Genomic DNA, 132,831 nt, shown 5'->3' with positions numbered 1-132,831 from the left:
AGAAATGTAGCAAGGAAAAGCCTGGGAACTATAGACCAGTGAACCTCATGTCAGTGGAGGGTAAGTTGCTGGTGGGGATTCTGCAAGACAGGATCTACATGCATTTGGAAAAGTAAGGACTGATTATGTACAGTCAGCATGGCTTTATGCATGGGAAATTGTGTCTTACAAATTTGATTGAGCTTTTTGAAGACATGACCAAGAAGATTAATGAAGGCAGAGCAGTAGGCATTGTCTATATGAACTTGAGTAACGCTTTTGACATGGTAGACTTGTTAGTAAGGTTAGATCACGAGATCCAGGAAGAACAAGCCAATTAGATTCAAAATTGGCTTGACGGTAGGAAACAGAGAGTGTTGGTTGAGAGTTGGTGTTCACAATGGAGGCCTGTGACCAGGGGTGTGCCGCAGGGAGGGGTGCTGGGTCCACTGTTGTTCACCATTTACATAAACAATTTGGATGAAAATACTGGAGGCGTGGTAAGTTTGTGGATGATGCCAAAATTGTTGGTTCAATGGACAGTGAAGAAGGGTATCTAAGAGTATAGTGGAATCTTGATCAACTGGACCAGTAGGCCAAGGAATGGCAGATGGAATGTAATTTAGAAGAATTGCATTTTGGTAAGACAAACCAAGGCAGGACTTGCACAGTCAATGGTAACACCCTGAAGAATGTTATCAAACAGAGAGATCTAAGGGCGCAGGTACATAGTTCCTTGAAAGTGGCATCACAGGTAGACAGGGTGGTGAAGAAGGCATTTGGCATGCTCACCTTCATCGGTCAGAGCACTGAGTACAGGAGTTGGGACATCATGTTACAGCTGTACAAGACATTGGTAAGGCCACATTTGGAGTACTGTGTACAATTCTGGTTGTCCTGCTCCAGGAAGGATGTTATTAAACTGGAAAGGGTGCAAAGAAGATTTACAAGGATGTTATTGAGAAGGTTTGCGTTATAAAGAGAGGCTGGATAGGCTGGGACATATTTCCCTGGAGTGCAGGAAGCTAACGGGTGACCTTATCAAGGTTTATAAAAGATAGGATGAATAGCCAAGGTCTTTTTCCCAGGCTGGGGGGGTCCAAACTTAGAAGGCATAGGCCTAAGTGAGAGGAAAGATTTAAAAGGGACTTGAGGGGTTACTTTAAGACACAGAGGGTAGTGCGTGTGTGTAACGAGCTGCCAGAGGAAGTGGTGGAGGCTGGTACTGTTACAACATTTAAAAGGCATCTGGACTAGTACATGGATAGGAAAGGTTTAGAGGGATATGGACCAAACAGGATTATTCCTGGATGACATGGACAATTTGGGCTGAAAGTTTTCATGCTGTATAACTCTATCATGGTCAGAGAATGACTTCAGTGTCGCCAGGCTATTGGACCTGGAGTCATTCCTGATCAATCAAGTTCTTTACCCAAAATCCATAAGCACACCCACCTTCCAGCAAGGACACTGACCGATTTTACTGCTCCAACCCTAAACAATACTAAAGGCACTCAAGATAAAGAAATAGACTTTACCTCGTTCCTTTTATGAGCTCAAGGCATCCCGAAGCGTGCTCAACCAACGAAGTATCCTTGAATTGTTCTCACTTGTAGGGAAGCCAATTGTATTACAAGCTCTCACAAACAGAAATTAAGTTAAAAAAAGACCAGTTCAGCAGTTGAGGGAGTGCTGCGTGAGGAGCCTTCAACAAAGGCCACTCTTTTGCTACTTCCCTACACTACCTCATTAGATCCGGACTTCAACATGCCTGGAAGGAAGTCAAGACTGCCTGAAGGCTACAGCTGACTGACACTGGCATTGGTGTGTGAAAGCTTCAGCACTAGCAAGAAACCAAGTAAGGGAAAACTCATTGTTGATCATCCCACCCCAGCTTTTCTCTTTGTGTTACCCCAGTGTACAGCACCTGTAGACAACTATTTCGTACAAAGATGTGAAAATGAAACCTTCCATTTCCATGCCACCTGAAACACGAGTCCACCTTCATTTCCACCAGCCACAGATCTGCTGAAAATGTGCTTTATTAGTAAAACAGGCAGAAATGTGAGGTCACAGCCTCCTTTCTTCTTTGCTATGCTGTCTGAATTTTAAAAGAGAAAGAGGGGCTCAGAGAGTAGCAATGCTGCCTCACAGCAGGGACCTGAGTTCGATTCCAGCCTTGGGTGACTGCGAGGAGTTTGCACATTCTTGAGTCTATGTGGGTTTCTTCCCACGGTCCAAAACTGTGCAGGTTAGATGGATTGCCCATAGTGTCTAGGGTTGCGCACCTTGGGTGGGTCAGCCATGGGCAGTGCGGGGATACAAGGATAGTGGATGTCAGTGGGTGGATGTTCTTTGGAGGGTTGAAGTGTACTCAGTGGGCCAAATGGCCTGCTTCCACACTGCAAGGATTCAATGACTTATGCTTATTGCTGTCTGTTCCAACTTCAGGACATCCCCAGTGTGTAACAGCCTTCATGATCCTTTTTTAAGTATGGTCACTTGATATGGAGAAGCATAAGAAACCTGGCCACTGCACACAGTGAGATATAGTTTGTGCATCACACATACAGTGATAAAAAACATAGAAAATAAGAGCAGGGGTAGGCCATTTTGGCCCCTTCAGCCTGCTATGCCACTCATTATCATCATGGCTGATCATCCAGCAAAATATCCTGTTCCTGCTTTTCCCCATATCCTTCAAACCCTTTGGCCCCAAGTGCTATATCTAACTCCTTCTTGAAATCATACAATGTATTGGCCTTGACTGCTATCAGTTTTTAGTTAATTCCACAGGCTCACTACTCTCTGGGTGAAGAAATTCCTCTTCATCTCAGTCCCAAATGGTTTACCCCCTATTCTTAGACTTTGACCCTGGTTCTAGGCTCCTCCATCATTGGGAACATTTCCTCCTGCATCCAACCTGTCTAGTCCTGTTACAATTTTACAGGTTCCTACAAAATAACCCATCATTTTTCTGAACTCCAGTGAATATAATTCTGCCAGAGACATAATAAGATATGCCCAGATAATCAGTTTTCAGTGATGTTGGTTGAGGAATTTCGAACACTGGGGAAATCCTTGCTCTTCAAAATAGCACTGCAGGATCTTTTACGTTCAGCTGAGAGGGCAGAAAGGATCTCAGTTAAAAGCTGTACACAAAAGACAGCACCCGAAAGTGCAATACTCCTCTGTACTGCACTGAAATGTCAGGCTAATGTGTTGAAGTTTCTCATGCGAACCTTGAACCCGCAACTATCCGACTCAGACCAGAGTGCAAACCACACAGCAAAGACAGACTTCGAAACAGCAAGAGATCAACCCGCAACCTCTCAAAAGAATAGTCCCCTTGTGCAAAGCTGCTATGCTTTTAGCTTGGCTGCTTTGTCTTGGGCCTTTCAAATTGCCCGGTCTTGTTCTGGTCACTTATGTTTAACAGAATCAGCTTACAAAAGTCTGGGGAACAGCTGCGTGAACACACTAACAAAGGCCAGATGGCCCCTTCTGTCAAAGCAAACAATTCTCACTATCTGCAGAGCTACAAATCAAGCAGAAACTCCCCAGGATTCTTACAGCATCTACCATCCCTGATGTTTATTTTATGAAACAGCCTGAGCCTGGAGCTTGCAATCACAGATTGTAACTTTTCAGATGAGATATCAAAAAAAAAGTGTATTTGTCTTCTCTTCCTATCACTTCCTCGTCTTTCTCAAAGCCGCTTTCTCTTGGTGGGCTGTTCATTTCACATATAACCCTAGCATCATACAGGAGGCCATTCAACCTATTATGCTTGGACTAGCTCTCAAAGATCTATCCAATCAGCCCTTTGCAGTCTTCATAACCCTGCAAATTTTCCCTTTTAGGTATTTATCAAAACCCCTTAACTGTAGGGGATTTCAGATACTGCATTATGGAGCATAGCTGCTTGTGGCATAATAAAAAATCCTTTCTGGTTCTTTGGTGAATATTTTAAAAACTGTTTTCTCTGGTTAACATCCTCCTTCTACTGTTGGCAGTTTATTTCCTGATTTACTGCTGCCAGAGTTCTTCAGAAAGATGTGTTTTCCAGCAAGCTTAGACGTACATATGTTCAAAGGCAGAATCCGGAGTCTATGACAAGCCAGTTGGAGTGATCCAGCTGTTAACGCAGTCAAAACAAGCACACACCGGGAATAAAATCCTGGGAAGAAGGTTACAGAACTGTTACAGCACAGGACAAAGCCATTCAGCCTATCATGTCTGTGTGACTCTCCAAACGAGCAATGCACTTAGTGCTATCACTTCAACTCTTGCCATTCATTCTTTTCAGATAATAATCCACTTCCCTCTCAACTGTCTTGATTGACCCTGTCGCAGGCACAGCTTTACAGATTTTAACCACGTGCTGAATAAATGTATTTACTGCCAAGTCTTCATTGGTTCTTCCCCTCAGATTCAAACTGTTCTACCAGCAGTAATGGGTTTTCCCAATCCAATCTGTCCAGACCACTATTAATTTTGAATACCTCTACCACCTCTGCCTCTAGTGGGGTGTCACGGTGGCTCAGTGGTTAGCACTACTGCCTCCCAGTGCCAGGGACCCAGATTCAATTCCACCCTCTGTGACTATCTTTGTGAAGTTTGTGCATTCTCCCCCGTCTCTGTGTGGGGTTTCCTCTGAGTGCTCCAGTTTGCAAAGATATGCAAGTTAGGTTAACCATGGGAAATATAGGGAACTGGGATCTGGGTGAGATGCTCTCTGGAGGGTTGCTGTGGACTCATATGGCCTGCATCCACACTGTAGGGATTCTGTGATTCAAATGTCTTCTCAATTATTTACTCCTCAGAGAGTAGTCCCAACTTCTCCATATTCAGGGGAATTGAACTAATAATCCAATGGCAATTAGTGGAATTCAAATTTTGTGGCAATCGTTAGGCTAGCTTTTTAAATACAAGATTTCTTAAACTGCTATTGTTTGTTATAAAGAAAATTGTTCTGGGTCATTTAACATCCTTTAGGAAGTAAATATTGTGTTCCAACCTGGTCTGGTTCACGTGACTCCAGCTCAAACAGCAATCAGTGAACGCCATCCAAAAAGGCAGAGAAAGACACTAATTTGTATCAAACCACCACAGTCTAAAAATAGTAATGGAAACCAAACAGAGCACCAGCAACGATAGCATTGGACATGATGACAGTAAACCTAGCCCCCTGCAAAATTTGTTCACTAACATCTGGAGGCAATGCCAATATTTGTAGAGCTGTCCCACAGACCAGTCAAGCAAAACATAGTCTGAAACAGAGGGAGGAGGGTCTAGGCCTAAAATGTCAGCCTTCCTGCTCCTCTGATGCTGCTTGGCCTGCTGTATTCACCCAGCTCTACACCTTGTTATTTCATAGTCTGTAACGTATGATTCCATGAGAATTACGATGACCCACACACCGACACCATCAACCATAGATACATCTTGTCCCACCAGCAGGGTAACACACCAGAGGTGGTAATGGCGCCATGGCATGAAGTCAGAATGGAGATTCCTTGGGAGTGCTCTCAACATTGATACCGAATCGCAAGAAGTCTCACAGCATCTGGTCAAACATGGGAAAGAAACCTTCCTGCTGATTATACTACACACCATCCTCCATCATCTGATGAATCAGTGCTCTTCTATGCTGAACACCAATCGGTAGAAGCACTGTAGGTGGCAAGGGCATAGATGTACTCTAGGTAGAGCACTTCAATATCCATCTCTAACAATGGTTGACCAGTCTGGGCAAGTCCTAAAGGCTACAACTGCTTGACTTGGTCTGCAACAGGCTTTGACCTGGTTCTCTCCAATTCACCTGTTTCAGTTATATCAGTCCACGAGGCTATTAGTAGGAATGATCACAGCACAGTGGAGACAAAGTTCCTTCTTTGCACTGAGGATAACGTCTATCATGTTGTGTGTTGAGTGGGATAGGTTTTGAACAGATCTACTTACTCAAGACTGGGATCCAATGAGATCCGGTCATCAGCAGAATCAATCACAATCTGTCACTTAATAAGAACCAAAAGAACTGCAGATGCTGTAAATCAGGAACAAAAACAAAATTGCTGGAAAAGCTCAGCAGGTCTGGCAGCATCAGTGGAGAAGAAAACAGAATTTACGTTTCTTCACTTCATGGCTCTGCATATCACCCACACTACAGTTAACATCATGCCAAAAAACCAAAAATTGAGGGGCTAACCAGTGAAGCTGCAACACACAGTTACTTGTGTGTCAAACGCAGAGAGTGTCGTTCGGCAGAGCAGAGTGATCCCACAACAAATGGGTCAGATCTAAGCTCTGTAGTCATGCCACATCCAGCTGTGAATGGCAGTGGACAATTAAACAGCTCATTGGGAGAAGGCTCCACAAATATGCTCCACCATCAAGGCACAATAGGTACCATTGACTGGATCCACTGCAGAAACTCACCAACAGCATCTTCCAAACCCACAATCACTACCATCCAGAAGAGCAAAGGCAGCAGTTGCACAGGAACACCATCTCCTGCACAGAGATAGCAAGAACTGCAGATGCTGGAGTCAGAGATAACAAATAGTGAAGCTGCAGGAACACAGTAGGCCAGGCAGCATCAGAGGAGTGGGAAGGTTGACGATGCTGCCTGACATGCTGTGTCCCTCTAGCTCCACACTTTGTTATCACCATCTCCTGCATGTTCCCTTCTAAGCCATACTCCACCTTGACTTGGAAATATATCATCACCCCCTCACTGAGACTGTGTCAACCTCCCTAACACCGTGTACCTACCTGCATGGACTGCAGCGTTCAAGGCAGCAGCTCATCAATACCTTCTCAAAAATAATTAAGGATGAGCAATAAATGCTGGCTAAGCTAGCGATGCCTACCATCTCATGAACAAAAATAAAATCTATGTGACTGAAGTTTCTCATCTTTGGATCCATTCTTGTGAATCCTCTTGCATTTTCTCCAATCCCTACACGAGATTTCAAGTGCATCATCCAGAACTAGATACAATACTATAATTGAGGCCAAACTAAGTGTTTATACAAGTTTAACATAAGCTTCTTGTAATTGTACTTGATATACATCAATACAGCTTGAGGTCCTGTCTGCTTTATTAACCACATTCTCAACTTGCCCTGCCAAGTCAACGATTTATATACAAATACATGTAGATGGCTCTGCTACTGCACCCCCTTTAGAACTGTACTCCTCAATGGAGATAAGTATGATTCTCTTCTGAAAAAGAATGCTATCTCTGTTTGATCTCCCCAAGCACTGTATTTGTGCAGTATCAATAGTTTAACAAACACTTTTAGTCTATTTTTGTTTTGCTTTTGGGACTACACTCGTTATTAGAATGCAGTGTTCCCGCAAAACAGCAGAGATGAATGTTTGATTAATTTGTTTTTAGTCAGAATCTAGTCTTGACCAGGACACCAAGAGAAATGCCTGCTCTTGAAGTATACCACAGGATTTTTATAAGGTTTTGATTTTAAATCCTTAAAAATGCAGTACCTGCAACAATTGAGCGCTTATTCGGTACAACATCAGAATATCTCCTCATGTAGTTCGATTTACTCTGGTAAATTATTTCTGTAACCCTCTGTGCAAAAGTAGTTATCCTGATCTTTCATAAATTCCTTGAAGGTAGTGTTGTATCTATGTTGTCTTGTTCTAGACCTCATCCAGCACTGGAAACATTCTGCTTCTGTCTACTCTGTCCCATTACTTCAGTTTTAAACAGACCCTCACGCTATCCCTTAATCTCCTCTGTACTACTCGAAACAACACAATTTTTTGGTTAATTATATTCCTGTGAATTCACGCTTTTGTCTCTCTCTCTCTCTCTCCCCCCACTGCCTCAATACTCCCTTTACAGCATGAAGCTGAAGACAGCAAACTGTAATCTCAGTAAAGCATTGTATGGAATCATTATCTCAAATTCTGTATGCAAAAGTCCTGATGAAGCCTTCAAAAGCACAGCACCAGAGGTGATTGCTACCAACTTAGTCATGTGAACTAACTTATTTATCTAGCAGGATTATTTGATATGTCAGCTGTAGTTCAGTGAATCACATTGCCACCTCTGAGTCAGCAGGTTGCAGATTCAACTCCACATCAGATACTTGAACCTACAAGTCTCGGCTAAAGCTCCAGTGCGGTACTGAGGGAATCCTGTACTATAGGATGTACTGTCATTGAGAAACTGAACTCAATGTGAAAAAATTTGCACAAAACTCATGGCGCAGAAGCTAGACATTCAGTGCACTGGGTCTATACTAGAGTCTAGGCTTTACATCATCGTCCTTTCACCCCTCATTGACACAGAGTTACACAGCTGGTCCAACTGATCCATGCCGACCAGCTATCCTAAATTAATTTAGTCCTATTTGCCCCATATCCATATAAACCCTTTCAACTCATCTATCCAGATGCCTTTTAAATATTGCAATTATACCAGCTCCCACCACCTCACCTGGCAGCTCATTCCATACATGCACCACCCTCTATGAGGAAAAGTTGCCCCTTAGATCCCTTTTAAATCTTTCCCCTATCACCTTCGATCTAGGCCACTCTAGCTTTGGACTCCACTAGCCTGGGGAAAAGACCTTGGTTATTCACCCTATTATATCCCTCATGATTTTATAAACTTGTATAAGGTCACCCCTCAGCCTCCAATGCTCCAGGGAAAATAGCCCCAGCCTATTCAGCCTCTCCCTATCGCTCAAACCCTTCAACCCTGGCAACATCCTTCTAAATCTTTTCTGCATCCTTTCAAGTTTCTTAGCATCCTTCTTACAGCAGGGAGACCAGAATTGAAAGCAGTATCTAAAAGTGGCCGAACTAACGTTCTGTACAGCTCAACATGACCTCCCAACTCTTACACTCAGTGCCCCGACCAATAAAGGCAAGCATTTCAAATGCCTTCTTCACTATCCTTCATTTCACCCTATTAAAATATCATACAGTCCTTTCTCATTCATAGCAAGTCATACAAAGAAAGAATTGATTGCAGTATGCAATGCTTTTCATGAGCTCAGAGCCTCCCACAGAACTCTACAGCCAGAAAAGTACTTTTGAAATGATGTCATTGTTACAATGAGAGGAACATGATAGATGGTTTGTGATCAGCAAGCTCCCACAAGCAGCAATATGTTGTAACCACATGATCTGTTTCTTGAGATGCTGATTGAGGGCTGAATGTTGGAGATGCCACCCGAGATAACCCATTGTGCCATGGGGTCATGTCACCTCCACATAAGAACAGGAAGGAGTTCGGTTTCTCAATGACAGTACCTCCTATAGTACAGGATTCCCTCAGTACCGCACTGGAGCTTTAGCCGAGACTTGTAGGTTCAAGTATCTGATGTGGAGTTGAATCTGCAACCTGCTGACTCAGAGGTGGCAATGCGACTCACTGAACTACAGCTGACATATCAAATAATCCTGCTAGATAAAAAAAAGTTTGTGAGTAAGATTGTGACATTGACCACAGCCTGCATTTTATTTGAAAACCTCTCAAACACATTAGGAGCATCTCACTGCTTCATTTTTGCTCACTTCCCTTTCCTCCTCCCTCTTCAGCCCTACCAAAAAGATTTTACCCAATCTCACTGCAGGAAAATTAAATTCTACTTGCTGCAGCAGCAATGAGGGTTTCTCATCTACCCAATCACATACCATTAATCAATCCACCTTATTGTACAATGAACCTACACAAATTTCACAAACCTATACGCTACCTTGCAATGGCTTGAACATAGAATCACTCCCTACACTGTGGAAACAGTGTGTTCAGCCCATTGAGTCCACACCAACCCTCCTAACAGCATTCCAGCCAGATGGTTAATCCACCTAGCTTGGACACTATCAGCAACTTAGCATGGCCAATAGCCTAACCTGCACATCTTTGGATTGCAGCGTAAAACCAGAGCACACAGAGAAAACTCACGCAGACACAGTGAGAATGTGCAAACTCCACACGTACAGTCACCTGAGGCTGGAACTGAACCTGGGGCCTGGCACTGTCAGACAGCAGTGCTAACCATTCTGCCACCCCAACATTGCTCCTCTCCCCTCCTTCTCAAACTTTGTTGAAGCAGGGTAGGAGGAAATCGACACTGCATTTAACCTCATCTTTGAGTGCTCCTTGGGATAGTCCGCAGGAGACTTTGCCTCTAACCTACCCTGTATCTCATTTCAGCAGTGTTTGCTCAGGGTTTTGTTAATAGCAGAGGCAGCTACCTTAACAAATCTATGATTGAAGCCGAACGTGTTTTAAGTTTGTGCTGGGATATACCTCACTCAGACAAGTACATTTTTGTTTTGTTTAAGGTAGTGATAATGTTAACTGTTTCATGATCAGAAGCTTGGCAAGGTTCCCCAATTTGTTAGGGTTCTAGACAGGATACAACAAATCGTTAAGCTCCCAGCTGCAGAGAGATGAACTGGCTCCCCTTTATTTGTTCACCTACCCCCTCTGTTGGTCACAATAAGTCAACTTAAAAGATCTTTTTCACGTGGGTATTTTCTCCTGCACCCAAATGAACTTTCATGTTTTAAAAGGAGCCAACTTAACCAGGCTTTGTTGAATTAACAAGAGTAAGTTCATTAATTACCAAATGTGGCAAGAAATAGTAGTATAACACCACACACACAAAGTAGAAATATGTGGTGAGCCCAGAAAGATACAAGTTAAAGGGATCAGTGTTTGAATTCTTTGTGAATAGCAGATAGGACCATGTTTATTGTAATGGCACTGGTAGCATTAATGTTGACAGTTGAGCAATCAATTTCAACATTCTTGATTTTGAGAGTTGGTGCAAATTCCTTTGTTCTGATTCTTTTCAACAGTGACTGAATTCCAGGATTCTGTGACAAGAGTCTTTCCCTTTGTTTAACCTGCAGTGCAAAGATGTTTACACTATTGGATATCTGGCCATACACACACACAAACTTGTGTCACAATTAGTTGTAAAGCCCTCCTTTTGTATACACCTGGATGGCAAAACAGACAAGAGGTGGCTGTCTGCTGAGAGAGGAATAGTCAGCGCCTCATTATTAAGTTTCCTCCTATTTGAAGTTTCCTTGTCACTTTACAAGTGTGGCAGTCCACTGGCTTTACACAGGGTTTTTCAGGCAGTCACTGAACTTGTAATTCCAAAGGCTTTTTTTAAAAAAAAGAGTAAAAATGTCTATAAATACATGAGAGTTCTGATCTGTCATCATAACGTTAGTGTTAGCTAATTTCAGCAAATGAGCTTTGGGATTCATTCAAAACAAGCCAGGATGTCAACTGGAGCCTATTCTCCGGATAATTTCAGCCAATTCTGCATTTACAGTAATAATTTATTTTGGATTTCATAGTTCTGGAAACAACCTTATCTCTGAACAGAAGAAGGGTGCACAGGACAATGGAGGGAGAAATAGTTATAAGAATTAACATGAAAGATGAAGCTTAGCCCAGCTGTAACTAAAAGGCAGTGCAGAGGAGATGGAGTTAGGATCCTTGATGAGTGAAACAAAACAGTGTCAGAATGCAAACGTATATGAAATGTGTTCTTCTCATCCTTCAACCTCCACACCCGCTACCAAAACAAGAGTGAATTATGAGGAAGGATTGCTTAAAATGTGGGGCATCCCATCTTGGACAGGTGAGTTTATTTAAATCAGTGAACATTCTAGAAAAAGTAAAAGCTTAATACTATTTCAAAGTATGCCATGAAAGTAGAGCAAGGGAGTGCAAGTTAAATTGGCAAGAAAACAAATTGTGCAAAAATAGTATTAAACTCCCAACACAAAAACAGATCAAATATGGAATGGGCTTCTGGATAGGAGGCACAATATGCTTGGTATTCATGGAAATATGCCCTGACACTCTAGTTTTGCAGGTCCCAAGCCAGCTTCTGAATTTCACTGCCCCACCCCACCTCTTTTTTTCATCCCCAACCCCTTTCTCCAATTGTGGCCAGAGTGGAGGTGACAAATTCTTTGACAGTTTACACAATCCTTTGAGTGCAAAGTCTTAGATAACAAAGTGTAGAGCTGGATGAACACAGCAGGTCAAGCAGCATCTCAGGAGCACAAAAGCTGACGTTTCGGGCCTAGACCCTTCATCAGAAAAGGGGGAGGGGGGAGAGGGTTCTGAAATAAATAGGGAGAGAGGGGGAGGCAGATTGAAGATGGATAGAGGAGAAGCTAGGTGGCGAAGAGACAGACAAGTTAAAGAGGTGGGGATGACAAGAGAGTTGCAGTGAGAGAGAGATCCTCTGAGGTTTGTCCGGAGGGAGGAGGGTAACTTCTTCAGGTTAGGCATCCCTAGAAGAGGCTTCGCAATAAGGTTAAAATTATATCAGAGATAATGGGAACTGCAGATGCTGGAGAATGTGAGATAACAAAGTGTAGAGCTGGATGAACACAGCAGGCCAAGCAGCATCTTAGAAGCACAAAAGCTGACATTTCAGGCCTCACTGCCTTGGGGATGAGGTACGTTTGGGTGTATGCATTTTTAATTGAAACCAAAATAGAAGAATGACTCCCTTGCCATTGTATTCAATATTAGCACATTAAGGAACTATCAAGGAACTACACTGATCAGCTGTGGATCATCAGCAATTTGAGTATATTCAAAACAGGTTTTTTTGGGCATGACGGGGATCACGGGGTACAATGTAAGAATATGGAGGTGAGGTATAAGATCATTCATTAACTTATTGAGATATAGGTTCCAGTGACTGTATGGGTTATTCCTATTTTGTTTTATATCTTTCTAATTTACATTTTTGATAAAATGAGAATGGGAGGAGGGTTCTCTCTCAACACCTATCTTCTCTATCCATCTTCAATCTGCCTCCCCCTCTCCCATTTTCTGATGAAGGGTCTAGGCCCAAAACGTCAGCCTTTGTGCTGCCGAGATGCTGCTTGGCCTGCTGTGTTCATCCATCTCCACACTTTGTTATCTTATTTGGGAGGAGGGTTTTTGGGTTGTCGTACTTTCTAGCTTCACTCTTTTATTGGTCAGTGCATTGAGTATAGGAGTTTGGAGGTCATGTTGTGGCTGTACAGGATATTGGCTAGGCCACTTTTGATATAGGAAGGATGCTGTGAAACTTGAAAGGGTTCAGAAAAGATTTACAAGGATGTTGCCGGGGTTGGAGCGTTTGAGCAATAGTGAGAATTTGAATAGGCTGGGGCTATTTTCCCTACAGCATCAGAGGGTGAGGGGTGACCTTATACAAGTTTATAAAGTCATGAGGGATGCAGATAGGATGAAAGCCAAGGTCTTTTTGCTGGGGTAATGTAGTCCAAAGCTAGAGAGCAGAGGTTGAAGGTGATAGGGGAAAAGATTTAAAAGGGTTCTAAGGGGCAATTTTTCACTACAGAGGGTGGTACGTGTGTGGAATGAGCTGCCAGAAGAAGTGGTGGAGGCTAGTACAATAACATTTAAAAGGCATCTGCCCGGGTACACGAAGAGGGTTGATAGGGATATGGGCCAAATGCTCGCAAATATGACTAGATTAATTTAGGATATCTGGTCAGCATGGACAAGTTGGACCGAAAAGTCTCTTACCATGCTGTACCATCATATAATTCTAAAGTTGGGCAATTAGCCACTTCGCTGTATTTACTAAAGAGGTGTGCTTATAAATGCTTACTTGATCAAAGTATATTGTTTGACCACACCTGGAATAATGTGAACAGTTTTGTTCCCTTTTCTAAGGAAGGATATACTGGCATTGGAGACAGTCTAGAAAAGGTTCATGTGTCTGATCCCAGGCATAAAGTGATTTTCCTATGAAGAAAGGTTGATTAGTCTGGATACATACTCATTGGGATTTAGAAGAATGAGAGGTTTTTTGAAAGAAACAAGGTTCATAGGGGACTTTACAGGGTAGATGCAGAGGTGTTAATTCCGCTTGTGGGTGAGTCTAGGACTGAAGGACATAATCCCATATTAAGGGGCTGCCCATTTAAAAACAGGCAAAAAGGATTTTTTCTTTCACAGGGTAGTGAATCTGTGGAATTCTTTTCCACAGAGGATTACGCAGGTTGAGTTGTTAAGTATATTTTAGGTTGTGAAAGGCAGATTTTTAATCAGTAGACGTATCAAGGATTATGCGAAAAAGGCAGGAAGACGGAGTTTAGGATATCTCATTGAATAGTGGAGCAGACTCAAATAGGCTGACTGGCCTACTTCTGCTCCTGTGTTTTATTGTCTTTATATTTATTTTACAATTAATCTGCAGAAACAGTTTACATCTTTGCTGCTAATCTCAGGGTGCAAGGGTCTGTTTTTGTGGAGTGACCGATGGCGAGAAAGTTCGCGGTAGCTGACAGAATGGTGTCAGATGCAGCAGCTGCATGCAGCCTCAATCCTTATTTTAGTAATTAGATCATAGATCCTCACCTGCAGGTTAGTAGCAGACAAGCTGTTGGGACAGCAGGCAGTGCCAAGTGGAGATGATTTGTTCTGATCTGACATGCATCTCACAACCAACTGTGAGGATAGTAGGGTATCCTGAAGGGAGGGGGAGAAACAAATGCAAGGGGACTACGCTCTCAGTCAAAACTGTCAGGCATGGAATGAGTAAAATAGACACATGTCCTCTTGGTTAGTTCATTCTATAATGCATTCTGTTATGAAATTTAAAGATAACACTGGTTCCCCTGGTAGATTTTTATTTAGTGAGCTATCAACTGCAGTATTAACTGTCAAACACTTGAAGGTCCCAAGTTTATCTGCTGCTTTGTGTTAAAGGTTATGCTAATTTGAAAAACACTTGTACAGGTCTAGACACCTATTTTCATGTACTTTGCAAAGAAGGAAAGACAGATGGACAAATTACAGAATTGTTACAATCCAGAAGATTATTCATCCCGTTATGCCCATTCTGGTTCTTTGCAACAGCAATTTGTTTACTCACATTCGTCTGTCCTTCCCCCTGCAAATGTTACCACCTCAGATATTGACTCAATTCTCTCATGAAGGTTTCAAAAGAAGAAAAGGATAGAAGGAAGGAACAAAGGATGGGTGGATGCAAGGAAGCAAAGAACAGGCAAACAGAAATATGAAAGAGTGAGCGATGTCTGTTTATATATACCAGTTAAAGCACTTCTGAAATGTTACCAGTGTTTGTAGATTGTAGAAAATAAATGAACCAACATGCACTCTCCTGGAATGGGCACGAGGGAATGTTGACTAATATCAGCCGGGGCTAAGCAGCATTTTGTTTCTAATGTCAGATTTTCAAAACCTGTCGTATTTTGCTTTTATGGAGTGGAGCTGAGGCAGCCTGGGCTGGATCATTTTTGCAACCGTTTATGTTTCCTCAGGTTTGGAGCTAATGGAGAGGGCTTGCATTCTAATCCTGCTGCAGCCATCTGACAAGTGCTGACAAGCAGCTCATGGACTGTCTTGGACTTTTGTATCTTTTGGCAGAATTAGGGATTCCCTCTGAAGGCTCTAATTCTATTTTAGACCATATGCATTTTCCAAAATAAAGATATTTAGGTCATACATCTTTGATAAGATTTTCATGTCCCTCATCTCAAACCTGTCCTGACTTCTGCCTAATGTACTCTCATTACCCCACCCCTTAAAAAGGAAAGGAATTTGTGTGACAAGTATTTATGTAAATGGAGAAAACTGAAAAGTTGTGCTGAAAGGGCACAACCTCTTTTTCTCTCCATAGATGCTACCAGACCTAATTGGTATTTTTAGCATTTTCTATTTTTAAAAGAACTTGATTGGTCTCATTACCACCCTCAGACTTTTCTGGTCATTTTGTGGGATCAACTTTACTCCTTATTTTTAGTTAAATGCTCCTCACCATCTTTAAGGAAGTGGTGATCATTGACACAATCGGCATTGTTTTCCATCTCTAATTGCTCCTATGATCCCTAATTGCCCTTGAATAGATTGTCTTGCTCAGCCATTTGAGGGCAGTTAAGACTTAGTCACACTGTTGTGGATTTAGTGTCACATGTAGGCCAGACTGGGTAAAGATGATCAATTTTATTCCCTTTAGCGAACCAGATGGCATCCAACAATAATTTCATGGTCACCATTTCTGGGACTGACTTTCAATTCTAGATTTTATTAATTGAACCTAAATTCCAACATTTGTCCAGTGACTTTACTACCACTGTGCCAGGATCCCCACTCCTATCGACACCTTCACTCTGCCAATGCATGTGCTTAAAATTTATTACATCTCTATCTTTTGCCAGTTCTGACACAGGCTCTTGAACCTGAAACATTAGCGGTTTCTTCCTCCATAGATGCTGCCTGACCTGTTCAATATTTCTTGCATTTTATGTTTTTGTTTGAAGGATCCAGCATCTGCAGCATTTTGTTTCTACTTGTACAGGATATTCTGGGTTGAAAAATAGATGAGCAACTTGGAATTTCTCAACTGTCACCTTCAGGGATTCAAAATGATGTAACACTTCACAGGGGCTAATATGTTGCACACTGTCAGAGTTGCATTGAAAGTCGCCCACAGAACAATTTTAATTACATGATTCAGTCCTGCAAACAACACTGAAGTACACAATGATGCCCATAAACTATTAATTTCAGACAATCCTCACAATTACATTTACTATTCTATTTAGCAAAGGTAGTTTACACCAAAAATGAGTACTCTGAACAAAAATATAAAGCTGGTAAGTTCTAACCTTTAAAGATTACTAACAGTGATGTTGCTTTAAGTAGTTATTAAAGACCATTATGTTATTCTGGTTCTGCTGATTCTAGTATGCAAGACTCAGCTCTCCAACAGCATTCATGACACAAATGGGCCAATCTATCTTGTCCTGACAGCTGAAGTGACCTACATTACACCAAGCACCAGGATAAACTCAGAGATAAGTGACCTGCAGATGACTGGTGACTGATCTCTGCTTTAAAAAACATAAAATTGAAGTGAAGAGGTAGTTAGAGCTGTACACTCCCAATACTTGGACTACATGGAGCCACAATACAATAAACAAGTCTTATGAAGGATGGAGAGACAGAGTGATTTGTCACTAACTTTAATTGAAGGGAAAGGGAGTACTGCATCTCTGCTCAACAAAATTCCTTACAGCATCTGGTGAACGAATTGAAATCTTAAGAACTTTGGTGGAGCAGAATATGTTGTCAGCATAAAATTTTTTTAGACAGAAGAAATGCATGGAGGTTGATTGCCAGACCCGAAAGACAGGAAAGGCTCAGAATTTATTGGGGGAAAACAACAAAATCAACCAAGTAGGTCATCAATAAAAAGCAACTTACACCCCTTACTCTCTAAGTAAGTTACTCTCCAAACCTTTACATTCAACAAATGTCCCTTCTTTCTCCCTTTCCAAGCTGTATGGCATTAAAGGTCATATTAGCAAAGTTCCAGCAAACATCAATTGTTGCAACATCTTAATATCTGGTTGAGAAATTATTAAAATCCAGTTTGGAGATCTCTCTCTCGTTTGTGAAAAGGGCTTTGTCAATCCGAGACATCGGGCTCCCCACAGATTTCAGCCAGTTCATCCTGCAAAAATAAAAAGAAAATCATGATTGGTTTCTGGCATAAAGACGGAAAAGGCAAATTGATAGAGACCAGCAGATAACCAGTGTTGGCATGTGGCATCACTGTCCTTGCGCCTACAACACTATAGATGTGCTCAGTGGCAAAAATTATTTGTGCCCCAGATAAAACATTTAGTGCTTTTACTGAAGAAAATGTTGCTTTTTAAGATGCTGAGGTTTATAATGGGACACATTATACTAATTTTCAGGCAAGTTAACACTTGGTGAGATCAGACAATTTAACACTTGAAGTCATGTATTGATCTTTTTAGATCTCTTTGAGCCACAAAACATTCCCAGACAAAAAGGTAAACACATGACCACATGCTTCCAAGATGTATGTTACTGAATAACCAGTTCCCAGGTTTGTCAGTGCATTAGAGTGAATTTTCTGACAATTCAACCCAACCCATGAGTGAAAGTGCTCTGGACTTTGGCTACATATTGGTCACTACCGTTATAGTGTGAGGTTACATAAAGCTAAGTTAGTTGGAGCACCAAAGTGATGTGTCCAACTAATCATCCAACTTCTTCCAAAACTCTGGCAATGCAGAACTGACAGACAACAGGATTTTTTTTTTGGCAAATGGGCCAGTTCTTTCAGTGGCAAGATTCACCCTGGGCACTTTCTGTTCAGATTCAGATGAGCAGTCAAACACACTGCAATTTAACTGTAAGAGACAAAAATAAGATAACATAAAAAGGTAAATTAGTTTAGCACCAAAAGCCCACTTGTAGCTCATATACAGTCCAGTTATTAATAGGCAATGTTCTTCGTCAAAGATTTAGTGGGAAAATGCATCACTCAAGGAACAGAGGACTGGAAGAGTCTAGGCTTGATCCCTGCTGAATTACCTGAGCTCATCTACATCAGCAGCTGAAGTACCAAATCCGCTTCAGTTTGAAGTTGTCAACAGAAGGTCAGCTGGTGTTCTGCTTTCTGATTTCTAACCAGTGATGCCTGAGAGACAATGCATGTGTGCTGACTTTAAATGAGGACACGAGTGGGCTTAGTTGTGTTGCCATCTATGACTGAGACAGTGCAGCGAAGGTTCACCAGACTGATTTCAGGGAGGGCATGTTTGTCATACAAGGAGTGATTGGGTCGATTGACGCAGGAGTTCACAGGAGTTTAGAAGAATGAAAGGGGATCCGAGTGGAGTATATAAAATTCTGACAGACTGAACAGACTGGATGTAAAGACACATTTTTCACCTGGCCTTTAAGCTGATCTTGCACCATATATGATCAGAAGTGGATCTTTACTGTCTAATGCCCAGCTTTATGACAGAGTGACTGAATTAAGGCCCCCCAATCTGTGGGCAATTGGAACTATGGTCAGGTAGGCCAGCACTTCAAATTCATCAGGCCTTTGCCCCCCCGGTGACCCACATCATCTTGAGAAGTAAAAGGGAAAGACCTACCTTTTTGCTCTTTGATCTCCCTAGGTGTATGCCTCGACCAACAGTCTTCAAGGCCCAAAGGTTGTGGGTCTTTGACAGGTTGCCAGCTTCTGGTGAACCAGGGTGCCACTGCTGAGGTATGCAATAGGTTGACAAGACTGCCAAGGCTAGCCAGTCAGCTCTTAGGTTGCGTTAAAAAAAACCCAAGGAATAGTGCATTCTGGAAATCCGAAACCGAAACAGTATTCTGGAGAAGGGTCACTGGACCCGAAACGTTGGCTTCTCTTTCTCTCAACAGATGCTGCCAGGCCTGATGAATTTCTAAGTAATTTCTGATTCCATTTCAGCTCTTGAGTTAATAGGTATATGACTGGTTGGGCTTTCCTGGTGGGGCTGGGGTTACTTGCCATCTAATATATCCCCTCCGCCAAACTTCACCTGGGAAAGTGTGTACTGGAGATTGTAATCTCATACATGGTTTTCCATCTCAGAGAGTTAGGCTGCTGAACACTCATTGGAGACAAGGCCCAATTATGAACCAACAGGCTAATTCGTTTTATAGATAATGTGAACAAATTCAGTAACTAATGCCAAATTTTATAACACCTAATTAAAACAAAACAAAGTGCACCATACTATCCTTATTAGTGGGCTATGTATGTCATTAATTTATTGTCCAACTTCACTATCTGACTCCCTTCATTTAAGGAACTCACACCCCAGGATATGGCAAGCTGAACTTGTGACAAAACCAGCCACCCTGCTCCCGGGAGTGGTCTCCAATGATGGTTAACCTCAGAAACCTTTATAATGCTTAAATGTTTAGTGCAATGACTTAAGAAACTGCCAATGACTCTAGCTGATGTGGTATACAGATAACATTCTCTCAGGATTAAAATGGATCCAGTTCCTTCTGTGCTGAATTTTGATCCGCATTCTCAAATACTTCGAAATGTGAATTTCAAATCTTGGGAGCAGAATTTAACTAAACAACATTGGCCTAAAATGAACTGATTGAAAATTCTTCTGAGGCCAAATAACGAACCATCTTAATACCTGTGACATAATGCAGCCACTAGGTACTGTAATTCATTATAAACAACTTATAGGCTACCTTATAGATTTAAAACCATAAAATCCAACAACCAGAGGTCAGCAAAGCAATGAACACTGAAATGGAGTACAGGTCACAAATCTAAGCAAAACCGTCCAACATTAGCCTTCAAAACTGACAAACTAAAGCAACATGAAACAGAAAGAAACAACATTGTGAACATGAATTAGATGCCTAAAAACCTGCTCCCTGGTACTTCTTCATGAGTCAGTGAACATTTCAGGGCAGTGTACAATTTTAATGGCAGTCGTAAATAGCTTATGGCAAACCAAAGTGCCAGAAGCATAACGAGGTCACAACCACCATACCAATTCCAAATAATCACAGCCACTCATTACCTCCTAATATAATCCAATTTCAAAATCAAGACACTAATCATGAGATGGTGAGGAGATGAAGTAAAATCCAACAGACAGAAATCTTTTCCCTTGCAAGTGAAAGGGGAAAATTCAACAGAGAGATTGCATGAAAGTTAATCAGCTCAATTATTCATACACAATGTGGCTTAGATCCACAGGAGGTGGCATGATGTGGGGATCTCTCGCTGGGTCAACATTTATTCATAATTGTTAAAAATCAACCACATTGCTGTGGATCTGGAGTCACAAGTCGGCAAGAAAGCTAAGAACAGCAGTTTACTGCCCTAAAGGACACTGGTGAGCCAAACAGGTTTTTCCTGACAATTAACAACAGTTCCATGGTCATTATTAAACTCTAGATTTCAGATTTTTATTTCACCATTTGCCACAGTGGGATCGAATCCAGGACCCCAGATGTAGTTATTCATAATGTAACTTTCCTCACAGTGCAGCAAATGAAACGGCAGGATAGGAAGCGCCTCTTTGCAGAAGTTGCTTCTATTGTTCAGGGCTTGTTTCTGAGTTATGCAGACATTTTTGTTTCTCATCCCCATTCACTTTGCAACATGATCTGGATCGTTGAATGTGTAACTCCTGGCCAAGAAATCAGCCCACATGGCAGCTTTAGTAGAACTCATCCTTCAATTTTGCTAACAGTGTACATTTATAACCTGACCTCATTCACACATCTTTCCCCAATGAATGTGCAAGTTAATGCGAAATATATCTATAAAAATAGCATACCTGCCCTAGTTTATTGTAACAAAGGACAAATCTTCAAGTGTCCAAAAGAAGAGCACAGAATATAGCAATGTCTAAAGTATAGGTTTGCTAATTTTGTATTTTAATCTAATTGAAGTAATTAAACCTTGATTAAGTGCATTAATTTATTTTAGAGGCTTTAGCTGATTGGATACTTTTAAGGGGAACAGTTTAAATAGCTCTTTGTAATATTAGATGATGAGCTAATCACTGATGCTTCAATACTTATCTAAATAACTGATGCATTAATACCCGGCTGTCTAGGCCATTTATTTTAATACCCGATTAACTATGGCATTGTTTCCTTAATATAACAAATTGGATATTACAGATGCTTTAATACCCTATTAACGCCATTATGATGCTTTAATACCCAATTAACTCCATTACTGGCGCTTTAATACCCAATTATTCATATCACTGTTAGACAATCAAATAATGAACTATGTCACTGATGAGTTGATGTAAATACCATCCTTGCCATACTTTTGTCCTAAACAAACATCCTGCACCAAGACCTTTGGTAATGCTACTCTGGACACTGCAGAGCCTGTTCTTTCTCTTGGATTGGGTGAAAATAATAACCCAGGCAGGCTACGTAAGGAAGATCAGATGGGTACAACAAGATGGAAGCCCAGTTTTCTTTAATTCATTAATTAAAACAAATGAATAAGCAGGCATGCTCCATTACAGACTTCCATTTTGCTACATATATCCTCCTCACAGAGTTATGGGGTGACAATGGCATAACGGTAATGTCACTAGACTAATAATCAACAGCCCCAGGCTAATGTTCCAGGCACATGGTTTGAATCTCACCTTGGAAGATGGTGAAGCCTGAAGTCAATTAAAAAAAACAAACTGGAAAGGAAAGCTGGTCTAATGGTCACCATTTAACTATTGCTGATTGCCGTAAAAGCCCATCTTTAGAAAAACTGCCATCATGTGATTCCAGATTTGTTACAAGATGGTTGATTCTTAGTTGCCCCATGAGCAATTAGGGATCGGCAAAAATTGCTGGCCCAGCCACTTGTACCACCATCCCATGAATGAGTTTTTTAAAAAACTCAAAGAAAATCTGCTCCACTCTTTAGCAGACAAATGATAGAAACAGATTTCACAATAGGTGGTAAAATGACAGCATTGATCCTGCAGAAAGCTAACTCAACTCAGGTCTACAAGTCTGTGCTGTGGATTTCCTCGTTATCAATGCTAGTTTGAATCTGTTACCTATTCTAGTAATTCCCAAATGTTCAGGAATGATAATGGTATCAATTAGACTAAACTGTCAATCACATTGGTTTTCTATCCATCAGAATTAGTCAAAGGAATAAAATGCAAATCCTTCATTTACAAATTTTAATGGACACAGAAATAAAGATTAAGATATATTCAAGCAAATTTAAAAAAAACTATTAGAATTGATATACTACCAATATAAAATAGCTGTTTTTTCCAGGTCAGAGAGGGTGTTTAGTCGTGACTTCGTGCATTGCTAAAAAACCTAATTATACACCATTTATTAAGGTGTAACATTTTTGGGTTTATGTACAGTATTATTATCGAACAAAAGCATATGTTCCTGTCAGTTCAAGTGCTGTCTGAAGATTAGTCTGTGGGTACTTCAACAGGGCAGCATGAGGAGGAGCATGGAATCCCCGATGGCCACTTCTGGATTTTCACATTTAATTGTATGTTTGAATCTAAGAAGTTGCTGTCAGTTTGGAAATGGTAATGACAGTAAACCTTGACAGTTTTGCCGTCACTACAACTTCAAAATCCGAGACAGAAATCAGTCATTTAAAATGCACACAACAACTCTCCATGGTTTAGGTGTTCCAAGACCAATGGCCCACGCCATAACTTAATAAATCAAATATACCCATAGATTTGCTTAAACAACTTCAAAATGTCTAACATAGCCTGAGATTAATATGTTTTTGCAAGTTGCAGAGCACTCACACCAAGCAACCATTCTTATTGACCAGAGGCTGTACACACGTAACAACATTTTGGTTTTGTAACCATAGGAGGATTCAGATTCACCTTAAGAGTAAAAGTTGTGCATCACACATTACATTTCGTGATCTTCTAAAAATGTATACAGCATTGGCCATAACACCGCAAAATCCAGCAGATTTTAAACAATACACTTTGCGTGCAATAATATCCAAATGCAGACAGCCAAAATCAATTTTTTTCCTTCTTTATTCATTCACAGGATGACAGCGTCACTGGCTAGGCAGTCATCATTACATTCTTAATTCCAGATATTTGTTGAATTCAAATTTCACCATTTGCCATGGCAGGATTTGAATCCAGGTCCCCAGAACATTATCTGGGTCTCTGGATTAACAGGCTGACAATAATACTACTAGACCACCACCTCCCCAACATCAAACCAAATCAGGTACTAAATCATACTCTATAAGGCAGTAAGAGTTCTGTATAGACCTTATGAGAAAAATATTTAATTTTGCCATCTAATGCCACTACCTGTTGCCATAACCAACCAAAAGTTTATAAGAATGACTCAAGATATGATAAACTTCAGTCACGAAAACAGATTGGCAAGGCAAGGACTGTTCTCCTTGGAGAGAACAGGCTAAGAGAAAATATGCTGGAAGTTTTCAAAACCATGAGATGGTTGGGTTGAGTAGGTAAGGAGAAATTGTTCCTGCTGGTAAAGGGATCAAGAATGACAGGGCACAGATCTAAGCTGAACTGCATAAGGGATGAAAAAAAGACTTGTTCACACAATCAGAGGTGTGTGTCAGGAATGCACTGCCTGCAAGCGTGGCAGCAGCAGGCTCAAATGAGACATTCAAGACAGTATTGTTTCCACTTTAATAATCATTTAATGTATCGGGAAAGGGCAAGAGAATAGCACGATGTCATGATGCTTAGCTGAACAGCCAGTGTTGACATACTGGGCCTCCTTCTGCACTATTACAGACCGGTGATTCTGTGAAGTAAATATATAATGGAAATAAGGAATAAAAATGACATAATTCTACAAGTAAGGTGTGGAACAAATAGCCTGTGACACAGCCAATATCAGAGAAAACACATAAATATTTATGTAAATTACTGAAAATTTAATTAACACGACCTGATGACACATGATCTTTGGACTTTAATACAAAATGCAGAATCTAGTCAGCATTTCATTTTTATTCTGTATATTAAAATCTAAATTTTACAATAAACTACAATTATTTGCACAGCCAGATGTTTATTGAATAATTACTTTATTATTTTGTACTTCATTTTCATGTTATATATAAACTGTGATGAATTAGAATTAATTATCTTATTAATGCATTATCATAATTCTTAACACCGTAAGAAACAAATTATCTATCCACCCATAAGCCCCCAAAAACTCCTTTACGAATTCACTTCTCCCAGAAATTCCTCAACCTAATGTTTAAAAGCCAAAAGGAAAAGCTTTCAGACCAAGTCTACTATTGAGAGAAGTTTAGTGGAGAGAAGCTCACGGCCAATGTTGTTCAGAGTTCACGGGATTATTGTTACTTCAATCGTTTGGCTGGTGGACAGAATATCTGTCGAAAATATGAAGATGGAGCAGGAAGCACTTTTATTGCTGCTGATACACCGGTCTCTAGAACCCAGGCAGAGGACTAGGGGCAAGAAAGGTAGCTGGTGTTTGGTTAAGTTACTAGGGTTTGAAACACTGGCAGGGAGCCTAACTTGCTCAAGTAAGTACAGAATGGAGACCACCACACCCCTACAAGATGAAAGCCCAGACACACTAGGTTTACTAGTCAGGTAAACTGGTTCTTTTTCATACTACTTGAAGCTGTATTAATTACAGCCAAGTTGGGATGGGACCCTGAAATGGTCTTTGATATAACTGGCAGGTGAGAAAGGTTGACCATAGATTTTCCCATCCAAAACATTGGAGCTATTGTTAGTGTCCCAATCTCTGAGCCAGGAGGCCTGGGTTCAAGTCCCTCCTGCTCCAGAGGTACATAATCAACTTTGAGAAAGATGATTAGAAAATACTCCACTCAGAACTTAATTTCTGAGATGGCAGAAAGGGGATGGGAATGTCCCTGACTCTAACTCACCCAATTATCTGCTTCCCAACTTCCCCTCTGCTTTTTGGGAGGGGAATATTCCGCTCAGGTCTTAGTGAAGCATAACATTACTATCATTGCATGGACCATATTTTTCACTCACTACTTACCAACAGTCAGATTGTTCTTCCATCTGCATATACAGTGATCCATTGTCAGTAACAATGTACAAAATTCAAATCTTAAAAGATGCATACTGAACACACTGACATTTCCACCTTGTACTACTCACATAAAGTTGACATTTTCAACTGATCCTTGCACCTGTCCAGTCACTGTACCTCCCGCTGTGTTCTTTACCCAGCCAACCAGGCCTAGCTTTCTGGCTTGTTCCTCAGTATACTGAAAAAAAAATCAAAACAATAAAATATTACGGATATATAGTATGTAATAACATGAAAAAGAAAATGAGTGCAGATGGATCTGGGTGTACGGATGTACAAATCATCATGGTGCCATGACAGTTATTAAAGCACTCAGCAATTTGTGCTTTGTTAATAAGGATACAGATTACAAAAGTACAGATATTATGTTGACTATGTATGAAGCATCAGTTAGGCCTCAACTGAATATGGTATCCATTCTTGCCACTGCATTTTAGTAATGATGTGAAGGCATACGGGAGACAGTAGAAAATATCCTTGAGACTAATTCCGAAGATTAGCGTTAGGAACTTCGGCTACAATTTGGAGAGGTTAGGACTGTACTCCTCAGCGAAGGTCACCAGGAAATTTGATAAATGTGCCCAAAATCATGAGGAGTCTGGACAGTGTAGATAGGAAGACACCATCCACATTTTGGCAAGATTGAGAACCAGAGGGAACATGGGATTTGAACAAAAATATTATTTTAAGCTGCACATGACTAGGATCTGAAATAGATTGTGTAAGAAACAAGTTCAGTCAAGGAATTGGATTATTGTCTGAATTGGAAGAACGTGCAGGGAGAGAAGCAGAAGTGTGACAGTGGTACTAGCTGAACTGCTTCAAGCACTGGCGTGATAGGCTGAATGGCCTCTTTCTGAGCCTCAACCACACGCTGACATAAAAAGTACTGCAGACTTTCACAGGCCTGAATAGTGTGAGGGATTCCTGCTAAGTATTCTTTCAAGGCACTTCTGAAAATGTCAAAAATGGACCAGGAAACAAGTTTTCATGTTGTTCATATTAACCTGTTTAAAGCTGTTCTCACTGTTGGTTACCGAGAATGTGCTGAAATTCAATCTGCTGTCCATCATAGTTTTGCTGACATAGGTTTGGAACACTTTCAGGCATCGTCTGTTGGTTAGTTGATATAAAAAGGGGAGCCTGCAGTTCTCAGTGCATGAAAGGTCAATGTTCAGGATGTCAACTAGGCTAGTCTGGTCTTAGTTCCTTGTCAAATAACTGCTGGCTGAGCGCTCTGCAAACATCGGAGGACAGTTGCCTGATTATCATCCTCCATCATACCCAAGTTAAACCTCATTACAGAATCTGAAGCCATTCTTCCTCCAGAAGAGACAGTATGGCCCTGGGGAAAGCGATAATAGTATGTGGTAATAGCCCATTTATCAGATCTAGATTACAGATTTTCAAAGTACATTTGATAATTTCTGCCCCTGAGACCAGCTGCTATATTGCTATATTAATCCAATATGATTTAGGAACAATGTTTTTATACATTTGTATTCATCACCAGTGTACCTAGACAGCCATATCTCTTATCAATTTACTACAGTTTCTATATCAAGCTAACAATATATGTCAACAGCACGCTGTGTAATCTAAGAAAGACATTTGATAAAGCTCCAGCATTTAAGTCTAAAATTGTCTTTATTTCAAACTGCTGGGAATCATAAGGTAAAACATTAGCAATGTTGTAAACATTTACGCAGACCATACGAACAAGGAACAAAAGTAGCCACTCAGCCCCTCAAACCTACTCTGTTGTTCTAGAAGATCATGGCTAACCTCAACTCTACATTTCTGCAGATCCCCAATCATTTTTCACCCCTTGGTAATCAAGAATTTGTCTACCTCTGCCTTAAAAATATTTAAAGATTCTCCATCCACGGCCTTTTGAGGGAGAGAAGTCAAAAATTCACAACTCAGAGAAAAGTTCTGATAGAAAAATCTTTCTAGATCTCTAATTTAAACTGGTGACCTCTTATTTTTAAACTGTAAATCCCAAATTCTCCCACAAGTTACCTCTGATTCTTCTAAACGCCAGTGGATACAGGCCTAGCCTGTCTAGCCTTCCCTGCTCATCCCAGGTATTAGTCTAGTAAATCTTCTCTGAACCGCTTCCAGTGCATTGACACCCTTCTGTAAGTATAGTAACCAGTACCTATACGCAGCTCTTAAGATGCAGCCTCACCAATGCCCTGTATAACTGTAGCATACTCTCCCTATACTTACACTCAATTCCCCTTGCAACAAAACATTCTACAGGGGTTTCCCAATTTATGAATATCTGAATTATGAAAGTTTATACTTGCAAAGAGAATCATTCTTTATAATTTTAAGGATCTGAAATGCAAATGCTCACTCATGCTTATAAACAGATACTTTTACTGTACTGTGTTCCAAATTCCGAACAGCTAACAGATATACTCAGGGTCAATACTTGCTCGTAATCCAGGGTGTGACTGTATTAGTTTACCTAATTACATGCTGTGCAACTCTGCACAGAAAACAAACACAAAATTGACATTGTAGGGTCTAAAACAATGCTTTTCTTTTGATTGAGAAACCTAGCTGAAGATCTAAGATTGCCAAACTAACACTGATGCGCAAGATGAGGTAAATCAATAATTTTTCTTAGCCAGTCCCTTGGGACCGAAGACGACTTTCAATCCACTTGAGTACACTCCCTCCAACAACTCAACCTTGCCTCTGGAAGTTTCCATTAAAGTCTCTTGATGTGTTCCATGCCTCAGGCATGAGGAATTAGTGACAAGTTGGCAGCAAATGGCAAGAGACCAAGACAAAAGTAAAAAGGTCTACATATTCTGAGACAGAATAAGTTACAAAACAGATGGTACAATCAGTATGGATTTGAATAGTCTGAAGGCTGCAGGTAAAAGAACAGCATCTATGAACATGCATTTGATAGAATCTTCTTCTTGCTATTAAGTCTTGTATCACATAGATCAGTGACTATAACATGACAGTACTCCACAGCAGCCACTGCCATTCAGAATGGCAGTACCTTCAGACTTTTCCTCCACCCCTCCAACGTCTGCAAAGCAAGCAACAAAGCACAACCAGATTATTGCTACCAAAGTAGTAGCCTGCAGGAGAACCACTCCAAGCCACTACACACTGCCAGTTGGCCTCTTCAATCTCAGCAGCCTGTCACAGACAAACAGCAGATAACAAGGTGTTGAGCTGGATGAACACAGCAGGCCAAGCAGCATCTTAGGAGCAGGAAAGCGATTTTCTGATGAAGGGTCGAGGCCCGAAACGTCAGCTTTCCTGCTCGACCTGCTGTGTTCATCCAGCTCAACACCTTGTTATCTTGGATTCTCCAGCATCTGCAGTTCCTATTATCACAGACAGACAAACAGCAGTCAGTTACTTGTTAGAAACATTAAATTGTACAGTAAATGGGTCATGCATTGTTGATTGGGGAAAAGGTAGCAAAGGGTAGCAGAAGATACCAACCTCATTCAGTGAAATAAAAATTAACAACATGTTAGCCAAGCTGCTTCCAAACAGTGGTCCAGTGATTCTGGGCAGACTGTTAGCATAAGACAGGAAACATATTTTTGCCAGTTCAAGAGGTCATGAAAGTGTTGAAGGAAAATTGAAGATCAAGAAAGGGAATTCAGAAGAACTTTTACTCAATAAAACCTGAAGGGCCTGTTTCCACACTGTCAGTAATCTAATCTAATCAGGGGCTTGCTCAATGGGCAAAAGTAATTCAGCAGTCATATCATAAATTCCCATATGTTGCACCCTAAGTCGTGTTCACTGTCCATATTGACTCCTTTGTTGTATTTCAAGCTGTGTAGCACACAATTTTGCTGGGACTGTTTTCCAGCATGCTGCCTAATGTATCTTGTTATCTGAACCAATGCTGTGAGAGTGAGCTTTTTGCATAGGGTAGCCTGACTACCTTTGATCATGCCAGATTTTAGACTGTCCCAGTGACAAAGACTGTGAATCAGACCTTTGGCTCTGAATTCCGGGTGGCATCCAGCCAAGTGCTTGTATCCAGTGGATGCAGTCTGAATAGTATTGATTCTGGGAGCACATTAAACATTGTATATGCCTAACTACTCGAATGATTGGCACTGAGATGGTTAAAGGCTGTATAAAGAACTGTCAAACAGTTAATTAGCCTGCAAGTTAATAAATATACATATACAACTCAAGAACGTAGTAAAAACACTTCACATTTACTTCACAACACTGTCCAATGGAGAAGCGTGAAGTTATAAAAACAATCCTGCAACTCTAGATCATCTTCTTTGGTGAATCATGCCCTCAGAATACACTGTTTCTAGAATAATTCCAGTTAAATCTATTTACAAAGTCAGGGTAATGTTGGAAGGCAAAATTCTGTGTGTGTGATTTGTTATAGTGATAGTTTCAGAAAAAGGGTTTTGAATGTTATTAAAGGGAGAAGAATGCATAGGAAATGAGATGAGTTTCTATTCACTGTTAGGGTCAATTAAAATAGGGTAAAATACTATAAATTTTTTTAGAGCTAATCTATGATTTGATGATGCTGTGTTCAGTTATCACAGGAAATTAGTGTTTAGGTTTGCTTGCAAATCACACACTTCATACTTGGACAGCCAAGTCCAAATATGTAGGTGACATACGTGGAGAATCAGAAGCTTCATATCCTCACTCCTGCACCTACAGCATCAGCAAGAGAATATATATTTTAACACTGGCTTCGTTTGGGTAAAACCATGGAAAAGCCACACATTTATTACAAAATCATTGACATTTTTGGTGTTTTTAGCAAGGACTTCAGCAACTGCACTGTTACACATTGACCCAAAAAGGCATCATTTTCCTGGTGAATCTTCATCATAAGTTATGTAACTGCAGTAAATTAGTCTAAAATTCTGGGCCGAAAATTCAAGATTATTATTAATGTATTCACTATCATATTATAACAACAATAATTCAGGAGCAACCTCTGTTTGAAGGGGTGAGAACATGGAATTCACTAGAATTAGGAGTGTTTGAGATAAACAGCATAGATGCTCTTAAGCAAAGCTGGATAAACACAAGGGATTAAAAACAGACAGGCATGGTGATTGGATGAGATTAACAAAGTTGAAAGATGACTCATTAGAGCATAAGCAACAGCAACATCAGACAGAATGAACTATGACATGCTGTAAAATCCTGCATAATTCTAATTTTGGAGGTGACTTAATTGGAAACAGTGTGCTAATAATTGAGCCCCACTATTCCCCAATTCATCACAGATGTGTAATATCTAATTTAAGCCACAGGTTGATCAATTCACTTACCCTTTGCTATTTGAATAAATGTAATTCATACAGATTTCATCATTAACAGAAAAATAACCCTATTGTTAAACACTGTTGTTCTTTAACAAATGGCAGAAAAAAGGAGAGAATGAAGAGACCTTGGAGTGTAGATCCATAGTTCCTTGAAAGTGGAGTCACAAGTAGACTAGGTGGTGAAGAAGGCGTTTGGCACACTTGCCTTTATTAGTCAGTGCATTGAGAATAGGAGTTGGGAGATCATGTTGCGGCTGTACAGGACATTGGTGAGACCATTTTTAGATTACTGCGTTCAATTCTGGCCTCTTTGTTATAGAAAAAACGTTGTTAAACTTGTAAGGGTTGAGAACATAAGAACTAGGAGCAGGGGTAGGCCATCTGGCCCTTTGAGGCCACCCCGCCATTCAATAAGATCATGGCTGATCTTTGAGACTTAGCTCCACTTACCCGCTCACTCACCATAAACCTTAATTCCTTTACTATTCAAAAATTTATCTAGCCTTGCCTTAAAAACATTCAGGGAGGTAGCTTCAACTGCTTCACTGGGCAGGGAATTCCACAGATTCACAACCCTTTGGATGAAAAAGTTCCTCCTGACCTCAGTCCTACTTCTGCTTCCCTTTATTTTGAGGCAATGCCCTCTAGTTCTAGTTTCACTGCTAGTGGAAACAACCTCCCTGCCTCCACCTTATCTATTCCCTTCATAATCTTATATGTTTCTATAAGATCTCCCCTCATTCTTCTGAATTTCAATGAGTATAATCCCAGTCTACTCAGTCTCTCCTCAAAATCCAACCCTCTCAACTCTGGAATCAATCGAGTGAATCTCCTGTGTACGCCCTCCAGTGTTAGTGTATCTTTTCTCAAGTAAGGAGACCAAAACTGCACACAGTACTCCAGGTGTGGCCTCACCAGGACTCTATACAGCTATAGTATAGCCTCCCTGTTTTTAAACTCCACCCCTCTAGCAATGGCAGACAAAATTCCATTTGTCTTTTTAATTACCTGCTGCACCTGCAATCTTTTTGATTTTAGTGATTCATACATTTGGACACCCAAGTCCCTCTGCACAGCAGCGGCTGCAATTTTTTTAACCATTTAAAACACAGTCCATTTTCCTGCTATTCCTACCAAATGGATGACCTCACACTTATCAACATTGTAATCCATCTGCCAGACCTTTGCCCACTCACTTAGACTATCTATATCCCTCTGCAGACTTTCAGGGTCTTCTGCACACTTTGCTCTACCACTCACCCTAGTGTCATCTGCAAATTTTGACACACCACACTTAGTCGCCAACTCCAAATTATCTATGTGGACTGTAAACAATTGTGGTCCCAACACTGATGTCTGAGGCACACCACTAGCCACTGATCGCCAATCAGAAAAACACCCATTTACCCATACTCTTTGCTTTCTACTGCTCAACCAATCCTCTGTCCATGCCAGTACATTCCCTGTAATACCAGGGAATTTCAACATTTGTAGCAGCCTTTGGTGTGGCACCTTGTCAAATGCCTTCTGGAAATCTAGATACACCACATCCACAGGTTCCCCACTGTCCACCGTGCAAGTTGTGTCCACAAAGAATTACATCAAATTATTTAAACATGATCTACCTTTCATGAATCCATGCTGGACGTTCCGAATGGAACAACTTATATCCAGATGTCTTGCTATTTCTTCCTTAATGATAGATTCAAGCATTTTCCCCACGACCGAAGTTAAGGTAACTAGCCTAAAGTTACCTGCTTTTTGTTTACTTCCTTAAACAGAGGCATCACATTGGGGTGGTTCCTGTAGATTGGGAAACAGCCAGAGTCCAGTGAATTTTGGTAAATAATTATTAGTGCATTTGCTATTTCTTTCATCAACTCTTTTAGTATCCTGGGATGCATTTAATCAGGGCCAGCAGACTTGTCTATCTTTAGCCCCATTAGCTTGCCCAGTACTGCCTCCTTAGTGATAATGATAGTTTCTAGGTCCTCACCTGCTATAACCTTCTTCCCGTCAGTTTTCGACATGTTATTTATCTTCCACTGTGAAGACCAATACAAAATAACTGTTTAGTGCCTCAGCTATTTCTTCATTCTCAGTTAATAAATTGGCATTTTCATCCTCTAAAGGACCAATGTTTACCTTTGCCACTCTTCTACGATTAACACATTTGTAGAAACTTTTGCTGCTTGTTTTTATATTCTGAACGAATTTACTCTCATAATCTATCTTACTTTTCTTTATAACTTTTTTTGTGGCTTTCTGTTGGCCTTTAAAGATTTCCCAGTCTACTAGTTTCCCAATATTCTTTGCTTTTTTGTATGTGTTTTCTTTCAAATATGACACTTTCCTTTATTTCCTTAGCCAGTCATGACTGGCTATCTCTTTTCCTACAGTTCTTCCTGTCTCATTACACAAGACTAGATCTAGAATAGCTTGTTCCCTTGTAGGTTCCATTACATATTGTTCAAGGAAATTATCGCGGATGCATTCTGTGAGCCCCTCCTCGAGGCTGCCACGACTGACCTGGTTTGAACAATCGATATGTAGATTAAAATCCCCCACGATAATTGCTGTACTATTTTTACATGCATTAGCTATTTCTATGTTTATTGCCCACTCCAACACGATGTCATTATTTGGTGGCCTATAGACCACACCTATCAGTGACTTCTTCTCCCTGCTATTCCTAATTTCCACCCAAATGGATTCAACATTTTGTTCAGTAGAACCTATATCATCTCTCACTACCGCTCTGATATCATCCTTAAAAATCAGAGCGACACCACCTCCCTTACCTCCTGTCTGTCCTTCCAAACAGTTTGATACCCCTGGGTATTTAAGACCCAGTCATGACCACCCTGCAACCATGTGTCTGTTACGGCCAATAAATCAAATCCATTTGCCATGATTTGTGCCGTCAACTCATCCACCTTGTTTCAAATGCTCCGAGGGTTCAGATAAAGTGCCCTTATGCCAGTTTTTGCACCTTTGTTTTGAGTCTTATCACCTCCATTACTAACAGCTCTTGAATTCTCTTTCCCTTTAACTTTTTTCCTAATTTTCAAAGGAGTTGAAGCTTCCTCGGCATCTGCTACTTTGCCTTCCATTAATTGTTATAGTCCCCGTACACTCACTCCTCCCTTCCCTGCTACTTACTAGTTTGAAGTCCTAGTGACCACCCTATTTACTCTTATCGCCGAACACTGGACCTGGCCCTGTTCGGATGGAGTCCATCCCAGTGGTCTCGATCCCTCCTATCCCAGAACTGATGCCAGTACCCATGAAAAGAAAACCCTCTTCCCTACACCACTCTTTTAGCCCCTCCTTTGAGAAAAGATTTACAAGGATGTTGCCAGGCTTGGAGGGTTTGAGCTACAGAAGAGGCTGAATAGGCTGGGGCTATTTTCCCTGGAGAATCAGAGGAAGAGGGATGACCTTATAGAAGTTTATAAAATTACAGGGGTGGGGGGGCACACGGATGGGGTAAATAGCCAGGATCTTTGCCCCAGGGTAGGGGAGTCCAAAACTAGAGAGTATAGGTTTACGGTGATAGGGGAGAGATTTAAAAGGGACCCGAGGGGCACATTTTCATGCAGAGGCGGGTGCATGTATGGAATGAACTGCCAGAGGAAGTGGTGGAGGCTGGTACAATTATAACATTAGAAACATATCTGGATGGGCATATGAATAGGAAGGTTTTTCAGGGATATGGACCTGGCAATGAAACTAGATTAATTTATGATTTCTGGGTTGGACAAGTTGGACCAAAAGGTCTGTTTCCATCCTGTACATCTCTATGACTCTAACTATTACAACGCAACTTAAAGTATACCTTTTCCAACCATAAACACACACTCACACTCTTGAGTTTGGCACAGATGTTATGGATGTAAAGAACATAATCAAAGTTATGAAGAGCAAATGTCCAGACTACAAGGTGGAGAGTTATTTTGCACCACTCTTTTGATTTTAGCAATAATAATGCATTGCTGTTTGCAGACTGATGGTCATGGGGAAAATGCTTGAATCTATCATTAAGGAAGAAATAGCAAAGACAACTGGATATAAATCGTCTCAATGGAAACACCCAGCTTGGGTTCATGAGGGGTAAGTCATGTTTAACTAATTTGGGGAAATTCTTTGAGGACACAACTTGCACGGTGGACAATGGGGAACCTGTGGATGTGGTGTATCTAGATTTCCAGAAGGTATTCGACAAGGTGCCACACCAAAGGCTGCTACATATGATAAAGTTCCACGGTATTACAGGGAATGTACTGGCATGGACAGAGGACTGGTTGAGCAGTGGAAAGCAAAGAGTATGGGTGAATGGGTGCTTTTCTGATTGGCGGTCAGTGGCTAGTGGTGTGCCTCAGAGATCAGTGTTGGAACCGCAATTGTTTACAATTTACATAGATGATTTGGAGTTGGTGACTAAGTGTGGTATGTCAAAATTTGCAGATGACACTAGGGTGAGTGGTAGAGCAAAGTGTGCAGAAGACACTTAAAGTCTGCAGAGGTACATAGATAGTTTAGGTGAGAGAGGGCAAAGGTTTGGCAAATGGAGTACAATGTTGATAAATGTGAAGTCATCTATTTTGGTAGGAATAACAGTAAAAAGGATTATTATTTGAAATGTAAAATATTGCAGCATGCTACTGTGCAGCCGGACCTGGGTGTCCTTGCGAATGAATCACAGAAGGGTGGTTTGCAGGTACAACAAACCATTAAGAAAGCAAATGGAATTCTGTCCTTCATTGCTGGAGGGATTGAGTTTAAAAAGCAGGGAAGTTATGTTACAGCTGTATAGGGTGCTGGCGAGGCCACATCTGGACTACTGCATGCAGTTTTGGTCTCCTTACTTGAAAGGATGTACTGGCACTAGAGGGGGTGCAGAGGAGATTCACTAGATTTATTCCGGTGTGTAGACAGTTGACTTATGAGGAAAGACTCAGTAGAGTGGGATTATATTCATTAGAATTTAGAAGAATGAGGGGAGATCTTATAGAAACATAAAATTATGAAGGGAATAGATGAGATAGAAGCAGGGAGGTTGTTTCCACTGGCAGCTGAAGCTAGAACAAGATGGCATAGCCTCAAAATTAGGGGGAGCAGATTTAGGACTGAATGGAGAAGGAAATTCTTCACCCAAAGGATTTTAAATCTGCGGAATTCCCTGTCCAGTGAAGTAGCTGAGGCTTCCTCACTGAATGTTTTTAAAGCTAAGATAGATAATCTTTTAAACAGGAAAGGAATTAGTGGTTATGGTGAGAGGGTGAGTGAACGAAAATGAAGCCCAGAGAAAATCAGCCATGATCTTACCGAATGGCAGAGCAGGTTTGAAGGGCCAGATGGCCTACTCCTGCTCCTGGTTATGTTCTTGTGTTTGGTCTGGATGGTTCTGGCTGCACTGCCGTCACAATTCTGTAGCAAAGTGCAACTCAATCAATATAAGAACTGTTATAAAGCAGTTTTCCTTACTTCAAAAATGCCTTGTGCCTCACTATCTCAGTAAAGTAACAAACTCACTGCTCCAAAAGCAACATAGTGTTATACATCTGCACATACACACAAACTCTCAAAGTAAAAATACTCCTGGTATTTCAGCTATATAGTCTTATTCAACTTCTACTCCAGTTTACAGTGCCAAAAGGAAAACTACATGGTCCTTACATACGGTAAGAGTGTACCTATCATGCTGAAGCATTACATAAATGGAAATATTTTGTTTACCATTCTAACTTCATGAGTTTCACTTTGAACTTCTTTCAGGAATCATTTCAGGAGAGAATTATCACATTTTCTGGGGTAAACTGTGATGAAGGGCTTACCTGATGAAAACCTGTGATAAAGGGCTTATTTTACTCACAAAATATGAACTGATTACACTTATATCCATAAGAATGTTGAAGACTGAGAGATAATCTTATTGAAACGCATGATGTTTGGAAGAACTCGGACAGGATGGAGGAGACTAAAGCTAACTGGGATAACACGGAGTGGAGCTGGAGGAACTCGGACTCCAGCAGTGGCAGTTCTTACTATCTCTAAAGCTAACTAGGACATTTGTTTTAAAACAAGAGGACACTCTTTTCAAACTGATACAGATTTTTTTTTCCTCTTAAAACAGTAACTAGAAAATAGAATTCTCGTCCCCAAAAGGCAAGGCGTGCAGAATCTTTAAATGCATTCAAGGTTGAGTTTGATATAGACTCTTTTGTCCATCAAAAGAATATAAGGTTATGGGGTGCAGACAGCAAAGTAGACCTGGAGTTGAGACCACACGAGATTGGCCACGATCTTATTGGACAGTAAAGGTAAAGTTGCCATAGTTCTTCTGGATCATTGGTTGCTGTCTCATTGTAGCAAGGCGACTGGTGGTGGTTTAAACAGAGGGTCACCATGCCTCATGTGAGGTTGAGAAGGAGAGTACTTATGGTGATTTCAGTCAGTGCGGGAACTGAACCATGTTGTTGGTGTTACTCTGCGTTATAAATCAGGTATCCAGCTAAATGAGCTAACCAACAGGCATGAAAGGCTATATAGCCAATGCCTGCCTCTATGAAATTCTCTGTGCTTCATGTGTGCTTTTATTAGGGTCATCACAATGAGTTGACACAGGGAAGAATGCTGTGATCTTGACAAAAAAGTTTGACACCAAGACTAAAGCCCAATTCAACTAAATTTTGCAGCTCATGAAAGGATGCTTCTGGTACTCAATCATGTGCTTCCTTCTCAATGTAAATAAGTGTGGGCATACATACTCAAAAACATACATTCCCAGTTTCTATACCTGGCTAATAAATAAACTGGCAACCTGGTTACGTTCTGCAGCAAAAGAAACATTTAAAAAAACTGAAGTGCAGAAACAAAGATAAAGATGCTGAGCAGTAAAGTGTCTTCCATTTTACTGTTTGCTACAATCACTAAGAAATCCATATTTGAAGTAGAGATATAGGAGAGAATAATTATAAGTATCACTTTGAAGGAAATATCTTCACCCCTTTCAAAGAGTCTGAAATCCCAAATTGTAAAAAGAACTGGAAATGCATTCAACAGAACCAAATGTGTATCTTTTCTTTGCACAACAGAACATCACAAACAAAATAAGTCATGCTGAAGGTAGATAATAAATAACTAAAGATGGTGGTTATGGATACAAAAATCTCATTTAACACAGGAAGCGATCATCAGCCCGGTGAAGTCAACACCGTTGCGATTATTCATAGCTCAATTGGCAACATTATCAATGATACGTATAAATCACAGCAGATGGCTTAAGGAAGTATTTTAATAACCAATATCAATTACAGGAAAATAATCATCCTTCAACAACTGTCAGGTACCTTAGCAAACAATACACATAGGACACTAATTCTTCTGCATAAGGAAAGTTTCACCTATATCATTCAGTCCAGATCTTAAATGACAAAATCAGACTTCATTCTATGAGGGAGCTAGAGTTAATTTATTCCTAAATTAACATTATATAAGATTAATTGCATGCGAGGCCAAGGCACCTGTCAATCATAATTATCAAGACAGCTGTGACAAACCCAATGAGAAACATTTAGTTCCTAACAAAATAAAACTATTCCCAATTGACAAGTAAGATTTCCAGAAAACAAACTTTGATATGATCTTCCAAATAATGTATCTTTAAGTGAAAAGAAAGGAATCTAGTCTGTTGTGCTGTAAAAATGTTTGTTTCTCAAACATGGATGTAAGTTATTAGTTCTACTTACACATTTCAAATTGGCTATTTGGATGAAAAAAACAAATCACACACTTGTTCAGATTTCTGAGGGAGAGAATGTAACTCTACATCTGTAAATAAGAACCTCACCCAATACCTCTGATAAAACCTAGGATTTTTAGCACTGGATAATTATAAAATCTGAATTAGGAGATCTGAAAAAAAAATGAACAATTTTTTTCCTCAGTACCCTATTCTTGAAAAAGCTGTCACTTTGATGTTGAATATCACTCCAATTCATTTTCAATCCTGTTTCCTCATTCAGGCCAGTCCATTGCTCCATCTCAATTATATTAAAAAGGCAACTCTCCCTCCAACTGCAGTCTTGTTTCATATTGCTGAACAGACTGGTTGTAAACTATACGTTATTCTAAATAAATGTAAGAGAATGACTGACGTGTAGATAGAGGATAGAAAAGAATAGAGGAGGCAGGTGAGAGGGGATAATTGGAGTGAGAAGAGGTATACTTGGCATTTTAAACTATACATAAATTAGGTCAAATGGCCAGTTTCTGTGCTGTAAATTCAATGTAATTTAATTCTGTCACCTTTTCACCTGGCTTTCCTTCCCAGAAACCTGCTTGAAGTGTGACACACAAGGTTTTCTGCCCTGGTTCTGATCCTGGAGAATTCTACAGGATGCAGCTAATGATGCATTTCAACATCTTATGGTGTTATTTTTGTGGAAGACCGTTGTAAGTGATGATTACTAACTCAGATGGACATGGCCCTTGTAAGTTGTTCTTGCTGCTTACAAAAATACTGACCTAAATTTTGTAAATGTGCCAGTGGCAAGGAACCTCATCTGTCAGATACTGGAAAAATGACAGGGAATGGGCTCATGGTTTTCAGATAAGTGACAGGTGAGATTCCTTGCCTCCTGCATGTACTTGGATAATTTAAACAGTTCTATATTATCTTTCATACAAAAGAAAAGCAGAAAATTAGTTATTGCTTATTTCATATGACTGCTTACCGGAATGGTTGTGTGAAAAGTGGGTCATGCTTAATTTGTCAAGCTGCATTTTTTGATGAGATGCCCAGCATGGTGGATAGGCATGAAAGAGCTTCCTGCTTTTCTTTCCCCCAGATAACACCAAAGGATAGGCTTCTGAGACCTCCCTCATACACTTCAATGTCTGCTGAGATTACATCTAAGCCTTGAATCAATATCCTCCCAGAGGCAAAATTCCACCAAATAATGGAAGGTGACAGTGACTGGGTTATGTTGAAGGAGAAGGGAACAAATATCAATACTTAATGTAACATCAAAAGGAAAAGACCATCAAGTTTGATTGGGAAAATTTATGCCACAAAATATGGTTTTATTTGCACGATGTATTCAGTTTCACTATTAACTTCCAAGAGGTAAATGAGTAGCCTTGTCAAATGAATTGTTCTGGATGACGCTCATTCATTCATTCATATCACTGAAGAATGCAGGTATTAGTTACCCTTTTCAAGGAATACATACTCACATTTTACACACCGTACCCTGGAAGACTTAGCTAGCTGAAGAAAAAAATGGATTCCTTTGGTTTCAGTATTCTTACCTTTCGAAAAAATACGCCTAGAAAAAGAAGAGAATAAAAACAGTCACTCAATCACTTGGGATACTTACAGGAACCACAGTGGCATTGCTTATACTGAAAAACTGCCTTACCAAAGAGTTCAAAGCAGACAGAGGTGGGGATTTGGATACAAATGAAGATTGTGCAAGGATGTGAGATGAATTGGCATATTCTGTGGCAAAGTCATTATCAAGCTTTCATAAACTTTGAAATTACACCCTCCATGCTAAAGTCCAGAATATTAGTGTGTTTCAGGAGAAGAATCACAACAGTGACACCCAAAAGGTAGCATGTTCTTTTTAGACTATTTAACTGAGTAAAGCCCCAGAGCCAGTCCCCTGGACATCCCCACCCAGATGCACATGTCCCAATGCCCCCACAATCAAGTTTCTACTTCAAAGATTTTCTCACAGATAACACAGACAGACATTCCTCGACCCTAGGTTCAATGACCGATGACATTCAGGCCCTGTTGAATCAAGTGACTATCAGGTCCTCTTGCAACGCTCAATTTCTGCCATTAATCCCCTTCTTGCAACATCCCACAAAAGATTGTTTCAATACTGAGTTTCTAGAAACTTCTGCTTTTTACATGGACTAACTGGTGACTTTCATTCTATTATGCTCAGTTTTTCTTTCAGCATCACTAAATAAAAATGGTCACCATGCCAGAAAATTTGATTAGGTATTTATTTACACACATCAGTGCTTCTTGTTTGACACTTCCATCATATCAGCAAATACTTCTACAAATAAATTAATAAAATAAAATCTGTCTTCAGTTCCAATCTTAACTGTTTCCCCCTTTGCAACATTTATCTTGAGACACACACTAGGCAGAGATCAATCAGCTTTCAAATTCCCTTAAGCACAGCATTCGTCTACAGATGTTGAACAAATGGATTAAGTTTTCTTGTCTGCCATTTTGACAAAGGTGTCAATTAATTTATTCTGGACCAATTAATTTCTGTGCTAAAGGAAATTGATAATTAATACTGTAGATCCAAAGGTGTTAATTGGGTTTGATAGGTGAAGTGATCTCACTGCCCAATCTTTGTAGCTCACTGGAAGTCCAAATGATATTGTATTCAGTTTTCAGAAGAAAAACACTGGACTGTGCTTAAGTAGCAGCCAATAGCAAAGTCGAGTGGGAAATCTGGCAGCACTGCTATGGAGTCAAGAAAAAAAAATTGAGTCATTGAAGGTTTACTTCCTTTTGATCCAACAATAATTATTGGCCATTGCTGGTTAGGAAGGTTTACCTAATTCTTTCATGGCAGTAGATTCTACTACTCAACACTCACCATCACCAGTAGATGGAGTGTGTGGTCTGCCCAATGAAAGACCAATATTACATTAGAGTCCTAAATATGGTATTTAAAGCCAATTTCAGTATTTTAACAAAGCTTTGCCAGTGGGCTAATTAGATGCCTTCTTTGAAGGTTGCTCAAAAATCAAGCCAGACTCTCCTCAGAAAGGTGGATGCCCTTTTTAAAAAAAAATTCTTTGTTTGCTCGTTATCCAGTTTCTACTGAGAATTACTGCAGTTGGCAAATGGAAATAGCCTCCTGTTAGCCCTGACACAAATCACAAAATTCAATTTCAACTTTTTTCTTGATTTACATTGCATAGATTCTCTTTGAAATGAATACAATTCTAAACCTGGAGAATACATATTATCTTTATGGCCTTTTTACAAACTGGTCTTTGCTCTCAACCTTTTCTTACTTTAGGTTATAGGTTTCCCCATTATTTTTATTGGAATTGAAGTTTGCGGCAGGAACTAAGAATTGACACATATTCTACAAGTGAACAAGAGAATAAACTGTACTTGTAGTGTAGTGCAATCTTGTTGAAAAGGAGGTCTTTAGTTATGCAATAGAGTGATTCTCCAATCAGCAGCTAGAACAAGTCAGATAAATTTTAGATACTAAGAATCTGACTGTTCTGTGACTAGAATGGGAATGATATGCTTAGATAATGGGTCCTTGCTGTCTGAAGAGAAGAGTGTACATTATTGGCAACTGTAAGGTATTCTGTGAGTTCTGCTTGGATATACTTCATGGAGGTAAGTTTGATCTTTAATGATAAAGGTGATATATTTGTTTACTACTCTCATAGCACAGTTTAGTGTATGGACTGCAGTGGTTCAAGAAAGCAGCTCGCCACCACCTTCTCAAGGACAATTAGGGATGGGGAATAAATGCTGGCCAGCTACAGCTCCCAGATACTAACAGTGAACAATAAAAAAAGTCTTCTGCAATCATCATAACATGAAGCATTGTTAGTTTCAATTCACTGGAATAATCCTCCAATTATAGTTGCAGACATTTAACTCAGCAGCATTTATTAAAGGGCCTGCATAATACAGATTACAGTAATGACAGTGTTTGGTTCATATGTACAGCATGTAGCACCACCTACAGGTTGAAATTTAAGGACCAACGCATTTACAATCTATTTCCAAACACAAATGGACAACAGGAAAAAAGACAGTTGGACAGATCGCAGACCCAACACACATGGAGCATCCTCCCTTTCATCATGAGACATACTGCAACTAACTGAAAGAAAACTGAGGTGAATCACCATATATTCTCCACAGTCAAGTTTGAAACTGCACTTTGCAAGGACATTCCATCCTTAGGTTTACAACATTCTCATCACAATACCCAAATTGTTTCCAAAATAGTTATAGGGATTTTGCCACCACAATCCTACTGGAAGACAGTTACACTTCTCAATCCCATCCTTTCCTGTCCAAACAGCCTTTCCTGAACACATCATTTTCAAAAGCATTAAAAATGTAATCAAATAAAAATGGAAGGGACACCGGATGCTGTAAATTAGGAATAAAAAAAGTTGCTGAGAAAGCTCAGCAGGTCTGGCAACATCTGTGAAGAAAAATCAGAGGTAATATTTCAGAACGCTGAGGAAGGATCACTGGATCTGAAATGTTAACTCTGATTTTTCTTCACAGGTGCTGCCAAAAACATAATCAACTTCATTTTCTTCCATTTCAGTATTTATGATTGGTCCTGGTGATCCAGTCCATTTCTGCTTTATACCACAGATGGAGAAATTTGAATTCATGGGGACATTCCTATCTAGTCTATTCCAACAGAAACATAGAATCCCTACAAAAGTAGAAACAGGTCATTCGTCCCATCGAGTCTACACCAAGCCTCTGAAGAACATCCCACCCAAACCCAGCCACCTACCTTATCCTTGCATTTTCACCATGGGTAATCCACATAGCCGACACATCCCTGGACACTACAGGTAATTTAGCATAGCCAATCCACCAAACATTTTTGGATTGTGGGAAGAAACTTGAGCAGCTTGTGCAAATCTGCGCAGATATGGGGTGAGCATGCAAACTCTACACAGGCAGTCACTCAAGGCTGGAATTGAACCGAGTCCCTGACATTTTGAGGCAGCATTACTAACTACTGAGCCACATATCCGATGAAAGCACTCACCCTGTTCAAAGTGTTCCGCTATTGGGTAGAAGAGAACATTTTGGGAAGAACCCATAAGAATATTGTTTAAATGGAGATTTATTTTTAATTAACTCTTGGGATGGATATGACTGGCAAGGCCAGAATTTATTTCCATCCATAAACTGACTGTAAAAATGAGGGTGAGCTGCTTTCTTGAGCCATTGCATGCAGTGAAAGGACAGAACTGCAAAATTTGACCCAGTGGCAACTGAGGAACCATGATATATGTTGAAGTCAAAAGGACCACTTCAGATGGAGGTGTTATGCTCCTACTATCCCTGTGCCTCTTGGTACCGAAGGTCACAGGCTTGAAAGGTATTGCCAAAGAAGCCGCTGCAAGCTGTTGCGCAATATCAACAGCAATTACTCAGTGCAAGTTTGCTGAACGGACAGCAAGTAAATCTAGAGACTTGTTACAGTAAGAAGCTGAACTAACAATAATAAATAGAACACTAATTAACCAAATATGCTTCAATTATGTAAATTAAAACAATACACACTAATTCTGCTCCTTCACAATTACAAAAAATGATTAATTTTTCCAGGGCAGCTCCCAGATCGTGCCATCAACGTTAACTATTGAATTGAAATGATGGCTAAAATATCACAATACCATATTGTACGTATTTTCTCAAGAAAGAACTAACATTGACCAGAATAGTTTAATAGGAAGATTTGCAAAGGACTGGTGTCACTGAAATGATTATCTTGACATGCACTCGAATATTTGACAATAGGAAGAGTGGTGTCACAACTGAGCCTGATCCTACTCTCACCTGAGCAGTGAGGCTTAGGTCACAACTTGCAGTGAAATTGTAAATTATTTTTGAATGCATGTGCAATGAATCGATTGTGTGTTTGTTTACAGGTCTAACTCAATTCTAAATTATTTAGAACTGACGTTAAAAGGTCAAGTGCAAATAATATCTTTAACATAGGAGTAAGTCACAGACATCTCGAAGAATCAAAAAGTATGCACCAAACCAAAGCACATATCAGGAGGCATGACTAAAGCTGATTGAAAGATGTGTGTTTTAAAAAGAAAAGAGAGTTTTAGTAAAGGACATGGGGCCTAGGAAGCACTCAGAATAGTTATGACTATAACATTTAGCTGAAGCACTGTAGGCCTTTCAAAGCCCTCCAGCCAGAAAGGCCCATCGACGTCACACTCTGCAAGAATTCCTAGGGGTGTACAGAGCATGGTATCCAGCACATCTCTGAGCTACAAAATGAAATAGCAATCTCTCACCACCTTCTAACTATCCTAGTGAAGTTCCTCGCTGCATTTGACACAAATTTCAAGCATTCAAATCCTCACCTGACCAGAAACTGCTTGGTTCCAAAACTGGAAAGCAACAAACCTGTTAGTTGATTTCACAGGTCATATAGGCCAAGAGAACCAACCCCAAATGTCACTACAGACAATGACTACATTCATTTTCTCCTTTCACACCATTCTTCCCCATCATCAATTCAAAGCAATTGACTTCAACTACCCCTAATCTATGGAGACTATACTACTCCATCTTAAATCTCAATGTGGTGCAGCTGGCTTTGCCCACAATATCATTGGGGTCTCTTCGGGATCGTTTATAACCATTCTAGACAACTTGATTTTTCTAAAAACAATCAATGATGAAATACTCTGTACAGTGAACATAACACATTTTAAATATACATTATGGCACCATATAGTGAAATAATCTGAAATTCTATGAAATTTAATCTTTAACACCTAAATTTTTAAATTGTAATTATCAAAGTTAGAAGTTATCAGTCACTGTCAGTGAAACATGAGCGATTAAAGAGTAGTGATCTTCTACATTAATCAGCATTTCTTTGGCTTTTGCCAGTTTTGATGGCAGCTGGCTACTGCAATTCGAGTCAGTTTTGCTATGCTATTTTCAGCAGACACACCCCCACCTTGGTAAAGTCAGAGAAATAAAAAGGAGATGAAATAAAATCCAGGAGAATTTGCAGGAAAGGAGTCCTGCCCTGCAATATACCAACCCTGCACTTCCCCGAAGATCTCATAATCCACAGATTTCAATGTTTTCGCTGAGGAACTCATCTCTAAATCAGGTAAAATGGAAAGTGGTGCAATCTGTTAGCTGAGCCGGCGCTTCTCGCTGTGGTAACTACAGGAGCTCAACAAGAACAAAATCCTTCTGTCAGCAAGAGAGAGAGAGAGAGAGAGGAAGTGAAATGAACATGCAAGAAGAAAAAAAGAAGACAGGGTCAATTCCTATCACTTTAATATATTCAGAGATTTTGGCCTGCTTGCATTGTGACAGATGTATTTCATTGAAGAAATCAGTAATACTTATTATTCACTAGGGTTTTAACTTGTTCTGTATTGAGTGTTATACAGACTCATAAATCATTATTTTGTTTAATCATTTAAACATGTTAACAATTCAGGATTGAAATAACATACAAAAGGAACTTTTCATTAATCAGATCCTCAGAGGATATTGATCTATTTACAGTGTTTCACACAATCATATTACTGAAGAGGCCCTTCAGCCCATCGAGTTTACAAAGACAAAAATAAACTCTAAATCTACACTAGTCCCACCTTCCAGCTCACTGCCTCGAATGTTATGTCGCCTGTAAATATAGAAATATATCCTATAAATATACAAACAAGCTAAGGGCTGAGATTTTGAAGTTGTAGCATTTTTAATCTTGACACACTGATGTTCACTCAAACATACTGTTTTCTCAAATTTACCATTTTGGCTGTCAACTCTGCTATTCCCCATTAAAAACAGACAGCCCTCTTCTTTCTCTTCTTGGCACCTACCTTCTTTCTCTCACAACCATTGTGCATTTTATTTGTTAATAAGGCTATTCAAGGATTTAGTTATTTCTCACCAGATGTGAATAGTGAAAGGTTACAACTGTTAATTTCCATTTGCAAAGATCCTAGATGTAGGACAAAAATAAAGCATAAAATTGAAATAGCTTTAACGTCAAGTTAATGATTTCAAACAGATAATCCAAGCAAGGAAGATGTTTGTGGTTATCAGTCATGTCAGTTCCAGGACATCTCTGCAGGAATTCCTCAGGGTAGCATCCTAGGCTCAATGATTTTCAGCTGCTTCACCGATGACCTTCTCTCCATCTTAAGGTCAGAAGTGGGGTTGGTGCTGATGGATGCACATCTTCTGCACCATTCACAATTCTTCAGATGCTGAAGCAGTCCCTGACCTGGGAGATGCCTAGACTTGGGCTGAAAAGTTAACATTCACACCACACAAATGCCAGGCAATGTCCATCTCCAGTAACAGACAATCTAATCACCACCCCTTGATATTCAATGACATTATCCTCACCGAATCCCCCACTATCAATACCTGAGGTTTACCAATGATCTTAAATGGACTCACCACATAAACAGTGGCTACAAGAGCTGGTCAGAGGCTAGGAATACAATGGCGAGTAACTTGCCTCCTGAGTTCAAAGTCTCCACCATCTACAAGGCACAATTCAGGACTGTGATGGAACACGCCCAACATGCCTGGTTGAGGCATCTCCAACAACACACAAGAAGCTAGGCACAATCCAGGACAGCCTGCTTTGATTTTATTTATTAGTCACATTTGCTGAGATATAGTGAAAATTTTTGCATGTATCCAGGCAAATTATACCTTACATAAGCATATCAGGGTAAGAGAACAGAATACAAAATATAGGGCAACAGATATACAGAATGTGCAGAGAAAGGTCGACTCCAGTTTGAGAGAGGTCCATTCAAAAGTCTGATAACAATGGGGAAGAAACTGTTCTTGAATCTCTTGGTACATATTTTCAAAATTTTGTATCTTGTGCCTGATGGAAGAGGGTGGAAGAGTGTATAACTAGGTTGGGAGAGGTCTTTGATTATGTTAGCTGCTTTCCTGGGGCAGCAGGAAATATAGGTGGAGTCAATGGAAGAAGGCTGGTTTGCATGTTGGACTGGGTTGCTCTAATTTCTTACTGATTTGGCACCACATCCATAAACATTCCCTCACTCCATGACTGATGGTCAATAACAGCAATATGAGCAAGATGCACTGCAGAAATTCTCCAAACATTTTTTTACATGGCAAATCCATGATTACTACCACCTTGCAGAACAAGGGCACCACCATCTGCAATATCCCTTTATTCTGGCACTATCACTGGGTAAAATTCCTGTAATTCTCTCCCTCATTGTACTATGGGTCTACCTACAGCACAAGTACTACAGCAATTCAAAAAGGCAATGAGCAATAAATGTGGCCCAGCCAGCAATACCCACATCCCATGAGTGACATTTAAAACAAAATCAAAGCTTGTGGTTTAGCTAATTGTTGTAAATAACTACATGAACTCTTGAATAGAATACTGTTTAATCGCATCTTTCACAAAGCATTCTGCAGTAAATATTTAATGTGGAAAATAATTAATCAACAAAGTTCACAGGAGAACACTTCTCAAAATTATCATTTATGCACAGAATATGTTTTTAAAATTTGCATCTTCCTTTGCAATTGTTCAGACCAAGTACATTGGGTGGAATTGTCCAAGGTTTCTTCCTAAGTGTGGTATCAGGTGCCAAAACACTGAGAACACCCCCTGCTCTACCACGAAAGGTTCAGCCCCACTGGACTTTGCACCTACCAGGCATCCAAGTCATCTCTTGGTGTTTTTTCAGTGGATCATTTCATGGGACAATATGTTCTGTTTTGCCCAAAGCTAACAGACAACCAGAGGCTGCTGTAAACAGCAGCATTGCCAGAACATAAGGCTGCTCACCGACAGCACAACCAAAGCCAAAGAGTAGCAGGCAAGTTAAATATCATTTTGGGAAGCGATTGTGAGAAATGGGAGTAGAGGTTTAGAGGCAGCAGAGACAGGCTGGATTTCAACAACCATATCCTCTCTCTGACCAACTTAGATTGAGGCAGATTGATAGCCCAAGCAGACTGCTCCATGTTACCAGGCAGGAAAGCTACCCCTGTTCTCCCCTATGAAGATCAGAGTCAAACGTGTAGTGGTGGCTGTTAATTTAACACTTAAGGGCCTCAGCTGGCAGCAGTGTAGCATGTTGAAGCTTGGGCTGTACTGCCCAGAACATAATTCTTGTATGTACAGGTATCTACCCAACATCAACCAACCTGATCATCTTCCTCTCTTGCCTCCTTCCCAGCTGCTTCCAAGGAGAAATTCTAATGTTTTTGCGTGACAAACAATTTCTATTTTTTTTCAAAGTACATAAACAGGTGGGTACTTTTTATTGCTATCAATCAGTTTGAAATTTAGTTAACCAACCTGCTTCAGTCTTCCATCAAATTCCAACCAGGACAACCATCAAGAACAAGATTTTGTTAAGCGCACAAACATGTCCTACAGTTTCAAAGCTACATTAACGTGCACCCAGAAAGCTTTTAAAGTCTTATTCCAAGATTTCGCACTCAAGCATAGTATTTATTCCCTTCCTATTTTGTCCACATCACAAACAGCACTTCTGAAAAAATACAATCTTGTATTGGTCTGTTGCTGCAGAATTTTGTAATTTTTCCCAAGATATGAAAAAAAGGGGCAGCTAGTTAGTTCAGGTGCCTCGCCATTAAGATTCACAATAATCCAAATATATTGCGGTTTGATTTCCTGTTCTGCCCAAGGTTGACTTAAGATGACTTAAGACCTACATCCACATCCTGCCACCACACCCCCCACCAAATGTAGGGAACAATGGAAAACCACCAATGACAAAAAGCTCAGGATGAAGCGTTAGAAAACAACAACAAGCCAAAGACCTACCTTCAGACTCAGCACTCATGGAAAGGAGGAAATATGGCTGGCCAATGAAAATCCCAGGATAACCTCTGAGGAGAACAGATTAGTGGAACTGTTGAAGACTTAACTAAGTTGTAGCAAAAATGTGCCCTTTGGCAATTGGGAGGAGTCTGGCTGGACATTTCAAACTAATTTTTAAGGGCAGTCTCAGAGTCACATTGTTTCTGCCAGCAAACACAGAACTTGCATATTCCTCCATTTCCAAACGTCATATAGAATGGTTTCAGAAATAGTAGGAACTGTAGATGCTGGAGAATCTGAGATAATAAGATGTAGAGCTGGATGAACACAGCAGGCCAAACAGCATCAGAGGAGCAGGAAAGCTGACGTTTCCAGCCTAGACCCTTCATCAGAAATTTCTAAAGAAGGCTCTTAGCCCCTCTAGTGTCAGCCTTCCCGCTCCTCTGATGCTGCTTAACCTGCTGTGTTCATCCAGCTCTACACCTTGTTATATTATATAGAATGGTGTCTGTTCCTTACACAAGCAATACACACCTTGAGCACATAGCATCAAGTTTTACACACATTTGTAGGCATCAAGTACACCACAGCAGTTCAAAGTGGGTGGCTCACCCACCAGACCCCAAATGCTGGCCTTGGCAGTGACATTCACATCCCATGAAAGAATAAAATATAAACTGAGGTTACAAAGACTAAATATGGAATAATGCAAAGCTAAGACAAAGCAGACCCAGAATATTAATAAATGAACAGCTCATGCTGAACCAGAAGCTGAGGTACAACAATATTTCTTTTAATAAGCAGCCTCAATTTTAAAAAAAATCACACAAATGTCTAATTGGATTTATCATATGAGTAAACATCAATCTACGATTAGCTGTATCAATCCTAACTGACCTACCTATAAAAGCATCAGGGCGATGGCTTGGAAGCAAAACACATTTCTAATTCGTACGTACTTGTTGTTTCCATGGAAACACTCCTTAGAAACAGGAGATTGCTACAGAGTGCTGCATCAGATTGGAAAAAAAAGCTTGTTTAACAATGAGTCTGCAGTGTGTGTCAATGTACTGAGTGGATTAATTTTCATTTTTCCTCCGACGTGTATTTGGTTTTGCGTTTTTGTTTGGAAGTGTGGTTGGGTTTCTAGTCAGCATCTGATGCAACTTTATGTGTTTGTCGAGCTTGAGAATTTCTGATCTCCTCAGCCATCAATGTCAAAACCTGCAGTGCCTAATCCAAATGCCAAATTGCTTTTCTCATCTCACGGAGATTTAGCAAGCTATCCATCACAGCAAAGATGTGACCCTGTGATCAAAGACAAACTGACTGGTATGTATTAAATGCTTAACTCATTTCTGAATAAATGATCATGGCGCTAAGAAGCTGTCATTTTATTGCAATATATATTGAATTGAAGGCATGTAATGGAGTACTTTTAGCATATGCTTTTCCTTAAATTTTCAGATACACATGCTAAAAATATAGTACTTTAAAAAAATACACTTTTGCTGCAAATGCCCTTTGTCAATGGTTGCTTCAATCTTGCTGTAACAACAATGTTGCAAGTTTACAATGCAATATAACACTGAACTAATTCTGTATGCTATAATGCATAATTTTTGAAACAAAATACTCCAGCATCACACATATTTAAATTCATAATACGTACATTTCACCTCTCTTATTCAAAATCACATAAATATATACTAACCTGCAACATAAACAGGAACACCGAGAGATATATGTACAAGGACAGCTTCTGAACAGCTTAGAGTTTTTATCCAATGTGCAAAGACATTATAAGCCTTTCCATGAAGCTTTCGTCTCTTATTTCTAGCGAAAATTTGTAAATTTTCCCTTTTAAAGCAAAATATGTAAATATTTACAGCATCTGCCCAAAAAAGGAATTGAAGCCCTGATCTGATCCTTTTGAGCAGAATGGTTCCCTCTGATGAAGACTACAAGACTGATCATCCAACTTTCTTACCCAAATACCATTGCATATTCAAAATGAAACAGCTAGCCAGAACAGCCATGCCAAATTATAACAAGATAAATCTTTGCTACAGTAATGTTTAGTACAGGTACGGCTGCAGGCAGCTTCATTGACGGCTGAAGGGATTTTCTGTTTCAATGTTAAGTTACAAAGTGGATTCAAGTCAAAATAAATGATCAAAAATATGCCCAAAGGTTTCTAATTCATTTGGAGGAGTGTACCTCACACTACCTTTTGCAGAAATGGTATAAAGATTTCATGACATAGTTGAGTGACAGCTCATAATGGGGGAAGGAAAAGAAGCAGAATATCAAGAACCTAGAAACTTCCACATACTAAATTCCTCATCATTGTCACAATTTGGAGTCGTCCTTTCTCTTAGGGAGAAAGTTAGTTTGCAAGTCTACTACTTTCTCTAAATCTCTCTCACCTACAACGGACCTTCTCATCCTCAAAACAAAAATGATATTACCTTTTGTCAGCAAAACATCTAGCTCTTAATGTGCTGCCTGACCTGCTGTAATTTCTACCAGTTTTTGTTTTCAAAACAAAAATACCCTCAGCTTACCAACTTAACCTTGCTGCTTGCTGTTTTATTGGAATAGATATGCCAGATGAAGAGAGTGTAGCACCAACTCTCAGGATAGCAACTGAAGTAAATAAAAGCCTGGAACAGTGCTGAAAAGCAAATAGTCAAGGGAAGGGTATTGGGGTGGAAGTAACACTGTGGAATGTGAAAGGATGAAAACAGTGCTATTAGAAAAGACAAGAAAGGGAACTATGTGGGGCAGTTTGGTGAATTGGGAAGAGTGTTGTATTATCTCTTTCTAGGTTCATACGAAGTTGAGAGGTCTGCATCAAGGTTGAATGCAGAGTTTTAATGGAGACTTATAGCTTGAGCTTACACGTGCTAACGTGCAAGAAATGGACAGACAGCAAGCTAACATTTTAACTCTTCATTAGTCATCTAGACTCGAAACGCTAGTCTGCTCTCTCTCCATAGATGTTGTCTGTCCCGCTGTGATTTCCAGCATCTTTTGATTTTAGTACAGACTCCAGCATCTGCAGTAATTTGCTCTGATATATTTTTGTTTTAATGAGGTGCTGAGAGAATGTAATTTCTAACCAAGGTGGCACGAAATCAATTCTGTAATAAAAGTAAGTTTCCAGTGGCCCTAGATAAATCCCGCTTCAGATACGCTTAATGGTATTCACAACCAATTCCAACACGCCTCATCATTAAAACAAAGTTTCATGATTTCCTGGTGCAAATGAAACTCTAAAATCACAGAAATAAGGAACTGAGTTGGTGTTCAAGAACAGCTGTTATCAGAATATGATCACATTTACCTGATTGAGCACTCATTGTTTATTGATTCCTTTGTTGAAATGTTAAATACTTTTTTGCTCCTTTTTAGGGTATGATTCCACAGTTGCTAGGAATCCCTCTGTTGTCTAACTGACCCCTATTAGTTACTTGAACCTTTAGTGATGGTAGGGAAACTATCCAGCTGTAAAGACATGAGAATGCACTTGACATGGGTACATTTCCAGCATAGGCTGTGGTAATTGAGAATGGGAAAATCTTCAGCAACTTTGTTTCCATTCAACCAAGGGCACTGAGATAAGCTGTAGTGCTCTAAATGCTGCTGTCGAGATTAGTTTGTTCAGTATTTGAAAATACCAAATATTGAGCCTAGATAAATGTGATTCACTGGACAAACACATTAAAGTCTTACAAGAAGGGTAGGTTTTTATGGCATGAGCACTAAGCAGAGTGCTTGTGTTGTATGAACATCCAGTGAGATGAGAAAAGGTTTGCGTATATTTTTATGCATTCTTGTGAGGTCAACATTGCTGTTGTGGAAATAAACATGTTGTATCTAAAGTGCAGTGATGGTGACATCGGAGCCCAGTTTGGTTAGCTTTGACCTGCAAAATTAAAGCAGAATGAGATATAATCTACAATGGAAAACTGCCCATATTAAGAGCTGTAATAGTGGAAGTGTTTTCTGTTCATATACAAAACCTAATTTAAACCAATAAACTGTTGCAAAAGTTTTTGTGCAAGGCTTTAAGTTTAATAAGGCCACTGGGGATATTCTTCAGCTAGTTGTTTTACTTAATTAGCCTAATGAATTCTGAAGGGCATGTACAGCATCAAATTAATCTACCGTAACATATGTTATTTCCTTGTGCAATGCCTAATTTCTCTGTAAAACTTTCCGTCCTTGCTACCAAGTTATCAAATTGGACATCACATTTCTCTCATATTATTCACAAGCACAATGGTCTCAAAGTACGTTACAGTTCATACTATGAAAGTATAGCTTTGGTCCATCTAGAATGAGAAGGGATTGATAAAAATTATTGCAAGCAAAAAATTCTTTATGGCAAAAGTCACAAAAACCTGGGACTCAAATTCAAAATCAGAAAAAAAAGTCGAAGTAAACCGAACAAATTGATTTAATACGTAATTAGAGATGTTTCTAGACAACAAAAGGATTTAGAAGTATTAACCAATTGAAAAACAACTTGCAATCGCAAGCTTTAAAACAGGCTGCATGACTATCAGAAAAAAAGCTTAATCCACTCAGAAATTCTTTTGCAATTTTAACAAATGCATCATTTTAAAATATACCAACATCTCTACAGGTATTATATTTGATATCTGACAATTAGAACTGAAGAGACATTTTGTATCCTTGGTTCCAATTAGGAATTAGCAAATTTCTCTCCTAAAAAAAAAATCAGATAGCAACATAAGCCAAATGTATGTTTGAGAACAGAATGCAAGAGAAACATTTTCAAGCTGCAAAATACACTACCAGTGTTATGGATGAATTAAGTAGGTTAGATTAGGAGCTCTTCTGGCACAGTGGGGAGTGTTTCTGCCTCTAGGCCAAAAACTCCGTATTCAAGTCCCATTCCAGTAAATAAATGCTAAGAAATGAGTCTTTGTAATACAGCCAGACAGGCTAAGCATCAACCTTCAAATCCTTCCAATGTACAGCAGCATAAGCTGATGTCCCTGATTTAACTGTGATGGAAATAAATTACAGCCTCTACCAATAAGGCATTTGATAAGGTTCCCCATGGTAGGCTCATTCAGAAGGTCAGGAGGAATGGGATACAGGGGAACTTAGCTGCTTGGATACAGAATTGGCTGGCCAACAGAAGACAGCGAGTGGTAGTAGAAGGAAAATATTCTGCCTGGAAGTCAGTGGTGAGTGGAGTTCCACAGGGCTCTGTCCTTGGGCCTCTACTGTTTGTAATTTTTATTAATGACTTGGATGAGGGGATTGAAGGATAGGTCAGCAAGTTTGCAGATGACACGAAGGTTGGAGGTGTCGTTGACAGTATAGAGGGCTGTTGCAGGCTGCAGCGGGACATTGACAGGATGCAGAGATGGGCTGAGAGGTGGCAGATGGAGTTCAACCTGGATAAATGCGAGGTGATGCATTTTGGAAGGTCGAATTTGAAAGCTGAGTACAGGATTAAGGATAGGATTCTTGGCAGCGTGGAGGAACAGAGGGATCTTGGTGTGCAGATACATAGATCCCTTAAAATGGCCACCCAAGTGGACAGGGTTGTTAAGAAAGCATATGGTGTTTTGGCTTTCATTAACAGGGGGATTGAGTTTAAGAGTCGTGAGATCTTGTTGCAGCTCTACAAAACTTTGGTTAGACCGCACTTGGAATACTGCGTCCAGTTCTGGGCGCCCTATTATAGGAAAGATGTGGATGCTTTGGAGAGGGTTCAGAGGAGGTTTACCAGGATGCTGCCTGGACTGGAGGGCTTATCTTATGAAGAGAGGTTGACTGAGCTTGGACTTTTTTCATTGGAGAAAAGGAGGAGGAGAGGGGACCTAATTGAGGTATACAAGATAATGAGAGGCATAGATAGAGTTGATACCCAGAGACTATTTCCCAGGGCAGAAATGGCTAGCACGAGGGGTCATAGTTTTAAGCTGGTTGGTGGAAAGTATAGAGGGGATGTCAGGGGCAGGTTCTTTACGCAGAGAGTTGTGAGAGCATGGAATGCGTTGCCAGCAGCAGTTGTGGAAGCAAGGTCATTGGGGTCATTTAAGAGACTGCTGGACATGTATATGGTCACAGAAATTTGAGGGTGCATACATGAGGATCAATGGTCGGCACAACATTGTGGGCTGAAGGGCCTGTTCTGTGCTGTATTGTTCTATGTTCTATGTTCTATGTTCTAATACTATCATGGCTCCAGACCAAAACATGCATTCAAAGGTGTGTGCTGTGACAGCAAATTCGACTCTTCAGACAGCCGGTTGGCTGGGTGCCTCAATGGCTCAGATTGGAGCCAAGGGCATGGAGTTCAAAACCACTACTTAGGGTAGATTTTGAACCTGTCCCCTTGTCCTACCCGCAGGTGAAGATCATACTGCTCTGAGTCAAACCTGTTTTCAGGCAGAGGACTCTATAAAGTCAGTTAGACTTTTGGGTGATGGTGACCTTAACTGCCTCACATTCTACATAGCTATGGAGAAGGAGAAGATTAGGCAAAATGGGAGGATATTTAATTGGGGAAGAGGAAACTATGACGCAATTAGACATGAGTTAGGAAGCATGGACTGGGAGCAATTGTTCCATGGTAAAGGCACCATAGACAAGTGGAGACTGTTTAAGGAACAGTTGTTGCAAGTGATGAGTAAATATGTCCCTCTGAGACAGGCAAGAAAGGGTAAGATAAAGGAACCTTGGATGACGAGAGCGGTGGAGCTTCTTGTGAAAAGGAAGAAGGTAGCTTACATAAGGTGGAGGAAGCTAGGGTCAAGTTCAGTTAGAGAGGATTACACGCAGGCAAGGAAGGAGCTCAAAAATAGTCTGAGGAGAGCCAGGAGGAGGCACGAGAAAGGCTTGGCAGAACGAATTAGGGAAAAAACAAAGGCATTTTACACTTATGTGAGGAATAAGAGAATGGTCAAAGAAAGAATATGGCCGATCAGGGATAGCATAGGGAACTTGTGTGTGGAGTCTGATGAGGTAGGGGAAGCCCTAAATGAGTATTTTGCTTCTGTCTTTACGAAAGAAACGAACTATGTAGTGAATGAAACCTTTGAAGAGCAGGTGTGCATGCTGGAATGGATAGAGATAGAGGAAGCTGATGTGCTGAAAATTTTGTCAAACATTAAGATTGACAAGTCGCCAGGCCCGGACCAGATTTGTCCTCGGCTGCTTTGGGAAAAGAGAAATGCAATTGCTTTGCCACTTGCGAGGGTCTTTGCATCCTCGCTCTCCACTGGAGTCGTACCTGAGGACTGGAGAGAAGCAAATGTAATTCCTCTCTTCAAGAAAGGAAATAGGGAAATCCCCGGCAATTACAGACCAGTAAGTCTCACGTCTGTCGTCTGCAAGGTGTTAGAAAGGATTCTGAGGGATAGGATTTATGACCATCTGGAAGAGCATGGCTTGATCAAATGCAGTCAACACGGCTTTGTGAGGGGAAGGTCATGCCTCACAAACCTTACCGAGTTCTTTGAGGATGTGACTAGAAAAGTTGATGAGGGTCGATCTGTGGATGTGGTGTATATGGACTTCAGCAAGGCATTTGATAAGGTTCCCCATGGTAGGCTCATTCAGAAGGTCAGGAGGAATGGGATACAGGGGAACTTAGCTGTCTGGATACAGAATTGGCTGGCCAACAAAATGACAGCGAGTGGTAGTAGAAGGAAAATATTCTGCCTGGAAGTCAGTGGTGAGTGGCGTTCCACAGGGCTCTGTCCTTGGGCCTCTACTGTTTGTAATTTTTATTAATGACTTGGATGAGGGGATTGAAGGATAGGTCAGCAAGTTTGCAGATGACACGAAGGTTGGAGGTGTCGTTGACAGTATAGAGGGCTGTTGCAGGCTGCAGCGGGACATTGACAGGATGCAGAGATGGGCTGAGAGGTGGCAGATGGAGTTCAACCTGGATAAATGCGAGGTGATGCATTTTGGAGGTCGAATTTGAAAGCTGAGTGTAGGATTAAGGATAGGATTCTTGGCAGCGTGGAGGAACAGAGGGATCTTGGTGTGCAGATACATAGATCCCTTAAAATGGCCACCCAAGTGGACAGGGTTGTTAAGAAAGCATATGGTGTTTTGGCTTTCATTAACAGGGGGATTGAGTTTAAGAGTCGTGAGATCTTGCTGCAGCTCTATAAAACTTTGGTTAGACTGCACTTAGAATACTGCGTCCAGTTCTGGTCGCCCTATTATAGGAAAGATGTGGATGCTTTGGAGAGGGTTCAGAGGAGGTTTACCAGGATGCTGCCTGGACTGGAGGGCTTATCTTATGAAGAGAGGTTGACTGAGCTCGGACTTTTTTCATTGGAGAAAAGGAGGAGGAGAGGGGACCTAATTGAGGTAAACGAGATAATGAGAGGCAGAGATAGAGTTGATAGCCAGTGACTATTTCCCAGGGCAGAAATGGCTAACACGAGGGGTCATAGTTTTAAGCTGGTTGGAGCAAAGTATAGAGGGGATGTCAGAGGCGGGTTCTTTACACAGAGAGTTGTGAGAGCATGGAATGCGTTGCCAGCAGCAGTTGTGGAAGCAAGGTCATTGGGGTCATTTAAGAGACTGCTGGACATGCATATGGTCACAGAAATTTGAGGGCGCATACATGAGGATCAATGGTCAGCACAACATCGTGGGCTGAAGGGCCTGTTCTGAGCTGTACTGTTCTATATTCTATGTAGATAGATGTTCAAAAGAAAGCCAGGGGCATGGAAGTTTGTGTGAACACAAGGAATTAGGTCTGCCACGCATGTGGGAATTGAACATAAATGTTTTCGTCTATTGGCATGCTCCCATTTTGTATTTTCAAAATAGAATTGATGTTAAGGTTACAAAAAGAACCTAACCACTTTCAACAGGATTTTAAAGAGGGGAGTGTGCATCAAGTTGCAATAAAAATGCCATTTGCACAATAAATTCACAACATGGTGAATTTTTTGCTCTCACTCTTACCACTGTGTGCAGATGCTCAGTGCATCTTAGAGACAATACAATGAAGGCTAGCCAATCCTACAAATTAATATATTAAAAAAACAACAACAATCTGGCAAGTGCTCGTATGCAGCCAGGGATTCAGAGCAATATACTTAAAAGAGAAAATTCTTGAGATATACAGTGGGTTGACGTGCAACTTACAATAAAGTTAGCATGTCATGTTGACACCTACTGATAAAATTCTGTACACTGAAAATATTAACCCTATCCTATTTTAAAGTGACAACAGCAGCTCTGCAATAATTTCCATCTTTAGGTCACATGTACAACTTTTTAAGGTTTCAAATAAAATCTCAAGTCGAGACCCTTAGAACAACTTGGATCAATCCTGAATGGAGAATGCAGGAGGGCATGCCTGAAGCAATATAGAAATTGTGTATTAACCTCATCAAGCTACCAAACAGGACTTCTTATGCACTAAAACAACATAAGCAGCAAGTGATAGAGCTAAGCGATCCCACAACCAACAGATCAGATCTAAGTGTGGCAGTCCTGCCATGTTCAGTCATGAATGGGAGTGGACAATTAAACAATTCACTGGAGCAGGTGGCTCCACAAATATCTCCATCCTCAACGATGGAAGAGCACATCAGAGCAAAAGATAAGGCTGAAGTATTCGCAGCAATCTTCAGGCAGAAGTGCCACGTGGATGATCCCCAGCATCATAGATACTAATCTTCAGCCAATTTGATTCACTCCACGTGATATCAAAATATGATTGGAGCATGGATACTGCAAAGGCTACTGGGTCTGACAACACTCCAGCAATAGACTTGTGTTCAGAATCTGCCTATCCTCTAGCCAACATGTGTCAGTACAACCGCAACACTAGCATCCATCCAATATTATGGAAAATTGCCCAGGTATGTCCTGCACTCAAAAAGCATGACAAGCCCAATCTGGCCAATTACTGCCCCATCAGTCTACTCTCAATCAGTAAAATGATGGAAGCTGTCATCAACGGTGCTATCAATCAGCACCTGCTTAGCAACAACCTGCTCAACCGTGTCCAAAGCTACAAAACTAATTGGGATTTTTTTTGTTAAGAAAAAAAAGCTGAAGGCAAGGTAACTGCCTGTACAGGTGACAATAACAGCAGCAATATCAAGATCCGTAATTTTTATTTACAGATGCACTGTAATGATTTTTACAGAGGGGAATGATTTTATTGATGCACCAAGGGTTCATCCCTTTAGTGTGGGGCCTGGTATTGATGCAGTTTCTAAGGACATATTTATTACTCGTTGCATAATACTTAATAGTGGGTAAATGAAAAACAAAGCAGTTTTAACAACACACCTTCTATTAGAACAAACAGTGACAACTGGCATTTACAGAAGGCATTTAGTAAAGTGTACCAATGCACATCATGTGTTTTGTCATCAAAATCCAACTGAACCACATAAGCAGATATCTGGACAGATGACAAAAAGTTTAGTCAAAATGTAGGCTTTAAGATGTCTTGAAAGAGAAAGAATTGGATAGTTACCCTGTGTGTATGATTAGGAAGATCATGGGCAATGTGCATCTGATTTCCTAACATCTGCAGTTGACAGGTTAGGATCCCCATTTATTTCATAATTGGAGAGATGGATGGTTCAGTGAATAATATGCTAGCTTTTCAGTTCAAGCAGCCAGCCATGTAAACTTAACCCTTAGCTGCCCAAGGTACAAAACATTCCATTCCAGCCAAACTAAAGACTATCACCCTAATAGACTTAGTCTATTGTCTATAATTCACCACGGTGAGCTCTTGCCCCATATAACCACGGACGTCAAGCAGCTTCTTACAGAAAACACATAGGATGTATGACCATGTCCGGTCTTGATTTGACTTCCAGTAATATAGAAACACAGAAGATGGGAGCCCTTCAAGCCAGCTTCGCCATTCTTCACGATCATGGTTGATTGTCCAACTCAACAGCCTAATCCTGCTTTCTCCCCATAACCTCTAAGCCCACTCGCCCCAGGTAATATATCTAGCCGCCTCTTGAATACATTCAATGTTTTGGCATTGACTACTTCCTGTCATACTGAATTCTACAGGTTCACCACTCTTTAGGTGAAAAATGTCTCCTTATCTCAGTTCTGAATCATCTACCCTGAATGCTCATACGGTGACCCCTGGCTCTGGACACACCCATTATTGGAAACATCCTTCCTGCATCTACCTTGATCACTCCTGTTGGAATTTTACAAGTATCTCTGAACTCTAGCAAAAACAATCCCAATCTAGTCAACCACTCCTCATACATCAGATCCGCCATCCCCGGAATCAGCCTGCTAAACTTTCAGTGCACTTTCATGACAGCAAGAGCATCCTTCCTCAGAAAAGAAGACCAAAACTGCACACAATATTCTAGGTGTGGCCTAAACCAAGGCCCTGTATAACTGCAACACATCCCGGCTCCTATACTCACAACCTCTCACAATGAAGGCCAACATACTATTTGTCTTCTCTACTTTTTTGTTACTTCAACAGCAGCACAAGAAATCACAGACCATGTTGCACCATTATCCTTGTCATGTATTAGAACACGGCACTTGGAAGGAGGGGAGGAAATTCATGCTGACAGGTGCAAAAGTGTATTTATAAATATAAAATATAAAAACTGCATATCTTTACATTATCCTGTATCCACATAATAAAACTGTATTATTCACTTTTCTGATTTCAGGTGCCATAAAAAAATCAAAACGCATTAAAGAATTGTTAGCCAAATAATCTATCTATACCAATGGATTTCCAGCCATCTTTTATAAAAGAAAAACTCTTCTTCAGTATGAACACAACTCCAGAATGTATTTTCCCTGCGCTCACAAACTGTTCTCTAGGCAAGAATCGAACGGAAGTGCAAACAGCAATCCACAAGGCCACACTGGCCACCTGCACCTTGCTGCTAATGCTGGTCTTCTGCCTAGGATCCTATGGAAATGTAATTGTATTTTTCTCCTTCTTCAATCCCGCTTTCAGGAAATTTAGGACACATTTTGATTTTATGATCCTGAATCTGTCATTCTGTGACCTCTTCATCTGCCTCATTGCAGTCCCCATGTTTGGCTTTGTGATGCTCTTTGATAACAGGAGCAGTATGTCAGACACATTCTGTTTTGTATTCCACCTCACTAGCACAGGGTTTGTCATAATGTCTTTGAAAACAGTGGCTGTGATCGCTCTCCATCGTCTAAGAATGGTGCTAGGGCAACAAACGAGTCATTCCTCCTCATTTGTCTGTATACTTCTCCTTACAGTTGTTCTGTGGGTCATCAGTTTCACCCTAGCCACATTGTCAGCCATGACTAAGTACCACAGCTCCAAGATCTGTGTCCCTCTGCTCGGGCTCATTAATGAAGATGGCAAGGCCATTTTATACACATACGTCGTGGACTTTACCCTCTGTGTGGGCATTGTTGCAATTTCTTATGCTATGATTGCTCAAACTCTCCACAAGAATGCACAGGTTCGGCGTTGCCCTGTGATTACAGTGGTTGATCCCAAAAAGCCCAACTGTTTTGTCACTCCAGATGGATCACAGCCCTCTTTATACAGAAAGCAGAAAGGCAGCAAGACACCCCATGTACAAACCCACCTATATACACATAATGAAAACAAAAATGTGATCAGTTCCAACAAGAAGCTAGAACACATTGTGAACCTTTCAGCTGCTAAGGACTCCAAAGCAGTAGTGACCTGTGTTATGATACTATTATCAGTGGTCTGCTGCCTGCCTTTGGGTGTAGCTCTGGTGCACGATGTCTTATCCTCAGAGAGCAGCTTTATCATCTACCAATTTGAGCTGTGTGGATTAACCTTGGTGTTTTTTAGGTCAGGCCTCAACCCATTTATCTATTCTCGCAACAACTCTGGTCTCCGCAAGAAGGTGGCTTGGTGCACGCAGTTTATGGCCCTCCTGCTGTGCTGCAAGCAGAAAACAAGACTGAAAGCAGTTGGGGATGGCAGCCTGGTTGTGAACAGGAACAAGTCTTCACACCATGATACTAATTCAGCCTACATCCTCTCCCCCAAGTCACAGAAAAAGCTCGTAGACCAGGCCTGTGGGCCAAGCAATTCAAGAGACATCTTCACTTCTGTGGAGTACCCACGAAAAGCACAAAGTGCCTCCACCCCTATCAACACTAGGATGGAGCCATACTACAGTATCTACAACAGCAGCATCTCCCAGGGAGACAGCACCCCTACAAGTTTGCAGCCCAGGAGATATACTTTTGGTTCGGTTCAGTCCTACGCTGGAATGTACTACCACATCTCAAAAACATCAGACTTCATGCAGGACTGTGACAGCACTTCAGTGAAACATATCCCCATTCCTTCTGTCTAATACCAATCATGTGAATATTGACATAAAAGGCGGCAAACATAAATCACTGAAGTCAGTGGTGTCAAAATTTCTTGTTTGGAAGTTATCTCTGTTGACAAATCTCAATAATTTAAGGACATTGCCAATTAAACAGCAATTTAAATGTATACACTGTTAAAATATCAAATATAACAATGAACACTGGTTAATAGCTAATGATTGTAAAAATATGATGCAGCATGGCTTATGTATGCGTCCCTTTGGAATTATGTATCCTGCAAATTGTGTAACTGTTCACCCAGAACAACTAAGAACTGGATATTTGAGAACAGTATGAGCTAAGTTGATGGCAGAGACTGATAGTCATTAAACTGGCTTAACGAACAGCTAGAAACATAGTACACTCCACAAAATGATTACATCTCCCTTGATCAGTACTTGCTATTAGCCAGGTCATTCCCGGGAGAAGAAAAGCTGGGATCTTTTCCTATACTAATCAATCATATCTTCCATCAAGTTAAGCATAAAACAATATCAGTGATAATCACTGTTTGGACCAGTCCTTGGCCTGAACACAGGGCAGTTAATATAATGCAATTATAATGAGCAGTAATGTGTCGTGCTCCCTAATTATGTCAGCAAATAATGATTTCTCCGTAAAATTAACACTTCCCATCTGCAACCGTACATAGTGTATAAAATAAGTCAACATAATGGCAGAGATACCAAAAGTCTTCTGTTATGACAATAGGGAAAGAAAGAATTTTGTAGACTGTGGGCTGAAAATATTGCCAAAACTGCAAGGTCAGACCAGTGCAAAGGTAATACGTTCAGGGCAAGATGCCCACACAATCAAGTCAAACAGTTCAGCATCCCCATTATATAATGGATGAGGGGGAAAGCAGAGGTGGGGAAGGGAAGAGCAGGTTACCTATTTCAGCTACTCTTTAATTTGTGATTTAAAGCTGGGCTGCTGAAAATTCATCAAAAACAGATGGTTGCAGAATGGACTGAATCAATTACAATACTCTGAAGGAATGTTGTAGGAAGGAGGTCCGACAAAGGGGGCAACTGCCCTGCAATAAACAGCAATGACAAGAAGGGTTGTTGTTTCATCTGTGATCTATAGATTAGAAGGAGGTGTTTCATTTTTAATTCATCTACACAATTTGGGCAATATTGGCTAGGCCAGCATTTATTGCCCATTCCTAAGTGCCTTTGTCAAAGCTGAGGTGAGCTGCTTTCTTGAACTGCTGTAGTTGAGTGTAGGTGCATTCGCAGTGCTTTAAGAAGGGAGTTCCAGGATTTGATCCAATAACAGTAAAGAAATCGTGAGTTTCAAGTTAGGATGGTGAGTGGGTTGGCAGGGAACTCACAAATAGTGCTTCCATGCACCTGCTGCCCTTGACCTTCTAATTGGTAGAAATTGAATTGTGATGTGGAAGGAACCCGGGGGCGTTCTTACAATGCATTTTATAGATGGTACATACTGTTGCCACTGTGCAGGGGTGCTGAAGGGAGTGAATGTTGAAACTGGTGGATGGGGTACCAATCAAGTGGACTGCTTCGATGATGCTAAGCCACTTTAAGTGTTTTTTGCTGTTGCATCCATCCAGGCAAATGGAAAATAATCCATCATACTTCTGACTTGCCACGTGAAGATGGGGAGATAGTAGACGAGTTACTCATCACAGAATTTCTAGTCTCTGACCTGTTCTTGCAGCCACAGCATTTGAACGACTGTCCAGTTCGGTTTCTGCTCAGTTGTGACCTAAGGACGTGAATGGTGGGGTACTCAGCAACGATAATGCCATCAACAGCAAAGGGAGACAACTGGATGTTATGATACTTGAGATGGTCATTATCCGGCACTTCTGAGATACAAATGTTATTTAACACATATCAGCTCAAGCCCAGATGTTATCCAAGTCCTGTTGCATGTGGATAAGTGCTGCTTCAGTCCTTGAGGAGATACAAAACGAACTGAATATTTTATAATCTTCAGCAAACATTCAACTTCTAACCTTAGGGAGAGGGAAGGCTAATGATGGTACAGCTGAAGACAGTTATATCTAGGACACTCAATGTGTTGTAATTTGGTGATTTTAACAAGGTAAACAGATAGATGTGCAGTATACTTTTCTATGAAGTATATATTTCCATGAAGTAAATTTGCTATTCTATTAGAGAGAGAAAATGTAGTACAAACAGTGATACATATATTCCAAAACATCCTACTATTAATGTAGAGCATTAAGTCATGAAATAATCCCAGATGTGTTTACACAGGGTACTAAAGGATTAGGGAACAATGGATGAATAAAGATATTGAATCCGTAAGAATTAAAAATAATTATATGTTAAATATCAATAACTGGGTTCAAATGAATGTCTTGAACAGTGTAGAGCATAGGGGCATTCTTAAGAGGGAGATCAGGAAAGCAAATAGGGGATATGAGATAACCTTAGCAGGTAAGGCTAAGGATAATGCAAAGGGATTCAAGAAGTGCTTAAAGAGCAAGGGAGCAACTAGTGAGAGAGTAGGGCCTCAGAGATCAAAGAGGTCATTTTTGTGCTGAATCTCAGGAGATGAGAGAAATAGTAAATTAATATTTCCTGTCAATTTTTACTGTGGAGAAAGAAATCGAGGCTAGAGAACTCTTGGAAATAAATATTGATGTTTTGAAAATAGTTCACATTACTGAAAAGGAAATGTTGGAGATCTTAGAAAATGCAAAGGTAGATAAATCTCCAGAACTTAATCTAGCGTATCCCAGGACATTGTGGGAAGTTAGGGAGGAAATTGTGGGTCCCCTTGCATAATACTTGTATCATGTATAACTATGGGTGAGGTGCTTTTGTTTGCCTTTGTTAAAGGATGGATGTAAAGAGAAGCCTGGAAACTATAGACCTGCGAGTCTGTCTTCGGTGGTGGGTATGTTGCAGGAAGTACAGGTCAGCGCAACATCGAGGGCCAAAGGGCCTGTACAGCGCTGTAGTGTTCTATGTTCTATGTTCTAAACATTGTTGGAAGCATCACGTACCCTGACCACAAGGTTCCTCAATGCAATTACGGTTACTTGTGCACTCAGGTTATACACATTATGTTGCACTTGTACCTTTCCAACATATGTACCTTTCACGCTGGAGGAGACTGCAAATAACAGGAGGTATAACATGTTGCCAGAAAAAGGTTCACAAAATGTTGCAACCATGACTTCCCATAGATGGAAAGCATTGGTGGTACTAGCATGTGGGAAAATAGCATGTTGGAACTCTTCATCCTACCTCTCAAAGTTTGCAAATAACATCTTATGTTCCTCATTTAAACCTCTGCTCAGACTCCTTCACAGACTGGGATAGCACACGATTTCACCAGCACCCAATGAAGATTATCATATAAATCTGTGTCAGACATGTCTTGTCATTCATATCAAAGATGTCCTGTTGTGCAAGGCCCCAGAAGGGAGGCTAATATTGTCTGTCAACAAGACAGAGGCACACAGTGATAATAATTGAAGTAGAAACCATACCCAGCATTTGAAAATAACTTAGGTAGTTGGTTGAAGGAAGATGATAAACAGATGTGGGGGCAAGGCAAAGGTGCAAACATCAGAATGACTTCTGATAGGGAAGATTAACAGCCATTGTACTCTTTTCTCATTGTGCTCCAATCATTGGCAAAACAGCATCTGGAATGAACTACCTAAAAGAAAGGTATTTTGCAAATAGTCTTTCAAAAGAAAGTTGGATTTCTGACCTGGGAGTAATAATATGTGCAAGTTTATAGGGAAAAGGGACTGGATAGCTTTAAAAGAGCCAACACAGGCATGATGATTTGAATGCTTTCCTTCTGAATTCGATCTTTTCACAGTCACATAACCTACGGAATGCATTCGTTCGTCTATACATCAAGCAATTGTTTCCATTCCTTCATCATCAAGTCAACTAAATCCTAAGTATTGTCATTATTGCAATGAAGGAAACACCGCAGACAACATTCATACAGCAAGTTCCCGCAAAAAAATGCAACATGATAATGGCTGCCCAGCCCATTTTTGTGATGTTGACTCACTTTGAAAGATGGGAGAATGGTTCCTTCAGAGAGTCAGCATGGACACAACAGGCTGAAAGGCCTCCTTCTGTGCCCTAACCATTACTGGGAATCAGGAGTAATCGTGAGCTAGGGCACTGCGGATGACTACCCTGCTCTTCTTCCCAAAAAGAGGCATCTAACATCAACCCAAGCAGGGGATCGGTTCAACATCTCATCCAAAACAAAGCACCTCCAAACGTGCAACACTCCATTCAGCCAAGTTTTCTTTCTGAGGTTTGCACTCAAATACCTGGAGCGTGGCTTGAACAAGGACCCAAAGGCTACCAATGGTGCCACGGTCGATGCTGGTGATTAGACACTAATGCCAAGGCGGCTTGTCGTAGCAATATCCATGCAGGCCCAACCAGGCACTGAATGATAACCTTACCAACATGTCTCACACACCAGGAATAAACCGCACGCTACGTTCCTCTTTGAAAGCAATTAGCCATTAACCGATGGACAGACTAACCAACCGATCTCCGTCCGGCGCACGCGCACAAGGGTCGGCAGGCTAGCGCCGTTTACATTAAAAAAGTAAAAGGGAGGCTCGGCACATGCGCCGGAGGCATTTGGGCGGGAAGCGGTTGACACGCGCGGAAGTTCGTTTGAAATGCCGTTGGCCGCGCGTGGGTCCTTCCCCCTACTGCTACCCCCACCACCCCCTCAAAACAATATGGAGGCCGCTGTCCGGCAGGTAATGGAATGGAAGCAGAGTGCATTCGTGCTGTGTTCCACTGCCGGTTGAACAAAAAAAAGAAAACCCCGACAACAAAATGCCCGGATTGGTGGAGTCACTGACTTTGCATATTTCCTGTCTTCTCTTTTGAAAGAACACGCCCGGGTTGTATTGCATAAAGGAAAAGTGAGACTGAAGCCCATTTAGTGCATGAGTTGAAGACCAAATGAAGCCGTTTGCAAGTATGCACTGTGTAGTCTTTCCAAGCAAAATGAACATGCCCAACAGCTTTCAGTTTGTTTTGTTTGTGAAAGCACCCTAACAGCAAGCATTTACTTGCAGAGGCTCAGCAAGTTGATCTAATTAATGCCTCAGTCCTGTTTAGGAGGAATGCTAGTTTCTATTTCCCTTTGCCTCGAGTTAGTAGAGTTTGGTCAATCAGCATACTGTAACGGGATTTGTTTTTGTTCCTTTGGTCAGGGCAGAGGTGCTAGATCTCCTGTCCATGAATGCTTCTTACTGACTCCAAATCCATGGAGTTTGTGTTAGCTTGTAGAGCAAACTCACATCCAGAACCTCAACCTGAACTACAAATCTTCTCAAAACTTGCTAGAGTCATTTGTGGCTGATAACCTGTAAATGGTTCTTGCATAAGTTTACCCAAGAAGAATAGCCACATTGTGGAACTATATAAGGGCATCCACTGCCTGTCAAATTGTACCTGGGAAGACCAATTGACGTAGAAGCAAGTGTAGTTTCAATACAGACAAGCTGAACCAAGTATGTTAAATTTATCAGCAAACATAAGCTCTGCATTAAGCTGTTCTGTGTTTTTGCAATGCAGCCTGTAGCAGGTTGAAGTCTTTGTCATCTGCTCAGTCTTTGTCAAACAGGCCTTCGTCTGTTGAAATATCATAACAAAAAGAATAGAGAATACATTCTCCCCGAACACCATTGGAAATAGAGAACCTGTCCAAGAGGGCCGCATTCTGATTGATCTGACTTTACGGACCTTTGTGCAGTTGATGTAGAATGGTGAGGAACCTTAGAAGGCACTCCAATTAAGATCATTTGATGCTTTCAGAGCCAGGATAAAGAAAAGCACAAATTCTATTTATAATGTTACTCTCATCTGCAAATCCTACCCATCTACAGTGGCATTTAGGCCAACTGCTTTGCTTGTCTATGTCTCAATAAGTTCAAATGTACATGGAATCATAAAATTTGACAGTACAGAAGGAGGCCATGCAACCTAATGTGGCTGCATGGCTCCTGAAGGAATAACCCAGATGGCCCCATTCTTTAGCCCTATCTGTCTAGCTCTCCAATTTCAGCACACTTATTATGAAACATCATATGGAATCTGCCTCCACCATTCTCCTAGGCAGTATATTCCAAATCCTAACAACCCTCTTACTTAAGAAGTTTCTCCTCATCTCACTCCTAGCTCTCTTGCTGACAATCTTGAAATTGTGACCTCTTGTTACTGACAGACCAACTAGTAGAAACAATATCTTTCTTTACCCAGTCAAAATTATTTATAATTTTGAAAATTGCAATAAACATCTCTCAATCTTCTCTGCTCCAAGGATAACAAGACCAATTTCTCTAATCTTTCTCTAATTAATATTAGACTAATTTTTGGAATACTTTGCTAGGCAAAGACTATAAAATCAAGGAAGTAACACTACCCCTCTCCAGATCATTGGTCATACCACATCGGGAGAATTGTGTTCAGTTCTGGGCAAATTATTTAAGGAAGGATGCTAAAATCCTGGACAGGATTCAATGGTGATTTAAGAGAATGGTACCAAAAGTGAGGGATTTTAGACACAAAATATTAGAATGCCTCATATCAGTTGAAGACTGGAGTATGTTTTCTTTTCAGATTATAGAGTACCTTATTATTCATATTAAACATGTGAACAGAAGATTTAGAAGATCAGCTCTGGAAGGGGATCTGCTTCTATTGGTTAATGCAATAAACTCTACTTTACGCTTCCACAGGGAATATCTCTTCTGTGTTGTCACAGGTAGCTGTATGATAACACATAAATAGGCACTCAAAGTTGATATCAACTAAAGCGTCGCATTTAATTTCGTGTCTTTTAATTCAGTTTTTTTAAAAATTCACCATGTTATTTTGATTTCAAATTGACCAGTTGCAGCTGCTGGACAATGGATCTCCAATAATCAAACATATTACTTTTACAAAGGTAAGGGCTTAAATTAATGAATCTTATCTCCTCCAAATCTCCTTATTTCTGTTGCTGTCCTCTGTACTTTTGATGCCCTTCGTGTGTGCGAGCATGGATTCAGAATTAGCTGAAGCTGGTCTTCCAAGTTCCTTTCATCATAGAGAAGATTTCTCTGCAATAGGTGCAAAAGAATTGTAAATACATTTTTTATGACTAGGCTGGCAATTTCTCTGTGCTTTGTATACAGATGATATTTTTCCCCTCTCTGCTCCAAATAATAAGGAGCTGGCCTTTGCTCAGCACTTCACCAAAACAGCACAGAATACAGCAATAATTTTCATGGGGTTAGGAGAGACACTTTTCTTCTGGTCAGTGGGCTGTTGAAGCAGAGAGGTAATGTTTATTCATTATTTTTCATGAAATGAGAAGCACATAATTGTGGAACATCATTAAAATATTGTAGGAAATAGTACAAATTTTGAAAATACCAAAGAAGTGCAATGTAGCGTTCTATTGCTCTGTGATCAGTGATTGAACTACTTTTTAAAAATTTGTTCAAAGGCTGTGGGTGTCACTAACAAGGCCAGCACTTATTTCTTGGCTTTAATTGTTGCCCAGTGGGCAGTTAAGAATCAGCCACTTACTGTAGGTCTGGAGTCACATGTAGGCTGGACCAGCTAAAAACAGAAGATATTAGTGAACCAGATGTTATTTTTATCACAATCAACTATGGCTGCCATTAGGTTATATTTTTCTTCCAGATTTTTAAAAAAATTGAATTCCAATTTAACAATTTATACGGTGAAGTTTAAACTCACGTCCTCAGAACATTTGTCTGTGTTCCAGATTACTAGTCTAGTGGGATGACCACCATGCTACCACCTTCCTAATTCCACAACCCAGAAATACATCAAGTTTTTGTTTGTGACAATGCCATCCTTGTATTTGTTGCACTGTAGAAAAGTTTCCAGTTCCTAAGACTGTGAGACTTGATCAAGTTAAATTACTTCAGTGCTATTTATGTTTGTTCCAGTAATTCTGATCTTTTATTTTGTCAGTAATAGAAAAACTTTTGCTCCAGCTATCCTTGCGTGTAATACAAGCGGACGTAGGTACTGCTGATATAAATGAGAAGTTCATCTCCTCAGATTTCAGGCTGACATTTGAGGTATGAATGGTGCAATTGACCACAAATAAATGCTCCCAACTTCTTTTTTAATTACAGTATTTTTATTTGTTATGTCTTTAGGAGAAGGATGAGGGGCAAGAGACAGAGTAGCAAAACTTGTCATACTTTTTATAATTGTGTAGAGGATAAATATAAATGGATTTGTATGTTAAGTAAAGGCCCCAGATGAATGGCTTAGCTAGTTAATGCAGACTTTAGCAAGAACCTTGAATGTCTGCTGTAAACTTCTTTCTGGAACCTGAAATAGTCACACATTATTGACTTAGAGATAATAGGAACTGCAGATGCTGGAGAATCCGAGATAACAAGGTGTGGAGCTGGATGAACACAGCAGGCCAAGCAACATCTTAGGAGCAGGAAAGCTGACGTTTCGGGTTTAGGCCCTTAATCAGAAATGGGGGAGGGAAGAGGGTTCTGAAATAAGTAGGGAGAGAAAGGGAGGTGGTACGATCTGCCTCCCTTCTCTCCCTATTTATTTCAGAACCCCCTTCTCTTCCCCACTTCTGATGAAGGGCCTAGGCCCGAAACGTCAGCTTTCCTGCTCCTAAGATGTTGCTTGGCCTGCTGTGTCCATCCAGTTCTACACCTTGTTATCACACATTATTGGCTGATGCTCCATCTTCTCATGGACCAACCAAGAATTTTGATCAACTTCACCTATTACGCTTATTTATTACTTTGCAAAATAGCTTTATTTTTCACTTAGAGAGGGGGATATACAGCTAAATATTGAGCAATGTGTACAAAAATACTCTTCTTTTCGTGTTATTTAGATTTCTGAGCAAAGCTGCATTGTGATGAAAGATTGCCTAACAATCAAGCATTTCCTACACAGGATCAGTATTGTGCATTCACAGGTATTGAATACTAAACAACTGAATGACCTAGCCAAATAAAATATTAAATCAAATTCTAATTTTGCCTCTTGCACTGAGACCGACATATTAAGCCTTCATGTATGATGGATGAGTTGGCCAACTAGGAATCTTGAAAGTAAAAACAGAAATAGGCCATTCAAGGACATATTGTCTTATTCAGTGAGATCATCGCTGATATGTATCCCAATTCCATCTGCATGCCTTCACTCAATATATTAAATTCTTGACAAGCACATATCTATCCTTCAGAGATTTAAACAGAAAATTAATCAAACTAGTATTTACACTTTATGTAAAGAAACAGTTCTAACTTTCTTCTTGAATGGCCTGGCTATGAAATTAACGTGTTTTCCTTTACCCCCAAATTCCTCCAGAGATTTATCACCGTCTACCCTATTAATTCCTTCCAAAACCTGAATTAATAGCACCTTAACCCACTATGTTCTAGGAAGTACAAGCCAAGTTTATGCAGTCTTGCCTCATAATACAATAATGTTAACATTTTGGTAAATCTGTACTGCACTGGTTCAAAGGACATTAAACTTTATCTAAAGTATGGTATGGAGAGCTACACACAGATATTCCACATGTAATCTGACCAAATTATTCAATAGCTGTAGAAAAATGTCCTCCCTTTTATATTCTGGCCCTCAAGTGATACAGGCTAACCATCCATTAGCTCCTTTGATCTAACTTTATACCTGGCTGTTGCACTTTAGTGATCTGCGCAAACAAAATCTAAATTTTGAAACTCTACTGTTCCTAGATTTTTTTTACTAAGGAGTGGATTTATCTGGAGTCTAAGTAGTTTGAAGGACAAATTGGGGATGTCATAGTTTATGAAAGAGTGGGAAGAATGCAGTTGAAATCAAGTTAAATGGTAACTTATTTTTTGTCAATCATATATAATTGTCACATAATCAAAATAATGGGTGCCTATGGAGTGGGTGCAAGGATGAGCTCTGTATTAATGTAGCCCCTTAAAGAATTTGTTTTTGCTATAATATAATTGTTATGGTTTTGGCTTGAAGAGGTTTGGGGGCAAATTAGAAATAACATGAAGAATTTTGCACAGGTGAATAAGAGAAATGGAAAATACAATAGCCAAATAGATAGAAGAAAAGTGCAAAAGCCTAAACCAACAAAAGTAAGAAAACAGTGTATTGGTCAATGGGCAGAATGAAAATTGACAGTAAAAATGGTAAAAAAAAATTTGAATTTTAAAAAAGGCTATATTTTCAAATATTAATGCAGTGCAGATCTTTTAAGTTGTATTAGTTTCGAATATTATTTTCAAATCTAAATGAGATAAAACTTTATCTTTTAGGTAAAAATCCAGTTTTATGTCAAAGTAAATGATGACTTATCAACTCACACCTTCAAGTAAGAACATTCACTTACTATGAATTCATTGCAACAACGTATAGAATGTCAACATTTGTTATCAGTATAAAATTACTATCTTACTGTTGCCAAATGTTTGTTAATCCAGAACTCCAAATTTCATATCTCCTTCCGTATCTAAGTACAAAAATCATCTTTGCGTACTTTTCAGTTTCACTGATTCCCTATGTAATAGTTGAAAGATTGACTTTACATAGTGGAGCAAATAGGATGCATGGGCAAGATGGTGATGAAGTGAATTCATGACGAGGATTTTATTGGTGATTACTTGGGGCATACCAAGCTGCAAGGGCATTGAATGATGAGTGTTTAGGCTTTTATGTGGAAGAGCATATGAATAATGTAGTCCTAGATTAGCAGCTATTAGTGAATGGTGAAAACCAATGTCAAATCTGTCCTTAAGGCAATAAAAGTCAACAGCTTTGAAGCAAATTGATGTAAAAGCTTCTTGAATGCAACCCACGTTTTAGAATAGTCACTGTTATGAGTTCCCCAGCCTCGTTTCATAAATAGTTTTGTGATTCTAGGTGTGCAGTACACCCAGATGTGGACAGTAGATGCTATTGGGGGTCCTGGAAGCAACTTGGTTCTCTTTAAATTAGGGGATTGTCAAGTGGGGAGAAGATATAAAACATAGAAAAAGTACAGCACAGTACAGGCCCTTCGGCCCACGATGTTGTGCCGTGGAATAATCCTAATCCAAAAATAAAATAACCTAACCTACATTCCCCTCAATTCACTGCTGTCCATGTACATGTCCAGCAGTCGCTGAAATGTCACTAATGACTCTGCTTCCACGACTACCACTGGTAAACTATTTCATGCGCACACAACTCTCTGGGTGAAGAACCTCCCTCTGACATCTCCTCTATACCTTCCTCCTGACACCTTAAAACTATGGCCCCTCATGGCAGTCAATCCTGCCCTGGGGAAAAGTCTCTGGCTATCGACTGTATCCATGCCTTTCATTACCTTGTACACCTTGATCAGGTCACCTCTCTTCCTCCTTCTCTCCAGAGAGAAAAGTCCGAGCTCAGTCAACCTCTCATTGTAAGACAAGCCCTCCAGTCCAGGCAGCATCCTGGTAAACCTCCTTTGCACCCTCTCCAAAGCCTCCACATCTTTCTGATAATAGGGTGACCAGAACTGGACACAATAAAATAAATATCTGTGGTAAAATAGCCACACAAACTCAGCATGCCATGCTTTTGCATGGCCAATGCTCTGTGTATTTTAGTGGGTTAATATCTAGATAAAGATACTGTAGTATACTCAGGTATACTAAAACAACACTAAACATTGTATACAAATTTTGCTGATCTAATTTCTAGCCGATTTTCTCATAAAGAATGGTAAGTATGAGCATTTGAGTGTTTAAGTGCAATATAAGGCCTATACGCAAAAGATAAATCACAGAATTACCTAAATAAGTTACTCAAAGTAAAGAAGAGGATGCATTATGAGCAGGCTTTGCCTGCACAGCGTTAGTATTATGTATGTATAAGATACCAGCACTGAACATAACTGAATGGTGTTTGCAGGCAAAAGCAGGAACTGTAAGAAATTAAAATGCATGATCTTGATTCAACGCTAATTAAAATGCTTTAAATTTAGGAGTGAGAAACTAGACAAATTTTGCATTAACGGACACACTGTACTTTCTGACAGCACTCACTATATCAAGTAAGTATTCAATAACAATTTGCCTAAATAAAGCTTTTGTTCTTGAGTTGTGCACAAGACTAGTAAAGCCTTTCTCTACTCTAGCTGTCCAGAGAAATTGATGGTGGGCCAAATGATTGTTTTATAAGTTAGTGGATAAAAGTTAGTGGGTAGTAAGAGTCAACCAGCAAACCTCCTCCTCTAAAGAACAGTAATGAACAAGTCGTATTTTTATGATGAATTGTTAGTTTTCAGAGTAAGCTTTTTCCAGTGTCAATTCACAACTTTCCATAACAGAACTTTTGAATCATTGGCCTACTGTGCATATGCTAATAATTGCCGTGGTAGTGTGAAATTCACTTTTGAGTGCACCTATCACAATACTGAATCTGGAGGTCATACAGTGAAATAACGTTAATCTTAATGCATGAAAAATTGTATCAGCCTTAATTCAGTACAAACCTTTCAGCAAAAAGTCCTGAACAATTATTTGGTTCAAGCAATGTTTTTTGGCAAGAATGTTCAATCACACAATGAAACATTATTATGTGTTAAGTTCTTCACTCTGCATACATTTGCTTCTTAAATATTGCAAACTTGTCATGTTAATGGAATTACTACAGTTTCACCACTGAATATATTTTGCTTAACAAAATTTATTTTGTAAATACGTATATAATTGTTAGTTGTTTATATTGTGCATTAACCTACCTTTTTTCTAATCAGAACCTTTGAAAGCGCAGCTGATTCACATTGCGATAGACTCCATCCTATTGCTGGGAAGTCGTTCTCTCTTTCGATTCCTAACAAGCTAGCTGAAGATGGATTGTGTGGAGTGCTTGAAATATTATCAATAGCAGCTATTTGCCCTTGCCTTAAGAACTATCCCAACAAGCCTGCTAGAGTATCTAATGTATCTGTATCCTTAACAGAAAGGGTATATATAACCTGTGGATGTAAATGGGAGATACAGATATGATTCTTACTGAAATTTGTATGTCTTGTGAAGCGCTTCCATCGTGTGCAATATATGAGGATGGCTATCGGAGTAGAAATGAGTAAGTGTGAACTTATGCCCTAGTACTATGGCAATGAAAATTAGCCTACATTTTCCCTTAACTATGATCCAGAGAATTGTTTTGTTTGAAGAAGTTTGATATTCTAGCCCTTGAACTGTGTCTTCCTCATGAGGTTCTATGAAAATATTATTTTTAATAACACACAGTGAATTGGAAAGGCATGCAAATGGATACTACATTAATAAGGAATTGGACATGGTACTGTTAATTCATGGAATGTTTCTATTGCTGGAAACACAACATTTATTTCCCAACCCTAAATGACCTAAGAAGACAGTAGTGAGCTGCTTTATTGAATCATGTAACTCATGCAATGAAGGTACTTTTACAGTGCTGATCGATAGGAAGTTCCAAACTATTTATTGAGTGGTAATGGAGGGATGTACATTTCCAAGCCATGATTGTGTGTGACCTGGTCAGGGACTTAAAAAGTGCAGCCTAAATCATTGCAATGACTTGCCATGACTTTGCCAATATTTTCTCCCAAACCCATGACCTTTAAAACTCACATATATTTGCTGCTGTTGTCCTCCAAGGTAGTCTGATTTAGGAAGAAGCTTTGATGAGTTGCTGCAGTGATTGAACCTCATGTCTGCAATGCGTACCATGTATAATATGGTGGCGATAAAGAGTGAATGTTAGTGGAGTCAGCAGGGCTGCTTTGACGTGGGTGACGCTGAACCTCTTGAATGAAACCACCGCCCCCTGCAACCACCACCACCAGCTTATCTGACACAAGTCCATGCAGCTAAAATTGGCAGACTTCCTACAAGTGGTTGGAAGCTTCCTCCTCAAAAAAGTCAATTACTGGTGACAGTGGGATGACACTCTTAAATGGACATTAATTAACCTCTTAAGAGCATCAATAGTCTCAAGGGCAGGAGGGCTACTCAACATTTTCTCTGTCCCTAGATAAAATTTCAAACAGATTACAGGTAAGGGGGTAGGTGGCAAAATGGCCACCACCAGATTTTGAATAGCCCCGATCTTCCTGCAGGTGGAGGAGCATATTTGCAATTAAGCTTTTAGATCATGGAGTAGAGGTGGAAAGGACTTTAACCTCTGGAATACCATTTTGGAACTGGCAAATTGCTTTTCAGGTCAATAATACCTGCAAAACAGCTCTCCTTGACTTAACACATATATACATATATGGACCGGCTGACTTGCCGATATTGTTTAAAAACAACACAAATTCATTGTCATTCATGATGGATCCATCTCATTTAGCAAACTGGAAGCAGTATGATCAACGTCTGACTCAAAATACAAATGAAAGGATTGCAGAAGGAAAGTTTTTGTTTGTTTATCAAAAAGGCGATAGTCTAAGGTTTTTATTTGCTCATGGGTTCTGGACATTGCTGGCTAAGCTGGTGTTTATTGTCCATCCCTAATTGCTTTGGAGAAAGTGACTAAAGTATTGTTTATATGAGCTGTGCAGATTCTGTGAAATGTCTTTATTTGATCCGCAGAGACTTTACTTTACAAACTGACAAAGTGGACAATATAGGTACAAAATCGTTTCCTTTACCCTGGGCCAGCAAAACTCCAATATTACAGACATAAAGCTTTAAGAGAACACTAATCATGAAGAAGAAAAAATGTTATGGGTTCATATAGTTAGCTGTAAATAGCTTACTGACAATACAGCTGCCTAGTCATTTTATTTTATCCTTCTTTCCACGAATTTCTCCTCTTCTGTCCCCTAAGGCGGTTTCCCTAACCTCAGCTGAGGCTCCAGGAATATGCAATGCTTTCCCAAGTGGCTATTCATTATATTTTCAGTTTACAGTTAATGTGTTTTATTTAAATCCAACAATGATCCTATATGCACCTATTATTTATGTCTTCTCTTCCAGCAGTGATTTATTAGATCCAGAAATATGGGAGATCTTACTCCATTCCTCAGATTTTTAGCAGCTCAATCTTTGCCTTGCTTCAAATCATCTGACAATGCAGACTAAAGATCTGCCTGATTTGTGTAACTCAGCTAGTCAACCAACTAATAACGAGGGAATTTTTTTAAAAATCTGTGAGGTTATAAATGGAAGGCATATATCATGTAAAATACATTGCACTGAGCATTTATAGTTCCTCTTGGGTCTTCACTGAATTTTTGCAATTACTTGGAAGGGTGAGTAAACCCAGTTGGAGATGTCATGAGTATTTAAAATTAACAGTGGACATTTGACAAGTTACAGCAGTAACATAGTTGAATAAATCTCTTGTAGGTATAGAACATAGCCTAGTACAGCACAGGAACAGGCCCTTCAGTCCACCATATTTGTGCTGATCATGATGCAGTTCTAAACAAATCCCCTCTGCCTGTTCATGGTCCAAATCTCTCTATTCCCTGCGTATTCATATGTCTGTCTAAATGCCTCTTAAACATTGTTATCGTATCTGCTTCTATCACCTCCCCTGGCAATGTGATCCAGGCACATAACACTGGCTGTCTAAGAAACTTGCTTTGCACATCTGTTTTAAACTTCCCCACCCATCTCACCTTAAACTTATGCCCCCTAATATTGACATTTCCATCCTGGGAAAGAAAACTTTAACCATCCACCCTATTCTTGCTTCTCAGAATTTTATATACTTTAATCGTGAGTCCACTCAGCCTCTGATGCTGTAATGAAAACAATCAGCAAGTTTGTCCAACTTCTCCTTATAGCTAATACTATTCAATCCAGGCAACATCATGGTAAACCCCTTTTGTGCCCTCTCCAAAGCCTTCCTATAGTGTGGCAACCAGAACTGCATACTGTACTCCAAATGCGGTCTAACTAAAGTTACAGCTGCACATGACTTGCTAACTTTTATTCTCAGTGCCCTGACTGATGAAGGCAAGCATGCCATATGCCTTCTTTGCTACCTTATCCATTTGTGTTGCCATTTTCAGAGAGCTATGGACTTGCACAATAAGATCCATCTGTATATCGATGTTCCTCAGAGTCCTGCCATTTACTATATACTTTCCTCTTGCATTTGACTTCCCAAAATGCATCATCTCACATTTGTCCAGATTGAGCTCCATCTGCCATTTCTCTGCCCTACTTTCCAACTGACCTATATCTTGTTGCATCCCTTGACAACCTTCCTCACTATCCACAACTCCACCAATTTTCATATCATCTGCAAACTTACTAATCAGACCCCTTCTCTTTCATCCAGATCATTTATACTAATTACAAATAGCAGAGGTCCCAGTACTGATCTTTGCGGAACACCACTGGTCATGGACCTCCAGCAAAATAAAAATACCTCCACAGTTACTTTATGTCTTCCAAGAGCAAGCCAATTTTGTATCCAACTTACCAACTCATCGTGGATCACATGTGACTAAGTCTTCTGGACTAGCCTACCATGAGGGACCCTGTCAAATGTTTTAGTAAAGTCCATGCAGACAACATCTACTACCCTACCCTCCTCAATCATTTTAAAAAAGAGACACTTAAAAAAAATTAACTTGTGGCTTAGAAACTGCAGAGCCTCAGCAGAGAGATTGAAGTGCTGCAGTTGAGGTCAAAACGTCAGCTTTTGTGAGTGTCAGGCTTCGCTGAGGAGGTTGAGCAACATTAAGGTATGGCAAGGCAATTTCTTTTCTTTTATTCCAATAATTGCTAGAAGGGTAGCAATGGCAGTTATTGGAGTGGTGTGGTGAGATGTGGGAGATCAGGGAGAAGTCAAATGCCCCATAATTTGCGTTTGTGACTATTTTTGTTTTATAAAATTAATCCCTTGAAATAGCAGCCTCATTCTGTAGAGACTGAAGTAATTTGCAGTGAAAAATACCCCTGGCTTAATTATAATTACTGTTATTAGCATTAAAGCCACTGCAACTGTACACACGGCCTTATAATAGTCTACTTACTCAGCTCTATAATTGAAAGAATTTCAAATGCTAGTTTAAAACAAGATCATGAGTAACCCAACACTGAGTAAACTTCATGAACTCAGAGATAATGGGAACTGCAGATGCTGGAGATTCCAAGATAATAAAATGTGAGGCTGGATGAACACAGCAGGCCAAGCAGCATCTCAGGAGCACAAAAGCTGACGTTTCGGGCCCGAAGGGTCTAGGCCCGAAACGTCAGCTTTTGTGCTCCTGAGATGCTGCTTGGCCTGCTGTGTTCATCCAGCCAAACTTCATGAACTGTTCTTTTTCAATTTGAATAAGAGTTAATGTTGCCTCCTCATCCTTAAGATGAACCATGTTAAAGTTCCAAAGATTCTCTGGCTGTGTCAACAGGTTATGCTTCACATCTAGGGTTACTTCATGAAGGTATCATTGTCATACCTTCTCTTGCCAAGACCTATGTATGTAGGTCATACCTTTCAGCAGGGTTACAGAGGATACAGATCTGGGAAAAAACTTGTTCACTGAGAGGGTGATGAGAATCTGGAGTGCAGCCTGGGAAGGTAATGGAGGTTGGAAATCTTGCAAGCTTTAAAAAAAAATAGGATAAGCAATTGAAATATCATAACATTCAAGCATATGGGACATGTGTAGGAAATTGTGATTAACATGCATTCAGTGGTAGTCATTGTCAGAATAGATTCAATGGACTGAAGGACCTTTTTTGCACTGTTGACTACAGGAAGTAAAAATACTGTCTATAGACTTCTAGGAAGGTAATCTTTTAAAATATTTTACATTCCTTTGAGAAGCATTGACCTTGAATTCTCAGTGGATTAATAGCTCTTGAAATAATTGGCAAGGAAATGTCAGTGTGACTTTCAACACAAAAATCATGATTACTTTAACACTTTAGACAAAACAGTCAAAATATTGCAACTCCTTGTGAGTTTAGACTACAATTAGTGCTAATTTTTGTATCAACATTTAGGAAAAGAATGATAAAGCTATAAAGAAATGGTTTGAATAAATAATGGTAAAGACCATACTTGGCTACAAGGCAAAGGAGAAAGTGCAAAATGTGCTTGTAAGCACAAAATGGTATCAAGTTGGACCCCAAGATAACAAGGTGTAAAACTGGAATGAACCTGAGATAACAAGGTGCAGAGCTGGATGAACACAGCAGCCCAAGCAGCATCATAGGAGCAGGAAAGCTGATGTTTTGAGCCTAGACCCTTCTACACCCAAAACACCAGCTTTCCTGCTGCTATGATGCTGCTTGGCCTGCTGTGTTCATCCAGCTCTGCACCTTGTTATCTCAGGTTGGACCCCAGCACTTTATGTTTTGCTGCATTAATGATCCTATATTTTATACAGTAAGTCACATTTATTGTTACTTGCAGTTAATCAGGATGAGAAGAGACTAGTAAATGGACAAACAAGAAATGGTGGCAGTTGGATAGTTGAGAAGTTCAAGAGGGAGTGAATAGCAGTTGTTAGGCAGCAGACAAAATAGTCCAGGATCATTGAAGCAAATAAGAATAATTCTTTATTACAAGGTTGTCCAAGGATTTCAGTATGTTGGGGAAATTAAAGTGTTGACAATTCAAAGATATTCCAACATTTTTATAACCATAACCTGGACTTATTCAAATATAGTTGCATTCACATCATTATTTTCTTATGGATGTAAAACCTGTGGATGTAAAATTGTAAATAGACTCAGCAGAGCATCGTTTGGTAGCACTCTTGTCTCTGGTTCAGGTTGTAAATTAAAATCCCGCGCCAGGACGTGAACAAGGTTGACACACCAGTGTAGTACTGAGGGAGGACTGCACTATAAATGCAAAATACTGTGGACAGTGGAAATCTGAAATAATAACAGCAACTACTAGAGAAACTCAGCAACTCTGGCAGCATCTACAGAGAAAGAAGCAGAGTTAATATTTTGAGTATAATATTGTTTTTCAGTGCCATACTATCCAAGATATGATTTTTTTGATGATGATGTTAAACCAAACTGTGTCTGCTGGCTCAGGCGGATGTGAAATATCCAATGGTGCTTTTTTTAAACAGAAGAGTAGGGGAATTTGCTGCAGTGTTCTGGCTGGTAATTATCCATTGATCAAGATCACTGAATCAGATTATCTGGTCGTTATCACATTGTTGTTTGTGGGAGTGTGCTATTTACAATTTGGCTGGCAGTTTTCTGATCAGTAACCATATCTCAGAAACAAAAACAAAGTTGCTGGAAAAGCTCAGCAGGTCTGGCAGCATCTGTGGAGGAGAAAACAGAGTTAATGTTTTGGGTTCTGAGGAAGGGTCACTGGACCCGAAACGTTAATTCATTTTTCTCCTCCACAGATGCTGCCAGACCTGCTGAGCTTTTCCAGCAACTTTGTTTTCATTCCTGATTTACAGCGTCCTGCAGTTCTTTTGATCCTTACCATATCTCAGAAGGACTTCATTGCTTATAAAGGGCTTTGGGATGGTTTGAGCATTACAAAAGTGTAAATCATTATGTTTTACATTGCAATGTTATGCTGTCTGGATCATCACATTATACATACTTGTATAAGTTTATGTCTAAGGCTAGTATTTTAAACCTAAATAAGGTAAACTATGTGGGCTTGAAAATTGTGTTAGCTGAAGTGAGCCAGTATCCAAGGGAATAGATCAAGAGATGCAGTGGAAGACATTTAAGAGGAATATTTCAAATACTCCGTATAAATATATTCCCACTATAACTAAAAAATCAAAAAGGAGGACAGACCATCGATGTTAACTAAGTAAGTTAGGGAAAGCCTCAGACTTAAAGACAAGCATATAACTGTACAAAGACAGTAGCAGATCAGGTGATTGGTCAGAATATTAAGAATGGTAGGAAGTAGCTGAGTATGAGACAAAGGTAGCTAGGAATATGAAAACAGATAGCAAGAGTTTGAAAAGGAAAAGAGAGAGAAAAGTGAGTGCTGGTACTCCACAAGTGAGAATAAGGTATTCGTAGGATATAATAAGGAAATAGTGGATGAATAGCACATATATTTTATTTTTGACTTCATTACAGAGACTATATAGACTAAAGCATATAGGGAGAGAGGAACTGAGCAAAATTACAATCATGAGGGAAGGGGCACTAAACAATCTAATGGAGATTGACAAGTCTCCGGATGCAAGTAGGCTTCATTCTAGACTCTTAAAAGATGTAACTAATAAAGTAATAGATATATTATTAATTTTCCAAAAATACCTAGATTTAAAAATATGTCCATCAAACTGCAAACGAGCAATTGTAAACCCCTTTGAAATAATTCCACAGAGGCTGGCATCCTGTCACTAAATCACCCACTGATTTACAGGTAAAAAGTCCTTGTCACTGAGTTGGAGACAATAAGAACTGTGGATGTTGGGAGCCAGAGTCTATAGATATGAGGCTGGAAAAGCTCAGCAAGTTAGAAGGCATCAGACGAGCAGGAAAGTCAATGTGAGTCCTGATGAAGGGTTTCAACTGGAAACGTTGACTTTCCTGCTCCTCTGATGCTGTCTGACCTACTGTGGTTTTATAGCCTCACACCTATAATCCTTGACACTGATCCAGCTTTCTCAGAGCCAGCTCTTGGAGTGAACAGAAAGCTTTGACACTCCTGTTTATATCTGTCAGCCAAGGATCCTTGATTGGACCAGAATAACAGCCCCAATCAGAAAACTCATACTCTATGAAATTCATTTGGCTGAACTTGTTAAAATCACTACATCCCTTCCGCTCTGAGTCTGAAGCTATAGGCTAGTTCATTTTTTTTATAGCTTCACCTGGGATGTTTTAGCACTGGGTCAGGTTCCTTCAAATATGCCTCTGATATAGGTGGCGTGTAACACACAGTAGTTCGCCCCTTGTGCCCGGAGTATCTCTGAAGAAATATTCCTCTTCTTAAGAAGGCGAAGGATCAAGGCAGCGATGTCCTCTGTGCCCATTTCAGATTCTGAAGTACCTTCAATGCTTGACAGAAAGAGAGAATCCACCTGTTCTGGAACAGTTGGAAAGACAGTCAAAGAGGCGGGCATATTTTACTCCCACACCATTTGTGAGTTTGCAGCTTTTGTATGGTCCACATGCTTATTCAGGACTGTTCCACTCACCTGAACTTTATACATCACCGAACCTGACATTGATCAACCATGCTTCTTACCCATGGTTCCTATATCAAACTTAATCCCCTGAAGTAAACTATCTGTCTTGCTTAGTGGAGTCTTGTGTTCAGCCCAGGCATTCCTGATGCCATTTCACCCTCCCCCCGTGTCCAGGAAGGTCAGATTTAACCTGTGGAGTCTTTTTCCCATTACTAACTCTGCTGGAGCTATCTCTGTAGTTGCATGAAGCATGGTCCTGTAATCAAATAGGAACTGGGACAGTTTGATATCTAATGAAGCTGTAGGTTGTTTCTTTATGCCTGCCTTCAAGGTTTGGACTGCTCTTTCTGCCAGACCATTGGATGGTGAATGGTATGGAGCTGCCCTTATATGATGAATGTGGTTCAATTTTAGAGAATACTCAAACTCCCTGCTGGTAAACAATTGCTTATTATCTGTGACCAACATGTCTGGGATCTATTTATTGCAAAAGATGCATGCAGTTTTTTTTATCATTATTCCTGTGTTTGACGAATGAATTCTATGCCAGCCACTTTGAGTGGGAGTTGGCAATGAGTAAGCACATTGAACCCATGAAAGGTCTTTCATAATCAGGCTTTACCTTCCATTCCCATGAATGTGGGAGAGCTGCTGGTGGTAATTTTTGTCCCTGTTGACACTCTGGGCTCTGCCCCCCAGTGCAGCTATGTCTGCATCCATTCCTGGTCACCAGCCATAACTGCTCACCAACATCTTCAACTTGGAAACCCCTGGATGACTCGGGTGGAGTTCAGCCAGTACCTGGTGGCGATCTTTGCTCAGGACAATTTTTCTCCCTACAATGGAATGCCATTCTTTACTGTGATCTCGTCTCTCCTCATTCCAAAAAGATTTTAATTCTGATTGTGACAGCACACTTATTATGAGAGCCCACTGCTGAATTCAACCTAAAACTATGGGCAGCATGGCCTTGACCTCTTTAAGCAGATCTAGCAGGGGATTGTGTTCAATTATTATTACAAATTTACATCCATAATGCTATGTGAGGAACTTCCTGACTCCAAATATGACTGGCTAAGCTTCTTTTCCTATCTGGGCGTAATTACACTGTGCACTAGCCAAAGCCCTAGATGCATATACTATTGGGTGTTCCTCTCCATTGGACCACCCATGGGCTAATATTATCCCAGTGCCATGCAAGGGGCTTTGCACGTCAATATTAGATTTCACTTGGGATCATAGTATATCTCAGAGGATGATAGTTGTTTCTTCACTTCTCTGCAAGCTATGAATTGGCTACATGACCATTTCCGAAGCTGACACCTTTTTTAAGAGTTGTTGCAAAGGTGCCAAGATGGAGACTGGTTATGTGTGAACTTTTTGTAATAGCTCACCAGCCCAGGGAAAGACTTAAGCTCCAGTATGGATGGGAGCCGTGGCACCTTTTGATTGCCCTCATCCTCCAAACAGTGTAACCCAGCCTTGTTGAATCTGTAGCTAAAGTAGGTCAATGGAGTACCTGGAATACGTATTTTTCCATTCTAAGGCATACACCCATCTGGGGAGAAATGTCTAAGGATTATGTCCAAGTTTTCAAAGCGTTCGTTATTGGTCTTCCCTGTTATTAGCACGTCATCTAGATAAATGGCAAACTGGGGTAGACCTTGTAAAATGTTCTCCATCGTCCACTGAAAAATGGCATATGCTGACAACACTCCAAGTGGCAGTCTTGTACATTGGTACAAGCCCTCATTGGTATTAATTGTAGCAAACTAGTGGGAATCTTCATCTAACTGCATCTGCAAGTATACATAGCTCATGTCCAGCTTCATGAAGGAAAGTCCTCCTCCCAGCTTTGCGTAAAAATCCTCTATGTGAGGGATTAGATATTTATCCAGTTGTGAAAAATGGTTTACCAGTTCAAAATCCCCGCAAGGCAAACTGACCTGTCAGGCTTCACAACAGGCTGCCCATTCCGCAAACTGGATTGGTTAGAGAAATAAGAAAAGAAAATAGTTACATTATAGCTATGCACTGAGACCATACATTATAGAAAAACCAAGAAGCAAAGTTAAAAAGACATCACTGTCTCTCTCCAAAGGCTGTCCGTAGCAGATCAATGCTGGAGGTTTCTACGTGGTCTGACTGCTGACTGCTCCCATGGTCAGTGTTCGACCGCTATCCCCATTCATTCAACAGGCGCAAGCTCCTTCCGATGTTTGCATGTGGCCTCTATCTGGCTCTGCCAGGAACACTCAAAATGATTCACACTTTCATGGATGCTTCTCCTTCATTTTGGCTATCTTGGGAAAGAGGTGACAGAAGTTTTATTTAACCTATTCAGAGATGTTATTACACTCCTCTGGAGCAGGTGGATTTGAACCTGAACCTTCTGGTCCAGTGAGGTTGGAAGTTTACCATTACACCACAAGAGGGCTGCAAAGTCCGGTCATAAACATGTGCTTTCAATTCAATTCTGAGCTGTTTTACTTCTGGTCCTGTTGTGACTGTTGGTTTGTTTACTTACTCTATTTAACCTACTTGTGCACTGTTGCAGGTAAACTCTGAGCTAAAAGTTTTGCTGATGGCTCAGTGGACAAACTTTCCAAATATGTGGTGCTAAGCCATAGGATAGAAGTCTCAGTAACCTTGATCAATGGAAGGAACATTCATCTCGGTTTCTCACTCTGAATCACGGTGTAATAGTTTATGTTGTGTGTGTCTGCTTGGTGAGGATTGGGTCCAGCTCAAATACAATACACTGTTTGGTTAAATTTGCATTGATAGTCAAGACCATGCAAGAAAATGGCCACTTCAGTGATACTGAAGGACTAGTGACTTCATTGGTACTGTACCTCCATGAAAGTAAACACCTGCCAGACAGGGGAAAGACATCTGAAAACAACTTTTAAAAGCCAGTTACACTGTATGTATTTGTATTTATCACAGGATTAGCCTGCCCAGACATCAGTTACAAACTTCAATCAACCCTGGAAGATGACTGGTTTGAATCTGGTGGAACCCAAGAACAGATGCTTCTTCTTTTCCTTTTCATTCAATACTGGGATGACTTTCACTTTGAGCTGTTGGATGTAATAGGTATTTCCATGAAGCCTGATCTGTGAGCTTATAGTATCATTTGTATTTATATCATTGACACATTATAAAAAAAAGACACAAATAATTAAGGTGACAAAACTGGCTTTCACTCTTACTTTCCTTCTTATCACTGCAGTGCTGTTAATTATATTCTGTACATTTGAAACTTTAAGGAAACATAGATACTATTGTTGGTGAAACTCGCGCCTTGGATTTGCAACTGTTACGTCCAACTGTTTGCTATTTGGATTTCCATTTGCATAACGATAATAAAACTTTGGCCTCTTCAAAAGAGTTGTCTTTCGTGAGAATTTTCAATGTTCTTCTTTTGCGAACAGGGGGCCAGAAAACTATTGTTGAACATCTGGACCAGATTCTTCATTATAATAAAGATGTTGTGAGGAAATCAATTCAACCTGTGCTCCATCAAGTCTTGGATGAGTGCTTACATTTCAAAAAGGTATCAGAAGCTAACTCTGAAGATATAGGGCTTTTGGTTAGCTGTTGGCTATTATGAACTAAGAACATATTAACCTGATGCTTTGTAATAAATACAGACTTTAGATTTCATCTGGTATTTCCTTGTAATGTTTTCTGTCAATATCACATCGCAGAGTGTCCTGACTATGAATCATAATCCTGGATCATCGAGGGACAAGGTAACTTTTAATTACTGTATGTGTTTTCTTAAGCAAAGACTGAAATAACCAAAATGACTGTGAATCTAAGTTCAGTTGCTGTCTTGAGTGAGAGATCTGGAATGTTACAGCTGACAAGGTGTCAAGGAGGCTTTGAAAAGATGGACTTAAAAGGGAGAAAATGAACTACAAACTGGATTCCAGCCTCCTGGGAGTTGTTTCAGATTACCTCGCTTTTCAACATTGACTGTCTATGTTGTCATGTGAATAATGGCCACATCATTGGTATGATTTTTTGGAGAAGAGAGAAGAATTTGCTAAAATGCCTGATCCACTCTGGATATCTATATGACCCTCTTTAACATTAATTGAATAAATCTGATTGTTCAAGGGCTAATATTAGAAAAATGGCTTTGTGAATGCTGCTGGATTGTTATAAAAACCCAACTAATTCACGAATGTCCTCAAAGAAAATCTATGACTTTCTGTCTGATCTGGCCTAGTAATGATTCTAGATACACCATGTGGATAATGTCATCAGCTAAGTTACAAGCCAGCACCATATATAACCTTTCTTTTATATCCCTATGATCCCAAAAAATGCACTCCTTTGAAACAGTTCCTTGCATATTAAACATTCTATTTGATTTTTCAAATTTGAGAACAGGAACACTTTGTAATTGCTGTGAACTCGTGGCTATTTAACTTTTTTTCTCTGTAGAGTCAGAGGAAAATACAGACTGCAGCCACTGTCATCTGTGATGCCATTCACAGTGTATTGTCAAGCAGTACGAATCGTGATTTTAGAGCCAAGTCACTACAGCTCCTGAAGGTAAGCATGGGGTGCACTATGATTAGCAAATAATGTGCATAACTTTAAGCAGCAAAGGTGGTACTGAGACAAACATAAACTGCACCATACCTTCTATAAAAGCGCAAAGCATCATATCAGTTTCTTCAAAGCATTGTGTCTCATGTTTTGACAAGATAAGGTGCTTCTTTACAGTACCAGGTCAAAAAAACAAGTTGGCATAATCCTGGATAATAAAATGTGAGGCTGGATGAACACAGCAGGCCAAGCAGCATCTCAGGAGCACAAAAGCTGACGTTTCGGGCCTAGACCCTTCATCAGAGAGGGGGATGGGGAGAGGGAACTGGAATAAATAGGGAGAGAGGGGGAGGCGGACCGAAGATGGAGAGTAAAGAAGATAGGTGGAGAGAGTATAGGTGGGGAGGTAGGGAGGGGATAGGTCAGTCCAGGGAAGACGGACAGGTCAAGGAGGTGGGATGAGGTTAGTAGGTAGGTGGGGGTGCGGCTTGGGGTGGGAGGAAGGGATGGGTGAGAGGAAGAACCGGTTAGGGAGGCAGAGACAGGTTGGACTGGTTTTGGGATGCAGTGGGTGGGGGGGAAGAGCTGGGCTGGTTGTGTGGTGCAGTGGGGGGAGGGGACGAACTGGGCTAGTTTAGGGATACAGTAGGGGAAGGGGAGATTTTGAAACTGGTGAAGTCCACATTGATACCATATGGCTGCAGGGTTCCCAAGCGGAATATGAGTTGCTGTTCCTGCAACCTTTGGGTGATATCATTGTGGCAGTGCAGGAGGCCCATGATGCAGTTCCCATTATCTCTGATACTATTTTAACCTCACTGCGTCGCCACCTATACTCTCTCCACCTATCTTCTTTACTCTCCATCTTCGGCCCGCCTCCCCCTCTCTCCCTATTTATTCCAGTTCCCTCTCCCCATCTCCCTCTCTGATGAAGGGTCTAGGCCCGAAACGTCAGCTTTTGTGCTCCTGAGATGCTGCTTGGCCTGCTGTGTTCATCCAGCCTCACATTTTATCTTGGAATTCTCCAGCATCTGCAGTTCCCATTATCTCTTGGCATAATCCTGAATGGGCCAAATGAGCGGTTTCAAATCTATTACTTAATATTCTGTCAATTGTGTTGAGTTACCATTGAGGCACTGCAACAATTGCAGTTCTACCATGCTACTCCACTGCACTACTTGTATCCATCATTCATTTTCATTACTTAAAAACCTAAATGATTGCCGATGTAACAATTTAAAAGATGTTTGTTATTGACTTTCTAGGTCTCAAACACCCAAGAAATTAAGATATCACTTCAGAATACTCTACAGAATATCATCCAGAATAGATTTCTCCTGAGCAGAGTCTGTGACACGAAGCGAGTATGTTCTTACATAACTTGAGAATTGATTCTGTCTGAGTGATTCAGAAGACCCAATTTGTTGGAATGGTTTCCTGGATGTTTCATGAGCATACTATGATTTGTTTGTACTATTCCAAAGTGATATTCTTTGGTTATTTGTGCATTAAAGGGGTAAACAGAATGAAAAACTGCATGATCCTGAGAAAGCCAACAGCTTCTATAACATTATCTCAAAATTTTATTCAATCTTCGCACTTACATCATTCAATAAAAAGTTTCTGAGACGCTCATTATGCTGGGCCATTAAAGTTGATATTGTGATTGATTCCAGTTGGATTTAGCTGTATAGGATTAACATTGTTTTTTTTTGGCTTAAGATTCATTCAGGAGATGGTGACCGGGTGCTATCTAACACTGACTCGATTGCCCCAGAGACCAGTCAAGGCAGTCTGTATGGCGCAGACAAATCTCAGAAAATCCATACTGAGCTTGATGGTTCCGAATCAGGTAGAGGCTCATTTAGAACAAAATTCTTGATCCATTGTGTGTCAGTGACCTTTGCTTCTGAATACTATAGTCCTCGTCTCTCTATTTTAGATTTCACTACTGCTTTATACTTTTTGAATCTTTGCATCTCTGTATTCGAGGTCACGTTGCTGTTATGTATGTACTTAACTATATGGCTTATCAATACCCGGCCAAAATATATGTTATAAAATATGAAAGCTTGCAGTTCCTTTTTCTGTGTCCTGTTCCCCACCACTTCTTCAGTGGCTCCTGGTTTCTACCCATACACCAGAATCTCTGAAGTCTGCAGTGGAGGCCGGGATGTTAGCTGCCTTCAAGGCAGAGATTGACAAATTCTTGATCTCACAAGGAATCAAGGGCTACGGGGAGAGTGCAGGGAAGTGGAATTGAAATGCCCATCAGCCATGATTTAAATGGCAGAGTGGACTTGATGGGCCGAATGGCCTCACTTGCACTCCTATGTCTTATGGTCTAAGTCCCTAAGCTTCTATATTTGACATCATTCAAGCTCTTATTTACATGAAATAAAATCACCTGAAAAATTTTCAAACTCTGACTGTACCCTGGTGACATCCAGCCTTCTGATCACTCCACTGCCTTTTTATTATCAGATATCCAGAGTTGAATGAATCAAAATATCCTTCAATTAACCATGCCTTTCACCTCCACCAGGAATTCAATCTTCCAGACAACAATATTTCCCATTCTCTGGCCACTGTCTCTGGCAAAATTCAAAGATTTTGTGCCTTATTTGACTTGAGTTGAATTTCTTTTCTAATACCATTTTCTCCCCTCTTTGTAATATGACCTCGCTGCATCCCTGCTTCTGCTCATCTGTTGCTGAAACCCTGAACCGTATTTTTCTTGCCACTGTTCTTAACAATTCCAATGCTTCCTTGCCAGCTGGCTGTCATTTGCCTACCACAAATGTAGGCTCAACCGAAACTTCACTGCCTGATTTCCTCATAAATAAAGTGCTAGTGTAAACAGGATGGCAAGTGGTGCAACATCGTTTTTAGGCCATGATTTCATGACCACTTCATTTGCATCAAACCAGAGCCATAAAATCCACCATACTGTGTGGAATTTCAGAATCAGATCATTCCTACAAACAGAAGTGCAGGAATGAACAGTGGAGATTAGGAAATTAATTAAATTCTAGAGTTTTTTAACATTTCAGTAATTTTAAGCTCAGAAGATTACAAAGATAAGTATAAAATAAGGACTTTAACTGATACCCTTTTCAACGTTTAGTGGAAGCTTTGAGAAGGCACTACTAGAATGCAAATTATTTTTATTATATACAATATTGTTTTTTGCAGATCTATCATTCACACTGTCAGGTTTGGACAGTCTACATTGGAATGTTGAATCTCCAAAATTGACAGTAGAAACTGACTCTGGTTCTGACAACATTGAACAAAAAATAGGTGCAAAGAAAAGACAGCTGGAAGCATCTGGAATGAAGCTCAGTGCAAATTTCCATAGCAGTCCTTTAAAAAACACAGGGGAAGAAGCGTACAAACACCCAAGGATGGAAAATCTTAACGCTAGCCATACCTCTTTGCTGAAAACAGATATGCAGGTCTCAGCACCATTCTCAACAGGATTAACATCTGAGATGACTGGCTCCTTTGGGGTTCAGTGCAGTACAATGAGCAGTGAGCAGACAGTCAGTGGAAGGACAACTGATGATAAGGTACGTGATTGTACCCAGCATTTGGATCCTAGTTTATTTTCATGGAAATTGATATCTTTTGCTCAAGCAAACACTTGGTAAATGTGGAAACCCATCACTATATTTATGCTATAAGACCTGGAACCCAAAGTTTGAGTTCAAAATCCACCACAGTATGTCATGAATTTTAAGCAGATAAATCCAATAATTTGAGCAAAGTTGGTTCATTAACGTTCTACAAAGAAAGAAACCTCTCATTCCAACTTTGTGTACTATACATGTAAGGTACTCATGATGTCTCACAGACTTCTAAAATGACTAATTATAACAATAGTTGTTATGAAGATTTAATGTTTTCTTGAGGCAGCTGGGGATAGACAACAAATGGCTGCATTGTCGTTGTGCACCTTGTGAAATAAAAAAATCAATAAATACGTAACCACTAATGCAAGGCACAAGGTTGCCAACAACAGCAACATATTTATATACTGCCTTTTACATAAAAACATCCCAAGGCACTTCATGTAAACGTTAAAAATCTGAGTATGACTTTGAGATATTAGGTCAGATGACCAAAAGCTTCCTAAAAGTGGTCAGTTTTAAGTAATGCCTTAAAGATTGAAACTCCACCTTGGCTTCCTCCTGAGGTCCCAGCACCACAAGTACAATTCTTCAGCCATTTTGATTCCTCCACATGATTTCAAAAAATGGCTGAAGGTAGTGGCAATTGCAAAGGCCCAGACATATTCCAGCAATCGCACTGAAAACTTGCGCTCCAGAATTAGCCATGTCCCTAGTCAAGCTATTCTAGTGCAACATAGCTCTGGCATCTACTTAGCAAATCCAACCTCACCAAGTACCACCCTACCAGCGTACTCTCAATCATCAGCAAAATGGTGGAAGATGTTATTGACAGTGCTATCAAGCAGCACTTGCTCAGCAATAACCTGTTCAATGGTACTCAGTTTGGATTTCACAATGGCAACTCACCTGTTGTCATCTTTGCAGTCTTGGTCCAAACATGAACTAAAGAACTAAACTTGAGGTGAGATGAGAATGACTGTCGTTGACATCAGGCAACAACTGACTAAGAGTGACTTCAAGGAATCCTAGCAACAGGGCCATACTTTCCACTGATTGGAATCATACCTCGTACAAGACCAATTGTCTCAGTCCCAGCACATTGTTGCACGAGTTCCTTAGGGTAGATATTTTCTAACCAACCTGTTCAGAGATGTTATTGCATATCCCTGGAACAGATGGGACTGAATTTGGGACTCCTGGCCCAGAGGTAAATCATTTTCACAATAATCCTGCATTCTTCAGTGATGGAACAGATTTGGAAGGTGACAGTATAATCAATAACTTTGGAGAGGAAAGGTGGGGTTAGAGATGGGATGATAATTTTCAAAAATGATGGGGTTGACGAAGTTTTCAAGGGGATGACATTGGCTTAAGGATAGAGGAACCACAGCTAAAGTGTGAGAACCATTTATAATATTACAGTGGAACAGAAGGGGAAGTTGGGTGAACAGCAATTTATTGACAACATGATCAAGAGAATAGGGGATGGGTTTCACGGACAAGATAAGCCCAGTGTCAGTATGAGTGGAGAAAGGAAAGAAATAAAAGAAAGATGTGAGCCAAGATTTAGAGACCGCATGGCTGAAAGACTGTTGCTGGAATTTAATTGGCAGATCTTGCACGGTTTTTTCTGTATAGAATAATTACTCTGATTGTCCAGCAAAAATCACATTCCCCATTTAGGCACTAGTTACCTGATTAAGTTATCTGAATCCAAATGCTTTCTACCACCAAGCAACACATTCACTAAAATAATCATAAAATAATAGTAAGAATTATTTCATTGGTGAGATGTGGTTTGAAAATTAATAGAATGAGCATAAGATAACTTTATTCCACATTGAAATATGGAAACAGAAGCCGGCCATTCAGCTCCTCCAGCCTTATCTGAAATTTAATGAGATCTGGCTGATTTGTGACCTAATTCCTGATACCTGCCTTTGGTCCATATTCATAATACCTGTGCTTAACAAAAATGTATCTATCTCAGATTTAAAACAAACAACTGATCTGGCACCAACTGCTATTCCTGTGTCATCATCAGGGAATCAAAATATGAAATGTTTTCTGGTAATTGTAGAATGTGTGTTGGTTCCTGCCATAATGACGATACTGTTTCCCTGTTTTCTTGTTTGCAGGAGGAATATCTCTGGCGTCAGGAAGTTTCCAATTTGTCTGATTGGGCACACTGATTTCCACTAGATTAAATGCGTCCCTCAGACCATCAATCCAAATAAGATAGAAATGAGTATTAACAATGGCAGTGTAAAAATCATAAACAATTTGAAATAGCAATAACAAATAAGTTTTACTAAGTGTATCACAAAGCAAAAGGGAAAATTTATAAAATAAAGTTGTTTCTGTGTAATAAGAGTTTTTTACGCTTAATATTGTTCTATATTCTAATCTAGCTGAGGGTGACATGGTGAGGATTAGAAACCAGTATATCATGTTTCTTCACTGCAATTTTAATCAAGTGTCCTATTGACAGTCAGTCTTGAGAAGGTACCACAAGAATACAGTTTACACTGCATCATTCTTTTACAGAAACAGATGTCCTTTGCCAAACTGCACATCACAAAAGAGCTACCTGAATAGGGATCAAAACTATTCACATTAAATCATTTTGTTGTAAAGAAGAACAGAAGCATCCACTTGTTTTAAGACTGAGACAGAGTTTTTCCAGTTTTGCTGCTATTTAATTTGCTCTAGTTTATACCTCTTACATGTTCATTGCTTTCTTTTTCCCACAATCTCTTCATTGTTAAAATATAATCACTAACATTTTATGGGAATCTATCCCACAGTGTGACACCATTAGAAGTTCCTTCAGTAAAAATGTTCCTGAACTGTAATCCATACCTAATCCTACCTGAACTTTTGTTTTGTGGGGAAATCTTTGCTGTGAATCTGCATCTCCGTTTCCCAGCACACTAGGCAAATATTTTCTGCATGCCTTGACTGAAGTGAAATTAACTTACTGCATCTAACAGCACCTCATGTAGGGAGGATTTCATTTCTCAATGTATTAATAACCTGACATTTGTTAAGCTTGCACTGGGGACCATAATTTTTTAAAAATGGCCACAGCAACTCTTCATTTCTGATCCAATCAAAGCTCATTTCTCATTCATTGCTTTCATCTCTCTTTAGAGAAGTTTGGCTTATCAGCTTGGGAATTCCGACAACTGGAACTTATTTCTAAACTATGTTGTGGTCGAGTATGGAAGCTTGGGTTTTATTTATATCTTCACTGATATTCTGGTTATGCTAGAAAAGATAATTATAAACATGGGAAAAGGAAAACAAAAGCACTACATTATTGAGTTTTATATTTAGCCAACAGCACAATCTTGCATGTCTTTTCTCTCAGAATCAACTTTTCAAAAATTAAGGCATTCTTTACAATTTACCATTGGAACTCTGGGAATTGTTATACAAAATCCTTGCTAGTTGGTTTCTTGTAGCCGGCTGAACATGTATCATTTCTTTGTGTTCTACATTGTTCTGTTGTGCCTTGTCCAAATGTACTTTGATGAGCTTTTGTACCATCCAGTTTCACATGGATTCACTTCCCAACAATTAACTGGAGCAAACCAAGTCTTCAAGAATGACATCACGCACTGTGGTCAATGTACAGCTTCTCAGATGTTTCTGTTTGTTGTTGTTTTTACTTTTCCTGGTTAGGTTTTGGTGAAGTTCTCCTCTGTGCAGTGATGACAACGTGTTGACCACAAAATCTTTTTTTTTTCAAGGTCTCACACAAACTTGCCTTTGGATTATCTGAAAAGACTTCAGTTTGGGTACTGGCACAAAGGTAATGATTGCTTTTCTACCACTGGCAACTTCAATTTCCTTAGCAGCTGTAATATTCAGCTCTCAGTCAGAATTCATTTCTAAGCTCCGAATTTGGCTGACTTTTATACATCAAGGTGGCACAGTGGCTCAGTGGTTAGCACTGGTGCCTCACAGTGCCAGGGACCTGGGTTTAATTACACCCTCATGCAACTGTCTATATGGAGTTTGCACATTCTCCTGTGTCTGTATAAGTTTCCTCCAGGTGCTCTGGTTTCCTCCCACAGTCCAAAGATGCGCAGATTATGTCGATTGGTCATGCTAAATTGCCTGTAGTGTCCAGGGATGTGCATGTTAGGTGGATTGGCCATGGAAGATGCAGGGTTGGGATAGGTAAGGGGAGTGAGACTGGATGGAATGCTTGTTCGTGCGGACTTGTTGGGCTGAATGGCCAGTTTTCACACTGCATGAATTCTATTCTATGGATTAGGCTTCATGACTTTGGCCCTGCTGCTAAACATGGCCTGTCTCATGTAATTAACTTGACCCCAAGCATTGGAAACATGAGGAAGCATCAAACAGGTTAGACTTATATCTACTGGAGTTCAGAACAATAAGAGGTGACTTGATTCTAACAAATAAGATCCTGAGGGATCTTGACAGAGTGGATGTGGAGAGGATATTTCCTCTTGTAGGAGAGTGTAGAACTAGCATCACTGTTTACAAATAAGATGTCACCCATTTGAGACAGAGATAAAGATAATTTTTTTTCTCATAGAGAGTCATGAGACTTTGGAACCTCCTTCCTCAAAAGATGGTGCAAGCAGATTTTGATCTTTTTTTAAGGCAGAAGTAAATAAATTCTTGATAAGCAAGGGGTGATAGAATATTGGGGTAGGTGGGAATGTGGAGTAATCAGATCAGCAATGAGCTAATTAAATGGCAGAGCAGGCTTGATGAGCTGACGGCCTGCTCCTAGTTCATATGTTTATAACTGGAAATTTTGAGGATCTGTTTTGAAAAATTATAGTGACTGCCTACTTATCCTATGTATTGCAAAGACATACGTATTATACTTAATTATACACACTTATTATTTCGCTTTTACCCTTTCTTAGTTGCTTTGGGGAGCATGGTATTCTGTCTTTTCTTGAACAGTTTGACTATATATGTTATTAAACCTCTTACCACGTATTTCCTGACCACAAATTTTACCTCATTTGTCGTTACAAGTTTTGGTTAGGCTTTCTTGTCAAAGTTTCTCAGTGTCAATTACCGTGTTGACATCGTGTTAAGCCAAATGTCACGTAATAATTTCAGGATCTGCCTTCTTTAGTTTATTTCATGGAGTGAATATTTGAATTTTCTTTCCCAGTTCTATCCTTTCCATGTATAGATAAAAAGGGACCTGTATTCATAGAACATACAACACTACAGCACAGTACAGGCCCTTCGGCCCACGATGTTGTGCTGAGCTTTTACCCTAAACCTAAGGTCTATCTAACCTCTACCGCTACCTTATACCATCATCCATATGCCTTTCTAATAGCAACTTAAATGTCCCTAATAAGGCTGACTCCACTACCCTCTCTGGCAATGCATTCCACGCCCCGACCACTCTCTGAGTAGAGAACCTACCTCCGACGTCTCCCCTATATCTACCTCCTTTCACTTTAAAACTATGTCCCATCATAAAAGCTACCTCCACCCTAGGAAAAAGTCTCTGGCTGTCTGTCTATACCTCTGATAATTTTATACACATCTATCAAGTTACCTGTCATCCTTCGTCGTTCTAAAGAGAAAAGCCCTCGCTCTCTCAACCTTTCCTCGTAAGACCTTCTCTCCATTTCAGGCAATATCCTGGTAACTCTCCTGTGCACCTTTTCTAATGCTTCCACATCTTCCCTGTAATGAGGTTACCAGAACTGGACACAATACTCCAGATGTGGCCAAACCAGGCTTTTGTATAGCTGGAGCATAACTTCATGGCTCTTGAACTCAGTCCCTCTATTAATGGGAGCTAACACACCATATGCCTTCTTAACAACTCTATCTACCTGGGAGGCAGCTCTCAGGGAACTGTGAACATGAACCCAAAGATCCCTCTGCTCCTCCTTACTGCCAAGAATCTTTCCGGTAACCCTGTATTCTGCTTTCAAGTTTGTCCTTCCAAAATGAATCACCTCACACTATTCATGAACTTGCTGCACATAGCAACTCAATACTGGGTGATTCATTTCCAGAACTTGTTAACTTATCACCAGTTTCTCTTCCTTCCCCACAGTTGTGAAACAACCATATTAGGTCTTGTTATTCCAGGGTGAAAGATACTCACTCTGAATTTAGAAACCTAAAGGGACTTATATTTTGTTTTATCTTAATAATTTTGTCCCACTCAAAGCAATATTTTCAAGTCATTCATACTTGGAGAAATACTTTCTTATCCCCACTTTTAGCTTGCTATCGTCATATGACTTTTGGTTAACTCATTTTCAGTTTAGAAATGGTAGCTATTTAAATGCATTACATGAGAGACGGCTACATTTTATCAAAAATTGGCTAAATGTCAACTTTGGCGTGTTTCATAAAGGATTTCTCTCTGTGACCTGTAGCATGTTTCCCCAGCTTCTCCACAGCTCACCTCAATAGCTATGCACCATGCCTGTATGGCACGCTTCCCTCATGCCAATAATGGAAGTACTTGACACTGCGGGAACTCCCAGGGTTCTCGGCACCATGTCCACCACTGTCAGTGCAAAGCTATGCTGGACCACTGGAAGAAATCACAGCGCGAGATCCTATTAACCTAGTTTGAAGTTGTCACTCACGTCAGTACAGTGTCCATGGTCTGGGAAAATGGTCACCATGCTACAAGAAGGGTGATAACCTTTGGTACTCCATGAAGTGAGGTGCGATTTTCCTGTGTGATAATTATCGTAAAGCAGTTAGTAAAGTTTTATGATAACAAAATGTGAGGCTGGATGAACACAGCAGGCCAAGCAGCATCTCAGGATCACAAAAGCTGACGTTTCGGGCCTAGACCCTTTTTATGTTAAATTTTAGAACACAGAAACAGGCCATTTATTCAGCCCAGTTGGTCTGTCTGTGTTTATTCTCCACAAGAATCTTCTCTCACTGAAGAAGGATTGCTAGACTTGAAATGTTAACTCTGCTTTCTTTTCACAGATGCTGTCAGACCTGCTGAGTTTCTTGTTTTTGTTCCTTAATCAACCTGCGCAGAGACGTTATTACACAGCTTTGGCACAGGTGGGACCTGAACCGGATATTCTTGTGCAGAATTAGGGACACTACAACTGTGCCACCGAATTTCTGTTTTGCTTCTTTCACTTAATTCATCTCACCCTATCAGAATCAAGTCCCACCAGACCAAGATACATGTCATTGAATGTCTGAGTAGATTAATTAAAATATCTATCTTCAATGCCTGATATAACAAAGTGTGGAGCTGGATGAACACAGCAGGCCAAGCAGCATCTTAGGAGCACAAAAGCAGACGTTTCGGGCCTAGACCCTTCATCAGAAGTTGGGGATGGGGAGTGGATTCTGAAATAAATAGGGAGGGGGGGAGGTGGACCGAAGATGGATAGAGGGGAAGATAGGTGGAGAGGAGAGTATAGGTGGGGAAGTAGGGAGGGGATAGGTCAGTCTGGGGAGGATGGACAGGTCAAGGGGGCAGGATGAAGTTAGCAGGTAGAAATGGAGGTGCGGCATGAGGTGGGAGGAGGGGATAGGTGAGAGGAAGAACAGATTAGGGAGGCAGGGATGAGCTGGGCTGGTTTTGGGATGCAGTGGGGGAAGGAGAGATTTTGAAGCTGGTGAAATCCACATTGAAACCATTGGGCTGCAGGGTTCCCAAGCGGAATATCATCAGTTGCTGTTCCTGCAACCTACAGGTGGCATCATTATGGCACTGCAGGAGGCCCAGGATGGACATGTTGTCTAAGGAATGGGAGGGGGAGTTAAAATGGTTCACGACTGGGAGGTGCAGTTGTTTATTGCGAACCTGCGATATCTTCAATGCCTTTCTCTTTTCTAACATTCACTTAACTTCCTCTTAGATTTTATCTGTGCTATTTGTCTCAACCAATCGCTGAAGTAGGAAGTCTCATCATGGAGACATTTCAATTACATGATGATCTCTTTACAGCAGTTAAATTTGCTACTCTGAAGCTCACTGTAAAAATTTCTCTGACAGTTGCGAAAAACTGCTACAGTTCTCGTTACCCACAAAAATGTCAGCGGCAGGAACTGAGAATTATAAAATCAGACAGATCACAAAGTCTTTTAATCTGAGTTTGAATATGGCAATTTGTTTTCAGAGATAGCCCTGGTGACCCTGAGAGAGGAAAATCAGATAACTAGTGGAGTTTTCTTGCATTCATCTCATAGGATGTTACACAGAATGAGGTTATTTGGCCCATCGTGAATGCTTTTCGGTAGAGCTATCTAGACCTACTCACGCATTGCCCTTTGTCCATGGTCTGCTTTAGTGACCATGTTCCACTCAAGTCTCCTCTCACCTTACTTAATTCATGCCACCCTACCAACATATACTGATTCCCTTCTGTTTCGTGCACCAATGAGCTTTCCATTAAATTCATCCATACAATTTGCTTCAAGTATGCCACAGGGTGGAGTTGCACATTAAAACCACTTCTGGAGTAATGAATTTCTCAGAGAAATTATGTTTATTACTGTTTATCTTGTATTTATGACCCCTTGGTTTTGAATTATTTTGAATTAACAGCCTAGAAATAGCTTATTTGCCATCGTTTATAACCCTTCTCCAGCCTTTTTACTTAATCACACTCTGTCAATACGTCTTTTTATTCAGTGTTCGAATGTTAGAGATACTAATGGGGGCAGCATAGTAATTAGCACTGCTGCTTTACAGCGCTGGGGACCCGGGTTTGATTCTAATCTTGGGTGACTGTCTGTGTGGAGTTTGCATGTTCTCCCTGTGTCTTTGTGGGTTTTCTCTGGGTGCTCTGATTTCCTCCTACATGCTAAAGATCTACAGGTTAGGTATCCAGGGATGTGCAGGCTAAGTGAATTCGCCATGGCAAATGCTTGGTTACAAGTCTAGAGTGGGTCTGGTTGGGATGTTCTTCGGAGGGCTGGTGTGGGTTCGATGGGCTGAATGGCCTGCTTCCACACTTTAGAGATTCCATGATTCAATTCAAGGCTAATAAAAGAATCCTTGGTCAAAATTCTTCTCTCCCAACCTTCGCTTCGTAAGACAGATCAGTTGGTTCATCTCATCTGATATTAACTGCTTGTCTACATCCAGTGATGAAGGTGTGTTGCAATTCACCCAGACATCCTAAGTTGCTACGACAGGACATACTTTTACATGTTGTATTCTGTGGTATGAAGAGATCTTGTTGGTGGTACTGGCTCCAACGTTCTTTCCATCTCGTAAAGATGTTGCTGAATTAAAACTCAATCTGTCTGGCTGGGTTAAAAACACACTTTCAAAACCACAGTTTCACAGTCAATACTCAGTGCCCCACAGTGCCTTTCCTCCACAGCAGTGTGCAGATGAATTGGAATTGAAAGTAGAAGGAGTGCTGTCTAAGGGCTTCAGGTCCCTGGAGCAATCTTATGATGATGCCACAGAGCTGCACATCACTGAATATAAATAAAACAGCTTGGATAATGTTAGACCACTCCACACCACAGCAGACTGTAATACGAACATGAACACACAATGATTCATACAGTGCAGCAAAAGCCCTATGGTTCATTGAGTCTGCACCAACGTAACAACTGCTGAAAGTGCGCTAATCCCAATTGCTTGCACTTGTCCCATAACCTTGAATGGTGTATTATTTGAAGTACAGCCCCTTTTCCTGAATTCTGTACCTACGTTCTCTTTTTCCAGAGTGAACACCGAAGGGAAGCACTCATTCAACATCTCTCCAATATTCTGCTGCTTTACTCACAGGTTGCCCCTTTGGTCCCCAATGGGTCCTACCCTCTTCTCTTTAACGTAATGTAAGGTATATTTCTCTAGGGCTACAATCTGTCTTGCTGCCTTTGGACTTTCTCAAGCCCTATTCTTCTTCTGAACTGTCCTAGCCATTGAAGGTTTTTTGAACGTTTTGCTTCTACATTTCCCTCTAAAGGGTGCATGTTGGAACTGTATGCTACCCAGGTTATTTTTGAAAGCTCTCCCCATTGCTCTGCTGTAGATTTAACCGCAAAAAGCTGTTCATTGTGAGATGTTTTGAGTATAGGAGGAGGGATGTGTTGTTGCAGGTGTTGTACAGGGCCTTGGTGAGACCACACCTGAAATATTGTGTGCAGTTTTGGTCTCCTTTTCTAAGGATGGATACTCTTGCTCTCGAGGGGGTGCAGCAAAGGTTTACCAGGCTGATTCCTGGGATGGCAGGTCTGATGTATGAGGAGAGATTGACTAGGTTAGAATTGTTTTCACAAGAGCTCAGACAAATGGAAAGGATCTCATAGAGACTTATAAAATTCTAACAGGACTGGACAAGGTAGATGCAGGGAAGATGTTCCCAATGGTGGGTGTGTCCAGACCAGGGGTCACAGTCTGAGGATTCAGGCTAAATGATATAGGACAGAGATGAGGAGACCTTCCTCCACTGAAAGAGTGGTGAGCCTGTGGAATTCATTACGACAAGAAGCAGTTGATGCCCAAACATTTAATGTCTTCAAGAGGCAACTAGATATAGTACTTGGGGCAAATTGGATCAAAGGTTATGGGGAGAAAGCAGGATTAGGCTATTGAGTTGGATGATCAACCATGATGATGAATGATGGAGCAGGCTTGAAGGGCTGAATGGCCTCCTCCTGCTCCTATGTTTCCCAGTCTACTGTGGCCAGATCCTAGTTTAATAAAATCTGTCTTCCCCCAATCCAAAGCTGTCCATTGCAGGCCATCTTTTTGCTCGTTCTGAACAAATTTGAATTGTGCTGTGTTGTGGTCGCCATTGCCTAATTGATTATGATGGGGTAGATTAGTTCTTATCTAATGGAGTTATAAATTGGACTCTGCTATATCTACAGTTATGATGATGCAGTACTTTGTATTAACGCATAAAGAATAGTGAAACTGTGAAGGCTGAAGATAGTGCTTGGCTTTGCCTTCTCAACCAGTCTATAAAGAATCCAAACCCATGGGGTGGGATCAATAAACCACACAATAAAAGGGTATTTGTCTGTGGGCGCTTGTGGCCTTCTGTGAACAGACTTCTGATCGAAGAGTCGAGGGAATATTGGGCATACTGCGATGATTAGCATTTTGGAGTGCTAGCCACAGAGCTATGAGTATAAATAGAGTCATAGAGTTGTACAGCATGGAAACAGACCCTTTGGTCCAACTTTTCCATGCTGACCATTAATCTAGTCCCATTTCATCCATATCCCTCCAAATCCTTCCTCTGCATATACACATACAGATGCCTTTTAAATGCTGTAACTGTACCAGCCTTTCACCACTTCCTCTGGCAGCTCATTCCGTACACGCACCACCCTCTGCGTGAAAAAGTTGCCCCTCAGGTCCCTTTTATATTCCCCCGAACCCCACCTTAAACCCTTGCTCTCTACTTTCGCACTAAAGGGTCAGTCGACCCAAAACGTGAACTCTGATCTCCGTCCACAACTGCTGAGCTCTCCCAGCAATCTCTATTTTTGTTTCTGGGGCACCAAAAAGACCTTGGCTATTCACCCTATCCATGCCCCTGATGATTTTAGAAGCCTCTACGAGATTATCTGAATCCTTTTGATAAACGTAAATGCCGTTTCTGCCCTGCGATCCTTGTAGTTTTGGAGAAAAACTGAGGTTGGTGAAGGTTGAGTGAGGATAAAAGCTGCAGCATTGTTGAATGAGCGCTGCCCGGAGTATTGCCGCGCTGGCGGGATTTATGAATGAACAGTGGCAGCTACGGGGGCGGTGTGTCTCCGCTGACGTCTTAAACATGCGTCGCAGGCGCCTGCGCCGGAAGGGTTGGCATGTCGATGATGGCGGATCTCGGTGGCGGCGCTGAGCTGTGCTCCGTCTCCGTGATCTCCTGCCTGCTGCTGGCTTGCAGCTACGTGGGGAGCCTGTACGTGTGGAGGAGCCAGTTGCCCAGGTAACTCCCGATGTTGAAAGCGTGACCCCGCTCCACACCGCCCCTCTCCCCCTCCCCCCGGGGGCCGACCCACGCCGGGGTGCTTGTTGCCAGGGCAACGCCGGGGTCTTCTCCCACTGCAATGCTGTGCAAAACCTACCTGGGCAGGAAGGAGAGGGACACACACACACACACAGAGCAATTCGATCTCTGCTTGCTGAGCATTTGTACAATTAGCACCCAGGCATGCAACAAGAAAGTTGCAAGGAGTTCCCAAACCTCTCCTGACTGCATATTTTTAAACCAAGCCAATATAAAGAAGTACTGAAAGAATAAACCCACCCCTTCGCCCCCCCCACCCCCAAAATGCAAATTTACAGCGAATCTGGCAACTTCTGAATAATGAGTCGCAATAAATCTACTCTTTGAGTGAAACACATGCAATCTTCAGGGACTATTATCCGCCAAGAACTGTGGATGTTGTAAATCAGAAACAAAATCCGAAATTGCTGGCAAAGCTCAGCAGGTCTGGCAGCATCTGTGGAGGGGAAGTCGGGAGTCGCAGGACTCCCAATTACAGTCCGACGGCTTTATTTGGAATCGGAAGCCTTCAGAGTGCCGCTGTTTTGTCTTTCACCTGATGAAAGAGCGGTGCTTTGAAAGCTTGTGGTTTCAAATGACCCTGTTAGGCTGTAACCTGGTGTCATGTGACTTCTGATGCTGTCTACCGCAAGTCGGACACTGGCATCTCCACGTATGTGGAGGGAAAGCAGAGTTAACGTTTCAGGTTCAGTGACTCCTCAGAGCTCAGGGGTTCCATCTGAAAGGTTAACTCTGATGTCTCTCCACAGAAGCTGCCAGACCTGCTGAGCCTTTCCAGAAATTTCTGTTTTTGTATATGATCTATAGGGGTTTTGACAGGGTGGATGTGGCATACCACCTAAAGGAGAATCCAAATCCACAACTGCTACTGTCTAGCTTGTTGCCAAGGCATCGCTGGGATCTTTCTCCACCGCACAGTCTGTGCACAGCCTACCATACATAGGAACACCAAGTTCCCCTCCAAGTCACACTCACTCCTGACTCAGAACTATATTGCCGTATCTTAATTTTCACTGGCTGTAAGTTCTGGGTTTCCTAACTGCATTATGGGTGTACCTGTATCAAATGGACTGCAGTGTTTCAAGAATGTAGCTCACCACTACCTTCTCAGAAGCTGCTGACCTAGCTAGAGAGGTCCATTTCCTATGAATAAATTTAAAAACAAAGGGTGAAAGGGTATCTGGAATAGGCCTGAATGCCAATTTTAGGAATATGAACTTATCAGCCATGATCTTATTGAATGGCAGATTAGGCTCAAGGGGCTGAATGGCCTACCGCTACCCCTAATTTGTATGTTCACACATACCTCCTTTTTGAGATGTTCGTTCCCCTGGTTTATTTCCTCTTGCTATCATCTGAAGCTTTACTGGGAGGAGCAGAAGGTTTACAGACCATTTGATGAAACATTTTCTAGAGGATTGTGGATATCTCAAATTCACTGTCTAAAAAGGAAGTAGAGGGAACCTTAAGACATTTAACAACTACTTAGATGGGGATGTCATAGTATACAAGGCTTTAGCCCATGTGTGGGAAAATGGGTTTAGAATGGGTTCCTCGATGACCATAATGGGCTGAAGAGCCTCTTTCTGTACTGTTAAAGTAAACCATGACACTACAACATTATTGTCTATTCTTTTGGGAACATAAAATCCTGGTTTGTTTTGCGAAGAAAAAGTTTTAGAGCCTGCTGTCTGACTTGCAGACTGTGGTGTTGGCTTGTTTGCAAGGTCTATTGACCAAGTGTCATGACGTGGCTTGTATTCCAAGAATGGGAGACTGATTGCCTTGACAATTACAAATTGCTAAACCTGATGCAATATAAAACATTGCACAATGGCATGTGCTGGTTAGGATAACTTGTGCAAAATTCAATTACCTAAGTATTACTAGACGTGTAGAATGAAATCTGTGCTCTTCCGGTCAGAGTTTTGCAAAACCAAAACTCCTTATTGCCTATGGTATTCCTGACTTTTGTGACTGAGACTGAAAATCTTAAGGATTCAAAGATTTAGCGATCTGTCTCTGACCTTCATAGAACTGTGGATGCCGGAAATCTGAAACAAAAATCGAAAGTGCTGTAGAAACTCAGCAATTTCTGTAAAGAGAAAAGCAGAGTTTACAATTTGAGCCCAGTGATCCTTCAGGTTAATAGTTTGGTCAGTAGTTCAGTTGTCACAGGTCTATCGGGGAGTGAGTGGAGCTTTCCATTTTCAATGTCAAACATGCTGTCAAGGCCATTTTTTGTTTTTTTTTTGATGGTGTGAGACTTTGTTGTTAATAGCCTTGCTTTCTTTTTCAGTGTGTGCAGTTCTATACCCTTGCCTGTCTTACCACTTAATGTAATATATTGGTATCAGAACACTGTAAATTTGCACTTGAGCCAGTAAATTTCATGTATCATCATTTCGTGCCTCTATAGCCCACAACAAAGCAGTCCAGGTGATTTATCCAACTTCAGACCTTTCAGCTTCCCCTGCACCTTCTCCTTCACAATGGACACTGCATTCACTTCAGTCCTGGTGTCTTCCACTGTGAAAACTGATGCAAAGTATCTGTTCTGTTCCGTTCTTCCGACATATCTTTGTTTCCCCATTACTAATTCTCCAGCCTCAAATTCCAGTGGTCCAATGTCCACTCCTGCCTTTTTCTTATCTTTTAGATATCTTAAAAAACATTCTTGCAGTCTTCTTTTATACCACTAACTAGCTTACCTCCATATTTCATCTTCTCCGCCTTTATTGCATTTTTAAAAAGTTATCCCCTGCTGGTTTTTAAAGACTTTCCAATCTTCTAACATCGCACTAATCTTCACCCCCCCCCCCCCCCCATGCTTTTTCTTTGGGTTTTATGCTGTTCTTGACTTTCCTTGTCAGCCGTGGTTGCCTCATCCTCCGTTTAGTACAATTATTCTTCCTTAGTTGTCACAATTGTCCCCTTATCTGCCATGTCTGAAGTTAGATCCCTGATCCTTTCCGTACTGTGTCCTAGCATCTTGTTTAGAGGGCCACAACAACTCCTGAACCAAAGTGCTGTTAGACTGTGCGTCTGACACACAGTCTCGGGTGAGCTGCTCGTTTGCTTCAACTAATTCAACTAAGTTACCTACACTTTCCTTTGAATTAGAGTATTGCAGTCGTCATGAAACTGCAGAAAAAGAGAGCAGGAGAGACAGTCTGAGAGGATGCCTAAAGGTAACTTATTTAATGCACAACTGAGGGAATTGGATAGGATGTTGAGCCATTGCCCATCCTGCCCCCTGAAGTGGGTCACAAGATATCATAGAACCCCTACAATGTATAAACAGGCCATTTGGCCCATTGAGTCCACACTGCCCCTCTGAAGAGCATCCCACCCAGACCCAACCCCTGCCCCCCAATTGTATGCCTCTAACCCTGCATTTCCCGTGGCTAATCCACCTAACCTACACATCCCTGGACACTATGGGCAAATTAGCATGGCCAATTCACTCTAACCTGCACATCTTTGGACCTTGGGAGGAAACACATACAGTCATGGGGAGAATGTACAGACTCCACACAGACAATTGCCTGAGGGTGGAATCGAGCTCGGGTCCCTGACACTGTGAGGCAGCGTGCCAGCCTTGTGTGCCGTGATTGTTAAAATGTTGTGTGTCTTCAGTACCTTGGAACATGCGTCCCTCTGCAAAGTTGTTTTTGTCTGAACAAATTCCGTTTGTGTTTTAACAGGGATCATCCGACTGTGATTAAACGGCGATTCACAAGCGTCCTGATTGTCTCGATGCTGTCTCCATTATGGGTCTGGGCATGGCGGCAGTACACAGGTTTCAAGGTACGTCAGCCCTCTCATTGCCCTCCGGGTGCAGCATACCATGAGTGACTGGTGAACCAAATCCTGTTGAGATCTTCTGGCACTACCAATTCTGGCCTTTTGATCATTGCTGATTTCCATCCTAGAGTCACAGAGTTGTACAGCATTGGAAACAGACCCTTCGGTCCAGCTCATCCACACTGACTCGATATTCTAAATTAATCTCGTGCCATTTGCCAGCATTTCACTTCACCATAGTAGTTGTGACTTCAGCTGCCTGGATTCTAAGCTCTGGAATCGTCTCATGAAATTTCTCTGCTACTCTCTGTCTTTTTTGCTCTCATATAACTTGTCTACCAAGCCTCTGAGTAGGCTCCTCCAATGTCTCCTTAATTGTCTTTGATAATGCTTCCGTAAATGATTTAGGACTTCATCCTATATTAATTACACCATATAAATGCATGTAGTTGTTGAGAATGTTTAATTGTCTATTTAAGTAAAACATATTTGAAACATGAGGCACGGTGGCTCCGAAACAGACGTCAGACTGTGGAATTTGGGTTGCTGATTTTTAGTTTGCAGCTGGTGTTGCTCAGGAACAACGATGGGAGATCTTCACTATTCCTGTTCTCATGAAGAACGTGAATCGGGGAATCAAGCCTGGAGACTATGGGACAGTTTAGCACGGCCACTCCACCCTAACCAGCACATCCCTGGGCACTATGGGACAATTTAGCACGGCCACTCCACCCTAACCTGCACATCTTTGGACTGTGGGAAGAAACTGGAGCACCCAGAGGAAACCCACGCAGACACAGGGAGAATGTGCAAACTCCGCACAGACAGTCGTCCAAGGCTGGAATCAAACCCTGGGGCTGTGAAACCGCAGTGCTAACCACTGAGCCACCATGCCGCTCCTAGTTGGATTCTAAGAAGTCACTTAATGGGGTATTGATTTTTTTTTAAGATGACACCTGGTGCTCTGCAGCCTTTGTGCTATAACACTAGCTTTGTCCTGCCAAATTTTTGTTTGATAATTCAGTTCTGCGGGTTGGCACCCTAAATGCCCATGAATAAATGCTCTTTCTTTTTACTATTGTGCATTCTCTCAAAACTGTACTTTATTCACGGAATCACAGGGTTGTAATTTTGAAGAAGGAGGCCATTCAGCCCACTGTGTCTGTATTGGCTGTCTGTGTTTTAACTTGGTACCGTTTTCATGCACATTGTTTCAAATTAAACAATTATCCACTTCCCTTGATTGAGCCTTACCTCCACCACACTTCCGGGCAGATCATTCCATTCAACAGCAGCTTGCTGTGTGTAAAAGTTTTTTTCACATTTCACATATGTTTCTTTTGCAAAACATTTTAAAACTATGTTCTCTGTTTCTCGAACCCTTTGCGACCATGAGCAGTTTGTTCCTGTCCATTCTGTCCAGACCCTTTACGGATTTGGAAACTTTAATCACATCTTTTCTCCAAGGAAAACAGTCCCAACTTTTCCAATCTTTCCTCACAATTGCAGTGTCTCCTTCCTGGAACCATTCTCCTGGACCTCTTCTGCAATTTCTCCAATGCATTAGTATCCTTCCCATAATGTGGTGCCTGGTTGCAATATTTCAGCTGAGGTCTGACCAGTGACAGATAAGTTTTTGGTAACTTCCCTGTTCTTGAATTTTGTGTCTCTGTTTCCAAAGCTGAGAATAATATTTGCACTATTAACAACTGTCTTTACCTTTCCTGCTGCCTTTTAATGACTTGTGTACATACACACTCAGGTCTGTCTGCTCCTGCACATCCTTTAGAATAGTGACCTTTACTTTATATTGTCTTTCTGCATGTTCTTTGAACCAAAGTGTATCAACTCTCACGTGCCTGTATTGAATTTCATCTGCTCACTCCTCCAAAGTCCTTTTGAAGTTCTATATTACCCTTCTCACAGTTTACAATGCTCCCAAGTTTGGCTTCACCTGCAAACTTTGAAAACACACCAAGTTCTCGAATAGTTTACAAAAAATATCGGGAATTCCACCGCAATCTTTCTCCCAGCCCCCAAAGTATCCTTTAACCATTATTTTCTGTTAACTGTCCCCTAGCCAATTTTGTCTCCCTAGTTACAGCTGTTCCCTTTAGTCCATGACCTATGACGTTCCTCTCAATCCAGACAATCAAACCACTTTGAACGGCTGGTTCTCAATGGCCAGGAAGCAGGCCTCGTCTACTCTATTGCAATTCTAATGACACCATGGCACTGCGAGGACTGGGGTGCTGTTCGGGCACTGCTGGTTTTGATCATAAGTTACTGAATAACGTAGCGCTTGTTGACATTGCAGCGCTTCTCTCACATGGCAGAAAAGACCGGAGAATCTGACTGGTTGCATGTTTTGATTAGACAGGTCCGTCGCTGCTGATGCTAATGGGGGTCCATTTGGAGGGGATCTTTGCTGCTGCCTGCCTTCCACTCTTACTGACCATGGTGAGTGTACAAACGCAGTAGCTAAATTCTGAATGGTACTGTGGGGATGCAGGTTGGTAGACGATTCTGCATCGATAGAAGCTGAAGCAATTTTTTTATGTACTTCCGCACAGAAGGTTTGTTAAAGTTATGTAGAATTTTGATTAGATTAGACTCGAGTACTAAATACCGCCTCTCATCTCCTTATTATATTAAGGATACAGAGGCATTGGAAGGTGCAACAAAGACTCTCATAGATAATGACTAGAACTGAAGTTGTCAAAAAGACTAAGTAATCTGGTACACCTTCCTCAAGAAAAGAGAAGGCCAATGGCTAACCTGATAAAAATCTTTAATGCTTGTCAAGATTTTTGATAGGGTATCCGTAGAGAAAATGTTCACCCTTCTGAAAGGTATTGTGAAATAGATCAACAACAAGGACATTGAGAGCAAAAAGTCCCATCTTCCAACCAAGTCATAGAGTTGCGCAGAATGGAAACAGACCCTTCGGTCAAACTCATCCATGCTGACAAGATATCCTAAACTGATCTAGTCTCATTTGCCAGCATTTGGCCCATATCCCTCTAAACCCTTCCTATTCATGTACCTGTCCACATGCCTTTTTAAATGTTGTAATTGTACCAGCCTCCACCACTTCCTCTGGCAGCTCATTCCATACGTGTGTCACCGTCTGCTTGAAAAAGTTGCCGCTTAGGTCCCTTTTAAACCTTTCCCCTCTCACCTTAAACCTATGCCCCTCTACTTTTGGATTCCCCTACTCCAGGGAAAAGATCTTGACCATTCACCCTATCCATCCCCCACTAATGATTTTATAAACCTCTATAAGGTAACCACAGCCTCTGACACTCCAGGGGTAAATAACCCAAGCCTATTCAGACTTACCCTATAGTTCAAACCCATCAACATCCTTGTAATATTGTCTGAACCCTTCCAAGTTTAACAACATCCTTCCTGTAGCCAGGAGACCAGAACTGAGCGCAGTATTTTAAAAGTGGCCTCACCAATGTCCTGCACAGCCGCAACATTGTATCCCAACTCCTATCCTCATTGCATTGATCAAGGAAAGCAATTATGCCAAACGCCTTCTTCACTACCAATGTCTCTCTGTTCAGTAACACTCCCCAGGATATTATCATTAACTGTATAAGCCCTACCCTGGTTTGCCTTACCAAAATAGACGCTTTGCATTTATCTGAATTCAATTTCACTTACCTCTCCTCGGCCAATTGTCACATCCAATCCAGCTCCCGTTGTACTCTGAGATAACCTTTTTTGCTGTCCACTATGTCACCAATTTTGGTGTCATCTGTAAATTTACTAACCAAACCTCCTATATTCACATCTAAATCACTTATATAAATGACAAAAAGCAGTGGACCCATCGACGGTTCCTTGCGGCACATCACTGGTCACAGGCCTTGAGACTCAAAAATAACACTCTACCTCTACCATCTGTCTCCTACCATTAAGCCAATTTTGTATCCAATTGGCTAGCTCCCCCTGGATTCCATGTGATCTAAAGTTGTTAAATGCCTTGCTGAAGTCCATATTGTTGAATGGCAAGACAGAATTCCTTCTAGGGAATGGTAAGATATTTGCTAGCATGCTTTAACATCTTGCTACATCATCTTGCCTCATTTTGATATACAATTTCCCATTCTCCCACCTGCCAGACAGAAACTAGACAACAGCAATTCCCAACATGAAAGTCTGTGCGGGTACCTGGTGATTCCAGCTTTCCACTTGCTCTTCTGGCCCGCCATCTTGGATATCAGGTACCAGCATCTCAGGGCATGCTCCATGGGCAGTGACTATCTACCCCTTTGTGTTCAACCAGCACCTCCAAGTCCCTGTTGACAAAGTGAGCTGCTAGTTCCCTTCTGCCCAACACATCTGTGACAATTGACAGGAACTGTGCAGGGCTGTTGCACGCTGCCACTGCTTGTCCGGGTGCTGGGCTGGGTTTTGAAGGTAGCGGCAGTGGCTGGTCCTTCTGTACCTCTGGCTCTGGCAAGCTGGAGAATATGACAAATAGGCATGTGGAAGATAAACATGCCAAGGCTGGCTGAGTGACACCCTTATTATGAAGTTCACCAACGTTGACACTTAGCCAATTTCTGGTAACATTCAGCCCTATTTCTGTGTGTCGGGCAGGTACTGTTCTTTGGGCCACTGATACAGCTGGTTATGGACTATCCGTGGGATTTCATTGAAGGAATGAAGATGATTCTAGGTAAGCCTGTGCTTTTAGTGCCTAGATAAGGTAGAATTGCAGGAGCTTAATAATAGTGAATCTGGTTTAAAACATGATAAGTCATGTTCTGTGGGATTTTCATCTTCAAACAGTCCAGCATTTTGTACCCTTCATCTCATTGTGTGTGAGATGCTACAGTCCTGTAGAGTCAAGGGCATGGAAACAGACCCTTCAGTCCAACCAGCCCCAAACTAAACTAGTCCCATCTGCCTGCTCCTGTCCCATATCCCTCCATATTCATCTACTTATTTAAATGTCTTTTATCATTGTAACTGTACCTGGACCCACCACTTCCTCTGGAAGCTCATTCCATGCACAAACCACCCTCTGTGTAAAAAGAATTGCCCCTCATGACTGGTAAAATTTTCTCTTCTCACCTTAAAAATGGTCTTGAAATGTGCCCACCCCTGGAAAAAAAATCACCTCTCATTCACTTATCTATACCCCTCATCACCTTCTAAACCTCTTTAAGGTCACCCCTCAATCTCCTACTCTCCAGTGAAAAATTTTGCAGTCTACCCATCCTCTCCTTATAACTCAAACCCTCCATTCCCTGCAACATCCTGGTAAATCTTTTCTGAACCCACTCCAGCTTAAGAATATGTTTTCATAACACGGAGACCAGAACTGGACACAGTGCTCTAGAAGAGGCCTCACCCACGTCCTGTATAACCTGAATATAATGTCCTAACTCCTATACTCTCGGGTCTGAGCAATAATTGCCGCCTTAACTGGCCTGTCCGTGTGCGATACAAACTTCAAAAAATTATGTACCTGAACCAGTAGGTCTCTCTGCTCGAAAATACTACCCAAGGCCCTACTTTTAGTTTTGTAAGTCGTGCCCTTATTTGTTTTATGGAATACCTCAACTTCATCCAATTTTAAACTCCATCTAGCTGTTCTATAGTTGGGCTCAAATGCAAACTATTTTGACCTCTCAAAAGATGCATTGACAGGAACCAGAGTATGAAATAGCCTTTTGTTTCCTTGCTGGGGGGTGGCTAAGACAACCAAGATGTGCCGATAGTGTCCATCAAGGACAGAGTGTTCCGTTGTTTAGGAACCTGGTGCACTGTGACAATATACTGTTTGCACAATGCGCTGGGGCAACTCGGCAAGGCCCCTTCAATGCTACCTGCTAAACCTGTATTGTCTTATCAACTTGAAAGACAAGAGCAGCAGATCAATGAGAACACCATATAGTCATAGTGGTTCACAGGATCTTCAGCCCAACTTGTCCATGCTGTCCAGTTTTCACCAGTTGCAAGTTCCCCTCTAAGTCTCGCACCTTCCTGAACTTGGAAACATAGAGCCAGACAGCACGGAAACAGACCCTTCATTCCAACCAGTCCATGCCGATCATAATTCCAAACTAAACCAGTCCCACCTACCCTCTCCTGGCCCATATCTGTCCAAACTTTTTCTATTCGTGTACTTACCCAAATATCTTTTAAGCTTTGCAATTGTATCCATGTTTACCACTTTCTCAGGAAGTTCATCCCACACGTGAACCACCCTCTCTGTAAACAATGTTTTCCCCTCATGTCTTTTTTAAATCTCTGTCCTCTCACTGTAAAAATGTGCCCCCCTAGTCTTGAAATCACCCATCCTAGGGAAAAGACACGTACCTTTTGCCCTGTCTATACCCCTTATGATTTTATAAATCTTTTTAACCTTTATTAACCTTTATAAGGTCACCTGTCAAGTCCTAGCCTTTCTTAATAACTCAAACCTTCCATACCCAGCAACATCGTGGTAAATCTCTTCTGAACCCTGTCCAGTTTAACCACGTCCTTCTGATAAGAGGGAGACCAGGACTGGACACAGCACTCCAGAAGAGACCTCACCAATGCCCTGTACAATCTCAGCATAATGCCCCAACCCCTATACTCAAAGGACTGAGCAACAAAGGCAGGCAGGCACGCTAACTGCCTTCTTAATAGCCCTGTCTATATGTGACACAAACTTCAAAGACTTATGAAGCTGCACCCTTGGTCCCTCTGTTCTATAATACTACTGTTGGACTCTGCTTCACTCATTAAAACTATCACTCATTAAAACGTCAGAACTCCCTACCTAATAGTATTGTGAGATTTCTTCACAACACAGTCTGCACCGTCCCAGAACGCAGCTCTCAATATCTGCTAACAGGTCAGTTAAACACTAATACATACCCTGAATGAATTTTTAAGATGATGTCCTTGTCTAATGTTTTGTGGATCTTCCCCACTCAGCGAATAGTCAAGTGGAAAAGAGATAATGGGAACTGCAGATGCTGGAGAATCCGAGATAACAAAGTGTGGAGCTGGATGAACAGAGCAGGTCAAGCAGCATCTTAGGAGCTGCTTGGCCTGCTGTGTTCATCCAGCTCCACGCTTTGTTATCTCTAGCCAAGTGGAAATTCCTGATAAGGGAAATATGTTCATCTGTCTCTGACAATTTAACGTGTTTCTGCTGTTGGTGATCACTGAGAGAGAACAGGCTCTTGTAATCGACGATCGTGTTGTCTCTTTCCTAGATCCACAGTTCTGGGTGCAGTGTGTGGCAGACATGCGTTGGATGAGGAATCAAGTGGTGGCTCCCCTGACAGAAGAGCTGGTGTTCCGGGCCTGTATGCTACCAATGCTAGTACCTTGCACTGGCCTTAGCCGCGCCATTGTCACCTGCCCGCTTTTCTTTGGAGTTGGTGAGTGGGTTTGACCGGGTGAGTGCGATGTTACCTTCAAGGGAGTGAGGGGAGCTGGGACAAGTTTGGGAATGTGTGAGGGGCGGCCCTCCACCCTTGGAAGATTTCTGAAGTGACGCGTTTACTAGTTTTTGGCTCAAGGTTCATTTCTGATAGTTTGCTCACAGTTTTCTCTTAACCTGGTGCTCTTTAGTTGGTGGCTGGAGGGCATTCAACATTGATTAACAACTGTATCAGAACAGTCCTGCCTCACTTTCTTCATGTCAATCACTCTTAGCAGGTTATGTTTTGAAACAAATGGTCTGATTTTGCAGAGAACTGCTAGTATATGAGCTATTCTGCCACAAGACACAGATGAGGTAGAGGCTGTTGTATCCCTTCAAATGAAACAAAGAAGTGAGCAAATATCTGAATGTAGATGATTAAGGCAGTGGGTACAAATTGCTGCAACGTTTATGCCTGTCACTTGGAGATGGCTGCGCAATAAGTTAGGTGTATAACCTTAGGCCAGCACTTCATGCGACTTGTCATGTCACTGAACAAGTAAACATCTCATTATTTAGAAAATACTTACGTTTGTATAGTACCTTTAACATAGTGAAGCATCCTAATATACTTCACAGGAACGCAAACAGCAAAGCTTAACCAAGCCAAAGAATAGGCTTGATTCTTAAAATGTATAGTCAAAGGGCATGTTTTTAGGAGCATTTTAATGTAGGAGAGGGTGTTGGATAGGATTAGGGAGGAAATTCCAGGGCATGGGGACCAGACAGATGTTAACAATGTGGTGGAGGGTGTGAATATGCCCAAAAGACCATAGTCAAGAGAAGGCCCTTTCAAAGGATTTTAAAGCTGGAAGATGTTAGAGGTTGAGAAATACCTTACCGTGGATGAGAACTTTAAAAGCAGTCCAGGAACGAGGTCACTGAGTACAGCGGTGATGGGTGAATGGGACATGGTATATGTTAGAATAGAATGTTGTAAGCTAAACACGCACCACAACTCCCAGATACCCCCAGGGTAACGGCTCAGCTGGTAAGGCAGTGAGAAGCTAAGGCACAGAGACCAGCAAAGTCCCCAGTTTGACTATCATTCCTGGGTTTCCTGATCTCGATCAGAGAAGTGGTCAGGTCCATGATGCCTCTTTGCCTGGGGAGGAATAGACCAACCCTCCAGTGGAATTCCTGCTGCTGATTACTCACTGTGAACACTGGCTTGTAAGACCTTCCTTATCCCATCCACACACTGGCAGCTGAAGAATGGACTCTTCGAACATGCCTTAGACCTGAGGCATAGCTCAGAAAGATTTGCCGACAAGGAGAGAGCATTTTAACTTTCATTTCTTAACAAATTCTGGCTCCCTTTCTCCCCCCAGCTCATTTTCACCACGTGATCGAGCTCCTGAAGTTCAGACAAGGAACAGTCACGGGGATCTTCCTCTCAGCAGGTACGAAGGCGGAAGGGAGAAGGGTTTGGATCAAACTTTGGGTTAAGGTGGTGGAGGAGAGAGTGCATACAGTGGAACTGGGCACATGCTCCATCTGTCATGGGATGTGGCCAGCACTGACAAGGCCAGCCCTTGTTGCCCGTCTGTAAATGCCCTTGAACTGAATGGATTGCTAGCTCAGCTGAGGACAGTCAGGAGACAACCACATTGCCATGGGTCTGGAGTCACGTGTAGGACAGATTGGGTGAGGTTGGCAGATTTCTTTCCCTGAAGGAAAACTGTGAACCAGATGGGTTTTTACAACAGTTGTGGTCACTGTTACCGAGATTAGCTTTCAATTCCGGATTTGTTAGTTGGATTTAAATTCCACCAGCTGTCATACTGGCGTTTGAACCCATGTACCCCCCAAGCATTAGCCTGGTCCGCAGTTAATGGCCCAGTGACTTTTACAACTGTGTCACCATCTTCATTATTGCTCGGTGCATGCGATGGGTAGGCCTGCTATTTGGGGCAGTCTCGAATTTGATTGATGATGTAAAGTCGATGATATTGATTCAAGTGATAATGGGAACTGCAGATGCTGGAGAATCCAAGATAATAAAATGTGAGGCTGGATGAACACAGCAGGCCCAGCAGCATCTCAGGAGCACAAAATCTGACGTTTCGGGCCTGGTCTAGGCCCGAAACGTCAGCTTTTGTGCTCCTGAGATGCTGCTGGGCCTGCTGTGTTCATCCAGCCTCACATTTTATGATATTGATTCACGTGCCTGTTTTATATCTTTGCCATTGAAGTTTACTAATAATGACAGCTCAATGGATGAAATCACACTGTAGAATCCCTACAATGTGGAAGCAGGCCATTTGGCCCATCAAGTCCACACTGCTGTTCTGAAGAACACCCCACCCAGACCCACCCCACTTACCCTACCCCTGTAATCCTGCATTTCCCATGGCTAACCCATCTAACCTACACATCCCTGGACTCTGTGAGCAATTTAGCATGGCCCAATACACCCTAATCTGTATGCCTTTGGACCATGTGTGGAAACCGGAGTACCCAGAGGAAACCCACGCAGACAGTGGGAGAAAGCACAAACTCCATCCAGACCGAGGATGAATTCTAACACGGGCCTCTGATGCAGTGCTAACCATAAGACCGTAAGACATAGGAGTGGAAGTAAAGCCATTCGGCCCATCAAGTCCACTCCGCCATTTCAATCATGGCTGATGGGCATTTCAACACCACTTCCCTGCACTCTCCCTGTAGCCCTTGATTCCTCTTGAGATCAAGAATTTGTCGATCTCTGCCTTGAAGGCATTCCGTCCCGGCCTCCACTGCACTCTGCGGCAATGAATTCCACAAGCCCACCACTCTCTGGCTGAAGAAATGTCTCCTCATTTCAGTTTTAAATTTACCCCCTCTAATTTTAAGGCTGTGCCCACGGGTCCTAGTCTCCCTGCCTAACGGAAACAACTTCCTAGCGTCCACCCCTTCGAAACCATACATTATCATGTAAGTTTCTATTAGATTTCCCCTCAACCTTCTAAACTCTAATGAGTACAAACCCAGGATCCTTAGCCGTTCATCATACGTTAAACCTACCATTCCAGGGATCATCCGTGTGAATCTCCGCTGGACACGCTCCAGGGCTAGTATGTCCTTCCTGAGGTGTGGGGCCCAAAATTGGACATAGTATTCTAAATGGGGCCTAACTAGAGCCTTATAAAGCCTCAGAAGCACATCGCTGCTTTTATATTCCAACCCTCTGGAGATGAACGACAACATTACATTCGCTTTCTTAATTACAGACTCTACCTGCAAGTTAACCTTTAGAGAATCCTGGACCAACACTCCCAGATCCCTTCGCACTTCTGATTTGCGAATTTTCTCACCGTTTAGTGTGCTGCCTGTATATCCATGATATTCCTTTGGGATTTTTAATAGGTACTGGCCCGTTATTTCAATTGGATTAACAAGGTGGACATGGTCAGGAAGTTGCCTGTTGTGAGTGCGTCCAGTGCAATGGGGTACACGGTTTTAAAATTAGAGGTTACCCTTTGAGGATAAAGATGAGGACAGTTCTATACTCTGAGGGCTGTGCAGCCAAACTGTCTGCCATCTCCAAAGAAGCAAGGTCATTCAGTAGTTTTTCAGACATTTGTCGATACATTCTTGTTAGGTAACATAATCTAAGGTTATTGATGGGGAAGGTGAGAATATAGAATTCAAAACACAAACAGATCAGCCATGATCCTCTTGAATGACAGATCAGGCTTTCATGCTTGAATTGTCCACTTCAGTTCTTATTTTGCATTTTCGTATCAGATTGAGTAAATTGCTAGAAAGATTTTATTTTCAATTCATTTTTGGGATGTGGGCGTCACTGCCTGTGCCCAGCACTTATTGCCTGTGCCTACTTGCCCTAGAGAAGGTCGGGGTGAGTTGCCGCCTTGAACTGTTGCAGCCCATCTGCTGTGGGTTGACCCATAATGCCATCAGGGAGGGAATTCCAGCGTTTTGACCCAGCAACAGTGAAGGAAAGGCTGATTTATTTCTAAGTCAAGATGGTAAGTGGCTTGGAGGGAGGCTTGTAGGTGATGGTTTTCCTATACATCTGCTGGCCTTGTCCTTTGAAATGGAAGTGGTCATGGGTTTGGAAGGTGCTGTCTGAGGATCTTTGGTGAATTTCTGCAGTGCATCTTGTAGATGGTACACCCTGCTGCTACTGAGCATTGCTAGTGGAGAGAGTGGATGCTTGTGGATATGGTACTAATCAAGCAGGCTGCTTTGTCCTGGATGGTGTCAAGGTTCTTGAGTGTTAATAGGACTTAAAGAAGATATGTCTGCTGGATTTGATCATTTCCATCCCAAAATGTTGAAAAAATGTGGCTGCAGAGATAGTATAGCATTGGTGACCATCTTTCAAATTCTACATGCTATGAAAATATTCCTGTAGATTGGAAGGTGGCAAATGTAATGCACTACTTAAGAAAGGGAGGTCTACAGACCTGCTATCCTAAGATCCATCAGAGACAAAACATTAGAATCTCTAGTAAATGATGCAATAATAAGCTAGTTTGATGCTCGGTAGATTTGCATTATGGATAGGGCAGTTACAAGAAAAATGGCCTTAATTATTATTTTTTTAATTAATGCAGATGTGTTTGTTTCTGTTTTCACCTTCCTAGCTTTCCAGTTTTCTTACACTGCAGTGTTTGGAGCATATACTGCTTTTATTTTCATCAGAACAGGTCAGTGTATATTACTGTTAACCTTACCACACACCACTGCCACCTTCCTCCATCTGCACTTGTGTTTGAACCAAGCTCATCAAACTCCAACTCATTCCTTCCCAGAGACTGGGAACTGTAGAGCTCCTCAGTTTCCTCCATTTCCTCTCCTTTCCATAATCTTCTCGCTCGCGGTTTGCTTAGTTTGTTTTCCATCAGCACATTTTAGTCCTCCATCAGATTAATGTGTGTGGGTTAGAAAGATAAATTGATCAACAGGAATCAGTATGAGCTGTTTCTAACAGACAAATGCAGCACCTAAATAGTCAAACTCAGTAGTTGGAGGTTGAGCTACAATTTGGATAGCATGAGAGAAAGCATCTAGTCAGGGTCTTGTTCCATCGCAGGGAAAACAACTACTTAACCGGTACAAAGAATTGGCTAGTCACCTCTCTCCAACTGTCCAGTGACCTAAATTGGTTAGGTTTTTGTGTTGCAGTTACCTTGATTTGCCACGGCTGTGAATGGCCCTCTCAGTCAGCGTGCCATTGTCCAGTGATTGTCGAATGGTTTATCTCCAGTCAGTTGAGTCGCCAAGTGATTGTCTGAAGGTAGAGAGCATGGCTCTTACTCCTCTCCTACAAAACTTCTGCTCCTGGAGTGGCTTTAACAGATGAATTATCTTAATGTTAACAGCTTTGTAATCCAGAAGGTACAGTAATGCAAACATGTGACCATCTTAGATTGTGATAGCGGGTTATTAGAATGTGACTTCAGTCTTTTTAAATCAAAACAAGTATACCTAGCAAGTAATTTTTATTTTGGTATACAGCATGGTTTCACAACAGACATGTGACAGCAGAATGGCCTGAGGAGTACCTGCATGGGGTCTACTAGGTGCCTGCATTTGGAGTATTTTGTTAGTATTTTCAGGGGGTCACTGGGAAGTGTCAATAGCCGTAAGGCTGACTGGATTGCTTGAGAACGACCTGCTCAGTGCTTTGAAGGAACTTCTCTGAAGCTGAGGTTCCTTAGTGAACAGGCCCTCTTTCAATTGTTGTGACACGCTCTTTATTTTCTAGGTCATCTGATTGGTCCAGTGTTGTGCCACTCATTTTGCAACTACATGGGATTCCCAGCAATTGGCGCTGCCCTCGACCACCCTCAGAAACTCACCATTTTTTTCTTCTATGTACTGGGAGTCATCCTCTTCCTGCTGCTGCTGTTTCCTATGACGGACCCCATCTTCTACGGTAGCCTTGCCATTTGCCACTTGACCAAGCCAGACACCAGCACTTCAATCTGCACCTGACCCCATCTGCGGACTCGCCTGTTGCATCTTTCTTTATCTCTCTTTATTCTCTCACGCTGTCTAAAATTCAGGGAATTCTCCATCCAGGAGCTGGCAGGTGGACTGGGAAACATCTCAGGAATTTGGAAGTTTTGTCTGTGAATCTGGAATGGCATGGAGAGGGGAAGAACAGGAATACCAAAAGAACAGTACTTGAAATCGGGTGTTTCAGGAGTCTCCCTTCTTGGCCACGAGGGGAAAAAACAGAAGAGTCCTCCGTTTGGTGCATTTTAACCCCCAACCCCACCCCTCCCCTGATGCCTCATGAGACAAACTGACTACTCCCTTACACGCGCACCCTCTCACCCGCTGCCCCCCCCACCCACCAACCACTGCATCACATTTAAGAACTCCAGGCTTCCAGCCAGTACTGTGCCGTGCCGTTTTAAACTCACGCTCATTTACCAGTCACTCGTGACATAACTGTTGTAAAGAAAAGTCCTACTGTGATCGCTTCCGGCCTTTCGCTCACTCTGAGCCTGTAACTCTGCATGGCCAAGCCTCTATGTTGTCAGGATTCTCTGTTGGACAGACCACACACACCCCATCTGCGTCCACTTGTGTACGAATAATGTAGAAAGTTCCGGAATTTTGGCCTGCTTCTGGTACGACGTGCAGACCCTGATGGGTTGTGATGTCATTTGAGGGCCTGTTTTTATTTATTTCATTGGCACGCTGAATGCTTTTGCAGCATGGTTTGTGCTGTGCTGGATCTTTGCCTGATGACCACCTTAAGGCCAGGGAGTCTATCCACTTGGAATGATGTTCTACTCCTTGAGACAAGTGGAGTGAAGGTTGAGGGGTCCTTTTCCTTCCTCTGTCTCAATGAAGTCAGGTAGCAGCGGGAGACCCTTTCCGTGGTGAGGTTAGAAGCAAATATTGGAATTGAATTCCGATTGACTGAATGAGATGGCTCTTGCCCTCAATTATTAAAGAATTTGGGGACCTGGCTGAATTCCGTCGCCAACTGCTATGTACCCTGTTTTGTTCTCAACAGTTATGTCAGGGATGTACCAGCCCTTGTTCCTGTCACTGTGGACCATGCAGGTTTGAGCCTTTGGGGTCATTGAGGAGGGGAGTGAAGGGGGTGTTGATGCAGGGCCAGGCCTCTCCCAATTTAAATCTGTGCTTGCATTAATTTGTGAGTTTCCGACATGACAAAATGTTGTTCTGATTTGGATGTCATCTGTTCGGTGGGCCGATGACCAGCCTTTACACAGGTTGTCGAGTGGAATGTGGTTCAAACAGAACAGAGACCAGCCCCCAGGAAATACAAGCGCAGTGTAAGGATTGTGCTGGCTGGTCATCAAAGCCTTGCTTCTGAAGGCTGTGCATGACCCATGGTGAGGGATTGCATTTTGGGCATCCCTAAGCCAACTTTCACAGCAATTTTTCACCTTCAAGTCACTTGGACGACTGAAACCAAGATATGGGAAAAGTGAGTCTTTATTTTCAAAAAGAAGCATTGTCAGGTAAGAAAGTCTCACACAAGGATGCAGAGCCATTGTGAGAGTGGCCTTGCGTTTTCCCCTTCCCTGAATATGCCTGAAGATTATGGCCTGTTTTTCCAGCATTAGCAAGAGTGTGGGTAATTCTCTGAAAGGTTAATTAAAATCCTGTTTTTTATTGACAACTGAACTATAAAGCAAGTACAGCATACATTTGCAATATAAAGAATGCCAGTACAATCTGATAAGCTGGCTTGTTCCTTCACAATTGGAGCCTTTAGCTTACGGAGCGTGATGTATTGAGACAACATCTCGAGTGTTCTTTTCTTTAGTTATTTTGTGTGTGGGGAGGCAGAGTTTGGGTTGTTAAACCCTGCGTTAATCCTGCCACACCCTGATTCCGGGCGGACTGTGAGGAAAGTTGGCAACACTAGGTCAGCTGCCTCATGGCTGTCATAATATGAATAATTCCACCCAACTCAGATGGCACAGTGGTCGTCAAAACCCGGAAGGCCCTGGTTCAAATCCCACCTGCTCCAGAGGTGCATCGCAACGCAACCAAACAAATTGACTAAAAATAACTTGTAAGAAAAAAGACTCACTAAGCTAAATTATCCACAGACTCTTTACTCAGGCTGGGACTGTGCCAGTTAGCTACACCGTTTTCCATTTGAGGTTGACTTTTCCTTCAGGCCACCGATTGGCTTATTCAAATTTGCCAGGAGCTAGCATCAAGGAATTCCATTCCCAGCTCTCCCTCCCTGGCCAGCAAGCTTAGAATCTTTTCCCCGCTAATGAGGCAGAAGTGATGTGAGACGTGCCACTGCAAACCCATCAGAAAAGGAAGGAATTATCAGGCACTGTACATATTGCTGAAGGGCTACTGGAGAGTGGTGAGGTACCCGTTTGCCAAAAGGCAAGCACAATAATTTGGACTGCTGTAACATACACTTTGATGCAGCAGTACTTCCTCCCTGATGTTAAGGCTTCCCCCTCCAACACCATCCTGTCTAATGGATTTTCCTTTGGATGGCAAGGAAGCAGGAAATATATTTGCTTAGACCACCGCGCCCCCCCCCCCCCCCCCACAAAAAAAGAGGAACCCATTAAATGTTTATTTCCGTCTTTTAGCGACCCAAATTCACTGAGGTAAGTGCACTGGAAGCTGTCCTTGTTTTAAGCCTGCTGTGTTGTGACACTGGCCCAGCCGTGGACTGGTGTCCTTTGTGTGTCTGTTCTGGTTTTCCTAGGAAGAGGCTGTGTAGCTCTGCAGTCAGTCTCTATAGCTGTCCCACCAGCTATAAATCCAAGGTGTAATGACCGAAAACCTTGATGGTGCTGAATTTGTCACCAGCCAGTTAGTGTTTAAAATTCTGTCAACGGCGACCTCTCTTTGACCTCACTACTGAAAAATACATCCACTATCTTTTGCCGAGGAATTTAAATTCTCATAAATATTTTTTCTAACGTAAAACTACAGAAATGTTTGTAAATCAAGCAATATATATATATATGTATATATATATTTTCTAAAAGTGACTATTTTCCTGACAAGAGATTGTATAATGAGAAACCAAGACGTTTTAAGAGTTTGACTTGAAAAGCAAAATGGAGCTGACAATCTTGTACTGTATCGTGTAGGGTATACATTTCTGATTTTAAAGAAAATAAAATAGACCAAGCATCCACTTTACTGCGGTTAATAAATGTGTCTGACTCGTGTGTGCATGTGCGCATTGGTCTATTGAGAGCTTACACAGAGCTTTGCAGGAGCAGGAGCCCAGTTAGCCCCTTGAGCCTGTGTGCATTCAGTCTTCAAAGCTGATCTGAATTCTACCTCTATCCAATTGTCCCTTAATACACTTGTGCCAGAAATGCATACAAAATTCTCCAAATGGTCTGCAAACCAAGATTGTACATTCGTACGAGCTTGTACAGTAGGCCCCTTTTAGTTTGTATTTCAATTTGAAAAATAGTTACAGCACAACTTAAGAAAATAGGAGCAGGAATAGACCATTCAGCCTATCAAGTCTGCTCTGCCACTCAATATGATCATGGTTGATTCTCTATCTCCGTGCCATATTCCTGCTTTCTTTCCATACCCTTCTAAATATCTTCCTTCGATATTATTAAGGATCTTCACCAGAGAGGTGCACTAATGATTTTACCTATCAGGGTGACAAAACATCTGCAATCAAAGACACCGGCTCAGCGAGCAAGTGTACAATCACGTTTAATGAGTCTTTTTGACTGAGTCTTAAGATAAGACAGTCTGTTTGTTTGTTTTTTGGCCACTGTTGAATTCACAAATAAAGTCATATAGGTTTGGGGAGCCTTTTTATAAAAATTCCTTGTGTCCATTTTATAGACTTGCATATTTCTTTAAAAAGGTAGTCAAAGTTAACAATCTGTGACACTTGGCTGCCAATTTTTTACTGATCTTGTTTCCAAAATTATTTCTTGAGTGAGTATCAACTTCTTTCACTAAGAAGTTCAACGCTTTATTGTAACAAAATTCTGAATTTAAAGCTATTCATGTTCTTGATTCCCTAACAGGTGGGGGAAAAATTCACAAACAGCTTGTGTCAAAATCTTATTAAGATCTCTTTCAGAAAACCTCTTAATTTCTATCTTCTAGAATATAAAAAAGTTAGTTTATGAATGCTTTTCTGATAAGCCTCATAGCATTCTGGTGAATCAAGGTGGACCATGGGGTCACCCTCATTAGAGAGAAATGATTGTCATTTGTTTAACATGGGGGTGTGTAACGTGAGGGCCACCCTGCCTCAGGCAAGGGGCAAAGTTGAGAAGGAGGGACCTTTGTGGTGACTTCAGCTGGCACAGGAATTGAACTCACCCTCTTGCCATCACTCTGTAGCATAAGCCAGCCAGCTGAGTGAATGTGCATTACACCGCTTCAAGTTTAAAGTGTGGAGCCCAGAACTGTGCACAGTTAATGCAGATAACCAGCCCTTTTTTCCAATGGTAGCAAGACTTCCTTTTGCATCCTAAACCTCTAGTTAGAAAGGCTAATATTCCATTAGCCTCAGTGTTATTTCTTTCCTGGCTGCTACATATAGTGATCTAGATAGATACTCCAGAGTCTCTTTGGACTTGTGTTTGTAAAACTGGTTAGACAAATTTAACATCATGGATCTAAACATTGACACACATACTTTCTCTTAGTTTTGTGTCAAGTTCTGGAGGTCACCATGGCTCTAATATAGACTACCTACAATGTGCACTGTAGCAATATGCCACGCTTTTCTCAACAGAATCTTCTAAAAGTACATCTGTTTGGTATGTCAGACCTTTTTACATGAGGGGCGTGAGGGATGTTTCAATTTTTCTCTGCTCGTCGGCCCAGGAAGCAAATTGCAGAATGAAACCATTCGGCACAAAAGTAAACATTTATATTTTTAAAAAATACGTTTCCGAAGCAGACACTTGTATAACTAATAAAACCATTTCTCTTTTGCCATTTTGGTTCAGAAACCGTGCTTGAGTCAGGCTGATTCGGCACAAAGTGCCAATCACCAGGGAAAGGGGTGCCAACTCGGGCTGAGCTAAGACGGGTTTCTTGATCATCAGCAAAATGATGGAAGGTGTAATAGACAGTGTTATCAAGTGGCACTTACACAGTGACAATCTGCTGATGGATGCTGAGTTTCAGGTTTGCCAAGGCCACTCAGATCTTGCATAGTGGCTGCTGTGTGTACCATCCAGAAGACAGAGCAACAAGTCTCCAAGGCTCCAACAATTGTTGGCCTTGCCAGTGGCACCGAAATTCCATGAAAGAATAAAAAAAAGGCAACTGATCAAACTTGGGCATACATTGACATTTATTTACTATTGCTGGATCAATAGCCTAGAACTCCCTACTGAACAGTAAGGTGGGTATGTCTTCAGTCCATGAAATGCTAAAGCATAGAATGAGGCAGTTCATCCTGTTGATCTTGCACTGCTCTTTTGCAGGAGCCTTTGCCCTTGTTCCTCTTCAAGTATTTACCCCATGCCATTTTAGAAGGTGCTGTTAAAACCTGCTTTCCACCTCTTTTTGCGGGGCATTTCAGACTTTCATAACTCCTGTAACTAGATGTTTCTTCAAGTTGGCTCATGGTCAGTGGTGGAACAAGAAGAGGAGCTCATCCCCAACTCCTTAAGTACAGCTGTGGTTGAATAACTACTGTGACTCCCCCATCCCCACACACAGTATCTCAGGACAGAATGAGAGGGGAAAAAACAATGATTGTACCATTTCAAGGATGCTGACAAGTGCAAAGTGCTTAGTGGAAAACTCATGATTCCTGCAGTAGAATGGAAATTTAGAGCTATAACTTTTGGCTTAGCTTCTTGTTACACACTGTTTTGATCCGCTCTTGAGAACCCACAATTGTAGAATCCCTACAGTGTGGAAACAGGCCATTTGGCTTATCAAGTCCACACCGACCGTCTGAAGAGCATCCCACCCAGACCCACCCTTTACCCTATCCCTGTAACCCCGCATTTCGGGGGTATCTCTTAGCCGATCTTCCCAGCGCAATACTGAAGGAGCGCTGCCCTGCCAGGATTGCTGTCTTACAGGTGAGATGTTAATCTGAAACCCCTCTGTCACGTAGATGCAAAAGAATCTGGCACACAATTTTGAAGAAGTGCGGGGGTAACCTAGTCAATATTTATCCCTCAGCTCGTGTCAGTGGAACAGATGACCTGATCATCTGAGGAAGGGTCACCAGACCTGAAATGTTAACTCTGTTTTCTCCTCCATAGATGCAGCCAGACTGGCTGATTTTTTCCAACAACTTCTGTTTTTGTTCCTGATTTACAGCATCCACAGTTATTTCAGTTTTTAATGACCTGATCATCATTATCTCTGATGTCTGTGGCACATCACTGAGAGCAAAAGGGCGGCAGTGCCTCAAAAGCTTTCCATTGGCTGTCAGGTGCTTTGGGACATTGTGATATGCCATAAGGTGCTGTGGGAATCCATCTTTTTAATTATTCTCACAAATAGTTCCTCTAAGTAAGTGGGGGGGGGGGGGGGGGGAGGGAAATGTGACAATGACATGTTCCATGTGTAAGATTGCTCATTGTGTAATGTCGAAGAGTGAATGCAAATAGTGAAGTGAAAATAGCATCAATGGTTTTGGTTTGGCAGATGGGTGACAGAAAAAGAAATGACCACATTTGGAGATAATGGGAACTGCAGATGCTGGAGATTCCAAGATAATAAAATGTGAGGCTGGATGAACACAGCAGGCCAAGCAGCATCTCAGGAGCACAAAAGCTGACGTTTCGGGCCTAGACCCTTCATCAGAGAGGGGGATGGGGGGAGGGAACTGGAATAAATAGGGAGAGAGGGGGAGGCGGACCGAAGATGGAGAGTAAAGAAGATAGGTGGAGAGGGTGTAGGTGGGGAGGTAGGGAGGGGATAGGTCAGTCCAGGGAAGACGGACAGGTCAAGGAGGTGGGATGAGGTTAGTAGGTAGCTGGGGGTGCGGCTTGGGGTGGGAGGAAGGGATGGGTGAGAGGAAGAACCGGTTAGGGAGGCAGAGACAGGTTGGACTGGTTTTGGGATGCAGTGGGTGGGGGGGGAAGAGCTGGGCTGGTTGTGTGGTGCAGTGGGGGGAGGGGATGCACTGGGCTGGTTTAGGGATGCAGTAGGGGAAGGGGAGATTTTGAAACTGGTGAAGTCCACATTGATACCATATGGCTGCAGGGTTCCCAGGCGGAATATGAGTTGCTGTTCCTGCAACCTTCGGGTGGCATCATTGTGGCAGTGCAGGAGGCCCATGATGGACATGTCATCAAGAGAATGGGAGGGGGAGTGGAAATGGTTTGCGACTGGGAGGTGCAGTTGTTTGTTGCGAACTGAGCGGAGGTGTTCTGCAAAGCGGTCCCCAAGCCTCCGCTTGGTTTCCCCAATGTAGAGGAAGCCGCACCGGGTACAGTGGATGCAGTATACCACATTGGCAGATGTGCAGGTGAACCTCTGCTTAATGTGGAATGTCATCTTGGGGCCTGGGATGGGGGTGAGGGAGGAGGTGTGGGGACAAGTGTAGCATTTCCTGCGGTTGCAGGGGAAGGTGCCGGGTGTGGTGGGGTTGGAGGGCAGTGTGGAGCAAACAAGGGAGTCACGGAGAGAGTGGTCTCTCCGGAAAGTCCCTTGTTTGCTCCACACTGCCCTCCAACCCCACCACACCCGGCACCTTCCCCTGCAACCGCAGGAAATGCTACACTTGTCCCCACACCTCCTCCCTCACCCCCATCCCAGGCCCCAAGATGACATTCCACATTAAGCAGAGGTTCACCTGCACATCTGCCAATGTGGTATACTGCATCCACTGTACCCGGTGCGGCTTCCTCTACATTGGGGAAACCAAGCGGAGGCTTGGGGACCGCTTTGCAGAACACCTCCGCTCAGTTCGCAACAAACAACTGCACCTCCCAGTCGCAAACCATTTCCACTCCCCCTCCCATTCTCTTGATGACATGTCCATCATGGGCCTCCTGCACTGCCACAATGATGCCACCCGAAGGTTGCAGGAACAGCAACTCATATTCCGCCTGGGAACCCTGCAGCCATATGGTATCAATGTGGACTTCACCAGTTTCAAAATCTCCCCTTCCCCTACCGCATCCCTAAACCAGCCCAGTGCATCCCCTCCCCCCACTGCACCACACAACCAGCCCAGCTCTTCCCCCCCACCCACTGCATCCCAAAACCAGTCCAACCTGTCTCTGCCTCCCTAACCGGTTCTTCCTCTCACCCATCCCTTCCTCCCACCCCAAGCCGCACCCCCAGCTACCTACTAACCTCATCCCACCTCCTTGACCTGTCCGTCTTCCCTGGACTGACCTATCCCCTCCCTACCTCCCCACCTACACCCTCTCCACCTATCTTCTTTACTCTCCATCTTCGGTCCGCCTCCCCCTCTCTCCCTATTTATTCCAGTTCCCTCCCCCCATCCCCCTCTCTGATGAAGGGTCTAGGCCCGAAACGTCAGCTTTTGTGCTCCTGAGATGCTGCTTGGCCTGCTGTGTTCAACCAGCCTCACATTTTATGACCACATTTGGAGTTGAGATTGCTGCAATATCCATCCTCATTCTTTAGAAAGGTGACAAGTCAATCCTGTGTTGTAAGTTCACTGGCCCTTCTGAGGATGGTTAGTAAGTTTGCTGATCTCAACAAAATTGGTGGCACAGCGGACAATGATGAAGATTATCTGAGATTACAAAGAGATCTTAATCAATTGGATCAATGGGCTGAGGGGTGGGAGAAGGAATTTAATTTGGAAAGACATAAGGTATAGCATTTTGGTAAAACAAACAGGGGCAGGATTTATAAAATTAAATGTAGGGCCTTGAGTAGTGTTGTGGGACAGAGAGTCGTAGGGGTTCAGGTACATAATTCTTTAAAGTTTGCTTCACAGAGTGGTTAAGAAGGCATTTAGCATGCTTGACTTCATTGCTCAGACCTTTGAGTGTGGGAGTTGGGACATCATGATGAGGTTGTGCAGGATATTGGTGACGCCATTTCCGCATCACTTTGTCCAGTTCTGATTGCACTGTTAATGGAAGGATATTATTGACCTGGAGAAGGTTCAGAAGAGATTTACCAGGATGTTGCTGGGAATGGAGGGTTTGAGTTATAAGGAGAGGCTGGGATTTTTTTCACTGGAGTGTAGGAGGGTTGAGGGGGTGACCTTCCACTAAGCACTTTGCATATGTCAGCGTCTTTGAAATGGTGCATTCACTGTTCGTAAACTAATGACAGGTGTAGAAAAGGTGAGTGCCAGGTGTCTTTCCCTTAGAGTTGGGGATTTCAGGACTAGGGGGGCATATTTTTAAGGTGAGAAGAGAGGGCTTTTTTCAAAAAAAAGGAACAACTTGTTTACACAGAGATTGGATCATGTGTGGAATGAACTTCCTGAGGAAGTGGTAGATGTGTGCACAGTTACAATGTTTAAAAGACTTTTGGATCAGTACATGAATAAGCAGGGTTTGGAGGGATGTGGGCCAAGTGCAGGCAGGTGGGACTAGTTTAATTTGGCATGGACAGGTTGTACTGAAGAGTCTGCTTGTGTGCTTTATGGCTGTATGACACTATGACTCAATGGCTAGTCCTGTTGACAATAACTCAAAACAAAATAATCAAATATGTCTTCCATTGTTGTTCCTGTTTCACTCCTCCGAGATGTGATTTTGCAGAGTAGTCAGCAGAACTGTGACCAGATATACCCCAGTTTTGACACAGTACAGCTGCAAGTCTCCCACAGTCTGGGTACGAAGAGGAAGTATTGGGTGGTGACTCAGGAGCACATGAGGGCTATTGTAATCTCTCACATTCCCAACAAAATTAATAACAATCAAGCCTAGGGTCCCCTTCTCGAAGCAGCTCAGTAGCTGGACCTCCATTTCCTATCCTTACTAATATTCTTCCTTTAACAGGGGGACCAGAACTGGACGTGGTACTCCAGAAGAGGCGTCACCAATGTCCTGTACAACCTCAACATGTTGTCCAAATCCTCTACTCAAAGGTCTGAGCAATGAAGTTAAGTGTGTTAAATGCCTTCTTAACCACCCTGTCTACATGTGACGCAAACTTCACAGAATTATGTACCTGAACCCCTAGGTCTCTGTGTTCTACAACACTTTCCAAGGCCCTACGTTTAATTTGCCCGTTTGTTTTACAAAAATGCTATACCTTATATATATCCAAATTAAACACTTGCTGCCACTCTTGAGTCAATTGACCCAATTGATTAAGATCTCTTTGTAATCGTAGATAACCTTCTAACTGAGCCTCTCACCTTTTTACTGACTAAGACCTCTTCACCCATTGTGCTCCCTTGTCTTCCAGATCTAAATGATTCCCACTTCAGAAATGCCTTAGTTTTCAAATGGTCTCCAATCTCTCCATGCACGGACTTGCAACCTTCCACTCATCATCCTGCTTTTGTTAACCGTAGATTGATTGTACTTAACTGCATGTAGGTGGTGGGCATTAACAAGGAATTTAGTGAAAGAAGACTCTTGTGGTGTCCTTGCCTCTGAAACAGGAGGCCCAGGTTCCAGCCCAACTGCTCCAGAGGTGTGTAAACACGTCTTTGAACAGGTTGATTAGAAAATATCTTGTCAGAGGCTGGTGTGCCTACCTCAGGACTAGGAGATCCAGATTCAAGTCCCATCTCAGGGTGTGATGCTCATTGAGGTGTGTCATAGCACGTCAAAACAGGGCTGTTTAAAATATACAAAAAGCAACAGACTGAAACTAATTGCTGGTGAAGAACTGCCTGTCTGTTAAACATTTGTTTACCCCTTGTGCAGTAACCAGCCACAGTTTACAACCCTCTGAGACATCTGTTATGGGCCAGACCAACCCTCCTGTAAATATATTAAGCAGATAGCCTACACCCTAACTTTACACGTTGCATTCCAGAGGCAATCCAATTGGTTCAACTACTCAACTTCAAGCAAAACATAGTTTGTTTTTACACTACAGTTAAAATACAGATAAAATACAAATAAAAGAATTGGTTTATCTGTAATCTATCAAAATGCCTAACAAAATAATAGATACATTAATTGCTGTTAATTAACTGTTCCAAAAAAGTGACTTCCCTAAAACACACCCTTGGAAAAGGCAAATTCAGTAAAATAGATTGTCTCACACACAATTCTAGCAGTAGGCAGAGAACCTTAGCTTTTAGCTGTAATGGAGGGAGGAATAAGAGCTTCCACATCCAGCATCAAGTCCCCAGCAACTGCTAAAACTAGAAATTCTGGTTCTTTTGGAGCTTGACCCCACCCATTCAGGCTGCTTCTATTGTTCCAACATTTTTTAAAACCCCCAAGGCTTCACAAGCTATTTACTTTCTTGGCTTTGAGAAAACTGCTTAGTATCTCAGTCTCAACCTTGCTTCATTAAAAAAAGAGCAAAATATACCTCTTAAAGCCATAGAATCATCACACCTCTGTACTCCTCAAGTCTAGCCCTATGCAAATTCCTTGTTTGTGTCACTCCATCATTTACAAACATGGTTTGGGTTGCCTGGG

At 41.3% G+C, this 132,831-nt stretch overlaps 3 protein-coding genes across 16 annotated transcripts; 2 read left to right on the top strand and 1 right to left on the bottom strand.

Annotated features, from left to right (window-relative positions):
- Nucleotides 1–15,761: 15,761 nt before the first annotated feature.
- On the bottom strand, nucleotides 15,762–67,333 carry LOC125449447 (acylphosphatase-2-like). 10 transcript variants are annotated; one of them, XM_059641444.1, is made up of 6 exons: nucleotides 67,201–67,333; nucleotides 45,597–45,754; nucleotides 40,066–40,082; nucleotides 36,079–36,180; nucleotides 25,513–25,622; nucleotides 15,762–17,501 (listed from the first exon to the last, which is right to left on the bottom strand). In XM_059641444.1, exons 2-6 carry the CDS (start codon nucleotides 45,655–45,657, stop codon nucleotides 17,387–17,389), a joined length of 405 nt encoding a protein of 134 aa, XP_059497427.1. In that variant the 5' UTR covers nucleotides 45,658–45,754; nucleotides 67,201–67,333; the 3' UTR covers nucleotides 15,762–17,386. The 10 variants fall into 10 exon arrangements, with proteins under 10 accessions (XP_059497427.1, XP_059497428.1, XP_059497430.1 ...); XM_059641445.1 differs by having other exon boundaries at nucleotides 67,218–67,332; XM_059641447.1 differs by having other exon boundaries at nucleotides 67,285–67,303.
- On the top strand, nucleotides 42,037–94,417 carry LOC125449405 (probable G-protein coupled receptor 75). Of its 3 annotated transcripts, XM_059641443.1 has the most exons (9): nucleotides 42,070–42,151; nucleotides 50,582–50,705; nucleotides 86,838–86,987; nucleotides 87,326–87,447; nucleotides 88,347–88,457; nucleotides 89,720–89,818; nucleotides 90,177–90,306; nucleotides 91,650–92,026; nucleotides 94,228–94,417. In XM_059641443.1, the coding sequence occupies exons 1-9, from the start codon at nucleotides 42,146–42,148 to the stop codon at nucleotides 94,279–94,281; spliced, it is 1,173 nt and encodes a 390-aa protein (XP_059497426.1). In that variant the 5' UTR covers nucleotides 42,070–42,145; the 3' UTR covers nucleotides 94,282–94,417. The 3 variants fall into 3 exon arrangements, with proteins under 3 accessions (XP_048381190.1, XP_059497426.1, XP_059497425.1); XM_048525233.2 differs by lacking the exons at nucleotides 50,582–50,705; nucleotides 86,838–86,987; nucleotides 87,326–87,447; ... (3 more) ...; nucleotides 91,650–92,026; nucleotides 94,228–94,417 and adding an exon at nucleotides 61,076–63,820 and having other exon boundaries at nucleotides 42,037–42,151; XM_059641442.1 differs by lacking the exons at nucleotides 42,070–42,151; nucleotides 86,838–86,987; nucleotides 87,326–87,447; ... (3 more) ...; nucleotides 91,650–92,026; nucleotides 94,228–94,417 and adding an exon at nucleotides 61,076–63,820 and having other exon boundaries at nucleotides 50,592–50,705.
- Nucleotides 94,418–103,884: 9,467 nt separating this feature from the next.
- rce1a (Ras converting CAAX endopeptidase 1a) lies at nucleotides 103,885–124,465 on the top strand. 3 transcript variants are annotated; one of them, XM_048525248.2, is made up of 8 exons: nucleotides 103,885–104,007; nucleotides 107,796–107,898; nucleotides 110,272–110,355; nucleotides 112,510–112,588; nucleotides 115,128–115,295; nucleotides 116,671–116,742; nucleotides 119,932–119,994; nucleotides 121,056–124,465. In XM_048525248.2, the coding sequence occupies exons 1-8, from the start codon at nucleotides 103,886–103,888 to the stop codon at nucleotides 121,283–121,285; spliced, it is 921 nt and encodes a 306-aa protein (XP_048381205.1). In that variant the 5' UTR covers nucleotide 103,885; the 3' UTR covers nucleotides 121,286–124,465. The 3 variants fall into 3 exon arrangements, with proteins under 3 accessions (XP_048381205.1, XP_048381206.1, XP_048381207.1); XM_048525249.1 differs by lacking the exon at nucleotides 121,056–124,465 and adding an exon at nucleotides 120,473–121,049; XM_048525250.2 differs by having other exon boundaries at nucleotides 103,995–104,007; nucleotides 110,276–110,355.
- Nucleotides 124,466–132,831: the final 8,366 nt, after the last annotated feature.

Source organism: Stegostoma tigrinum, chromosome 42, assembly GCF_030684315.1.
Source record: "Stegostoma tigrinum isolate sSteTig4 chromosome 42, sSteTig4.hap1, whole genome shotgun sequence".
Classification (NCBI taxonomy): domain Eukaryota; kingdom Metazoa; phylum Chordata; class Chondrichthyes; order Orectolobiformes; family Stegostomatidae; genus Stegostoma; species Stegostoma tigrinum.
This window is presented reverse-complemented; position numbering and strand designations above follow the sequence as displayed.

What these genes read in the sequence shown, in the direction of transcription:
- LOC125449405 (XM_048525233.2), top strand. Translation starts at nt 61,136, where the DNA reads ATGGATTTCCAGCCATCTTTTATAAAAGAAAAACTCTTCTTCAGTATG.
- LOC125449447 (XM_059641444.1), bottom strand. Translation starts at nt 45,657, where the DNA reads ATGAGTTCCTCAGCGAAAACATTGAAATCTGTGGATTATGAGATCTTC. An exon ending in CAAACCTGCTCTGCCATTCG is followed by an intron (nt 25,623 to 36,078) that starts GTAAGATCATGG and finishes TTTTTTTTTCAG; the next exon opens with TATACTGAGGAACAAGCCAG. An exon ending in GTTGAAAATGTCAACTTTAT is followed by an intron (nt 17,502 to 25,512) that starts GTGAGTAGTACA and finishes TTATTTTTGCAG; the next exon opens with GATGAACTGGCTGAAATCTG.
- rce1a (XM_048525248.2), top strand. Translation starts at nt 103,886, where the DNA reads ATGTCGATGATGGCGGATCTCGGTGGCGGCGCTGAGCTGTGCTCCGTC. An exon ending in TGGAGGAGCCAGTTGCCCAG is followed by an intron (nt 104,008 to 107,795) that starts GTAACTCCCGAT and finishes GTGTTTTAACAG; the next exon opens with GGATCATCCGACTGTGATTA. An exon ending in AGGAATGAAGATGATTCTAG is followed by an intron (nt 112,589 to 115,127) that starts GTAAGCCTGTGC and finishes TCTCTTTCCTAG; the next exon opens with ATCCACAGTTCTGGGTGCAG.